Raw genomic sequence first — 144,179 nt, 5'->3', positions numbered from 1 at the left:
CCATGTTCCATTTTATGCACCAATTCAGAATTGTTACAGTTCTGTCTGGGGAATGATTCAACTTCAGCAAAGAACAGTGATTGTGCTTTCTAGAATACTTGTATTCGTATACCACCTTGCTTTGTGTGCTGTTTTGTGCACACTGTATAAAGCAAAGTTCCCACGTGTAAAGTAGTGTGATACTGTGAAGAGGTTATTATACTACCCAAAAAAGAGGGCAAATTAAGTTTATTCATTCAATCTTTATATAAATTTGATACTTGCTCTAGAATTTTTGTACAGAAATTATGGGAGTGAATCATGCAATTCTGTTTTATTGTTGAATGGACAACTATTTAAAAGTCAGCGTAAGATTTGTCAGTGACATAAGAAATTGTTTGAATTGCATGTTTGATCTGAACAATGGATTAAAAATAAACCAATTTCAAACATTTACATATTTATAAATGAGGGCTTTTTAGCTCTGAAATAAGCGGGGTTTTTTCATCCTAATGAAGAGGAATCCAAAGTGGTAAAATTGTCAATTATTCTCGGTTTGTACTGAGGAGACACTATGGCTACCTTGTTTAATCCACCTAAAAGTGAAATTGTTAGGTCAGTAGAAGGTATGTTTAATATTCTTTCTCAATGTCATAACTACCTCATAATCTTGTACTAAAAAGGTAAAAGCTTGTTAGAATGTATAGGACTGCTTTTATCTTAAATCTGAGCTTAGCCACAATAGTGGAACTGTCAGTGTAGCTTTAAAGTATACAGTGTTGTTTCATGAATAATAATTTATCTTGTATAAATGGGCTCTTTTCTTAAACAGACTCAAAAGGGAAAATCTAGGCATAAATTTGTTTTTAAGTGAAAGGTTGGCACCTACTGCTTAAAAAAGGCAAAAAAGCTCTTTGTTTATGGACTGATCTGTCAGTTAAGGTTCAAGGTAAGATTTAACTATACCTCTGTCTCTTCTTTTACAGGTCCTTCAGTCTGGGAGACTATGAAGGGAGCCTCTGCACCCAGGGAAAATGTTACCCTTTACTGGGGGGAAGGGTAAACCAGTAGGGAATACAGTACAATCCCAACCCTACTGGGAGGGGTGGGAGGGAAGTGTTGCCGTCACTGTATTAAGTCGATGTTGGGAAATGTTTTAACATCTGGAGCCTTTGTGGGTGGAAATCTGTCTCCTATTACAACTCTGCACTGGATGTGAAGAAGGAAAAAAAAAAACTATTAACAAAACAGCACATTCTGGACTATTGTGGGGAATTGTACCAAAATAAGAACCATATAATTGAACCATAGGGATATGTAAAGAGGAAAACTATTTTGTGCACAATAAAGGAAACCTAAGAATGGGGGTCACAAACAGTAAAAGGCTTTCTTTTTTCTTTTATGCTTTTTTTAAGTAAGGGTTTTCTACACTATTTCATCCTGCTTGATGGGATTCCTAGGTAATTTGCATGTTAATGAATAACTAAACAAATTAAGTTAGTACAGTTAAAATGCAGCTTGTGTCTGTATTAGGAGCAGGCACTTGCAGTGTACAATATAGAAACCCCATCGTAAATTAATAAAGGTTAACTTGGACAAAATGAAGCAACCTGCAAGCTGTCAAATGAGTCGCTCCTTTCATTTTTGGGGTAAGGGGAGGGACACTTCAAAGGAAAGATTGACATCTTAATTTTTACATTTAAAAAAAAATTAAAGTAGTGGATATGATTTGGTTATTGTACTTCATTAGATTTAATTCCTAGAGTAAGGCATTATTCTTAACGTGCAGTTTAAGGTTCAGGCGTGTATTCTGGCTCATAGTGATCAGAAGTAATTTAAATTAGTGGGAAAGTAGCATGCTTGCATCACATAGAGTGAAATTGGTATACATTTACCCATGTTGCGCCAGTCTTGTGTTGCAGTTTACCAATTCAATATAGCCCTGCATTTAAAATTCCTTTTCTAAGATTCTGTGGATCTTATTTTTATTAAGAATATAAATATAAAGTACTGTAGTTAACAATTAGGCCTTGAAATACCTTTTTAGGATCTGTTAAGATTAAGATTGATATTGTATTGTGTGTAACCTGCACAATGTGGAAAGCTGATATAACTGTGCAAAATATTTGCCTCTGTGCTGTCAGTGTGATGTGCTTTTTGCATGGTTATATACTAGTGATTTTTAGCAGAATCTCTAAAAATGAGTTACATGGTAAGACCCGTTAAAGGCTGCATAAATGTTAGTTGGCACGTAAAGACAATTGTAGAAGTTGATGACATGATTGCTGTATTTGTGTTTATTCCCACTCAACGTATTACCTTTTATGCTTTCTTTTTGTTCACAGCATGATCTTAGAGATGTTTAAGTTGATGGATGTAATGCAGGGTATCTACAGTGTATTGGCGCATATTGGTGGCCCTTTGTGATGTAGTTAAATGCACAAGGGTGCAAGTTTAAAGCTACGGAGTGAAAGTTGGTTTGGATCCTCTTCATTTCATTTGTTTAGCTTTTCTGTTGATTCCCCCCCCTACTTACATGTATTCCTGTGAATAAATCCTTGTTAAGTTAACCCTTTACTTTTCTTTCCATGTGTATTTTCTTATGTACTGTGAATGTGAAATCCTAACTGGTACACTTGATCTTGTGTTCATCTGAAAGTGGCAAGTCTTTATTAATTTAGATTGCCTAAAGCGTATCCCATGATGATAAAGGAAAATGGAGAGATATTTAACTCTGCTGCTCAGAGGTGAAGCCACACCTTTCCATTTTTCAAGGGCTGCATAATTAACCTTCAAAACAAAACTAAGCCATAACAGCCTTTTTATAGATTTAGTTTCTCACCTATGCATTGCAGAATTGGATATTGGATAACAGTTTGGGGGGTTTTTTGGTGTTTTGTGGTTTGTTTGTGGGTTTTTTGGGTTTTGTTTGGGTTTTTGTGGGGGTTTTGTTGGTGTGGTGTGTTGGTGGGGGGGGTTGTTTGTTTTTTTCTTTTTAAGAACTTGCTGCTCTTTGCATGGTTCTGTTCTTTGAGTGTTAAATGATTTAGCCATTGCACTGAAGTTTGAGCTTTATGAGTGTGGACTTGTTTTGGGGTTTTTTAATGCATGATAGCATGCATGTTTTAAATGTGTGCCATTCTTCCCTCCCCCCTTTTTTTTTTGTTTTTTTTGTTGGCTTTGCAAATTTGAATGGATTATACCTGAAGAATAGTTTGGACATGTACTGTATGAAGTACATTCAGTAATGCAAGTACATAGTATTTATTGAAATTGGTCAAAATTGCATGTTGTAACTTGCTTTCAAATTACATTGATTATGTAGCAAATACAAAATTCCTTCTTAACTAATAACGCTGAAGTAAATTAGTAATAGTTTTAGTCACTAAAAACACTTTAAAACCAAATTCTGGAAGAAGAAGAAGAAAACCTTTAAAATTTAGCAAGATAGGATATTACTTTAGACACAAACTTGCTTTAATTTTGAGTGTGTTTGAACATTAGGGAAGAGTTTCACAGAAATGACATTTAAAAAACTTGTAGAATAGAAAACCTACCCAAATAATACTGTAGCATTACAGCTAGAATCTGAGTTTAACTAAACTTTTTAAATTTCAGAAAGCCCCTTTAACCAAATAAAACCACTCCACCTCAGGTTAGACTAGGATGCTACTTTTGTACATAGTATTTCAATAGGTATTTGTATAGATGTGAACTGATCTGGTATAACAGCAAGGAAAATAGTTAAGGCAGAAATAAACAGTACTGACAAAATAGTCTTTTGTATCAAAGTTCTCTCATGGTATATTTTAAAGCAAATAAACAGTATTCCTAATGCATAATATAGTACAGAGATTTGCAGAAGCCATTTAGGGTTTAATCTGAGGTAAGAAAAGTTCTGAATTGGCACTAACAGTTATAATTCAATTATTGCATCATGGGATATATAAAAAATATTTTAATTCTTGTGGTGTAGTCTTGACAGTTCTTGAATGTTGACTGAATGTTTATACTGGTAGAATTGTGAGTTTGTTACATTCCAGTGTTTCTGCCTCTTGGCATGCTAAAAGCACGGCTTCATTTGCTCCTTACACAGTGAATAAAGTGCTGTTAGTTTGCTAAACTACAGAAATAGCTGCTGCTAAGTAATGGTGTAGATTTTCTACTTGAATATTTTTGTGGTAGGAACCTCAGGAGGTCAGTGTTTACTGTTTTTATATATGCCTTTTTCCTGTTTTGAGTTTCCCTTTTTGAAGGATTCAGAGAGTGAAGAAAAGCTGCTGATCAACCTAAGTTGGTAACAGAAAGGATATTTAAAATCCTTATAAAATGCATCTTTTTGGCAGTTCTAAATTGCTGTTAAATTAGAAGTTCAATACTAAATTTTTTTCATTACACATTCAGGAAACAGCTCTTTTCATTTAGGAAAAAAGATTATAGTAGTTCATTATTTTAAGCAGTGCAAGCAAAAATAATCAACTTTGTAAATTTTTTCCAAAGCTTGATTGTTTTCTAAATTGGTGAATATGTATATATTTAAATTGTAATAAGCTAATTCTTATGCTTTAGTTTATTGCTCCTTAAAGCCTGTACTCAAAAGATCAGTTTTGGAAGAATGGGTTTAAAATTTATAATCATTATAATTTTTAAAAGTTATGAAGTGGCATAAATTTTGTAACTAACAATATTGATACACTTTTTTGTTTAGGACTTTTGTGTTAGCATCAATCTTAACTACTTAAACTGCATATATTGTATAATAGTAAAATGTATATTTTAAAGCTTCAAGTAGCTTTCCTCAAGCGAAACTCATTGCTCCTTAGAAATATTAAAATATTAGCTTTATCTCAGGTGAATACTCTTGTACCCTTTTTGTTCAGAACACATGCTTATAAAAATGTGTCTTAATTATATCAGTTTATGTACTTCATATTAGGCAGCTCCTCTGTCTTAAACTTACTCTAAATTAACCCTCTACTGTTGGATAATAATGACTTTTGCTTCACCTATTTTATTCATATTGAATGTATTAACAGATAAAGGTGCAAAAACATTCTTCCCTTGAGGAGAATGCATCCATATTCAAACAACTGAAATATTCCTTGAAAAATGCTTTAAATGTAACATTGTATTGGAAATCTTTTGTTTCAGATTTTGTCAAGGAAAGAAGTTGCAACTTAACACTAGTTGCTTCAATACTATCTCTTTCATGAGGATAAATGCATAAAGCTTCTATATAGGGTCTAAAGAGTAACTTCTTATCTATCTTAGATAAAGGTTAAGCTCTACAGTGAAATGACTGCTGTAAATTGCAAAACATCCTGCAGCTATTTCAGATAGATGCTGATGTAGTTCGCATACATATTTGTGATATGTTATGTATTTCCAGTAACCTCATCTTGAGTAAATAAAGCTAATCAGTAGCTGTGTATTTCACTCACCTATGCATTTGCCAGAATGACTTGCATCCATCAATCTACTAAGTATTCTCCAATAGAAACTTCTTTTTTTGTCTGATGCTTGCTCTTTGCACTTAATGGTTGGAGCAGGCCAGTTTTAGATAATTAGTCTAAATGGGAAACTCTGAGGTGAGTACTCTTGTTGCTCACCTTGTAGAGTATATTCTGCTAAAATAATAAGGATGGATACTTGAATGTATTTATGTGAGGGAAGTTAAAATGGCTCTATAAAAGACGAATCCCTGTGTGGTGTTACAGTATACTTTTCAAGTAAGCCAAATCCACATCTTGAAGAATTCAGCGCTTATAGTATCACTTTTCTATAAGCTGGTTCAATTGTGCTACTTTTGCCTTAGGTATCTAATACCTTACTTTGGGTGAGCAACAAAACTGAGGCGGCCTGGGTGATTTTTGCAGGGAGTGTGATTAGAAGAAAAATGGGTATTAGTAGGTTTATTTGGCTGTTGAAATCTCCAGTGTAACACTATCTTTTTTCATGGGAAGAGATAGGTAGCTATGTATGTCTGACTTACTAATACTAAACACTTCTAAAATTTTTAATTGGATGCAGTATATAAAATAGTTTAAAATTAAAGATGACTGATCTTTCTGCTGACAACTTAGGTTGTATGAGTTTTGCTTGAAAGCTTTAAAACTGATGTTTCTGTATCTGCTGCAATGTTGGAATGTTTCCTTCAAACATATCCTCCTGCAACCTCTCAAACTGTATTAAATTGAGTGATATTTCTTGAAGTCTACCTATTTGCTAACAGAACTTCATTTTAAATAGAATATGGTTTTAATTTTTGATAAGCTGCTGAATTTTAAAGAGTTTTTGGGGCCACCAAATATTTTGGATCATGCAGAGAATATATATTGTACTGTAGTAATTTTGTATTTACATTTGTATGATGTGACATAATAGGTGTGAATGTTAATCACTGCTTGACTATGTTAATAAAGTTGTTTAAATATAGATGTTGCATTCCAATTTTTAATGAAAAATGAAAATTTCATGTTCAGTTTGTGTTTTGCCTCACTCAGTAGGGCACTCTTCTGGTTCGCACATGTAAGTTCTGGAGTCTCTTGAATAAGGAGGATTTTCATTTTAATCTGAACAAAAATGATCTTTGGAGAAGTTATTCAATTCAGTTTAGATGTTTCATGCTGCTTTTGGGGGCAGATAAATGTAGACATAGGATGTTTACATTAACTGAAATTAATGTTTGTTGGGTGATACTGGTAACTGCTCTACTACTAAGAAATGCTACGTTGACTATATTTTTGTATAAAAAAGCTGATGCTTGTGAAGTCTGATCAAACTGGGGGGGAATCATTCTCACTACTTGTGTTTATCAATAATCTGAATAAAAATAGGAGTAAACTAAAAATAAATGAAAACTATTCAAGACCTTGAACCAAATTTTGCAGTGCTCTTACAGACTAATTTTGTCTAGCTTTTATGGGGTGATAATATAAACTGTTTAAAGGTCTGTTCTTCAACTTATGTAACTTCCTGATACAAGAGTCTCTAAAATGAAAGTATGAAACTAACAGTAGTAGCTCTCTGGACAAAATCCACCCATGTTAATTTGAATGTTTTATGTTCACTTCCAATATTTAACAGTTGGTCAATAACATATAGATAATCTAGACAATTACATATGTCTAGCACAGGTAGCTTCTGTATTGTAATGATTAAATTTAGTAAAATGCATTGTCATGATATAACTGTGTCGTGGTTTAGCCCCAGCCAGCAGCTCAGCACCACGCAGCCGCTTGCTCACTGCCCCTGCCCCAATGGGATGGGGGAGAGAATCGGAGGAGTGAGAGTGAGAAACACTCCTGGGGTGAGATAAGAACAGTTTCATAATTGAAATAAAGTAAAATAGTAATGATAATAATAACAATATAATAATAATAATAACAATAATATCCAAAGCAAGTGATGCCCAATGCAATTGCTCACCACCCGCCGACCGATGCCCAGCCAGTTCCCGAGCAGCGATCGCTGCCCCCCGGCCAACCCCCCCCAGTTTCTATACTGCCCATGACGCCGTATGGTATGGAATAGCCCTTGGGGCAGTTTGGATCAACTATTCTGGCTGTACCCCCTCCCAGCTTCTTGTGCCCCTGGCAGAGCATGGGAAGCTGAAAAGTCCTTGACTGGCATAAGCAGTGCTGAGCAACAACTAAACCATCAGTGTGTTATCAGCATTCTTCTCCTACTAAATCCAAACCACAGCACTGTGCCTGCTACTAGGAAGAAAATGAACTCTATCCCAGCCAAAACCAGGACAGTATCCACCCCTTATTCTATACCATCTACGTCATGTACAGGCCCTCCCCTTTCCAATGTGTTCTAATTAATCCCCACCACTTTGCCTGTCTTGATATATACACACAGATATCATTCCCTTCGTCTATGGGCCATCCCTCTAAAATGTCCACTGAGTTCATTTAGTCCATGACTTTGGGTTCCATCTGTCATCACAGTCTTTCAGAGCAGGAGAGGTGGTGTGTGGTGTTGGATTGTTGCATGCTGAAGCCAGTTCTCATTCCAACACGGTTTCATTTTCATTAAGCTGGGTGATTCTCACTGTAATACCATTGATGTGACATATAGCGACCATAGAAGAGATGACATACAGTATTATATAGCAGTTATCATCATACAATTCAGTTCATTGACTATTTTCACCCAAAATCAAATCCCCTTGAGGTACACATTGGACTTCCCCATCCTTTTGCATCACCCACCAAGTGCACCCAGGTCCTTGAGCAAAAGCAATCCCACGAATGGGTTTGCCTTTGCCCCAGGCAGGAGTAACCCAGACTGTCTTCCCCAGCATATTTTTTATGTGCACTACAGGGACTTTATCTCCTTCTACAGTACGTAAAAGTGTTGATTGGGCAGGGCCAGCTCGTTTGGCAGATCCCCTGGTGTTGACTAACCAGGTGGCCTTTGCTAAATGTGTATCCCAATGTTTGAATGTCCCACCACCCATTGCTCTCAGGGTAGTCTTTAACAGTCCATTGTGTCGCTCAATTTTCCCCGAGGCTGGTGCATGGTAAGGGATGTGATATACCCACTCAGTGCCGTGCTCTTTGGCCCAGGTGTCTATGAGGTTGTTTTGGAAATGAGTCCCGTTGTCTGACTCAGTTCTTTCTGGGGTGTGGTGTCGTACTTTTACAACCAGGTTCTCTACCCGGGCAGCAATATCTTGCCACAATGCGGCAGCCCAGATGGGTTTGCCTCTGCGCTGCCAGTTGCTCTGCTTCCATTGCTGCAGCCACCCCCACAGGGCATTTGCCACCATCCATGAGTCAGTACAGAGATAAAGGACTGGCCACTTTTCTCTTTCAGCGATATCTAAAGCCAGCTGGATGGCTTTCACCTCTGCACACTGACTCGACTCCCCTTCTCCTTCAGCAGTTTCTGCCACTTGTCGTATAGGACTCCATACAGCAGCTTTCCACCTCCGATGCTTTCCCACAAGACGACAGGGCCCATCAGTGAACAGGGCACATTGCTTCTCATTTTCTGGCAATTTATTATACAGTGGGGCCTCTTCAGCACGTGTCACCTCCTCCTCTGGTGATATTCTGAAGTTTTTGCCTTCTGGCCAAGTAAAGTAAATTCATAATAAAATTTATAGTAGAAATTAATTGCTGCATACTTGGCTGAAAATCTGCTTAACTAAGGATTTTGATTTCTGCCTCCAGAAAGAGGCGGCAGCCATGGAATAGCTGTTGACAGCAGCGTAGGTGTGTAGAGACCAAGTTGATTAGAAGAGACATCAGTTCCTGTTGGCTATGACATGAGTACACCAGTGACTGGGCGGGGGTAGTTTTGTTTTTGTTGTCTTTCAAATAGCCCTACCCACTCCCATTCTGTGGGTGGGAGGCTTGAACAAAACACCTGACTCAGAGCCTGATCTTAAGCTATGGCTTCTAATTTTGAGTCTGAGGTTAATTACTACTTGTAGATATACAGATGAGATGAGTAGAGTAAGTACTAGCATCTTAAATAAGTGAAATTAATGTTATGACTAAGTTTGTGGTCAGATTACAACAGTGCAAAGGATTGTCCTTTTGACATGTCATGCTATTTTTCAAAAAAAAAAAAAAAATTTGCATCTCATTTAAGGATGTACTTGAATGAAAAATAAAGCATTTCAATAGGAATATTGTGTGCATAAAATAATTTTTTTATATACGTTAAATGCTTACAGAATAGATGTTGGTAGCTTTTGTTATCCCAGAATGACACTCATAATGAAACATACTGATTATATAAAGTATTAATATGTAAAATGCACTTCTTTCAGAGGCATTTGCCCTTGTTTTGCATAAAATGAGCAATATATACCATTGAAACCTCCCAAAAGACACCCAAATATTAATCTGATTAATGGCAGGCTTAAAATGAAGCATTTTTCCAATAAGTCTACTTTTTAAGGAACATAGATGCACTTATGCTGCACATTTATTAACACATATATGTATAAGTGATAGCATATAAGGAATTACTTTTGAATCATACAGTTTTTCAGGGTTTTTTGTGACTGATTCTTTTTTGCCAGACTTTCATTTGAATCATAAAAGTAAAAGTTGATGTATTTCTTTTGTAGCTTCAGGTATAAGCCTTTCTTGTCAAATCTTAATTTATATTTAAAATATGAAAATAAAACTCTCAAAGTGTTACACTGACAGTCTTACCCATTTTTCCTTTTCTCATTGCCCCTTGGCAAAATGGATAGTCATAAGTTTCCTTAGGGGAACTTAGCCTTCCCCTGGGTTTACAGCATAAAGGTTAATTTGGATGCATAACTACTGCAGCATTACTATCACAGATATTGATATTTTTTTAATTGTCCATTATTTCTCTCTGTTCCCCCAGTGCTTAAAACAAATGCGAAGTAGAATTTTGTTTTTCTGATAAAGTACTGTACACAATGAGAAGCAAGGTAATTTGTCAGTCCTTTTATCTTGAAATGATTGTCAAGGAATGGCCTACATGTAGAGCATATTTAATTTGCAGTTTTCTCAAGTTATCTTTCAGATTTACATTCATGTTGACTACTTCAGGGGATTCTGTGGCTTGCAAATATAGAAACTGAAGGGTTCCTTAGTTTGAAAGCTCAAACAGTAAATGAGACCATAAAAAAAAACTGAAAAAGAGGGACTTGATTTAAAACCAATAACAAAAAAAACGAAAAAGCAAAGTGTTTTACAACTAAACTGTGAAGTGGTATTTTTCTTCCCAGAACTGCATCTTGGCACAAGGCATCTTTCAGTGCCTGCCTTTAACTTGATCATATCTCAAAAGGAAATTTTGAGTCATCTTGCATATTAATTTTTTTTTTTTTCTCCTTAGCACAATGTTGGTCATGGTCTTGCATATATATTTTTCATTCTGAAACTTACTTGCTCAAATAAAAATTTTGGAGCCATGTCCAAAATAACCCCAGGCCTGTAAATGTGTGCACCTTTTCCTTTGAGCATTGGAAATACTTTGGAAGAACAGATGAATCGCATAACAAAGTAAGAATTAAAGTATCCATTTTCTTTAATTCTTTACATACCTTAGCATAAGGGAGTAAGATAGTTGCATTACTTCCTCCAGTACTCTGCCATAAGATGATGTAGATAATTTTAGTTTTGCTTACACACCAAAACTGTTGTCTTTGTGCCAAAAGCAGATGGAAGCTAACTGGAACCTTGGACCACAGCTCTCACTTGTTGCAAGCATTCACTCAGCTCTGTAACTGTTTCTCAGTCCATAAAATGGCAGCGTTTAATAGAGGGTTGTTAATCAAATAATTGCCCAATGGTACAACTCGGAGCTTTATTGGTCTTTATATGGTCTAATTAAGAACCATAGGCGTCTCGACTACTTTTGTTTGGTTTTTTTTTTTTAAAATAAAACCACCAAAAAAAACATCACCTCTATCTGTCACAACCTGAACTGGGCTGTCCAGAGAGGATCGTGGAGGTTCTGTGATTTCCTTGGGCTAAATTAAGGTGAAACAACACCAAAGGACCAATTAAACACTTTATTGATGGTAAACACCAACCTGAACTTGAAAGCACCACGATATGCAGAGAATAAGGGAGACCCTCCCATTGAGTCACGAGGCTCAGAACAGACCCCCTTGCTTTCTAAACTCCTTCTCAGAGATGAGTCTGGGTGCGGCTGGGTCCAATCTTAGTCTCAGACTTGGTAATAAGGAGGCAACCCGAACCAGGAAAGCGCAACGATAGGCAACGTGGGTTCTAATTCAAATACTTATAAGAGGAAAGGAAAAGGAAGGAAGAAAGAGGAGAGAGAGAGAGAGAGATCACCACCCTTGGATCCCGCGATGTCGATGGTAAATGGAGCAGCCCTCTGGCAGTGGGCGCACTGCTCTTGGAGCGCAGGGCCTCCGGCTGTGCCAGCAGCACCGGTAGTGGGGGGGGAGGCAGGTCTGGAGCAGCAGCCATGTGGAGTCCTGCAGTGGTGGGGCTGCACACGTGGCTCCTCGGAGTTGTGCCTTTGATAGGCCAGTCCCCGCCTCTAGTCTCGCCCCCTTGAGGCTTATTCCAGAATGTTCTCCATCTTCTGTGCAGGCGCCACTGGGGGGGGTGGTCGCGAGGGGTCTTTCGGGTGGTCATGAGCCCCTTGCTCAAATGAACTCCGCAGGACCTTTGGCCATCACAGGGCGGAACTGCACACCCTCTGACATGCCTCCTGGCACCAGGCCAATTGCCTTCTCACCTGTGGTGTTATGAAGATCCCAATTTATCACTGTGGAGACCTTAACTTGTCTCTTTGCAGACCTTAACTTGCCTCACCACAATGTTTGAGACTTTAACCCTTTCAGCCTCTCACAGCTAGCGAGCTCAAAGATGAACCCGCCGCTGGCCAAGGCCGAGCCAGTCAGCGACAGTGGTAGTGCCTCTGTGATAATATATTTAATACTGTGTCCAGTTTTGGGCCCCTTGCTACAAGAAAGACCTTGAGGTGCTGGGGCGTGTTCAGAGAAGGGCAATGGAGCTGGTGAAGGGTCTGGAGCACAGGCCTTATGAGAAGTGGCTGAGGGAACTGGGGTTGTTTAGTCTGGAGAAGAGGAGGCTGAGGGGAGACCTTATCGCTCTCTACAACTGCCTGAAAGGAGGTTGTAGTGAGGTGGGTGTTGGTCTCTTCTCCCAAGTAGTTAGCGATAGGACGAGAGGAAATGGGCTCAAGCTGCGCCAGGGGAGGTTTAGGTTGGATATTAGGAAAAATTTCTTCACGGAAAGGGTAGTCAAGCATTGGAACAGGCTGCCCAGAGAGGTGGTGGAGTCCCCATCCCTGGAGGTGTTCAAAAAACGGGCAGAGGTGGCACTTTGGTACATGGTTTAGTCTAGTCTACCCTTGATTGGTTTAGTGTGGACTTGGTAGTGTAGGTTAATGGTTGGACTGGATGATCTTAAAGGTCTTTTCCAACCTAAACAATTCTATGATTCTATGATTCTATGTATACCTATGGATGTTGCACAGAATCAAAGGTTGCACAGCATCAAAGGTTAGAATTATTTTCACATAGTATGACTTCTGCCCAAATGTGACCCATTTACTGCTTATCCTGTCTGTACTGCCATTTTTATTTTTAATGTGCAATCTTACTTAAGTACCTGTATAACAAATTGTTTTAGCTCTCTTGCAGCATTTCAAATGGCAGCTTCTTACTTAGCTAAAAATTCTGTCCAGGCTAATTTTTTTTCATTATTTCAAACTTTCATAATACTCACTCCTGAGCCTTTGCATTTCCTCTTTGTTATTATAGTAATAAAAGCTCTATTTGGTTCAATTAAAAACACAAGCACCTTTCATTCCCCTATGCTGTACTAAGAATACCTTCCTGAGATACTATGTAATCTTACTAGCATAGCTTCAGGCCTTTGTACCACAACTTGCCTTTTCTGTTTCTGTTGTATATTATAACCAGACTGGAGAAGATCTTTGCAATCTGGATACCACATCTTCCTTGTGTAGTATATACTATGGAGCACTTCAGTACTAAGTGAAGTTATACGATCAGAGCTTGCTCTTCTGAACACTTCAGGTTTGCTTTTCATTCAAATCCTTTAAATAGTTAAGACTTTTTTTAATTTAGGGTATCTTTTTTATTAGTTGACTGCAAATAAGCTGCTTCAAGTTCATTGATTGACATATTTGAAGGTAAGTGCCTAAAATATTTGTACACAATGTTAAATATATTGATATATCAACAATATAAATTCAGCTAACCATTGAATGGGTTGCCACGGTCCATTTGGATCTCAATTTTACAGGACAACATACTCTGTAAATTAAACTTTATTTTATGAGCTCATTAAGAAATATAACAAACAAATATGATAAACAAGGCCTCAATCCCCTTTGCTCAGACTAGTCTATCATGTCAATTCACTTATTCACCACTCAGGTCATGAGGTTTCATAACTCATAACCCGTAACTCTTAATTTGTGCACCTATGAGCAAAATGAGTTCCCTAGCTGACGATGAGAGTGTTCATCCTTCCTCCTCTGTCACGGTGCAGGCGTCCCCTGTATCACACCGAGAAGCATGAAAGTCTCAGCAGTCCAGCTGCTGTTGGATCCACTTCAAAAGCTTTTTGGGTAAGCTCGTGTTTTATACCCTCCAGCTTGGAAGTTTGGTCTATGCCATTTCCATGAGCTAGCAGATTCTGATGAAACTGCCAAACACTCAATATGCAAAGATGATGGCTGCAGGAGACAGCAATTTGCAGGTGATAGTGGCTGCATAATGGCCCTTTAGCTCTTTCTGGCCACCTGTCCTGCCTACCTGGTGCCCTTGCTTTGACCTAATGGCACTGCTCCCAGCATGCATCAGGCCTTAGCATGAGCTGTTAGCCAAAATCTGAGCAGGAGTTGAGTGAAGAGTCACATGGGTACTTGACATTATTACAGCATAGTAATTTATCATGTTATTTCCCCATCTTACATAGAATATAGATGAGAAAATTTAGTATAGTGTATGTAGTAATGCACCTCCTGAATATATTAGAAATCACAAAGGATTTTTCATGCAGGGCTGAAGTGTGACTGGAAAAAGTCAAAATGGAATTTACAACCATTAAACTATTGCAGTTTGTAGTTACTAATGTTAAATAATGTTTTCTAATCCTTCCATTTGATTTAAGGTTGATTTGATGAAACATGCTTTTGGCAGCAACGGAGCAGAAGAGTAATAAAGGTGGAGTACTGGTACCAAGTGACTCTGAAACAATGCTGTTGGGTTCATAATTTAAGTAATTGAAGTGATGAATGGCTGTATTGGGTTTGCGTGGCAAGGTTTTTTGTAGCAGGGGAGCTGCAGGGGTGGCTTCTGTGAGAAGATGCCAGGAGCTGCCCCCATATCTGACAGAGCCAGTGCCAGCCGGCTCCAAGACAGACCCACTGCTGGCCAAAGCTGAGCCCATCAGCGATGGTGGTAGCGCCTCTGGGATAACATATTTAAGAAGGGGGGGAAAACTGCTGGACAACAGCAGCTGGAAGAAAGGAGTGAAACTGTGAGAGGAACAACTCTCCAGACACCAAGGCCAGTGCAGAGGAGGGGAGGAGGTGCTCCAGGCACCGGAGCAGAGATTCCCCTGCAGCCCCTGGTGCAGCCCATGGTGAGGCAGCTGTGCCCCTGCACCCATGGAGGCCCCCGGGGAGCAGAGATCCACCTGCACCCGGGGAGGAGCCCACGCCAGAGCAGGGGATGGGCCCGAAGGAGGCTGTGACCCATGGGAAGCCCACGCTGGAGCAGGCTCCTGGCAGGGCCTGTGACTCGGTGGGGGACCCACATTAGAGCAGTCTGTTCCTGAAGGACTGCACCCTGTGGAAAAGACCCACCTTGGAGAAGTTCATGGAGGACTGCGTCCTGTGGGAGGGACCCCACACTGGAGCAGGGGAAGAGCGTGCGGAGGAAGGAGCAGCAGAGACAAAGTGTTAGGAACTGACCATAACCCCATTCCCCTGTGCCACTTGGGGGGAGGAGGTAGAGAAATCAGGAGTGAAGTTGAGCCCAGGAAGAAGGGAGGGGTGGGGGGAAGGTGGTTTTAGATTTGGTTTTATTTCTCATTATCCTACTCTGGTTGTTAATTGGCAATAAATTGCCCCCTCCCTGGAAGTGTTCAAGGCCAGGTTGGATGGGGCTTTGAGCAACCTGATCTAGTGGGAGGTGTCCCTGCCCATGGCAGAGGGATGGAACAAGATGATCTTTAAGGTCCCTTCAAACCCAAACCATTCTATGATTCTATGATAAATTAATTTCCCTGAGTCAAGTCTGTTTTGCCCGTGATGGTAAGTGGTGAGCGATCTCCCTGTCCTTATTGCAATGCATGAGCTTTTCATTGTATTTTCATTACCCTGTCTGGCGTGGAGGGGAGTGAGAGAGCACCTGGGTCAGCACCTGGTGGCCAGCCAGGGTCAACCCACCACAATGGGATGCAATCAAGATTGGTGACTAGATCAGTAGAAGTGTGTATTAGAAGTATACAGTGAGCCAGATGATGCAGCCTAATGGAACACATCATTCCAGGGATGTTGAAAACAATGCAGATTTTTTTTTTTTCTAAGCTTTTCTAGCTTTAACTTCTGTCTATGGGATTTCATTACACTTTTTGTATGAAAAATAGGCTGCAATAAATCTCTGTTCATGAAGGTAACATGTAGGTCATAAGCAAGTGATTTATTAAACTTCTGGGTAATGTCTGCAGGTATTCAGGTACAATTGTTTGGTTAGAACATACTCCTGATAGTACTTATCAAAGTTAAAGGACTGTTGCAAAGAATTCACTCTGTCATCTTCTTTCCCCATCTTCTGTTCACCACCACAGTGGTAAACAGCTCTGGCTTTTTATATCTTCTTCTGGTGCTCATAATCTTTTGGAACTTATCTCAACTGGTAGTATAAATTCTTGTTTACCTACCAAGATTCTTTGTGTAGTTCTTTTAACAAGGACAGTAAAGAAAATGCATTTTTTCAAGGCATATCCTCAATCTGGTATATAAAATGGCTCCACCTCCATCTGCTGCTTCAGGTTCTCTTTAAAGTGTGGAGTTAGATTATGTATTTTACCTGAATGGGTTTCTTACTAATTTTTTTAATTTATAAAGAGCTTTAAATATTGACTGGCTCTTTGGCAGTTCATTACGACATTAAATAATGTAATAATTGCCAAATATAATTCAGATTATTTGGATTCTTTACCTTCATTCTTTTTTTGTCTTAAAATATTACTGCATTCAGATGTAGGTTCATGTATTAAGTGTTTTACTAATAATTGTATGCAGTTATTTTACCTAGAGCTCATAATACATTTTCAAATGGCTTAGACATAGGGCAAATTAACTTAATTACTGTAGGTAAAAATACAATATACAATCTTTATTTTTCAATCGTATTAATGTCTGTAGTCTAGATGCACTGTATCTTTAGTATCATATTTGACAAGTTCTTTCATGTAGCAACTTAGTATATATAATGCTATATCTCAGATGATCTACATCCTTTAAAAGAACTGATATTTGAAAATAAGTTAGTATTAACACTTATAAAAGGAGAAGCTGAAAATATGGGAGGATGGGTAAATGGAGATGCAGAGAGCAAACTGTGCAATCAGGGATGCTTTTCTGAGAGGGGAACTCTGAGCTAAATACTTCCTTTCACACATATGCAACCCACATTAATGTCAAATGGCATAATTTTTCAAAATGAGGATTGTATTCATGATATATAACTGTTAACTAGTATAGCCAAGAAGTCTCTTTAGTTCTTCATACTCTTACTGTGAGGTATATTGTTGTGGTTCTTTAACCTTATACTGGTGTAGATGGCAAAAATGGGAAAGGAATTCTTTAACTCTACTAAAAAATTAGGAATCCAGAAAACTACCTGGATGTTCCATGAAAGCTGTTGATAATATGCAATGGGAATGTTTGTTTTATTACACTATAAGAAAAAAAGAACAATTGTACTGGGACAAACAATGAGTATCCTGTCCTTGGCAACCACTAAAAGCCAATACCTAGGCAAGAGGATAAGATTAAAGTACTATAAATAATACTTTTGCAAAGTATTCCCACAGGCTTCACTAAGTTGCAAATCAAGGACTTCCAGAATAAGTAGTAGTCATAGAATGGTTTGGGTTGGAAGGGACCTTTAGAGGTCATCTAGCCCCACCCCCCCCCCTGCAGTGAGCAGGAACAGCTTCAACCAGATCAGGTGGCTCAGAGCCCCATCCAACCTGACCTTGAATGTTGCCAGGGATGGGGCATCTACCACCTCTCTGGGCAACCTGTTCCAGTATTTCCCCATCCTCAGTGTAAAAAATTTCTTCCTTATGTCCAATCTAAATCTACCCTCTTTCAGTTTAAAAACATTGCTCCATGTCCTGTTGCTACAAGCCTTGGAAAAAGTCTCTCTCCCCCTTTAAGTACTGGAAGGTCGCAATAAGGTCTCCTCGCAGCCTTCTCTTCTCCAGGCTGAACAACCCCAACTCTCTCAGCCTGGCCTCGTAGGAGAGGTGCTCCAGCCCCCTGATCACCTTCGTGGCCCTCCTCTGGACTTGCTCCAGCAGGTCCATGTCCTTCTTGTGCTAAGGGCCCCAGAGCTGGACGCAGGGCTCCAGGTGAGGTCTCACCAGAGCAGAGTAGAGGGGCAGAATCACCTCCCTCGACCTGCTGGCCACGCTTCTTTTGATGCAGCCCAGGATACGGTTGGCTTTCTGGGCTGCAAGCGCACATTGCCGGCTCATGTCCAGCTTTTCATCTACCAGTAGATGGTAGGACTTGGGGGAAGTCCTTCTCCGCAGGGCTGCTCTCAGTCCACTCATCCCCCAGCCTGTGTTGATATCGGGGGTTGCCCCATCCCAGGTGCAGGACCTTGCCCTTGGCCTTGTTGAACTTCATGAGGTTCACACGGGCCCACTTCTCAAGCTTATCCAGGTCCCTCTGGATGGCATCCTGTCCCTCAGGCATGTCAACTGCACCACTCAGCTTGGTGTCGTTTGCAAACTTGCTGAGGGTGCACTCGATCCCACTATGTCATTGATGAAGATGTTAAACAGTACTGGTGCCATTACAGACCCCTGAGGGACACCACTCGTCACCAATCTCCATCCAGACATTGAGCTGTTGAGTGTAACTCTTTCGATGCAGCCATTTCCTTATCCATCTAACAGTCCATCCATAAAACCCATATCTCTCCAATTCATAGGCAAGAATGTTGTGGGGGACTGTATCAAAGGCCTTACAGAAGTCCAGGTAGATGACATCCTGTCGTGGTTTAGCCCCAGCCAGCGACTCAGCACCACGCAGCCGCTCGCTCACACCCTGATGGGATGGGGGAGAGAATCGGAGGAGTAAGAGTGAGAAACACTCCTGGGGTGAGATAAGAACAGTTTCATAATTGAAATAAAGTAAAATAGTAATGATAATAATAACAATATAATAATGATAATAATATCCAAAGCAAGTGATGCACAATGCAATTGCTCACCACCCGCCGACCGATACCCAGACAGTTCCCGAGCAGCGATCGCTGCTCCCCGGCCAACCCCCCCCCCAGTTTCTATACTGCCCATGACGCCGTATGGTATGGAATGGCCCTTGGGGCAGTTTGGATCAACTCTTCTGGCTGTGCCCCCTCCCAGTTTCTTGTGCCCCTGGCAGAGCATGGGAAGCTGAAAAGTCCTTGACTGGCATAAGCAGTACTGAGCAACAACTAAACCATCAGGGTGTTATCAGCGTTATTCTCATCCTAAATCCAAACCACAGCACTGTGCCTGCTACTAGGAAGACAATTAACTCTATCCCAGCTGAAACCAGGAAACATCCTTAGCTCTTCCCTTGTCCACTGATGCAGTCACTCCATTGTAGAAGGCCACTAGATCAGTCAGGCACAATTTGCCCTTGGTGAAGCCATGTTGGCTGTCTCTAATTGCCTCTCTGCCTTCTATATGTTTCAGCACGTCTTCCAGGAGGATCTGCTCCATGATCTTCCCAGGCACACAGGTGAGGCTGACAGGTCGATAGTTCCCAGGGTCCTCCTTTCTACCCTTTTTAAAAATGGGTGTGATGTTTCCCTTTTTCTAGTCACCAGGACGTCACCTGACTGCCATGACTTTTCAAATATCATGGAGAGTGGCTTGGCAACTACATCAGCCAATTCCCTCAGGACTCTGGGATGCATCTCATCAGGTCCCATAGACTTGTGTATGTTCAGGTTCCTCAACACATTATGGATTTTTTTACTATGGATCTAGAGAAACCTAGAAACTTTGTCCAGTTTCCCCTTCCTTCCAGCTTGACTGAATTCTTTGTGCTTTTATTAAAATGAGTTAAAACTTAAAAATACATCTTCTCTATTCCTACGCAATAGTTTTCTTTATACTGTGTTCTTTCTCAGTCATTGCTTTTCCAGCCTGAAGAATTCTAGTTTACTTGGTAGATGCTTGTTTCCATATCATGGATTGTTTTTTGTTGCTTTTATTTCAATCTTCTGGATTTTTTTTTGTCTTGTGTTGGATATTTTTTGTTGTTGTTTGTTTATTTTTTTAAGATAAGGAGTACTAGTACTGTGCACAGCATTCATGGTGCAGGTGCCCACACACAGGTTTTTATATGCTGGATAATTAGGTTCTCTGTTCCTTTCCTAACACATCTAACAAATTGTTCTGAAGATGACTGAGCATCAATCTCTGCTTTTAAGTACTGTATTTAGCTGATCTCATAACCTCAAGATCTTATGTGAGTGTGAGTCCACAGCCTTTCTGCTGACAAAATCATAGATAAAGTTTGGATAAAGCACTTCACTTTTGTGCCTAGGACTGTGACATGCAGCCCCTCACATCACTGCTTACACATGGTCCTCTATTTTTAGTCAATAACGAAAAGCTAACTGCTGTCTTGAACAATGAATCATCTCACCAAGGTAGAATAGATGTGGGAGGGAACATTGCCACCAAGGATGAGGAAAAGGCTGAGGTACTTAATGCCTTCTTTGCCTTTGACTTTAATAGCCAGACCAGTTATCCCCAGGGTGTTCAGCCCCCTGAGTGGGAAGACAGCGACGGGGAGCAGAATGGAGCCCCCATAGTCCAGGAGGAAGCAGTTAATGACCTGCTATGCCACCTGGATGCTCACAAGTCTATGGGGCCGGATGGGATCCACCCGAGAGTACTGAGGGAGCTGGCAGAGGAGCTTGCCAAGCCACCCTCCATCATCTATCAGCAGTCGTGGTTAACAGGGGAGGTCCCTGATGACTGGAGGCTTGCCAACGTGACGCCCATCTACAAGAAGGGCCGGAAGGAGGACCCGGGGAACTACAGGCCTGTCAGCCTGACCTCGGTGCCAGGGAAGATTATGGAGTGGTTCCTATTGAGTGAACTCAAGAGGCAAGTGCAGCTCAACCAGGGGATGAGGCCCAGCCAGCATGGGTTCATGAAAGGCAGGTCCTGCTTGACCAACCTGATCTCCTTCTATGACCTGGTGACCTGCCAGGTGGATGAGGGAAAGGCTGTGGATGTCATCTACCTGGACTTCAGCAAAGCCTTTGACACAGTCTCCCATAATATTCTCCTTGGGAAGCTGGCAGCTCATGGCTTGGATGGGTGTAGTCTTCGCTGGGTAAAAAACTGGTTGGGTGGCCGAGCCCAGAGAGTTGTGGTGAATGGAGTTAAGTCCAGTTGGCAGCCAGTCACAAGCGGTGTTCCCCAGGGCTCAGTTTTGGGGCCAGTCTTGTTATTAAACAAGTTATCTTTATCAACATTATCTTGTTGTCTTTATCAGTGATCTAGATGAGGGGATTGAGTGCACCCTCAGTAAGTTTGCAGATGACACCAAACTGGGTGGGAGTGTCGATCTGCTGGAGGGTAGGATGGCCCTGCAGAGCGATCTGGACAGGCTGGACCGATGGGCCGAGGCCAACTGTATGAGGTTCAACAAGGCCAAGTGCCAGGTCCTGCACTTGGGTCACAACAACCCCATGCAACGCTACAGGCTTGGGGAAGAGTGGCTGGAAAGCTGCCTGGCCGAAAAGGACCTGGGGGTGTTGGTCGACAGCCGGCTGAACATGAGCCAGCAGTGTGCCCAGGTGGCCAAGAAGGCCAACAGCATCCTGGCTTGTGTCAGGAATAGTGTGGCCAGCAGGAGCAGGGCAGTGATTGTCCCCCTGTACTCGGCACTGGTGAGGCCACCCCTGGAATACTGTGTCCAGTTTTGGGCCCCTTGCTACAAGAAAGACCTTGAGGTGCTGGGGCATGTCCAGAGAAGGGCAACGAAGCTGGTGAAGGGTCTGGAGCACAGGGCTGATGGGGAGCAGCTGAGGGAACTGGGGTTGTTTAGCCTGGACAAGAGGAGGCTGAGGGGAGACCTTATCGCTCTCTACAACTGCCTGAAAGGAGGTTGTAGTGAGGTGGGTGTTGGTCTCTTCTCCCAAGTAGTTAGCGATAGGACAAGAGGAAATGGGCTGAAGTTGTGCCAGAGGAGGTTTAGGTTGGATATTAGGAAAAATTTCTTCACGGAAAGAGTAGTCAAGCATTGGAACAGGCTGCCCAGAGAGGTGGTGGAGTCCCCATCCCTGGAAGTGTTCAAAAAACGGGCAGAGGTGGCACTTTGGGACATGGTTTAGTGGGCATGGGGGTGTTGGGTTGATGGTTGGACTGATGATCTTAGAGGTCCTTTCCAACCTTAATGATTCCTAGTTTTTACGTTCATTATAAAATAATCCAGCCACCAAGCCAGGTGAAATTAATTATTCCTCTCCCCTTAATTGGTTTAGTGATGGACTTGGCAGTGTAGGTTAATGGTTGGACTGGATGATCTTAAAGGTCTTTTCCAACCTAAATGATTCTAAGATTCTATAATAGGAACTGTTTGGGGTCCCAGAAAGAGAATAGTGGTGCTGATTCTGCCATGAAGAATATGTAAAGATCTTCTGAAAAGCAGCAGTCCAGGTACAGTCTGGCCCCAGACAGCAATTTAGTGGATCTGTATTCTGGTCCAGTAATCAGCATGATCCCAACTGGCTAATAATCTACATCAGGCAAAAGAAGGGTCTGTAAAACTGAAGTATCATTGAAGAAGATAAAGGTTTGAAGTAGTTTCTCCAGACTCTTTGACTTTAGATGAAGCCTATTGTTTTTAGGAGCCTGTCACTGAAACTGTAAAATCCTGTGAGAGGAGGTACTGGAGAGGGTAAGCTACACTTTGTTAATAAAGTGCCTAGTGGTCATCAAATGCCTTGAAGGATTTTATCCTATGTGGCTGGAAAGATGCTTGGTTATGAAGCCTCTTCAAACAGCATGAAGCTATTCTCCTGGGTGTCAAATAACTTGTATGCATTCCAGCCTTCAGTATAGTCACTCCGTAGTGGTTACTGAATATTTTAGAGGGGATTTTACTAAAGATTTCTGAGTATGCCTTCTGCAAGTATATTCATATTTCTATAGAGATGATGGTTTCTTCACTTCTGAGATAGCACTTCTCAGCTACAGTGGGGCCGGCGCTTTGGGCATGCGCGCGCCGCTTCTCCGCCCGGGGGGAGGATGCGACGCGCTTGCGCAGGAGCCGCGGCGCCCGGCGGTAGCTGGGCACATGCGCGGGGCCGTGGGTGGTGAAGCTGTGTGGAAGGAGGCAGTTGTATCGTAACGGGAAGGGTGGTGCACCGTGGTAGTGCTCGTTTCCTCCGTTGTGTCTCGGCGGCTGAGGCGGCCGGGGCCGGACTCGCTGAGGGCCGGGGCGGCGGCGTGATGATGGCGTACTTCGTGGAGAACTTCTGGGTAGGGAAGTGCCGCGGGCCGGTTCCTCCGTGTCGCGGGTGGGACGGGCAGGGCGGGGCCACGGTACGGTACGGTGCAGCGCGGTGCAGCGCAGTGCAGCGCAGCGCAGCCGGCGTACTCTCCGCGGGAGCAACCTCGACTCTTATGGCACCCTGGGGAGTGTGGCGGAGGAATGGTGGCCGCCGTCCCCTCCGCGGCATTCTGTGCCTCCTGCGGCGGCCTCCTGCGCCTGCCGCGGCTTGCCTCCCCTCTGCCGGGCTGGGCCGTGGGGGAAGTGCCCTGCCCCTGCCTCGCGCAGTGCTTGGTGGTCTGTTAGGGAGAAACGATGGGGGAAGAGGGTTTGCTGGGCCAAGGGATGCGCAGATACGAGCGGGAGACCCTTTGCTAGGGGGGGTCTTACTCTTACAGCCACTGTAGTGTGTAGATGGGGCTTCTACTGTGGTCTGATCTCTCTTTGTTAAGCCTCCCATACAATGCAGTTATTTGGGGGAATGGCACTAACTGTAACGGCTTACAGTTGTATCATGCAAAAGCAAAACTGTGGCTCAGAACTTTGTGCTTTTGTACCGACAACTCATTTCTGTCTGCATGATAGAAGGTACAGCCTGAACAGCAGCAAGCTAGAGAAACAACAGACTTTCTAGTCTCTTTTAGAAATGTAATTTGTCAGTCATCTCTGTGCAGATATTTATATTTTTCAATTGTGTAGTTATACATGGAGAAAAACTTAAAATCTGGATTTGGATTATTGAGTCTTGCATGAAATGAAACTTGTTTTCATTGTGACTGTAGCTGGTCTAAAGCATTAAAGTAAGTGTTCTTGTAAGTTATTTCTATTATAAATAGCTAGGTTTTGTCACTTTGAGTACACCCACACTGGTACAGTAGAATAAAAAGTATTCATTATCATTGCCCTACTGTTTTCTTAGCACTACTTAGGAAGTGTTGTTGTCATGAATGCAGGTTTGTGAATCCTGCTGATTATGTCAATTTGTTCTGAATGAGTGACTTTACACAGTTTGATTCAGTAGCAGTTTAGAATTTACTTGCAGCAAATCGCAGGATTTGACTGTAACATTTTAATAGCACTCAGGCATCAGGGATTAACAGAGTGATTAGACAAAATTGATCAAAACAGTGACTTAGTTACAGTTTCCAAGATGGCAAGGTTCACTCTATTACTACGTGGAAGCGCATAAAGGAAAATTCAGTTACACTGAGTTGGAATGATTCACAGAGAGATAGTGTATGCAGGGGATAAGGAGGACCCTCCCGTTGAGTCACGAGGTTCAGAACAGACCCCCTTGCTTTCTAAACTTCTTCTCAGGGAGGAGTCTGGGTGCGGCTGGGTCCAATCTTAGTCTCAGACTTGGTCAACAGTTTATAGGAATAAGGATAATGCAGCAGTATAAGACTCGGTTTGAAATTAAATGGTACATCTGCAGACTACTTAAACTGATTCACACCTGCATACACACAGACATGAATACATATATATCTGGTATACCTGTTAAAAATTCCCCTCGAGTTCAGTGAAATACATCAAATGTCTTGGCATTTCTCAGCGGGCGAGGGTTGAGCCTCGAGGAGTGAAGGGTTTCAGCCCAGGCTCCACTGTCGGTCTTCGGCAATGGATCTCTGGTTGTAGCAAACTTTCAGAGTTTGCTGGCTCTGAGAGGCGCCCTGCTCAGAGGGAGGTGCTGGTGCAGCCCGCACCAGTCCAGGAGAGCTCCAAGGGCCTCACTTAGGACTGCTGTTTATAGGATTGTGAGGTGATTGGCTTTAGTCATTGTAAATCTCCATCCGAGCCACAATCCGGGTCAATAATTACTGCTCTGTTTCAAAGCTGTCAGGGGTAACGTGATTGTTCTCACTCCCTGCTTCAACCATGTAAGAGTTTCTGGTACAATTAAGGCGCACCTAACTGACCAACTCGCTACACAAGGTCACGGTCTGGCAGGAATCCCTGAGGTTGGAAAGCAGTTGTGAAGAGAGAAAAGGTGGGGGGGGGGTGCACCACCACAGTTGCATAAGCTTTGACATAAGTTTAATTTTTAAACTGACTGGTGCAGGCAATACTCTTGTTAATTATGAGTCTATTAAACTGTTTCAGGTCAACCAAAATAAGTCACTTCTAAGCCAGTCAGTATATATTTGTTAATTGTTTTAAATTAACCTGATTCAGCTGTTGGAAGTTCTGTGTATAACTGAAACTGGTTTCTGTGTAATGCTGTGCATGGTAAGTCTGGAAGTTCTGGGATATAAAAACGTGTGTTTAAATTGGTTTTGACAAATTATTTTTATTTTATCTTTTTAATTGCTGGTGTTACCTGTAGATTTTTGAGAATGGCTGCGAGGAAGATTCCTTTCTTTTCAAGTTCTTTTGACACATGCTGGCTGTGTCCAGGGTTAACTATCTTAGCTTTGTGAAGAGGCTTGCTCTAATAAGCATAAGAAATATTCTCATATGCACTTATGTGATATGAGTGATAATGAGACTTGTCATGCTTCCACCTGGAGTTCCATTCACATGTTTATGCACTGCTACTCTTCTGCTTGGCATACAGTTGGATGCTCAGTTTCAAGAGAGCTGTTGTGCAATATTTGCTCAGTCTCCTCCCTTTGTGTGTGCATTTAGCATGAGTTGACAACTTTTAATCTCTTTGTTCAAAAAAAAAATTTTTAATTATCTAGATATAGATAAAAATATCTGTTCTCCTTCATATGCATAGAGCTTCTCTGGAGCTGATCTTTATTTAATTTATTGAAGCTGGAAGAAGAAAATTGAAATTGCCAGGTTGCTTTTGTGTTCAAACTCCTCAAAATTTTCAGAACTGAAGAAGATATGTTGCCAGTGTAAACATCAGGTGACTACTTTTTTTGGTTTTTGATGCTCTCAATTTTACATAGCTCTTTCAGACACTTCGTAATTGAAAATTGCTGTTAGCTAGCTTTCAAAAATATAACACCATGATATTAATCAGAGGAATATTTTCATGTATACAGGGTCCATTAAATAATTGTCTAGGTGGAAAGTATGAAACACATGTTACTTATTTGAAACTGCAGCAACAGTTTAAACAAAATGACAGTGATGTTTATTAGAGCATCTAAAAATGAGTTTAAATTTACCTGGAGTTAGGTGAATGAAAAGAAGTCGGCAATACAAATGGACAAACCATGATGACTAGTATATGTCTTTCTAAGCTTGTGTGTAAAGAAAAGATTGGTTTTGGTTAATATTTGGAACTTTCATTTTAGAATTACAGGAATGTATACCCAGTTTCTATTGTTCTGTTGCACTAAAATTTGTAAATCAATTATTGAATAGGGTATCTTTAAAGCAGCATAAATCAAGTCTTGTAGTTGTTGAAAAGTTGTACCTAGTTTCAGCAAATACTTTATTTCACCTATATGAGGGAGTTGCCCCCCCCCCCCCCCCCCCCCCCCCCCCCCCCCCCCCCCCCCCCCCCCCCACCCCCCCCCCCCCCCCCCCCCCCCCCCCCCCCCCATTAATGGATTGTCTATAGTTATTATTTGGCATATTGGTGTAACTCTGGAACAACTCTGGAATTTTCTTGACACAGACAAAATTTTTTCTACCAAAAGGACTTCTATGCCATTATGACTTATCTGTATTAGGATTCTTGCATGCATAACCTGTTGGCCAGGGGTGTATTTTTTTTAATTCTCCTATCTGACAGAATAGTATGGGTAGTACTTTTAAGTGTAAAACTAGCTGTAGGACAACTTCTCTGGAGCTGACCAAAACAAGAGGCAAAGGACAGATGACAGATGAGGCAGATGACACTAAACTGAGTGGTGCGGTTGACACACCAGGAGGACGAGATGTCATCCAGAGGGACCTGGACAAGCTGGAGAGGGTGGGCCTCTGTGAACCTCATGAGGTTCAAGAAGGCCAAGTGCAAGGTCCTGCACCTAGGACGGGGCAACCCCCGATATCAACACAGGCTGGGGGATGAAGGGATTGAGAGCAGCCCTGCGGAGAAGGGCTTGGGGCACTGGTGGATGAAAAGCTGGACATGAGCCGGCAATGTGCGCTTGCAGCCCAGAAAGCCAACCGTATCCTGGGCTGCATCAAAAGAAGCGTGGCCAGCAGGTTGAGGGAGGTGATTCTGCCCCCTCTGCTCTGCTCTGGTGAGACCTCACCTGGAGCCCTGCATCCAGCTCTGGGGCCCTCAGCACAAGGAGGACATGGACCTGCTGGAGCAGGTCCAGAAGAGGGCCACCAAAATGATCCGAGGGCTGGAGCACCTCTCCTACGAGGCCAGCAGGCTGAGAGAGTTGGGGTTGTTCAGCCTGGAGAAGAGAAGGCTGCGAGGAGACCTTATTGCGGCCTTCCAGTACTTAAAGGGGCCCTACAGGAAGGATGGGGAGAATCTTTTTAGCAAGGCCTGTTGTGACAGGACAAGGAACAACGGATTTAAACTAAAGAAGAATAGATTTAGACTGGATATAAGAAAGAAATTTTTTACACTGAGGGTGGTGAGGCACTGGCACAGGTTGCCCAGAGAGGTGGTGGAGGCCCCATCCCTGGCAACATTCCAGGTCAGGTTGGATGGGGCTCTGAGCACCCTGCTCTGGTTAAAGCTGTCCCTGCTCACTGCAGGGGGGTTGGGCTGGATGACCTCTGAAGGTCCCTTCCAACCCAAAGCATTCTATGATTCTATGATACAAATTTTTCAATTCTCACCCCAAAAATTGAAGCAAGTGACTCCATTTCCTACATTCATTCTTTTCTAGGCTTTTCCTATTTAGTGTTTATCTAACAAGAGGGGTGGGGTTTTTTCGTCATATTTCATTGATACATCATGTCTGCCATAGGCAGTTGTAAGGTTTAACTAGGGTTTGGAAACTTAATTTGGAGATTATCCAGTTTTCATTTTATGACAATCTGAAGTAAATTGGGGACCTAAACTTTTTATGGTTAAAAAGAAATCCTGTAGTAAAATTGGAGTACCACTTCCAAATGTTGCAGTTTGAATATTTGTCTGCCTGTTTCCTGGAGAATAAGTTGTGGGATTAGTAGGCTATTTTAAAAAGATGATTAAGCAGGTTATGACTTAATTTATAATCAGAAGTATAGTTTTTCTCAGTCTGTTGCATTTCTTCAGTGCAATGTGGTGATATGGTCATGTTGAAAGGGTTGAATAGGGGTGAAGGATGATTGTGTATGCTTAACCACTGCTAATGCACATTATAAAAGCATAGGTTGAAACGATGGTAATTCACTTATTGTCAAATGTTCCTTTACTTGCTGAACTTGGGGGGGGGGGGGGGGGGGGGATCAAACTTTGTCTGAACTTCTTTCATCAAGATTCTGAAGTTTGACCAAAATCAAAATGTGTTTGAGAACTGCATGTGCCTTTTATTGTCTCATCTGCTCTGTTTTTCTGTGAAAACAGTACTTGCAGCTGTCCTATTCTTGTTTCTCATGCTAGCTTGACAAGTAGTATGTATCTGACCAGTCACAGGAACTTTAGAATCACCTTAATAGTTGAGAAACACTTGTTTACATTGAGTAAAAAGAGGGTGCTATAATAGAGAGTATTAGCTTTTTACACTAATCGATGTTAATGTTGAATGGTTTTGGTCCAAAGTAGACAGAGCTTCCACCTATACAATTTGATTAGAAACTGTCGTGGTTTAGCCCCAGCCAGCAACTAAGCACCACGCAGCTGCTCACTCACTCCCCCTACCCCGATGGGATGGGGGAGAGAATCGGAGGAGTAAGAGTGAGAAACACTCCTGGGGTGAGATAAGAACAGTTTAATAACTGAAATAAAGTAAAATAGTAATGATAATAATAACAGTATAATAATGATAATAATAATCATATACAAAGCAAGTGATGCACAATGAGGATGCATTCAAAAAACAATGCGTTCAAAAAACGGGTAGACGTGGCACTCTGGGACATGGTTCAGTCTAGTCTACCCTTGATTGGTTTAGTGTGGACTTGGTAGTGTAGGTTAATGGTTGGACTGGATGATCTTAAAGGGCTTTTCCAACCTAAAGGATTCTATGATTCTATGAATGCAATTGCTCACCACCTGCTGACCAATACCCAGCCCGTCCCCGAGCAGCGATCGCTGCTCCCCGGCCAACCCCCCCAGTTTCTATACTGCCCATGATGCCATATGGTATGGAATAGCCCTTGGGGCAGTTTGGATCAACTGTTCTGGCTGTGCCCCCTCCCAGCTTCTTGTGCACCTGGCAGAGCATGGGAAGCTGAAAAGTCCTTGACTGGCATGAGCAGTACTTAGCAACAACTAAACCATCAGTGTGTTATCAGCATTCTTCTCATCCTAAATCCAAACCACAGCACTATGCCTGCTACTAGGAAGAAAATTAACTCTATCCCAGCCGAAACCAGGACAATGCAACACAAACTTATTTTTAAAATTTTTCAAAGTCTGTTAAGTAGTTTAGTAAAAGAGTTCCTGTTATGTACAAGTCATGGAAATGCTAAATTTTGACTTCACAATTGCTGACAGGGTTACTTTCATTTCCGTGAGAAAATCATTGCAGTTAGTTCTCGATGAAGGGATATGGAAGGACTGTCTGTCCTCTTTTTCCATGACTTAATTTATTTTGTTTGCAAAGTTGGTCAGTAATGCCTCATTGTAGGCTTATTTAAGTGAAGTGTTTACTTGTATTTGAAGTCATTTCCTCTTATGGCTTGCTGTCAAGAGACATCTATACTATATCCACAGAAGAGCTCTTTTATGGCAGTGTAAAATGGGAAACCTCAACAAGAACACTAGCTTCTGAAGAGAGTTTTGTTAGCTCTAGGGAAAAAGGAGAAAACTGCTAATGAACTTCAAAGTAAATTGAGCCTATATGGAGAGGGGACTGCTTACATTTTGCGTTCTCATACACATTTTTACAGTTGTTTTCTGTTGAGTAATGATGGGATCATCCTCAACAGATGGTGTTTTACCCCTGAAATGACATTTAGAATGATCTTTCAAACTGATGTGGAAGTCTGTTGCATATAACCTGATATTATAAATTATAAAAGAGATTCCTCTTTCTCCAAGATCCAAATTCTAGAAGAATCTGCATCCGACTTCACTGTTTGTCTGTCATAGCAGTGGATGGTAATTGCCTCTGAATGGGAGTGGAAGGTCTCATCTCTGCTATCTGCTGCGTTTATTGTTACGAAAATTTCACAAATGGCTTGTGCCAGCCAAGGAGAGAAGCTAGGACGCAAAGTATAGAATTACAAGAGTAATTCTTTATTCATGCGCATGAGGTGTCCCATTCAAATTGGGGCACCCCGAATGCTGTTTTACACATGGTTCTTATACCTTTCAGGCATTCAGGTACCACATGATTTGACTAATCGCTACTTAACACGCACTACTGTTTTGCAAAGCAACTATAATTCTACGGTGTCATCATCCATCTGCTTTTTTCTTGATCTAGATGTCCCTGGAGTCGGTCTTGCTGCAGTTCCTTATCTCTGATGCCAGAGAAGGGGAGGGTTTCAGAGAGGTGTCGAGGGGCTGGGACGCTGGCATGATCTGGGTAGTCCAGGGGTACCCTTTATTCTTCAGGGTGGGGACTGTCGTCTTCCTCCTTGCAGTGAGCTGGGGTGCTTTAGTCATGCTTACTTAACCATGACTGTGCAGTATACAATGTAAACTCTCTCTATATCTTAAGAAAGTTCATACAATTTCATACTATAAAGACTAGTTGGTACAATAGTTAGGGAATGAGATTTTTCCTAATGTTATTTATTTTTAAGCAGGCTGTGCTGGGCTTTTTGTTGTTCTAGCTATTACTGTTGCCATTGGGAAGGAGCAGGTAAAAACACATAATGAAGAAAAATTGGCTAGATATACAATTTCCATGTACAGAATTTTATACAATGTGTATGGAGAGGGGTAGTGTTGAGGAAAAACAACCAAAACACAAATAAACAGTGTAGATGGCTGATGTGCACATGGATGATACATACTTGTTTTTTGTAAATTGAACTACCTTTTTTCCTCTTAGCTGCAGCATACATCTCTGTCTTTATCCTAAATAGAGAGCCGTAACTCTGCTTTTTTTTGTTTAAACCTTAATATATTTTTCACATAGCCTTTTAGCCTCTGATAACTATTGATAATGTATAAAAGGTGTGGCTTTCAGGGGACTTTTTTAATTGAGGAAAGTATCTGTTGTTTCTCTCTTGTGCTTTCTGCTATTCAATGTGAAGTCAAGAACAAGAGTAGGACTCATTTGAAAACTTAATTTAAGTAGAAAAGCTAGTTTGCAGTAATCTTCAGTTACAGTTAGGGAACAAGATGATGATGGGAATTGTTTTTTCTGGCTCATTCCATTCTGTAAAGGATTGCAAAGTTACATTTCTGATAGATTATCAGCCCTCAGGAAGGCTGCAGCCAGAGGCTGGGTCATGGCTATGCTACCCTTCCTGTATTTCTAAACTGGCAGGAAATTTATGGAGCTCCAGTATAGAAAAAAATAAAAGCTACCCCATTATGAAAAGTCACTTTTAAAAATTCAGAAGCAGTCTGTGTTCAGTACATTTTGATCGATGTGTTGGTTTAGGTAGAAGAAATACCTTAAAGCAAGGGAAAGAACATTTCATAAAGGAGAATTTTTAGTTTTTCTGGAAGAATGCTTAACACTTATTTGTAAAAGTTTATCTCCAAATTTGGGCACAATAACAACTTTGGAGTAAATAAGAGGGTTGTTTTTTTGTGTTCTAATTGGAAAATATGAGTAAGGTCTTAATTACAGAGTTATTCTGGTGGTTTTGTAATGCAGTGGCATTCAGGGTTTATATTGAGTAAATACAGAAAGTTAATAAGGTACCTATTAGTGCACCAGTAGTCAAAATTAGTCTGAGCTTCAGGCTGGTTAGACAGGAGTGAAAGGGGAGTGAAATTGTTTACTTTTTGCATTTTCAGATATCTTATTTTTAATAAAAGTGGATCTGGCTTCCTCAAACCTAATTTGCTAGTTATTAGTTCTTAATTGCATTCCCTATGCACAAAGTGTTTAAAAATGTGTTTGTATAGCATCATATTTGTTATCATTAACTACTCCAAACACTTTATTGAACTGTTGCAATTACACTGGTACTTGGAATAGTAAGACTACACTTAAAAAAAAAAAATTACATTTCCTACTAGTTGGTGTTCTTATCCTTCTTTTATTTTACAAACATATAAAATCCTTGCTCTGTAGATAGTCCTTCTAAAGCTTGCTGTATTTTGGTGTATTCAATTTAGTTCTGCTTGTACTTTTTACAGGCCTTTCTGTAATTGCACTTACGCTAAACTGATCTGCATTTTGATGAACTTTTCCAGGTTACAACTTACCGCAGTCTTAGGAACAATCATTTTATAGGTGTCTTCTCTCCTCCTTTTCTCCAGAAGCAAATAATCCTAGTGCAGTTAACACTCCACAGAAGTGGGCCTGCTACTGTGGCTGCTGCGAGGTTCCTCCATCCATTTGTGGCTGCTTCCACTTAAGCTGGCAGATCCCTGCCTGCTGCCTCCTCCTTGCTCCCATCTCTTTTGCTGAGCAATGCAGCTGTTCGTTTCCTCATAGTGATCTGGATCGCTGATCTTTATTTGCTAGCTTTATTTTTCAGTGGTGAGATATGCCTTACTGATTGGAAAATGTTTTAAGTTTTAAAACTAAACTTAAGAATAGACAAAGGGAAGTTACCTGTGCGAAGGAAGAAGTTAGTGATTTTTACCAATTTTACAAAAAACAGAGAAATATCCATGAAGAATTGGGGAGGTAGGATATCCAGTGATCCCAAAGCATGAATTTTGGTTCATGGGAAATAATGAAAGATAAGAGGGAATGCAGTATTAAGTATGTGTTTAATAAGATGGGAAGCGAAAGAATACAAGACCCGTAGAAATCTAGAAAATAAATGGCTTTAAATATAGTCTAGAAATATGTAATAAGAGTTGCAATTCGAAGGGTAGTAGTGGCTGCTGAGGTGATTTTAGTTTTTTTTACATATAAGGGATTGAAGGGAACTAACAGCAATTGGTAAAAAGCTGAAGCATTAGAAATCATTCACTTCATGAAACTTGATCAGTTATGAAAATGCATAGGTTCTATACTTTGTTCTGTAATTGTTTTAGCATGTTGTGTTTCATAGCTCTACTTTCTTTTTATTTTTCATCTTTAGGGGGAAAGGAACAATGGCTTTGATGTCCTCTATCACAACATGAAACACGGACATTTGTCAACAAAAGACTTAGCAGACTTTATAAGAGAAAGGTAAGTATTCATCCTTGCTAATCCTGGCTCTTAAATATACTGCTTGTGGTTTTTATTGAAGTTTATGTGTTACAGTAACATGCAAAATATATAAAAATCAACGAGACTTTTAAAATATCTCATATCCTACAAGAACGTTTAGGTTTATTCCATTCACTTAGAACTGAATAGTGACTCTTAAGCATCAATTAATAACAAGCTTCTAATTTTTAGGCTTGAATTAAAAAAACAAGAGTAAAGAGCTAGAAATGTCACATTAGGTGTCCAGCAGTTTATTTAAATTAATCCAAATTTTTCATCATGTTTGCAAGAAAAGCAATAATTTAAGTAGTAAAAATTATCAGTCTTTCAAAATTTTTGACTGTAGATGTAGAATTAGTGTATTAGCAACTTCTAGTATGACCTTAAAAAAATTATATTTTTTAGACTAAGATGTTGAGAAACTAGGTTGGTTAAAGAAAAGGGAGTGATGTGTATGGACAAGAAAATAATACACAGAAAATAATACACAGAAAATAACCCAGGTTGTTCTTTATGGGATGGAAGGGACAGAACTGAAATCTGCAAATATGACAACTTCCTAAACAGATGTTCTTTATAAAAGATGACTGCTGATGCTTTCAACATAAGAATTTCCATTCTGGATTAAATTTATTATATGTCTGCTTCAGAATTTTGTTTTATTTGGTTACTGACACCAGCTGATGCATGGAAAAAACTTGCAAGAGGCTAATTGAGGACCTGTTTCAGTGAAGGCTTCTTGCAGTAAAAGCTATCCAAAAAAACAGCCTTTGTTTTCCTGGATTTTTTTCATCAAAACTTCAGGTTTGGCCTGAAATAGACCTCAACGAAGAATTTTAAAAAAAATTTCCACAAAATGTAAGCATCGTGGATCTGGCAGGCACTCAGTGACACTGACATTTGCATGATTTCAAAGTGAGTTGAGGTGGAGAAAATGACAAAAAAATCTTTCCACTGAGAGAAACAGGTGAATTCCAGAGTCCATATGTGATGGGCAGTCTCCTGTTGGAAGGACTGCAGAAACCAAGGAATGTTGTGTTTCAAGAATCTCTGATTCCAGAAAACACATTATGAAGCCAGACAGGGTTCTGGTGAAATCATGCTTTGGATTTGGCAGAGGGATATCACACTGTTGATGTTTAGTATGAAATGTTTAGGGCTTCACAAGCTGCAGTCTTGTTTAATCTCTTTATCAATGATCTGGATGAGGGGATTGAGTGCACCCTCAGTAAGTTTGCAGATGACACCAAACTGGGTGGGAGTGTCGATCTGCTGGAGGGTAGGATGGCCCTGCAGAGGGACCTGGACAGGCTGGACCGATGGGCCAAGGCCAACTGTGTGAGGTTCAACAAGGCCAAGTGCCGGGTCCTGCACTTGGGTCACAACAACCCCATGCAGCGCTACAGGCTTGGGGAAGAGTGGCTGGAAAGCTGCCTGGCCGAAAAGGACCTGGGGGTGTTGGTCGACAGCCGGCTGAACATGGGCCAGCGGTGTGCCCAGGTGGCCAAGAAGGCCAACAGCATCCTGGCTTGTATCAGGAATAGTGTGGCCAGCAGGAGCAGGGAGGTGATTGTTCCCCTGTACTCGGCGCTGTTGAGGCCACACCTGGAATACTGTGTCCAGTTTTGAGCCCCTCAATACAAGAAGGACATTGAGGTGCTGGAGTGTGTCCAGAGAAGGGCAACGAAGCTGGTGAAGGGTCTGGAGCACAAGGCTGATGGGGAGCGGCTGAGGGAACTGGGGTTGTTTAGCCTAGAGAAGAGGAGGCTGAGGGGTGACCTTATTGCTCTCTACAACTGCCTGAAAGGAGGTTGTAGTGAGGTGGGTGTTGGTCTCTTCTCCCAAGTAGTTAGTGATAGGACGAGAGGAAATGGGCTGAAGTTGTGCCAGAGGAGGTTTAGGTTGGATATTAGGAAAAATTTCTTCATGGAAAGGCTAGTCAAGCATTGGAACAGGCTGCCCAGAGAGGTGGTGGAGTCACCATCCCTGGAAGCATTCAAAAAATGTGTAGACGTGGCACTCTGGGACATGGTTTAGTGGGGATGGGGGTGTTGGGTTGATGGTTGGACTGATGATCTTAGAGGTCCTTTCCAACCTTAATGATTCCTAGTTTTTACTTTCATTAAAAATAATCCACCAAGCCAGGAAACATGAAATTGCTACTCTGCCCTTAATTGGTTTAGTGGTGGACTTGGTAGTGTAGGTTAATGGTTGGACTGGATGATCTTAACAGTCTTTTCCAACCTAAACAAGTCTATGATTCTGAAAAATTATTTTTTTTTATTTATTTTATTTCAAAACCACTGAACTGCTTTTAATATTGATTGTTAAAAAAGTTTGCCTTGTGTTATCTCTGTGAGCGCCTGGATCTTTCCTTTGAAACCTGCTTTAATTCTTGGAATCAGTCTTTTTTTTTTTTTTTTTACATATTTAATCTTATTAGTTTTACATCTGTTGTGTTTTGATTTATCTCCATATTTAGATCAGTAGCTTGCTCGCTCACTCTGCTGCTTATCTCCTTTATGTTGTATTCCTAAGGTGAAAGGTCTTACATAAATGTGTAAAAAAGAACTTGATGGTATATCTGTCTTGGATTCTTATGGTGATGTAAATAAAACTTGACAGTTCATTCTACACAAAATTACCAGTAAAAAGAATGTGGTGTTCTGGTTTATTTTTCACTCTGTCAGCTTCTTCAAATGAAATTTTAAAAGATGTGCATTTACAATCAATAAATAAAATATTTGGACCTTTCTCCACATATTAAAAGTCTTTTAGCTGAAGTTTCCACTAATTAATTTTAGTGATTTGGCAAGAAGGTGGCAATATTTTTTTTTTTTTTTCAAGTAAACAAGTTTAAATAACATTTAAGACTAAAGATTAATGACCATCTAGGAACATGTGAGGATCCACATGGACGCTTTATCCTTAATGAGATATCAAGAAATGTAGTTTCTCTTTTTGTGAATAGATCAGGACATGCCAAAGAGATGTGCAGCCATCTTACCTACAGCAGTTTTGGTAAAACATATGAAAAATTTCAGTTCTAGTTAACACACTGAGATTCACTAGAATCTTAGCACTACATTGTAATTTATTTGATAAGACTTCAGTATACTTCCTTAAAAACAACTTGCCCTGGGTTTGGAAAATATCTGTCAGTCATGCAGACCAGCAGCAATAAGTTCAGTCCTTTCCAGTGATCTTCTCCCTGTCAGATATTAAACCTGTGTCCTGGTTTGGGCTGGGATAGAGTTAATTTTCTTCCTAGTAGCTGGCATAGTGCTGTGGTTTGGATTTAGGATGAGAAGAATGCTGATAACACACTGATGGTTTAGTTGTTGCTCAGCACTGCTTATGCCAGACAAGGACTTTTCAGCTTCCCATGCTCTGCCAGGGGCACAAGAAACTGGGAGGGGGCACAGCCAGAAGAGTTGATCCAAACTGCCCCATGGGCCATTCCATACCATACGGTGTCATGGGCAGTATAGAAACTGGGGGGGGGTTGGCCGGGGAGCAGCGATCGCTGCTCGGGAACTGGCTGGGCATCGGTCGGCGGGTGGTGAGCAATTGCATTGTGCATCACTTGCTTTGTATATTGTTATTATTATTACTACTACTACTATTTTACTTAATTTTATTTCACTTATTAAACTGTTCTTATCTCAACCCAGGAGTGTTTCTCACTCTTACTCCTCCGATTCTCTCCCCCATCCCAGTGTGGGGGGAGTGAGCAAGAAGCTGTGTGGTGCTGAGTTGCTGGCTGGGGCTAAACCACGACAGTAGGGAAGAGTTTATACGAAAGAAATCAGAATGTATTGAGAGAAACTTCTTTAAAAATAATTATAAACAGTAGAACAGAATACATTTCATTGCATGTTACTTGACTGTGTTTTCCAAACTCAAACATCACTCTGCAACGAACTTTTAAAAAAAAACGGAAAACTAGACAAGACCCCATTTTATTTAATGTGAACAAATGTGATTGCTCAGTAAGCATTCAGTTTGGTTTTGGATTTTTTTTTTATGTTTTCATTACAAATATATTTGATTTTATTGCTCTGTAAATCTCTGGTATTTAGACAGTGTTAGATGGGCTATTGTTGTGTCAGTGTGTTCTGACTCTTGCTTAAGAATGTTAAAGGCAGAGGGGAACAGCAGAGAGTATAGGAAGGAAGGAATAGTCTTTTGCAAGTCTTGAACCCTTAGATTTTGCTTGTTTCTGTTCCCTGCAGCATTCTGTCACAGTGTTCTTAGATTATTTTTTTTAAATATATTTCTGTGTTTTTGCATATAGTTTTTGAGGGGCCATTAAAATGGAGTAATTTTCAGCTAAAGTAAAAAGTCCTATGCTTTGCACCTTTAGAATGCATATTCATCTGTCTTCAAATATCTTCAAAATTTTGATTATGCTTTTCATTGTTTTCTTTGACAGGGCTGCGATAGAGGAGGCATATTCAAGGTCAATGACAAAACTAGCCAAATCAGCGAGCAATTGCACACAACTTGGGTAAGTAAGTGTGTAAGAGAGAAATAATTAACTGCATACATGTTAAGACTCAAGTTTGATTCTGAATATTTTATTGATGATGTTGAAGGTAGCATAACTTTGCCACCTTTAAAAATGATTTTTAGTTTTTCAGTTACTATGCAGCTATGACAAAAACAAGACAATACAGTTCTTTATTCACAGTTAAAAAAAAAAAAACACAAACACAACACTGTGGAGGATTTGTCTGTTCCTCTGTGTTTAAGGTTGAGTTCTTTTCAGACATAATAAAGAATGTGACTTTGTATTCTGTGCTCCCAAGCCTTTGGTAATTATTTTGAAGAGAGAATGAATGGTCTGCAAATGTGGCAGTGAATTTATTTATTTCTATTATTTCTGCTTTCTCAAGTGTTATCTCTGTCCTCAGACAAGTTAAGAATGAGACTTTTCAATAGATTTATTCCATATTTTAATTACAGTTTTATCCATGGGATATGTTTTCAAAAAATGGAATTTTTAATTAATTAATGTTGTTTTCATTAGAAAGATTATGCCAACAGCTCAGACTTCTTAGATGAGGCTAAAAGATTTTTTTTTATTTGTAGTAATCGCAGCTAGAAATGTGGAGAGCTTTCATCAGTGGATAATTTGATACCAGTTGTTGCTGCTTTTCAAAGGTTCTGTATCTTCATGTTAGTTTGCACATCAGTGCTTTAAAGGCTATGTGTGGTATTGATTTTTCAGCAGCACTGACCTGGAAACTGAGGTAGGAGTGTATCTTTAGAATAGATGGAGAAGTTGATTCAGTATAGAAATCTGAATCTGAGGAATGACCTGTCCCCCACCTTCATTTACCATATGGGTAATCTTGTGGCTGTAATGATGCAAGACAACTGGAAACTTAACTTTGCCTCTGTCTTTAATAGCCAGACCAGTCATCCCCAGGGTTTTCAGTCCCCTGAGCTGGAAGACAGGGACAGGGAGCAGAATGGAGCCCCCATAGTCCAGGAGGAAGCAGTTAATGACCTGCTATGCCACCTGGATGCTCACAAGTCTATGGGGCCAGATGGGATCCACCCAAGAGTACTGAGGGAGCTGGCGGAGGAGCTTGCCAAGCCACCCTCCATCATCTATCAGCAGTCCTGGTTAACAGGGGAGGTCCCTGATGACTGGAGGCTTGCCAGTGTGATTCCCATCTACAAGAAGGGCCGGAAGGAGGACCCGGGGAACTACAGGCCTTTCAGCCTGACCTCGGTGCCGGGAAAGATTATGGAGCGGTTCCTATTGAGTGAACTCAACAGGCATGTGCAGGCCAACCAGGGGATGAGGCCCAGCCAGCATGGGTTCATGAAAGGCAGGCCCTGCTTGACCAACCTGATCTCCTTCTATGACCTGGTGACCTGCTTAGTGGATGAGGGAAAGGCTGAGGACGTCATCTACCTGGACTTCAGTAAAGCCTTTGACACCGTCTCCCATAATATTCTCCTTGGGAAGCTGGCGGCTCATGGCCTAGGCAGGTGTAGTCTTCGCTGGGTAAAACACTGGTTGGGTGGCCGAGCCCAGAGATTTGTGGTGAATGGAGTTAAGTGCAGTTGGTGGCCGGTCACGAGTGGTGTTCCCCAGGGCTCAGTTTTGGGGCCAGCCTTCTTTAATATCTTTATTGATGATCTTGATGAGGGGATTGAGTGCACCCTCAGTAAGTTTGCAGATGACACCAAGCTGGGTGGGAGTGTCGATCTGCTGGAGGGTAGGATGGCCCTGCAGAGGGACCTGGACAGGCTGGACCGATGGGCCGAGGCCAACTGTATGAGGTTCAACAAGGCCAAGTGCCGGGTCCTGCACTTGAGTCACAACAACCCCATGCAACGCTACAGGCTTGGGGAGGAGTGGCTGGAAAGCTGCCTGGCCGAAAAGGACCTGGGGGTGCTGGTTGACAGCCGGCTGAACATGAGCCAGTGGTGTGCCCAGGTGGCCAAGAAGGCCAACAGCATCCTGGCTTGTGTCAGGAATAGTGTGGCCAGCAGGAGCAGGGAGGGGATTGTCCCCCTGTACTTGGCACTGGTGAGGTCGCCCCTGGAATACTGCATCCAATTTTGGGCCCCTTCCTACAAGAAAGACCTTGAGGTGCTGGGGCATGTCCAGAGAAGGGCAACGAAGCTGGTGAAGGGTCTGGAGCACAGGGCTGATGGGGAGTGGCTGAGGGAGCTGGGGTTGTTTTGCCTGGAGAAGAGGAGGCTGAGGGGAGACCTTATCGCTCTCTACAACTGCCTGAAAGGAGGTTGTAGTGAGGTGGGTGTTGGTCTCTTTTCCCAAGTAGTTAGCGATAGGACAAGAGGAAATGGCCTCAAGTTGCATCAGGGGAGGTTTAGATTGGATTTTAGGAAAAATTTCTTCACGGAAAGAGTAGTCAAGTATTGGAACAGGCTGCCCAGAGAGGTGGTGGAGTCACCATCCCTGGAAGCATTCAAAAAATGTGTAGACGTGGCACTTTGGGACATGGTTTAGCGGGCATGGTGGTGTTGGGTTGATGGTTGGTCTGATGATCTTAGAGGTCCTTTCCAACCTTAATGATTCCTAGTTTTTACTTTCATTAAAAAATAATCCAGCCACCGAGCCAGGAAACATGAAATTTCTACTCTCCCCTTAATAGGTTTATTGTGGACTTGGTAGTGTTAGGTTAATGGTTGGACTGGATGATCCTAAAGATCTTTTCCAACCTAAACGATTCTATGATTCTAACTAGCCAAGTAATTTTTGGTTTCTTTTCACTATTCAAGTATGCACATAAAAATACTTGTACATGTTAATTTTTTTTTTTTTAGCTGCTCTTGCATCATCTTTAGGAATATCATTTGTCATTATTGTGTGCTTATGATAGAGAAGAATAAGTGAATTTTGCTGTGTTTTACTCATTAGAGTCAATACGGGTAAAACATAAAACACTGAAAAGTTAGGTAGGATTCCAAGTATGTTTGAAACATTTAATAAGAACATATTTTATAGCAGTTGTTGGGTTTCTTGTTTGCTTCACTTTTAGGAACAGAGCTGAAATTCTGTAAACATATCAGTTATACTTTAGCAGTATTTAAAAAAAAATTGTAGCCGACTGAAAGGAAAAAATCCAGATGAGCATTAAATTTCTTTTTTTCCCCTCAATCTAGGACATTTGCACCAGTTTGGGATGTTTTCAAAACCTCAACAGAAAAACTAGCAAGCTGTCACTTGGATCTTGTGCGGAGATTACAAGAGCTAATAAAAGAAGTTCACAAGTATGGAGATGAACAAATCAAAACTTATAAAAAGGTTATTAGTTTTTTTCTTATGCGTGTCCAATGACTTCTTAATGTTAAAATTAAGATGGTTTGTTTTTTACACCTATGTGATATTTGGCAGACTAAAGAAGATGTTTCAGGAACATTGGAAGCGGTGCAAAATATTCAAAGTATCACTCAGGCCTTACAGAAATCCAAGGAAAGCTACAGTGCAAAGCGTGTTGAACAAGAACGTTTGAAAAAGGAAGGAGCAACACAGAGAGAAATTGATAAGGTAGTTCTGTGACATCTTACTTAAATTCATCATGTTGTCAATCTGTAACACATTCACCTTGTATTAGTAAGTGAAATGCTCAAAAAGAGCTAAAAGTAGTTGTGGCTATTGCATAATGTGCATGATACTTTGAATGCCTAGTTATGTTTTGTTTATACTTCCTTATCTGTTCTAACTGCACTGCAGTTCTAATTCTTTATTTTGTAATTACCTGCATCATATGATAATTTTGTTCAGTGGCTTTTACAGAAATTGCATATAATTGTTTCAGCTTCTATTATGTTTTCAGATGCATTTTCTTAAAGGCATTGAGTGTTTGCATATTTACTTGTTATTGAATTAAGGAGTAGGAAGTTTTGTGTTGTCCCCTCAAGTAAGACAAAGTAGCTAATTATAGGAGTATTTGAAGTCTATTCCATTGAGAAGAAAAACAAGTTAACATTACTTTCAATGCTAATTTAAGAGGTTCCAATAACACGGACCAAAACCCCAAGGGACGAGTAACTTGATGTTGCATTTAGTACTGTCCTTGGGTCATGGGGAAGTTTGATCCATTCACAGAATCACAGCATGGTTGAGGCTGGAAGGGACCTCTGGAGGTCATCTGGTCCAACCCCTCTGCTCAAGCAGGATCACCTAGAGCTGGCTGCCCAGGGCCAAGTCCAGACAGCTTTTGAAGATCTCCAAGGATGGGGACTCCACCACCTCTCTGGGCAACCTGTGCCAGTGCTCAGTTACCATCACAGTAAAAAAGCGTTTCCTGATGTTCAGAGGGAACCTCCTGTGTTTTGGTTTGTGCCCATTGCCTCTGGTCCTGTCACTGGGCAGCACTGAAAAGAGCCTGGCTCTGTCTTCTTTGCACCCTACCTTCAGGTATTTATACACATGGATGAGATCCCCCCTGAGCCTTCTCTTCTCCAGGCTGAACAGTCCCAGCTCTCTCAGCCTCTCCTCATAGGAGAGAGACTCCAGTCCCTTCATCATCTTTGTGGCCTGTTGCTGCACTCTCTCTAGTATGTCCGTGTCTCTCTTTAAGTGTGTTAATAGCAAGAAGAGGTCTAAAGAAAACATTGGACCAATACTTGTTGAAGATGGTCAGTGACTACTAGGGATGAAGAAAAAGCCATGGCATTCAATGCTTTTTTTGCCTTAGTCCTTAATAATACTGACAGACTGTCATGGTTTAGCCCCTGTTGGCAACCAAGCACCACACAGCCACTCGCTCACCCTCCCCCCCCCCTCGGTGGGATGGGGGAGAGAATCAGAAGGGCAAAAGTAAGAAAACTTCTGGGTTGAGATAAGAACAGTTTAATAATTGAAATAATAATAATAGTAATAAAAATTGTAATGAAAAGGATAACGACGAGAGAGAGAGAAACAAAACCCAGGGAAAAAAACAAGTGATGCAACTGCTCACCACCCACTGACCGATACCCAGCCAGTTCCCGAGCAGCAATTGCTGCTCCCCGGCCAACCCCCCCAGTTTCTATACTGCCCATGACGTCACATGGTATGGAATAGCCCTTTGGCCAGTTGGGATCAACTGTTCTGGCTGTGCCCCCTCCCAGTTTCTTGTGCCCCTGGCAGAGCATGGGAAGCTGAAAAGCCCTTGACTGGCATAAGCAGTACTGAGCAACAACTAAACCATCAGTGTGTTATCAGCATTCTTCTCATCCTAAATCCAAACCACAGCACTATGCCTGCTACTAGGAGGAAAATTAACTCTATCCCAGCTGAAACCAGGACACAGACCTTGGGCTGCCCAGTCCCCTGAGTCGGAGGACCACAAGTGTGGGAACAGTGACTTCACATTTGTGGACACTGAAATTGTGAGGGACCAGCTGTATCAGCTGAATTTTCACAAGTCCATGGGGCCTGATGGGATTCATCCCAGGGTACTGAAGGAGCTAGCGGATGTTACGGCAGGACCCCTCTCGATCATCTACCAAAGGTCTTGGGAGTCTGGGGAGGTCCCCGCTGACTGGAAGCTAGCCAATGTTATTCCAATTTACAAGAAGGGCATGAGGGAAGACCCAGGGAACTACAGACCTGTGAGTCTAACCTCAGTTCCTGGAAACATTATGGAGAGGATCATACTGGGTGCTATTGAAAGGCATTTAAAGAACAATGCAATCATCAGGCACAGTTCACAAAGGGAAAGTCCTGTCTAACTAATTTGATCTCCTTCTCTGGTAAGGTCACCCGCCTAGTAGATGAAGAGAAGGTGGTGGATGTACTTTTTCTGGATTTTCGTAAGGCTTTTGATGCTGTTCCTCACAGCATCCTTCTGGACAAGTTGTCCAGCTGTGGGAAGAGCAGGTTCACGTGGCTCTGAGTGAAGAAGTGGCTGAAGGGCAGGGCTCAGAGGGTTGTAGTGAACGGGGCTGCATCTGGCTGGTGACCGGTCACCAGCGATGTTCCTCAGGGCTCAGTTCTAGGGCCAGTCCTGTTCAATATTTTTATCAGTGATCTGGATGCAGGAGTTGAATGCACCATTAGCAAGTTTGCTGATGATACCAAACTGGGAGGTGCTGTTGACTCACTTGAGGGACGAGAGGCCTTGTAGAGGGATCTAGAGAGATTGGAGCATTGGGCAAGTAGTAGAGGAAAGAGGTTATGTTTCCCTATCTCCAATGATGTCTTCTCTTTTTAAATCTTGATATCTCTGCCTATTTCCGTTTCAGTTATCTCATCTGATGGGATGAGATCATCATCACGATGGGCCGTGGCCAACTGTATGAGGTTCAACAAGGCCAAGTGCTGGGTCCTGCACTTCGGTCACAACAACCCCATGCAACGCTACAGGCTTGGGGAAGAGTGGCTGCAAAGCTGCCTGGCCGAAAAGGACCTGGGGGTGTTGGTAGATAGCCGGCTGAACATGAGCCAGCAGTGTGCCCAGGTGGCCAAGAAGACCAACAGCATCCTGGCTTGTATCAGGAATAGTGTGGCCAGCAGGAGCAGGGAGGTGATTGTCCCCCTGTACTCGGTGCTGGTGAGGCCGCACCTGGAATACTGTGTCCAGTTGTGGGCCCCTCAATACAAGAAAGACATTGAGGTGCTGGAGCGTGTTCAGAGACGGGCAACAAGGCTGGTGAAGGGTGCGGAGAACAAGTCTTATGAGGAGCGGCTGAGGGAACTGGGCTTGTTTAGCCTGGAGAAGAGGAGGCTGAGGGGAGACCTTATCGCTCTCTACAACTGCCTGAAAGGAGGTAGTAGTGAGGTGGGTGTTGGTCTCTTCTCCCAAGTAGCTAGCGATAGGACAAGAGGAAATGGGCTCAAGCTGCGCCAGGGGAGGTTTAGGCTGGAAATTAGGAAAAATTTCTTTATAGAAAGGGTGGTCAAGCATTGGAACAGGCTGCCCAGAGAGGTGGTGGAGTCACCATCCCTGGAAGTGTTCAAAAAACAGGTAGATGTGGCACTTCGGGATATGGTTTAGTCTAGTCTACCCTTGATTGGTTTAGGTGGGCTTGGTAGTGTAGGTTAATGGTTGGACTGGATGATCTTAAAGGGCTTTTCCAACCTAGACGATTCTATGATTCTATGATCTGTGTAGAGCTCTGTTCTTGTTAGAATGGTCTTATTGCCTTTTGTACTGCTGTCTTGGTGGAGCAGATAGAGTTGGTTATTGTCTTGTCACTGATGACAAAAGTGATCCTATTGACCATGTTCTGATTGTTTTATCCTTAATATAAATTTAGCTTTTTTCCTAGCTTCTGCCTCAAATGACAGTCAGTGTTTGGTTCTAGACATGAATCAGAAATATGTGGGATGGCAGATGTTTTCCTGCCAGTTTATTCAAAATACAGTTTTACTGAATTCTTGTAAATAGATTGAAATTTTTCAGTAGGAAAAGTTGACTTAATGGAAAGCTTGCTTTTAAGATGTAACTTTGCAGTCCCTTGTCCAGTTGGAAACAAAAAAAAATGTTCAGTCTGACTAATGTCTACATGCAGAAGGGAGAAAGAGGAAGCACTATAGGCTGAAGGCCATTTTTAACTGTTTTATGCATCTTCCCTAGATACTTTTGTTTGAATGATTAGGCCATAGTTGAATGCTCAGCTAATACTTCAAAAATGTTTCCAGTGGGAGCTGGTAACTGTGACAGTCACATCTCTTCAGTCATGTCTTTATTCAAATTTACACTTGTAATTTCAGAAATGGTGACAAAGATTGTATTAATTTATTTTTCCTTTGGTAGAGAATAGGTTTATTACTTTTAGCATAACATGAAAAATGTTTTTATCAAAATCAGAATAGCTGCTTTATCAGAAAGCAAGGGCTCTGCACCAATATGCTTAGAGCTTATCACAAAGCCAAATATTTGGAGAAATACTTTTTTTGAAGAATCTGAGGAGGTATCTGAGAGCTTGCAGTTTTCATTGCAGCTGAAAGTTAGTGTTAACTTGTATAATAATTTCCTGTCGTTCTCTGATATGTTAACTTCTCTATAGTGACTTGACAAAAAAAATCTTGACTGATACTTATTCTTTCAATTACTGTAAATCTGCTAAATAGAGTTCTAGCAATTGCTGCACCTGAGAATAGACACATAGTGTTTTCAGAAGAGATTACTAGTTAATCATACAATGTTTGTGTGCTTTATCATTTTGTCTGTCTTGCTGAGGAGTTTTTTGTAGATGCTTCAGCACATAACAGAATTCTGCTCAAGGTTAAACATGATTACAAGAGACAGAGAATGTTTTGTTTGTGTCAAAATCCCACGCATATGGGGTTCAATTACATAATGCTTTACAAAAAGACTTAAAAAATAAGTCTTTTAACTTGACATTTCCTTCCTTTTCAGTTATTAAGTTTGGAATCATCTTATTGCAAAAGCAGTCTTAATTTTTTTAAAAACCAGGTGTTCATAGAGCTTTTGGTGTAGCAAATGGTGTTTGGGAATTCCCCTATGTGAATATGCAAAAGTGAGAATCGTGAAATAAAATTCAGAGCAAGTAACCGATGGGTTTGATACATCCTGTTATGTTGTCCTTAATGCCTGAAGGATCCATATTCTTCATACAGTGAAGTATTTTCAGGCTCTGTTATGCTGGGTTTAGAGGACTACATGAGCAAGATCTGCTTAAGCTTTCTCTGTAACTGGAAAAATGGAACTGTAGCTTTGATTCCTCTTCCTTTGAGGTCCTGGTTGATGTTTCCTCAGGTGAACAAGCGCTAACACTATACTGTTACTCATGATTTTAAGTTATTTTTCTCTTCGAAATCACAGAATATATCTTTCCAGAGGGCATCTTTATATTAATTAATTTGAAAGTTATAGATAGTGGTCAGCTTTACAAGTCATTGCAAGTGAGAAATATTTTCCACTGTGGGACATTTGAAAGAGGGGAGGAAAGCTATTCAGAACTAGAACAAATAGTAAGTATACAACTGTCTTTACTGATGTCATGAACAATTCAGAAATACTTTTGAGTTACAACTGATGGGAAATTTCAATGAGATAAAGTAGGTATGTTGAACACAGAAGCTAGAAAAAAAGCTGATGTTCAAGGCAAATAACTTTTATTTTATTGGCTTTTAACTGGGAAATAGCAAGAATATCAAAGTTTTGAAAAATTTCATCTCATGTTTGTCATGCTGTAAACTTTGAAAATAACGTTTTCTCTACCAAAACCAATCATTTCATTCAGTTTTGTTGTCTGTGTAATATTGGGATTCTCCTGTATTTCTTTTTGTCTTTTAAGAATATTAAACCAAAATGTTCTTTTTGTGGGCTTATTAGCAACAAATAATGAAACAAATCAATAAATTATAAAGCCAAAAAGGACTATTATAAACAACTCTAAGCTGCATAAATCTGGCTATCCGTATGTTCTGCATTAACTTCACTTTCAAATATCTCAATCTTAAAATTTCTATTGGTGTAACACCTGTACTTTTGAATGTATTTTCCCTTATTTCTTCCTTCAGTTCTGAGAACTGTGCCACCTTTTTTTTTTTTACAATTAACTCTTTCAGAATTGCACTAATAACTTTGTTCTCTATTCCAACCCTGCTTTCTTCCTGTTTTTCTGTTGCAGATCTAAATATTTGACATGAGCTAATTAGTTAACTTCAGCAATACAAATTTTAAAATATTTTTTCAAAACAAGTATAAGTTAGTTATTGCTGATAAGGGGAAGGGATTTAAATGAGGTAGTTGCTTTGTTACCTTTTTATGTGGTTTATGTATAGCTTTAAATAGAAATATCTAATGCCTTGAATCAGAGTTATTTGGTGGTGAAATTTTGTTATGACACTTCACTGTTTTGATATGCCCCTGAATATTTTTATAGGTCATCCTAGGCTTTCTTTTAATAGTGACTTTAAAAGCCTTGGATCAGATTGGATGTGTGTCGTAGTTTAAGCCCAGCCAGCAACTCAGCACCACGCAGCCGCTCGCTCACTCCCCCTGCCCCGATGGGATGGGGGAGAGAATCGGAGGAGTAAGAGTGAGAAACGCTCCTGGGTTGAGATAAGAACAGTTTAATAGTTGAAATAAAGTAAAATAGTAATGATAATAATAACAATATAATAATGATAATAATAATAGCCAAAGCAAGTGATGCACAATTGCTCACCACCCGCCGACCGATACCCAGCCAGTCCCCGAGCAGCGATCGCTGCCCCCCAGCCAACCCCCCCCAGATTCTATCCTGCCCATGATGCCATATGGTATGGAATAGCCCTTGGGGCAGTTTGGATCAACTATTCTGGCTGTGCCCCCTCCCAGTTTCTTGTGCCCCGGCAGAGCATGGGAAGCTGAAAAGTCCTTGACTGGCATAAGCAGTACTGAGCAACAACTAAAAACATCAGTGTGTTATCAGCATTCTTCTCATCCTAAATCCAAACCACAGCACTGTGCCTGCTACTAGGAAGAAAATTAACTCTATCCCAGCTGAAACCAGGACAATGTGTGACATTTCATGCTTTTGTGTTTTTTTTTTTTTGTTTTTTTTTGTTTGTTTTTTTTTTTTTTACTAATCTATAGGCAGCAGTTAAATTGAAAAAAGCTACAGATACCTATAAACTATATGTGGAAAAATATGCTGCGGTTAAATCTGTTTTTGAACAGAAAATGACAGAAACTGCACAGGTAAGTGTTATAGTAAATGAGTTACCTTTAAAATAGATTAATATGTTCTATTTTATCTCTCTGAAGATATCTGCAATCAAAGCATTTGAAAAATTGGTTCAAGATAGAATGATCTCCATTGGAAATTGATATGAACAATAATGTCAGAAGTAATATGTTTGAAGGGCAAACATTGACCATGTATGTTGTGATGGCAGTGTCCTTAAATGACACAGTTGAACACTAGCACTCTAGAAAGACTTTTTGAAGACATTTTTAGGAAGAAAACAAAATTAACTTTTGGAAGCATTGTAGATGCATTGTTATCATGCAGGAAATCCTGTGAATTGCTGGAGAGCCAGAACTCATTCATAGGAGTTTTAAACTGGGATCCATCATGTTTTTTCCATTATCATTCTGGCAAGACACTTCAGTAACAGCTTGTTAAAAGTGTCTTTCCAGGGTTTATCTGAGGTGGTCAAAAGCCCCTACATCTATTCAAATTTCTGTTTTTTTTTTTTTTTAAAGATGTTTTAATCTGTATTTCAGAGGATATCAAGTTCTCTGTATGAACAAGCAGCAGCATGTGCGATTTGTTTTAAAGTTTCTTTTTCAAATCTGTTGATAGTAGACTTTTTTCTACTGCCCCAGATTTCAAAAAGCAAACCTCACTGTTTCTGCTTTTAGTAGTAATATTTAGTTGAGGACTGGTTGGCATATTTATTTGTATATGTTTCTTGGTTTAGTAAAGCTTTTAAAAGATAGGAATTTTCTTTTCAGTTGAAGATTCTTTGCTCTCTTCCTTAGTTTCAAAGATTAATTTTTAGGCAGAGATGGAATTATTAGGGAGATTCAGTCATACTTGTATTATTAACGTAGAAGTGGAAAAGTGTTAGGGTTTTCCTTAACTCCTTGGAAATTAAGATTTTACAGTATGGGGATTATGTAGGCTGACATGTAAAAAGCTGCCCTGTCCTAAACTATAAACTGCTTTCCTACTTTGAAAACATCATTAGAACTTGATCTAGTTCATCTCTGAATAGATACTCAGCACAGCTGTTACAGAAAGGGTACCAAATATCACATACCAGAACTCTTCTCTCTCACCCACCCCTCCAGTCCAGGCATTTGTGACAAAGAAGCGCTCAGGCATGCTACTGCAAAATTCTGCCTTTAATGTGACTGTTACATTAAGAGTCTTGACATACTTTTGTTGAAGAGTTCACAGTAGGCATCTTTTTGTGCAGTATCCTAACTAGCTTCTGGTTGGAGGAGCTATACTCCCTATGCTTTTCTTTTCAGTTTGAGTTAAATTTGGTTAAGTACATTATTTTTCTCTCGTTTTTAAAAATATATGTGACTCTTAAATGCTTTTTTTTTTTTGTTGTGTAGTGTAAGACAGTGATGATTGCAGTTAATCAGTGGTATAAAAAGGCTTTATTTAAAAAAAAAAAAAAAAAATCACCAAGAAAATTAATGGGTACCATGGTCTGGGTTATAAGGCCTGTTGTACTTCTCTCTGGTGTGTGAAGCTTTGTCTTCAATATATTTTTTTTAAATTAGTATTGTTGTCAAAACTAGCAGTTGTCCTCTTTCCATGCTGCTTCCTTTGTGAAGTATTTGTGCGAGGAACTACCTTGTAGAACTAATCCAACTAAAACTAATGTATTAAGGAAGGTTGGCTTTAACCCAGAAGAGACCTGGGGTCTGGTTTATTGAGAGATCATACAAGCATTTGTGTTGGCGCAAAGGAAGAGGCAATGCGGTACTAAGGGTAGAGACTTGCATCTTTAAGCTGACTTAGAGTGTGTGACACCTGGCCTGGACTTATTTGAATGTGTGTCCACCTTATACATTTATATCTGTTGCCTTAGCATTTTGTCTCTCTCACTGTAACGTAAAATATTTGTGTATCAGGTACCCCTAGGCAATTTGATTGAGATTGGCATTGTCATGTGTGATTCCAGTCACTTGAGAGTTTTGGGACTAGGCAACATTTTAAAACTTAAATGTATCTCAAAACAATTCTTAGAAACAAGTATAATATAATAGTAACAAAATAATCTTTCCCATTGAAATGTAACATTCCTCATGGAGAGGTTCTGCAAATAAGGTGGAAGCAATGAACACATACTGCTGTAACCCAAAATGGTAACTTTTCTGCAGTGTTCCTGTTAATGTAACTATTGTAGTTGCTCAGTAAGTGTTCCAGTAACTCCATCATTGTGCAATATGTATAACTTGTAGTGCAGCCTGACTTTTGCTGTAGACCCCACCTTTTGATACAAAGAAATCAAGTAATACCAGAAAAATACTGAACTGTTCCGTTGATTTGTTTCAACCCATATACAATCATGGCTCTTCTGGATCTGTCTAGAATAATTTAAGTTCCTGCCCTGTTTGTTATTTACCTTGTTCTGGAAGTTACTGAACCCTCACTGAAATAGATCCTGTGAATGCTTCTGATCCACTTCAGAGCAAGTTCAGTCAGGTTGCTTTAAATCTTTATTTAGTCTCACAAAAGCTCTCTGCTGTTTATTCCTTACCTTACAAGAAAGAAACTGTGTTTATAGCAGTTGACTTATTGTTCTCTGAAACAATAAGAAAAAATTTAACAAATATGACTTTAAACTGGCCTTGCTAAAATTGCACTGCAAACTTGTCTCCAATGAGCAAGAAAGCTGTGAGTAATGAAAAGGAGTTCTTGTTTAGAACTGACAGAAGATAAACATGAAGAGTATTTGAAATAGATTTTATTGTCAGTGAATTAGTGAAGGAAAACATAGGGGCTTTCAGCAAGCAAATTAGGTGGGTTTCTCATAATGTCTTAAAAAACTTCATTTGAACAATTTACTACAACAAAGGAATGAAAAAAGTAACAGTTTATTTTGTATCTAGAGACAGAATGTAAAGATGCTTTTTGTTCAGCTTTGTGTTATTAGGTACGCATTAGGTATTTAAACCAGGCTGAGATGTAGAGAGAGGAGAAAAAAAAAAAAATCTTTTTGCTATACCAGATGTTACAGCTGGGAAAATGTGACCATGCTTTTGGGCTATTTGTATTGCAAAACAAAACAAAACTGATACAAATTTACCTCTCACTACAAACCACACTTGTGTAAATAACCTTACTTCCTTAACTGCAATAACCCTTTTACTCAAAATTTAAATTTTCAATTAACGTGACAATGGACACCTGGAAACTCAAATACCTTCCACAGCTATCCATACTGGAAATGAAAATTGGAATTCTGCCAGTATAAGTCCTATCTGTGGAATTTGTTTTAAGTATAATGGTGTAGCTGCATCTACAATTTGGTTGCAGGGGGGTGTCATGGTTTAGCCCCAGCCAGCAGCTCAGCACCACGCAGCTGCTCGCTCACTCCCCCTGCCCCGATGGGATGGGGGAGAGAATCGGAGGAGTAAGAGTGAGAAACGCTCCTGGGGTGAGATAAGAACAGTTTAATCATTGAAATAAAGGAAAATACTAATGATAATAGTAACAATATAATAATGATAATAACAATATCCAAAGCAAGTGATGCCCAATGCAATTGCTCACCACCCGCCGACCGATACCCAGCCAGTTCCCGAGCAGCGATCGCTGCTCCCCGGCCAACCCCCCCCAGTTTCTATACTGCCCATGACGCCGTATGGTATGGAATAGCCCTTGGGGCAGTTTGGATCAGCTCTCCTGGCTGTGCCCCCTCCCAGTTTCTTGTGCCCCTGGCAGAGCATGGGAAGTTGAAAAGCCCTTGACTGGCATAAGCAGTACTGAGCAACAACTAAACCATCAGTGTGTTATCAACATTCTTCTCATCCTAAATCCAAACCACAGCACTGTGCCTGCTACTAGGAAGAAAATTAACTCTATCCCAGCCGAAACCAGGACAGGGGGCTACTTTAAAGATGATGCAGTAGGAAAAATAACACTCATGAATATGTGGAAGCCCAATTCTGAATCAGTCACACCCTAGGTTATTTTAATTTGGAATACATTTCATTTGAAATATACTAATTCTGTTCACACTGCTTATTTATTTTGTTTTCATTCTCAGCTGTTTCAGTGCAAAAACAGTTGGCTTAACTTAAATCTGTCTTAGGCTGTTCAGATAAAATTTTTCTAAGGACATGAACGCCTTGAACTGCTGTGGCTTTATTTTAGGTAATCATGTAGTAATGTCCTCACTTAACTGTCCTCTTTCCTTACTTATGCAACAGGATTGGTGGAGTTTAATTTTTACATATTTTTCCTTTTTTGTATTTACTATCTTACCTGCAGTTATCAAAGTGACGCGGCTTGTGATACGTGATTTTGAGAGGTTGAATTTAGAAACATGATCTTTCTAATTTTAAATTGCAATTTATATTTTTTTTTCTGCAATAAACGTGGACTTTTTTGTGATTAAAGACATAGGAAAATATAATTCACTTTGTTTAGATATTGGATTTAGCAGAAATTCTTCATGTTGAAAGATTTTTCTGAGTAAAACTATAGTTGTATTATACAATTGCTACGCACTTGTTAAGAAAGCATGTCTCATTTGCTGGTTATTCCACCTTGTTAGAAGCTTTTTTTATAATTGCATAGCACAGTTATTGGAACAGATCAAATAGCTGAAAGTGCTAAGTTATTCTTTGAAAGTCCTTCTGTCTTAACTAGAACTGAGTGCAGTTGAGTGGATAACTGCTGTTGAGCAGTCTGCATATAAATAAAGTTTAGGAATGACTAATAATTTTTCACATTTTAAAACTTATAGGAAAATGTACATGTTTATAAAAAGGAATAATGCTTACTTAAACTATGTATGCTGAGTTGGATAGATAAAGATCCTGTTGATTTTTCATTTTTATTGTAGCTTAAAATGCTAAGAATTGACTTGCATTTGTTGGTTCATTAACATTACAGATTCATTTCAGTACATCTCTTCAAAATCAGACCCCTTTGTGTTATGTACTGTACAAGGCCAAGATGGCTTCTACTTCAAAGACTTTAAATCTTAAGTATAAAACAATAAACAAGAAATAAGGAAACAATTGAGAGGAGGAGGTTGCTGTCCACTGACAAAAAAAAAAAAAAAAGTCTGAATGGCCAGCTGTTTTGATATGCATTATAGAGAACACTTCAAAGGAGAATGTTTTGCAGATTTTTATGGGGAGCTCAAACCAAACACAAAGGAAGTGGCATTGGCATAATCTCAAAAGTTGACTTTGAGTTTAGGTAAAAATTAGGTAGTGGAAACAGGCTGGAAAATCACATTGTGTACAGGTGTTGACACCCTGATAGTGATTGAGAGCAGATATTATAGAGATGTACCATAGATAGCTTTGAAAGCAAAATAATACAGTTTATGTAATCAGGCAGTCAGTGAAAGAAGTAATGTCATAGAATAGACTACAGAGGATGACTACATCCTCTGTAATTAAGAGGAAGGCTGCTTGAGGAAAAAAAAAAAATTAATCTGCTTGATTGATGGCTAGAGAGGCATATAAGTATGGCAAAAGAAAGATTGAGAGTTTAGAAGTTAAGAGATATTTGACTTGTCTGTATGGAGTTGTACTTGTTTGTGAATCAGAGTACCAGGAGGTGTGAAATGTGGAGAGATGGTCTTCAGAGAACCCTGCAAAAATTGGAGAGAGGATTAAGTGGTGCTCCAAAGTTTGGACAGTTACAGAAGTAGGAAGAGAACTAGGACAGAGCAGGAGTAAACACAGATTTCGGGATGAGTATGGTTGACTGTTGGGGAGGATGAGGACATTTTTAGTTCTGATCTTTGGCTAGGAAGGGGTCATTAGAGATCTTGGAAATGGTTTTAAAATGGGTGTCAGGTGGAAGCCTGGGTAAGATGGAACAGGAGGACAAATTCCAGACAAACTACAAAGCTTTTATACAGTGAGTTTAAAGACCAAACAAATTAATCGCATTTAAAGAAGCAAAGAATATAGATTTAACTAGAGAAAGAGAAAGCATGTGTATATTGTGAGCAGGAAGACAGGGTGATAAGGAGGAGGTGCAAAACAGATCCAGAAATAGGATTTCTGGGGTTAGATGAAAAACCAAAACTCTTCAGTTATTGAAAAAAAATTTTTTTTTTTTAAACACCCTCCAACCCTATTTTCTTTTGGTAGAAATAGGTCAGACTTTTAAAAAAAATCAAGATAGATAACGGTTTAAAGAGTAAGTAAAAAAAAAATTGGATAATGGTTCTAAAAGGATATTATAAAGTACATTATTTCATAACTCTGTGAATTTTGCACCTTCCTTTCTTAAACACTGTAATTACCATGATCAAGATCTGGAAAAAAAAAATTGTTTTTTTTCTGTTTAGTATATTCAATTATTAAAATTTAAGGTTTAGTATTTCAAGAATTATTTTCATTATGAATAATTGCTTGTATTGGTTTACAGAAATTTCAAGACATTGAAGAAACACACCTTCTTCATATGAAAGAGATTATAGAATCATTGTCAAATACCATAAAAGAAATTCATTTACAAATAGGAGAGGTAATTTTTATATTATCGTTTGTTTGGATCATGCTACATATTTTTCTTAACTACGAAATGAAACTTTTCTTATTGTGTTTGTGGTAATTACAAGATCACATCTTTCAAATGATGGTAACTTTTTAAACCAGTATGAGTAAAAGGAGATAAACAGAAATGATCCACAGAATTCAAAAGACTTTCAAGCAGATGTGGTTCTTTTTACCACAGATATCAAACATTATGCGAGTACCGAACTTGTTTGAGATGTTTGAAGGAGATTTGAACATCTACTAAATTGCCATTTTGGTCTTTTATTATGTTTCTATATGTGTATTCTCTTTTGTTATTCAAGCCTCTCTGAAATTTTTTTATTAAATGGATCATCCTCTAATTTTGTTCATTGTATTGGAAATCTTTTTAATATCTAAATCCAACATAAGCTGATTTTTTTTTTTACTGCTTCCTGTCATATTTATAAGTTCAGTATAACAAATTTTACAGAATAAGGCTGAATAATTGTTAAATTTTGTGTTAACAGAAAGCAAAATATTTTGACAATTTGGAGAAATGTTAGTGTATATCAATGTTCTGTTCTCTAGATATTAATTAGCACCCATTTCATACATTTCAGGATACTTGTGCTTTTCTTTAACTAAAACTTGAAATTTTATCAGTCTGAAAAGCTTCCAAATTTTTTATACGCTTGGGTTTTTATGAGCAAAAGACCTTCAGTAAGTGTTAAAAGCAGCTTTTATAGTATCTTTTCTTTAGATGCAAGTTGGTTTAATTAATAATCTTTATAAGTAGTCCTTATTTTTTTGATGTTCTGAAATGTAGTTTTATTTGTATACACTTAATTTGAGTCACTGTTTTCCTCAGTTTTGAGGTTTTCTGCTAATGAATGGTGGTCACAAGGGTCATGCTACTTATTTCTAAAGCTTATACATGCTGCCTTGTTGGAAAAACTTATTAACAACATGTGGTTGTTCCTTTGTCAGACAAAAAACATTACAACAGTAATGCTTTTACTCAAGCAGGTGGGAAATGAGATAATACAGTGGTAACGGTTCACACCCTTAACTGGTGCTGGCTTAAGAGATCGCTTGTCTTCCTGACGTTATAGTGGGACATGTTGCTGACAAATTCAGAAAATATGGATTGCAAAAGTGGTTTAGATGGAAGAAATGGAAGTAAATCCTAGGCCCATCATCAAGGTGTATTCTTTCATTCCTCATTTGTATCTGTATCGTACACACACACTTGCTAATACTAAACCAAGGAAATCCCTTCTTTGCTAAAATGCCTGTTGATTTTTGGAAGCCCTGTAATATATTTTAGAGGCAAGTATTTTGAACCTTAACTCTAGAGAAAAACACTTTTTAAAGTTAATTACATTCTTTCAATTACTGGTTTTAAAATTCCTTTTGTGTGGTGTGTTTTGGTTTGTGGTTTGTTTTTTTTTTTTAAGGTGCACGAAGAGTTTATTAATAACATGACAAATACTACAGTTGAGAGTTTAATACAGAAATTTGCTGAGTCAAGAGGAACTGGCAAGGAAAGACCTGGTAAGAGATTAAAAATAAGAGAGTAGGAAATGTTAATGTAAAAGCTGGAGATTTCCACTCCTAATAAAAGGTCAAACCCTATTTGTTAATGTGTTATAGTGGTTACAATTTCAAATTCTCAGAATTCATTGCCTTCGATATTAAATGATTCATGGAAATTTAACACCACAATTTATTATGTAAGTGTAGTATTTTTGTTCATAAAGCATAGCATTTTATAGCTCTGAGTCCTTCTATGTAGACCTTCAAGGAAGCTCTTAAACTATACTGCTGCTTGGTATACAAATTCAGTGAAATTTGTCAAAAAAATGAAGTTTCTTGCACAAACTTATCTTTGCTATGTACTTCTGCATAAATTATATTTCCAAACTTTATTTAATATAAGTTTATGGATATGTTCAAAACAAATGTCTAAAAGCTGCTTATAGAACTGTTGGAATGGTTGCATCAGTTAATTTGGTTAGCTTACAAAATTATGCATTTTAATAGATTATATGTAGATTGTTTAATAAGCAGCAAATTGAATAGTACTTTCAGAAAAAGTACTGCTTGTTGGGTGTGGTGTATAAGACTTTCCTTGGACTGGCATAAAAAGTCCCACAGTACTGTGTATCTAACATTATAGGAAAAATATAGAGTTCACTTTAATATTTGGGCATGAGTACATGGTCGCTAGGTGTGTGAGTACAGGAATTCAGTAGTTCCATTTTTCTTTGAGCATTGGGAGTCCTGGCTAGCATCTCTGCCTTCTAGTACAGAAGCACAAAGTTTTTTTCAGAGCAAGCATGTACATAGCAGAGTAGATCTTGAGAATTTATATTAAATTGTTAAATATGGTTACTAGGTGTCTTACAATGCCCCTGTGAGGTGTTTTTAATATAACATTGTTTCATATTCTCTCTGTGATCCGCTAATGCTGATTAACCTGAGTGGGCTGAGGCAAGATTGTATATGGAACAATTTTCAAATGTTTCCTGTATATTTTACAATTTTTCAATTAAGAGTAAGAAAGAAAAAGTATGAACTTCAGGGGTTCAGGTTCAGTTGATCTGAAGTCAGGGTAAAGATGTGAAAATTCAGTGTTCAGACTTCTTTTATTAGCTATTGCTGAGATGTCATGGCTAGGGATCTCCATCTTGCATTTAGGATCCCGACTCCCTGGGTTACAAAGACCCTTACTAATGTATCCTAGAGTACTGTGCGCTTCAGGCCATCCACATTATTAGTGTGGTTTTTTGCTAAACATAGTAATCATAAGAAAAATAACACTTTTTAATTTAGTGGGAGAAGTTATACACACTGTGTACTTATTTGCTGCTTTACAGAGTTCTTCAAATCCCATTTGTATTCTCTGGGGTCAAATAAAAGCTTTTGCCATAGTAAATTTCATTTCTTCAATCCTACAATTATTTTAACCACAAAATATTTTAAGGAAAGATTACGTTTTTTAGTGTGGAAATGTATGCGCCTTGAATTTTCTTTTACAGAGTGAAATTATTGTATTAATATCAACTTTGTAAAGTAGTCATGGTGCAGAGGAAAGCATAGACAAATTCAGCAGCAAAAGAATACAAATTCACAAGAAGTTGTGAAGTGTCAAAGATAGGAGACTAGAAACACAGACTGCTAGTGATGTTAATTATGGTTACTGCTTCTATTATATTCATTTTATTAACTTAAAATCATATAGCTTTGACAATTACAAAGATTTGGAAGGCAAAGTGTGGTATCCATCTTCTAAGAATGAAATGGAAACATCCAGTGTGGGAGGGGAAAAATACTTTTCTGCAATTGAGAACTGTTCTTAATAGAAATGTATTTTAACTCATGGAGCAAATGTTAGAAGCCTTTCTAATTAGGGTGGAGAAGGAAATGGCTTCTTGGATAAACCTAAATATTCAACATATAAAAATTATACTGACTTGGTGTACAAGACAAATGTAGAATGAATGTCTTACGGCTGTCACTGTTGCTTAAGATTCCAGTCCTAAATCTGTTGAAGGAAATGCTTTAAAAATTCCCAAGACTATGTAGGCCTTCTCCCTCCTGTATCATTTGTGGGCTAATATACTGAATTAGTTGGTGGGCTGTGTTCTGAAATACTGAATTTTGAGGACAAAATAAACTAAAAGGATAATGCATAACAAAGTATTTTAGATATTTCAGTATATTCTAGCTACAGTTATAGTACTTCATAGCAGAGTTTACTTACTTTTATTTATATCTCTAACAGTAAGAATGAATCTGAAAGGAAGTACTGAGGAAGGCTGGTTTATTGCATAGATTATAAACAAATTACAATAAAGGTTTCTAGATATAGGCAATTACTTAAGCTCTCATCTGCATATCTGCAATTTCTCTTTGTACAGTGATGTCCTTCATACCAGATTATATGGGCTCCCTCTGGTGGCTAATTTCTGTCACTTGAAGTCTTAATATACAGGGGCTTCTCGAGTTTAATACATGCTGTTTTTCTAGTACAAATAACATTTCTTTCAAGCAGCAATGCTTTGAGTTTTCTAACTTCATTTATCAACTTCCTTACAATGGCTTTTTTTAACTACTACCTAAATAACTTATCTGGTCATCTTTATCACCTAATTCTTACTGAATTTACTTTTTAAAAATATTTAGTATTAATACAATATTTGAAGAAGTTTTATTCATTTTTTTTTCTTACTTCCATTCAGCATAAAAAAATAGCCACATACATTCAGTTGCAAATCTTTTAATTTTAACTGGGGGGGTGGGGAATCACTTAAATGTAAAACATTGAAAAACAGAAAGAGAAGTGGCAGGACCTACAATAACCAGTCAGGCTTCAGGTCAGAATTTAATTTGTTCTCTGAACTGTTTTCTAAAGCTTATATGTTCCTGCTATTAGGTCTAGGTTTTGGGTTTTTTTTTATTTGTTGGAGGCATACTTTTATTTTAAAATAGAAAACGTTCTTTGGACAGAATAAATGTTAACTAAATGGCCTTTTCAAACATGAAATTTTCACAGGAAGCGTACTTAGCAAAAATGGAAGGAAGAAGTGTATTTATTTTTTTCTTTTAGAAGACAAAGCTTACAAAAAATGAAACTTTCTGAAATCTGGAAAGATTTGGAAAGCTGTTTATGAACATCTGTACTGTAGTTTATTCTTAGTAGATTGCAATGTTAGAGAAGAGCAATGGCTTGATTCTTGTAACAAGCTTTTTGAGGAAAAATGGGGTTTTAAACTAGGGAAAGCAAACACAGAAAGCTAAAGTTGGACATAAAAACAAACTCAAAACCTTTTATCTTGTCTCGTATTCTACTTTAATAAAATTGAAATAAATCCTAAACTGTACATATAGTATTTTTACATTGGCCACTAATTTGTGCTGCACAGGGTCCTGCTTCTAATTAACTCATAATTTCCTTGACCATAATACTGTATTGTGGTAGTACTTTATACCAGGGCAAACTACCATTGGACAACTTCTGCAGTGAATTGACTGTCTGGGTCAACTAGGTCTGTAATGTCATACTCTTTCTTGAACAAGAATATTTACTTCAGCATTTGAAAATGAATTCTTACTTGACTTGTTTGACTTTGTATGTCCATGATGGTTTCCAGGAAGTGCAGGATCTTGTCTGCTTTGTCTTCAGTATCTTTTTATTGTCGTCTTAGTTGTCATAGTTGTCATAGATCACCTGGGTGGCCTTCTGCATCAGTAATTCCATTTTAAATTATGGATATCGATTTGTCTGCATTTTAGCAATAGAAGGTACAGTGGGGTACCCCTTGACCTGTTGCCTGAATAGTATGGGGGTAGGAAAAGAGGAAAATGTCAAAGCAGTAGCTAATTGAGCTAGCTACACAGACATTTTCCATCTTGTTTACCTATCGGTCTAACTTCATATGCGTGAAATTGTTAAATATTACCAAAAAGCCTAAAATGGAAAATTCTTGAATCTTTCTTACAGGTATATGTGTTTAACACATACACTTTTCTATCTGGTGCTTGGCTTAAATGTTTCTTAGAGTTGCATTCTTTGTACCTAAGCCCAAGTTTAACCATAACAATAAAATTTCAAATTCCTAACTTTTATTAATAGTGTCTGTAATGTAAATTTTTTGTGTGTAATGTTGAAATGGATTTGAAGAGTTTTCTCTATTGGTTGCCCTTTTTGGGGGAAGGGGGGTTTCTATAAAAACGGTATAAGAAATGCTGCTACTAGCATTAAACTTCTTCCGAAGCCTTGGGAATTTAGTTTCACAGAGTGCCTCTCTGTTTTACTGTCCTAGCTGATACAATCTAGAGGATGGTATAGTTCTATATCATTTTTGATAGCATGGTTCAGACAGGAGTGGAAAATCAGGGTCTTGTCACATATGTTTGTCCTTTTTGCAAACAATGGCTTGGATACTGGCACATTTACCTGATGTTGCTTAGATGTTTTTAATGTCAAATGCTAGGATTAAAAAATTAATATTATGCATATTTTGTGTCTTTAAATGGTGAGACATATTTCAAGGTCTAACCTGTACTGCATTGGATTCCAAGTAGCTCTTCGGGCATAAATGGGGGGAAGGGAGATTTTGTGGTAATCCTTAATAATGTTTCTCTCATTGTTATTTCTGTGGGTTCAACTCTCCCCCACCCCCACCCCCAAGAAGCATCTCATGTACTCCTCATGAGCTGCAGAAAAAGCACACCAGGAAGAATTTCACATTGACTCTTTTTGGTTATTGGTGATGCATGTATGGAAACTGTCATATGTTAATCAGTACTTCCCATTTTACAGGTGGGGTGGAGACGTGGTTCAGCATGTATTATTTTCACCCTTTCCCCACAAGCTGAATCTTCTGTACAGTAGGAAAGCACTTTCAAAACACTACAAAGCAAGAAAATGTATAATTCCCATGGAGAGGACTTTTGCCTATCTGAAAAAAGATTTTTCTGTCTGAAAAAAAATTTGGATACTATAAAATGTATTATCCTCTTTTTTTCTCTTCAGGAAACAGGTCCTATTAAAGGTCTTAACCTCCAAAGATTTCATGGGTTTAAATTCAGGACTTCAGTAAGAAACCATACCCCTCTTCGGTTACAGGGACAATATGTGACTGTTACAAAGATGTGATTCTTTGAAGCAGTCTTTAAAGACTATAAGGGCTATAATTAATGTATTTACAATGTCTAGTGTTCCAAAATCTTAGCTGACTCTTCTTTAAGAAGAAAACTGCTTGAATGTCTCTGTTCATTTCTTTCATCACTGCATACTTGCATGTTCTGCCTTCAGCAGGTGAATCATACACCATGCAGTCAGGCAGAGTTGTTTGTTGCAGATACTTGTATTTATAGACTAGGCTTATGCAGTCTTGCTGTTTCTTACTATTTTTTTTTTGCACCCACCCATATAGTTTTCATAAAAGTTTGCTACTTTCGACCCAATTTGATGGAAAAGTAGAGGTTGCAAAAATTTTATAAAAGTGAGGAGATAGGTAGAGAAGGAGGACCCAAATTAGTCGTGCCATTTAAGGGAAAGGCAGTTGTAATCATATGAGTTACTCATTTGGAGAGTCAGCAGGCAGCTGAGTATGTGTTTGTATGTATCTGTGTATGTTGGCCAACCACCTAGCCTGTGGACAGTTCAAAACCAGCTACATCTCATGTCCTGTTGTTTATCCAGCCAGAAAGGAAGTATGGGATGAAGACTTTCCTTGGAAGTGCTACACATGTTGCTACTGATAACTGTAGTTATGTATGCTGTCACTATTACCTCTATCTTTTCTTTTTCAAAAGGAGTACTGTCACCATGCTATAGTTTTCTTTTTTTCAACATGAATTTAAAAAAACAGGAGGATTTGGTCAAGTCTTAAACATCTCTAGAGGCTATATATCAGCTAGGCTGATATATAAGCCTGAGTATGTAACAAAAAGTAGTCAGAAATTCAGTGATTATTGTAATGGAACCGTGTATTTGTAGAAATAGATTTAAGAATACAATTTTACCAGTATTACTTCAATATTTTCCCCTCAGATTGGCCTGTTATCAGGCCAGTTGTTGTGTGGGGTGGTTTGGTTTTTTGGGGTTTTTTTTTTTTTTTTTTTTGTCCCTTATCTTTTTGGTGAAGTAGTGCTGATTGAATCCACGAACTAACATTTGCTTGAGGCAGTCTGGTACTAGCATGATAAATATACCATAAATATGTTATTTACCTCAAAGATGATAACAGCCATTCATCTTTATTCTGCATTCCTACAAATAAGCTATGCTTGAATTTGGTTTTGTTTCTTCTTTTTTAATTCTAGAATAAAAGAAGTCCTTTTCCAGGGAAAAATTAAATTCTCCTTATCTTTTTAGAAAAACACTTATTTTTTTTGAACAGGCAATAAAAATGGGAAGTTGGTGTTAGAAGCAATAATGTTGAGAAAATATATTTTGGTTTCCTGGTTTCTAAATTCGAAAGCTTGAAAATTTTTGATAAACATAGAATCATAGAATCGTTTAGGTTGGAAAAGCCCTTTAAGATCATCCAGCCCAACCATTAACCTACACTACCAAGCCCACACTAAACCAATCAAGGGTAGACTAGACTGAACCATGTCCCAAAGTGCCACCTCTGCCCATTTTTTGAACACTTCCAGGGATGGGGACTCCACCACCTCTCTGGGCAGCCTGTTCCAATGCTTGACCACCCTTTCCATGAAGAAATTTCTCCTAAATTTCCTAAATGAAATGGGATCAGATGATAGCAAGAAAAAGACTGCTTATATATTTGTGTACTTACAAAATTGACCTTTGTGATGCAGCTTAACATCTAAATGCTAAAAGCAGTCATTTGTTTTGACAGCAGAATTAATTGAGGCTAAAACAGTCAAAATTCCACTTGTATCAAGCTGTTCATTAGGAATTGCTGTCTGGCCTTTGTGATATCAGAAAAATTACCTGTTCTGCTATGATTAAATAGCAGAATGATGGTTGGTCCACTGAATTTGAGAGAAAGGTTGAATAAACTTTCTACTGCGGAAACAATTCAGAAGTGACATGGCTGCAAGGGGGGGTTCAGAATGTGCATTGATATCCAGCTGAGTTGTCAACTGGCACTGAGCCAGGCACACAAAACTTTGCCATTTGAAGTAGCATGTGAAGCATACGCAGTTTTAAAAAAAATTGTCCTTTCATGCATGATTTATATTCAGAGATAAACTTGTGGTTTTATCAAAAACAAGAATATGGTTTGTTGTTATATTTGTAACTACAAGTACAGATTTATGGAGTTTTTTTAAAAGCTTTTGCTTGAAACAGATATGTTAATGTTTATATGTGTGCATGCATGTGTGTAAATTGATTCCTTGGGATGGGGGGAAGGGCAGGATTTTTTTTTTGAGTGCCTGAGTGTTTCCAGTTATTGAAAATTAAATGTAGCTAATAAAAATATATGCTTGGGTGGGATAACATTTCTCTGTCATGCATAGCCTCTTAAACTATAAAGGAGACAGTTTCCAAAAGAAGATACAAATGTAAAACAGTTTTTAGTTGATTTGTTGACTTTTTGATTTGTTTACCTTTTTAGCTGGGCAGGATTTTTCCAGTTCATTGATATACTTAACTGGGGGCTCTTTTTCAGGGTATGACATAATATTATGTTTTTCTTCCTAGTAATAGTAGTTGGCTTTTGTATTTACCTTGTTTGTTTAAGAATCCAAACAATAAAACTTTTTTCCCCCTCTATTGAGGAAAGTGCAAATTATTTTATTCTTTTGACCTTAGCAAAACCTTTACTTCCCAATGACTCCCTCACAGTATACTAGAGATAGGTTTTGTAACTGTTTTCAAGGTAGTTGCCAAAGAACTTTACTGTCTTCAAGACAATTAGTGTCACTTTGTAGATAAATTAAATAGCAGGTGTAAGGTTTTTATTTATAAACCCTCTTTTGTAGTTGCTTTGTATATACTCTGAAAATAATGTTCCCATAGATGTGGGCTAAATATGTAGTAGGTACTGTATTATAATTGAGTGCAATTGTATCAGTGTAATTACATTTTCTTCATTCATCTTTGAATAAGATCAGTATCTCCTTATTGCTAGCTGTCCACTTTGCCTTTTAGTGTTATGAAAGTCCACATACTCACATGCCTCTTGTAACAAGAAAAAGCAGTACATATATTTTCTCACAGTCTGAGATGCATCCTGAGCTGCAGACTCACTTGCTTATTTTATGCCATTGTCACTTATTGTATGTTGTTGGATTAATTAAAATTAAAATTGTCCATTTATTCAAATTACCTTCCCCCTCTTCTGTTCTGGCAAACCAAAGCTTCCTCATTTTCAAAAGCCTAACAACTGCCCCACTTCTGATTGATTTGCTTCAGTCTCTTGTCAAATAGCAGCTGTCTGCTTCCATGTGTCTATAAAACCATCATCCATTTGCATTTTCTTCATGTCCGTATCTGTCCCAACTGGTAGAATGCTGTCAGCTGCAGCAGCTTGCCTTGGAAAATGTTTTAGGATGAAGCTTGGTGGGAATGTTTATATACAATTAGAGGAGCTCACTGATTTTTGAGGCCTGCTTCCTTCTCATTAGCATCCTGATAGCTAGGTATGTATCCTTAAGTGACTGAAATCCCACTAGATATGAATATCTCTTTCTGTTATAAAGGCCAACCTTCATTTACACACTACATTGTTTTTTTTCTATCCTGCATATGTACAGTATCAAATACTTCTTTCAAGTCTATGTACAGATATTTAAGCCATACAGTTACCATTCTGTAGCTCAATGTAACAACAGGCAGACCAGACTGTAAAAAAGTTATCTTGAGCCTGAAACTATCCATGCTTAACACAACAGAATATTAATTCAGAGACTTTTGCAAGGGTTGGACTAGATCTCGGCTATTCCTTTTTACTTACCCCAATAGGTGTCTTAAAATGTATTTTTGATTTTCACAGTCCTGCTTTAGTTCCAATATTTGCTTTTATTTTGCGTTCATATGAAAGCTTGAGAAAAGGCTTTCTTCTCAACTCACATTGTTTTCTTGTCATTTATGAGAAAAAGAAAAAAGGAAATCTCAATGCTTTGACTGTAGTACTGCAGATTATTAGTAGTATTAGTATTTATTGCAGTGTGGCAACATCTAGATGGTCCTTTTTTGGTGCTTTGGGCTATGATGTGGCAGGGACTCTAGAGACTTCTTCAGGGAATGACTTCAGTCCCCATCATCAGCAATACCTCTTAAATGTGAAACAACTGCTTTTCTTTCTTTGGACGTTGCAACAGACAGTGAATCTGTGTACTTGCTTCAGAAATTTTGGTGATTAGACTATGCAGCATGAGGTTCTGTAAACAAAAGTATCAGTGCAGTTTTTAATCTTCCAGATTTTGAGCTGAAATTCTTGTTGGAGTTAACCTTTTGTCTATACTTCGATCATTGAGCATGTCTGTTAAGAAAACTTTTCTGCCTCATAGTGAAGAGGTGGTGCATCTACATTAAAATCTCTGTGTAGCTGTTATGAAAGTTATTGTGATACCAGCACATGAGTTTGCATGCTTTGACTTGCATCTATTTATTACATTTGTTTGGCAATTTCCATTAATGCCAACCCACTGGGAGTTTTTGACTGTATTGTCTAATGGTTAAGGAAGCAGAAAGATAGATTATATTGGTGGTTCAGAGAAAAAAGCTTTTTGAGGTTTGGGGTTTTTGTTTTGTTTTGTTTGGGTTTTTGTGGGGTTGTGTGTTTTTTTGGTTTTTTTGGTTTTTTTAATGTTAGTGCAGATGTTTTTGTTTACAGATGCACAAGTACAGTGGGCAGTGCAGGGGAACTTCTTGAGAAAGCATCCAAATTCCTTATTGATGGTATGCTTCCATAGCAATATGTGTGCCTAAGGCCTTTTGGCTGGCTAGGAGACTGCAGCTGATTCTAGTGGGAGACAATGTGATCACAGGACACACTTCTGGCTGGGCTACAGTATTATTACCTCTTTGGGCACAAAGCCATCTGCCCATGGGAGACTCCAGCTATTATGTGGGCTACCAGAAGCTCATCACAGCTATCCTGTTTTCTAAATTGGTTCACCATAGAGTGCCATAGAAAATGTATATTTCTGAAATGGGTTTTTTGGTTTAAAAATACTACTCCCCAGACAAAATGTGGTACTCTTTACAGCAGGCATATAGGAAACAGAACTGTTGGGAGATCTGAAGTTACAGAACAAAACTCTCAGGAAAATTAACTACTACTACAAATTTCACTCTGTTCTGCTCAAAAGGACAAAATTATGAATTTGCCTTTGTTTGCCTTTGCTACAAGCAAATAGTGCAACATGTGTTTTATTGGTGGGGGTGGGTTAAATACAAATTTTAGGAAAAACAAGCAAATATCTTTGGGGATTGGAGGAAAATGCTAAACTTAATTTATTTTAATGTTCATGGATTCATTAGCAACAACCACTAGTGTCTTAAACTTCTGGGATTCCAAAGGATGAAAGGCTCTTAATTTGAATTAAGTAGGAACAGTAAGTTAGGATCAAAGATGCTTTACAATTTTAACTGAATCACACAATTTGTTGTAAGGGAATGCTGTTTTCATGGTGGTTGTTTATCTTTCTTGCAGTAAAGCAGCTAGTAGATGCAGGGGAAGGAGAAAGAGTGTGTGGGGAGAAGGGACTTGTATATCAACTCTGCCTGTTTTGGTGAAGCATAAAATAAGCTAATATGTATCATTAAGAAGAAAGTGTATTTAAAATTTCCAAGTTAACTTCATAGAGAAAAGTGGGACCTGCTTACTGAATTTTTTTGCGCAACTTCTGTCTCATTACTATCTCTGCCAATTCATCGAATCGTTTAGGTCGGAAAAGACCTTTAAGATCATCCAGTCCAACCATTAACCTACACTACCAAGTCCACCACTAAACCAATTAAGGGGAGAGAAGTAATTTCATGTTTCCTGGCTTGGTGGCTGGAGTAACTGAGAGTTTTTCAGATTGCGTTTTATAGTCTTCCCTATGAGAAAAGAATACGTTGTTGCAAGAGTGAGGTGAATTTTTTGGGGGTAAGCTGGCTTCTGGTAAATCAAATTGAAAATACTAATCTGATCATCATATCTGTGTGTGTTTCAGTACTAAGCATGAGTGTCTCTTATCAAGCTCAAAGACAAGTCTAATGGACAAAATACAGAAACTTGGTGGTGTTAAAGAAAATCTTTGCTTTCTGCTTGTGTTAGAAGTGAAGGTTAAAGATACTGATTTGAAATAAGGATAAGTTTTACTTGAGCCTTGAATATATATTTTAATCATTAGTGTAAACGTCTTAAAAGTCTGGGGATCAGTCTTAGTAGCTGGGAAGGGTAAAGAAAAAGATGGTATTCTGAAAAAGCTTGAATATTGGTTTTCTCTTAAAAAAAATGTTTAAGTCTTTGTTGTTTACAGTTTTTTCCTTCTGTTTTTATTTTGGGGATGAGTGTGTGTAGTTGGTTTGGATTTTGTTTTTTTTCCTGGCCAAATGGGAATATGTGTAGAAGCAAGAAACAGAAGTAGTTGAATCCTTAGCAAACTGATGAAAAACGTATTGTCTGAAGTGTAGTGCTGAAGAAATAATCAATTTGTTCTTCAGCTTCTATTTTTTTATGGTATTTTTCTTAATTTTTTGCTCAATATATTTTGAACAATAGAGTTTAATATCTAAAATAAAATGTTGATTAAATCAGTGTGAGGATGTAGACATCTACAGTTCCCTGAATCAGTTTTTCTGGGTTGTTTTTTGGTTGTTGCTTTTTGTTTTGCAAGGCACCCAGATTTGCTGACTTGCGGAGCACGCTGACTTTGTTTTACTCTGAATTTAATGGAGAGCAAAGGAGAGGGGATTGGAAGAGCAGCTTAAAATGTCCATGTATTTACAATATGTAGTAGAATGGGAGCACTGTGAGGAATTTGTATTTTGTCTTGTCGTATTAAATAATTAGACTTGCATTTGAAGTTATTTAATAATTGAAACTTAAGGGGCATTTAAGACTGCCATTTGAGAATGACCTTTTCATATTCTGCTCTCAAGAGCTTCATTTGGAGGCCAAACAATTACATTATGATAAATGGGATATTGATGGGTTCTATTCCCAGATTCTCATCCTGCTGCTGGTTTTACAAGCACCCAGGGGTTTTTTACTGGCAGGGAAAATTTTGCAGACTCTATCTTAATTACAATGAATACAGGTCATTACTTTGAGCATACCTTTTTTTTAAAAAAAAAAAATCATTAGATCTCTACAAATTTTCAAACAAAATATCTGGTAGCTTTTATCTAATGTCTAAAATAATTAAATTTGTTTAACATCAGTGAGTATCAAGTTACATTGTCAGATTCTCAATTGTCTTTCTATTTGTTTGACACAAGCATAATTTTTTTCATTTGCAGTTTGAGAAATGTATCAAAATGTAGTGTTTATACTGAGTTGAACACAGATTTACACTGCAAGAGTTAAATATTTATGTTGGGGGTTACATTACAAATAGAACCATTTGAGGTACTTAATTTGTATTTGATTCATGCAGTTAATCCCAGTTGTGTGATTCACAAGGCTAATTCACAGCTAAATTATTTTTTACTTTCATTGTGGCATCTCTAATTGCAGCACAATGATTTGCTATGTTGTACTATTTAAAAACAAACTGAAGCTTTACTCTCCATGTTTCTTGTATCTAAGATCTGTTTATATCAGCTACTTATTTTAAGACTAAGAGTATGACATATTCATTTTGAAAAGAGTACAAGTAAAACAAACACTGGAAAATGCTTGCAAGTACGTATACCTTTTATGTCAAAACACCCTGAAAATTCTACAGCTCTTGGTTTTATGGTGGATGCTCTAGAATAATTGTAATTTCATAATAAAGATAAATAAATCGGAGTATTTACTAGCACGTGTCTTTTGGGGCAAGAGTGAAAGTAGTTTCTGTATTTGAGGTTTTCACAATCTATTTACTTCCGGTTGCTTGTAATTGAAATTTTCAGGATTTCAATCTCTCACTTGAAGTAGTTGCACAAGGTGCAATGGGGGAGGGGGGGGGGTTTGGCTACATTAGAGTATAGAATTGGGAACAGTTTTGTGGGGTTTTTTCCTCTGTCTTATCTTTAAAGTGTGTATATATAAACTTGTGTATACTCCCTCAAAATGATTACAGAAAGATAAGTAATAACCCCTGTGTTACAGTGCTAACATGCTAAACATTGTTTTTACTTTTGTTGGTTCAGTTGCAAGTTACTGTTTCAAACACAGGCCAAGGGGCTAATTCTTAGTAGGGGCTGAAAGTAACGGTGCCTGTTTGCATGTGCTCTCTGCTTGCTTTGCACTTGCGCAAGTGCTGGTGTGATTCTGCCATTGTAACTCCCTGAATGAGGTCTTATGGAAAATCACTGTTTTTCTGCAAGTTTGCTCCCTACAATGGCTCACAGCAGGGTTAAATAAATTCTAGATCTAGCCAGATTGAAAGAATGAGGGTTAGGACTGCCCTTTGCAATGGTAACTGACTGTTACCTTGTGTTAACTTGTTGCAAATCCTGATTTAGAATCCTGCCGACTACGCCAATTTGTCGCAAATGGGTGATTTAGACTGCTTAAAGAACCGCTATCAAAGGTATCAGCAAAAGTGGTTTTATTGAAAAATGATGTTGTAAAAGTGCGACTTAACAAAGTTCGATGGCAAGGTTCGCTCTATAACTCTATTGCACAAAGGATATAACAGTGATTCAAAGTTACCAAGACAAAATCTTAGTGCACTATAATCACAGAATGCTTTGGGTTGGAAGGGACCTTTAGAGGTCACCCAGCCCAACCCCCCTGCAGTGAGCAGGGACAGCTTTAACCAGACCAGGGTGCTCAGAGCCCTGTCCAACCTGACCTTGAATGTTGCCAGGGATGGGGCCTCCACTGCCTCTCTGGGCAACCTGTGCCAGTGCTTCACCACCCTCAGTGTAAAGAAATTCTTTCTTATGTCTAGTCTAAATCTATTCTTCTTTACTTTAAATCCGTTATTCCTTGTCCTGTCACAACAGGCCTTGCTAAAAAGATTCTCCCCATCCTTCCTGTAGGCCCCCTTTAAGTACTGGAAGGTCGCAAGAAGGTCTCCTCACAGCCTTCTCTTCTCCAGGCTGAACAACCCCAACTCCCTCAGCCTGGCCTCGTAGGAGAGGTGCTCCAGCCCTCGGATCATTTTGGTGGCCTCTTCTGGACCTGCTCCAGCAGGTCCATGTCCTTCTTGTGCTGAGGGCCCCAGAGCTGGACACAGTACTCCAGGTGAGGTCTCACCAGAGCAGAGCAGAGGGGCAGAATCACCTCCCTCGACCTGCTGGCCACGCTTCTTTTGATGCAGCCCAGGATACGGTTGGCTTTCTGGGCTGCAAGCGCACATTGCCGGCTCATGTCCAGCTTTTCATCCACCAGTACCCCCAAGTCCTTCTCCGCAGGGCTGCTCTCAATCCCTTCATCCCCCAGCCTGTGTTGATATCGGGGGTTGCCCCGTCCCAGGTGCAGGACCTTGCCCTTGGCCTTGTTGAACCTCATGAGGTTCACACAGGCCCACCTCTCCAGCTTGTCCAGGTCCCTCTGGATGACATCTCCTCCTTCTGGTGTGTCAACCGCACCACTCAGCTTGGTGTCATCTCCAAACTTGCTGAGGGTGCACTCGATCCCACTGTCTATGTCATTGATGAAGATGTTAAATAGCACCGGTCCCAGTACGGACCCCTGAGGGACCCCACTTCTCACCGGTCTCCATGTGGACATCGAGCCATTGACCATGACCCTCTGGAGGCGACCATCCAACCAATTCCTTATCCACCGAACAGTCCACCCATCAAACCCATATCTCCCCAATTTAGAGAGAAGGATGTTGTGGGGGACTGTGTTGAAGGCTTTACAGAAATCCAAGTAGATGACATCCATTGCTTTTCCCTTGTCCACGGATGCAGTCACTCCTTCATAGAAAGCCACTAGGTTGGTCAGGCAGGACTTGCCCTTGGTGAAGCCATGCTGGCTGTCTCGAATCACCTCCCTGTCCTCCATGAGCTTGAGCATAGCTTCTAGGAGGATCTGCTCCATGATCTTCCCAGGCACAGAGGTGAGGCTGGCAGGTCGATAGTTCCCAGGGTCCTCCTTTCTTCCCTTTTCAAATATGGGCACAACATTCCCCTTCTTCCAGTCAGCAGGGACTTCACCTGACTGCCATGACTTTTCAAATATCATGGAGAGTGGCTTGGCCACTACATCAGCCAATTCCCTCAGGACTCTGGGATGCATCTCATCAGGTCCCATAGACTTGTGTACATTGAGGTTCTTCAGGTGGTCTCGAACCTGATCTTCCCTTACAGTGGGAGGGGCTGTACCCCCCGGTCCCCATCTTGTGGTCCATCGATTCGGGAGGGGTGAGGAGAGAGGTTGCCGGTGAAGACCGAGGCAAAGAAGTTGTTGAGTACCTCAGCCTTCTCCTCGTCCGTTGATACAAGTTTGCCTTTCTTGTTCATCACGGGGGGGTACGCTTTCTTTAACCTTCCTTTTCTGGCTGATATACCTGTAGAAGCCCTTCTTGTTATTCTTTACGTCCCTTGCCAAATTCAGCTCCATCCTCGCCTTGGATAATACAAGGTTATGTGCAATATTGGTCACTTACCAAAGATCTGCAGTTGGTAAGAGGTCTCTCAGCGTCGACAAGCAACCTTGAGAGGCACCCAGCTCAAGGGGAGATCACTGCCATGCAGCCACGCTGCCTAGCAGGGAGAGCTCAAAGAAGGCTCACTTAGGCTGTCGTATTTATGGAATAAAGTGGGTGGCTTGTAGTCAAATTCCATGTGGTGGAAAAGGTATGCAGGAGACTCCTTATACCCACAACTTGCTTTGTTCCTTGATAAATGAGTCTTGGAAAAGTCAACCACTATTCATGTGTTAATCGCGTGATCGATGTTCTAAGCTCACATACATCGCTGCTCACTGTGTCACTCTGCTCCTTTGTGGGTTTTCAGAGAAGAGATTGAAACTAGAGGAGTTCACAGCCTGGCTACGGCTCAGGTCTTTACCTCCTTTGGAGCATGTACCAAACTACCACTAGTTTGGTTAAGTAGTTGAGTGCATCTGTCACACAACTATAATGGGAAGCCATAATAATTAATTTATTTAGATATGGCACTTAACCAGAGCTCTCTGCTTTTTTTGTCCTGTTTACTTTTAATGATTTTTTTTAAAAGCTTTTTATCTTCTTTATTGCTATGTTTAAGATTCTGCACATCACTTTTAACTGTCCAGGTAATTGGCTATGAAGAGGAAACAGAGGAACTAACAATACAGAATTAGAAAAAGTGTGAATCTATGGGTTTTTTTTTTCCTTTTTGATTTTTCTTTACATAGCTCTTCTTCATTAAGAGAAGACAAATTGAAAGCCTTACACTGATATAATATTATAGATGCAATTTTGAATGAGAAGAGTGTCCTGGTTTCAGCTGGGTTAGAGTTAATTTTCTTCCTAGGAGCTGGCACAGTGCTGTAGTTTGGATTTAGGATGAGAAGAATGCTGATAACATGCTGATGGTTTAGTTGTTGCTGAGTACTGCTTATGCTAGTCAAGGACTTTTCAGCTTCCCATGCTCTGCCAGGGGCACAAGAAACTGGGAGGGGGCACAGCCAGAATAGTTGATCCAAACTGCCCAAAGGGCTATTCCATACCATATGGCATCATGGGCAGTATAGAAACTGGGGGGGGTTGGCCAGGAAGCAGCGATCGCTGCTCGGGAACTGGCTGGGTATCCGTCGGCGGGTGGTGAGCAATTGCATTGGGCAGCACTTGCTTTGGATATTGTTATTGTTATTATTTTCCCTTCCTTTTCTTTCCTATTAACCTGTCTTTATCTCAACCCACGAATTTTACTGTTTTTTTCCCAAATTCCCTCCCCCATCCCACTGGGGAGGGGGAGAGTGAGTGAATGGCTGTGTGGTGGTTCGCTGCCTGCCAGGTTAAACCACAACAGAAGAGGAAAGAAATTAGAAATGTTTCATGTCGTTGTAGTAACATAGGTAATTAAATTGTATTTAGATAGTGTGCACTAGTATTTTAATTTTTCAGTATGAAAGAGTGAAAATATTTAATGATTTACTGTACATGTATGATTTTGCAGTCTGTCTGACCATTGGCAGAGTAATTGTGGTTTTCAGTTACCATCTAAATTTTTAATTAGATTATTTTTTTTTTTTTCAGGAAATTACTAATAGTTGTTAAAATATCTTAGGGTTTGAACTTAATTTGAGATTAAATTTATCCTAATGTTTATCTTAATTGTCATTTTTTTAAGGCCCTATTGAATTTGAAGAATGTAACACATCCAGCGCAGTTGAAGGTGAGTTGTTGTAGTAGTTATTTACCTAATAATCCTGTGGATAGGACCTGAAACTGACGAGAGAAGGATATTCACATGTGAATTTGTGTAACTTTAAAGTATTCCAGTAGACCAAAAAGCTGTTTTTCTTCTGAGAAACAAACTTGTATGAAAATGAGACCTACAATACTTTATAAGCCTAATGCACGATGGTCAGAGAATTTTAATGTTTCTTATAAATGTACTTTGGCTAAGACCCTGTCTTTGCAGAGGTTTGGACTTGGTTCACTTATGACTCTGTAACTTAATTTACAAGTGTCAAAACACGGCCCAGGCTCTTTCTATTGTTGCCATGTTAGTTATACCAGTTCTAATGCAATGTTATGGTTGCAAAGCCTTCCTTTGGTGTAGCATTTTGCTTAGGGGATTGTTTTAAGTGGTTAAGAACTATATAAGCTATATATTTGCTTTTGGGACAGAGGAGTTGATAGTATAGCTATAGCAGCCAACAACTTTTAAGTTGCCAAGATTGCAGCTGAGACTTAAAATCTTTTTTGATTGAAGCAGAGAAGATCCATGTTCAGAAACTACTCTCATATTCCATTTGCCATTGTTTTGGGCTGGATAAAGCACAGAAAGGAAATAAATCCCAGACTAGCATTTAAAAAGAATTTTGGAGCAATTTCTGTCTCTATTAAAATATAAGATATGGCTGAGTTTATAGCTACCTGATTTGTGAAGTTTTGAGTTATTTCACCCTGAAAATTTCTAAAAGTGAAGAGATTCCTTATGTGCTGTGTAATGTAAAGGGGAATACAGTGGGTTTTTAATGATGTGCTTGAATTGTCAGTTGTTAAATTTTGGAAACCAAATTATTTCTACCATTTTCCTCAAAAGCTTGCTGTAGACTAGTTGGATTAGATGCTTGCACTCAGTCGTTTTGTTAAGTTTGGCAGTCTATTTTGATTCAGCAAAAATTGGGGAGAGAAGCAGACATGACAGTAAGTCTGATGGAATATTTAAATGTGTTTTAATTTTAGTACATTAAATGGGTATGAAAGCAACCTTTTTTTCTGTACTAAAGCTATATATATCCAGTGCTAAAACCAGGGAAGAAAAGACAGAGGGGAGGCATGGTTCCAGACTCGGTGGGAGTCTGCATTAGAGCTGGCAGAAAAGGCCTTGACTGTGTAAGCCCTGCTCAGCAATAGCTAAAACATCCCTGTGTTACCAACACTGTTTCCAGCACAAATCCAAAACATAGCCCCATACTAGCTACTGGGAAGAAAATTAACTCTGTCCCAGCCAAAACCAGCACACTGTATTACTGAACAACATATTGGAATAATGTTCCCTTAGTTTGTTCTTGTGTTCCCTTAGTTTGGCTCCATACCTACCTCCACTGTTAGATTTTTGTATCACTTGTTATGGCAGCATTTAAAAGGTATTGGCATTGGTATGCACCAGTGTTTGACATTGGTAAATATATACTCATCTCTTTGATCTTTAAATGAAAAGTGTTTATTCCATAGGGATAAAACCACGGAAGAGGAAGCCTTTTGGTTTATCAGGAATAATGAAAAAAGAAAAAGATACTGAGTCTGTGTAAGTATATTTCCAGCTTGAAGCCTTGTCTTGTATGAAAACTAGTAAATGTATGGAGATAAACATTAGCTGCTGTTTAACAAAAAAATGGTTTTATAACAGAAGTTTAGAGGAATGCTATGAATATGAAAACATCACAGGTATTTAAGATTTTTGTAACTAAGGATTTTAAGGAAATAATATAAATATAGTCATAGTAGTCTACTTATGTTTCATTCTTTCCTCTGCATAGGTAAGTATTCTCCCTTGTTCTACATTTGAACATTGTAGATAATGTGATTTTCATGTGTACTCCTAATGAAATAGTAGCTCTGTATGTGGAAAAAGTACTATATGTCTGTGTTTGCAGAATTGAAGCTTCAGTTATTCTTTTGTTAGAAAAACTTTTGTGTATTGTATAGAAGGACAGAAAAATTTTTGAATTTTTTTCAGTAAATCATGTGCACATTCATTTCTGAAAGACCATCATTCTAACTCATGATTGATGTCCCAGCTATACCCTTTGTCATATTCACTGCACGCTCTCTGTCTTAGATGGATTGGTAGCATTCTATGTATTAGTAATTATGGTTACTATATTTCAATGTATTTTGTTCATAATTTCTAGATGCATTTTCTCAGTAGAAGTATTTGATTTAACAGAAAATAGCTTTCAATTTAACAGAAACTTAGCAATATAGAAATATTATCAGTGGCAACGTCTGTATATGTTCTTTTTTAAATTATTTTTTTTTAACCAATCTTGGTTTTTAAATATAGTGCTAAAAAATTAATGACCTAAGAACTGCAGATGCTAATTATTTGCACATACAAAGTGCCTTATAGCTATTTTTCTTTTGGTGTTTGATTTTAATAGTGATAATATGCTTCTAAACAGTGCTTTTTCTTCTCTCTGTCATGATGCCATTAGGGCTCCAAAGTGTTATTTTTTTAAGTCATTCCTCTCTATTTCTGTTCTTTCTGTGATTTAATCTTTCCTCCACCCTCTCTTCTCTATTTTATTATGCTGAAGTAAATGGTGAGAGAAATGTTGTATATAGTGTGATTTTTGGTGAGCAGTAATCTGAGAATACTGTTCTGTTACAAAGAATTATTTTTTCTGATGATAATTTAGTTTAAAATATTTAAATTCAAATTTTATAAATGTTTGATTATATTAGTATTTTAAATAGTTTTAGTCCCCTTTTTAAAAGTAATCCATTCTCTCTGGAAAGTTATTTACTACACTTTTTTTTTTGTGATGCAAAACTGTTGCAGTATCAAATAGCTGCAAAAAAGTATGTTCAATCATTTGCCTTTTTTTTTCTTGCATTTACTTAATTGCAAAGTAGTGATTTTGATAGTATTGAGTACTGTTGTATGATTGAGTTCTGTAGCTGTCGGCTTTTCTTATTCAACAAAAAAATTATTTTGCCACCACTCAAGCAAATCTCATATCATGTTGTTAGCCTGCTTGCAAACCAGGCATCTCCTTCCATCCATTCTTTGGCAAGTGATGAAATGTAATCTGGCCCCAGCAAAGATTCAGGGCTCTTAATAGTAGTTTTCTGGAGACAGTAAAGGCCAGGAAGCTCCAAATTAACTCTTCCCGCGTGTATTGCTCAATGTATCCTTACTCAAAGATCATGTTTTTCCTTGACCTTTAACAAAGAAAATTTTCTCAGGCACTGAGGGTTGAAAACTGGCTTCTGTACTGTGTGAAACACTTTGTACCTTTGTATGCTTATCCATTGGATCTGAATACTTTTCTAAATGCTATCTTTTCCCAAAGACATTTTAATGTTGAAAGATGATATGGATGTCTCTTTCTAGAAGAAATTTTGTTTTTCATGGCACAATGATGTCATCAGAAAATATAAATCAGTGCAGGCACTCTGAAATGGGAAAATAATTTGACTTGCTTTCAGCAAGTTGGAATTAATAATAATTATATTATTTGTCTCTATATTTATACACAATACAAAAATGAATAGATGCTGAGGTCGTCAGAAAGAATGAAGTATGACTGCATGATATTGACCTCCTACGTAACACATGCCATAGGCTTTTACAGAGATTCTTGCATTAATCCATAACTTCTAAATGAACTAGAACATCACATCTTAATGTAGGGTTTTCAAATAATAGAGGATCCATTATGTGCTTAAGTAAATTATTATAATAGTTATTTATGACCTCTTTAAAAAAAATTATTGCTAGTCTAAATTTTGTCTGGTTTCATCTTCAGCTGATGATCTTGTTATAGGCTGTACATGATAGAACTCCATATCATCACAAAATTCTCTGCACATAAAGGTCAAGTCCTTTAATCTCCTGTTAAATTAGGCTGTAAACTTGTTTAGTTTGTGTAGGGCAGGCTTTCCACACCTAGAAAAACTCTCATGTTTTGTAGGCTTTTCAGTTTATCAATACAGGTTTTTAAAGTGTTGACATCTAAACTGGATATTGTGTCTAGTAATGGTTTTACACAGGGAAATACCATATACAATGTATTCTATTATGTATTGCTATACAGGCTCAGTCAAGGATTTAACTTCTTTTTCTAATAACTGCTTTGCATGATTTGGTGGTTTTAGTTTTTAGCTACAGTCCTTAAATTACCTTAGAGTCCCCATTTTCTGAAATATGTTACCTTATAGTAGAAGCATGACCTAGTTCTTTAATCTTAAAAGAAAGATCATACATCTAGCGATGTAAAATCACATCCGTATCAAACCTGATGTCCTCATTTTCCACTCCACCAGCATTTGCAGACTATTGAGTTTTGCTTTGTATCTTGAGAATGGATCCTGTGAGGTGCTGTCAATCCTCTGAATGATACTAGATCTGCCATTACTTTTTGAGATCTATTAGCTCGCTAATTTTGAAAATCTTCATTATGGGTGAATTGCTTTCATTGTAGTTTGCCTCACATCTTTAACATTTCTTAACTTTTATGGACTTCAGGCCGTCTTGTTTGAGTACAGATGCTTTTTAAAAGCAGATGTCATAACATCTGTTTGTTATACCTTTTGAGAGAAATCTAATATGTTGTCTCTTTGTTCTGTAAAATAGCTTTTAAAATAGCTGTTTCTGCTGTGAATTCAACTTAGCCAGCAGAGGGAGATAAGATGTAAGTCAATTAGAAACTTGGTCACATGTGTTTTCTTTTGTGTGGGGCCTTTCAGAGGAGATGGGATCCTTCATCTCGCTGTCAGTTCCTTAACAGCCTGTACTGAATTTAATGCTTCTGTGTTAGGAAGTTTTCATATCTGTTTTTAAAGACACTGTAGTTTTTACATTTAACCCATTTAGCCTTTCAGAAAAGATGATTTAGTTTGCTGCAAATTTGATTTTTTTTTTCTCTTCTTTAATAAGTACACATTTAAGATGTTCAGTTTCACTATATAAAAACTGTCGTTCAGTTACACTAGCACTTATGGCATTATTTGTCAGGGTGCAGATTAGAGAGGACCTGTATGCTACTCAAGTACTTCCACATAACGTAAATGTAATTGCTTCTGCTTTTTCTATACATCAGTGAGAGATTCAGCGTCATCAATTTTTTAAAATATTACTGCTTAAATCCAAGTTATAGCAGAAAAATATAACGCTTGTGAATAGCGTGCTTGCAATCACTGCCTTTCTGCTGACGACTTTTTTTTTTTTTAAAAAGTGTTTCTTAAGAGGGTATTCTATTATTTTTTCCAGCATCATCTGGTGCTTGACTGCAACTGTGCTTGACAAACTCAAACTAAGAATAAAATTCCCAAAGAGAGAAGCTCTGAATTCCTTTAAGAATAGTCTTAATTCCTTTAAGAACTGATTATTGTCCAAAATGTTTTGCAATTCTGTGTGGGTGTCATGGTTTAGCCCCAGGCAGCAGCTCAGCACCACGCAGCCGCTCGCTCACTCCCCCTACCCCGATGGGATGGGGGAGAGAATCGGAGGAGTAAGAGTGAGAAACGCTCCTGGGGTGAGATAAGAACAGTTTCATAATTGAAATAAAGGAAAATAGTAATGATAATAGTAACAATAAAATAATAATAATACTAATATCCAAAGCAAGTGATGCCCAATGCAATTGCTCACCACCCGCCGACGGATACCCATCCAGTTCCCGAGCAGCGATCGCTGCTCCCCGGCCAACCCCCCCAGTTTCTATACTGCCCATGATGCCATATGGTATGGAATAGCCCTTGGGGCAGTTTGGATCAACTGTTCTGGCTGTGCCCCCTCCCAGCTTCTTGTGCCCCTGGCAGAGCATGGGAAGCTGAAAAGTCCTTGACTGGCATAAGCAGTACTGAGCAACAACTAAACCATCAGTGTGTTATCAGCATTCTTCTCATACTAAATCCAAACCACAGCACTGTGCCTGCTACTAGGAAGAAAATTAACTCTATCCCAGCCGAAACCAGGACAGTGGACTATTTCATTAGGACTGGTGACTTTTATTTATTATGCACATCATCCATAAAGACCTGACTCTTAAAGTATATTCATCCAAAATACAGCATGATAATCCAGACTTCCCTGGATTTTTTTTTTCTCCCCCCCTATGGATGTGAGTTTGGTTTTTTCATCATTTACTATGAATTTTTCTTCTGCAGTGTTTTTAGTATAAACTTTCAACTTCTTTTATTTAAATCTCATTCAATGGACTGTGGATTATTTATAACGAAAATTTTAACAGAGTTTGAGAGGCAAATGGGTCAAATGCAATGTTTCAAATTATTTGAAAATATTAAAGGAAGTACCAGAACTGTATGAATAAAATAATTTGTGCATTTTATAATTGTATATTTTTCTTTCTTTTTTTTAATAGGGAGTGTCCAGATACAGACTCAGTTGTAAGTAGACTTATTTCCAACACAAATGCATATACTAACATTGTCAAGCACTACAATCTGATGAAACTTGATTTATATCCAGTACCTGCAATGTATTATTTATGTGATAGAGGATTTAATATTTTGCTAACATAGTTGAAGTGTTAATTTTGCTCAGAACATAATCTTTAGCAGTATATAGAAATATGCATCAGTAATACATTTATATTTCCTAACAATCTTGGATTTTAAACAAGGTGTTTTTACTGCAATTATTTGCTACTTTGTTTTGCAAGTTAATAGTTTAAATTGCTTGACTAATATATTCTAAGTAAGAAAAAGGTTCAGAGGACCTAACTTTGCATCATCATGTTCCTCTGCTTACTACTGTCTCTTTGGAGAACCCTTCTAATAATAATGGGGTTCTGCATGATGGCAATACTGTGTAGGAATATACTTTTTTAAATATACTTTTTTAAATATGGCTTTAAATGCAGTATCTTGATGCACTTTATTCATGGTTTGTTTTTCATTGCTCTGTTTGACCTGTGATACGTCTTAAAATTTTATTTATTAAATTCAAATAAGTGACAGTTGCAAATGAAGTTGGTATGTTAATACTTTTTTATTTCCTTAATTGAGTATTTTCTTTTTATTTAAACATGTATGTTGTCTTGAATTATATGTAACGGAGATTGCAGCTCCCTATAGCTATAGTAGGGAATAATTTACAGAATGATTTAAGTGACTTTCTGTAGACTGATTTGTTTTTCAGTTCATTTATTTAGATGGCAATTATATTAAACAATTTAAGTTTCCAAGCTCACCTGTTTTGTGGATTTTCTTCTTTGCATTTAATATCTGGGAGTTTATTAAAACTTACTTTGAGAAACTTGGTTTAAAAAAAATCTAGTAGAACCATTCTTCTAAATAAGGAAAACTAAGTTTTGCCACATAATAGAACTATATATGTATGAACAGCCTTATAAGCATCATTTGAGACAGTTATTTTATCCTATACAAAGTCATCTTGATTTAGAGCATATTTCTTGGGTACATTTAAAATAAAGTAACTTTAGAATCATCCCTATAATTATCAGGTTTTTCATGGAAATAATGTCTTTTGACAGTTCAGGTTGAGTCATTGGAGTGAAACACACCTGGGTTTGACATGCAGTGTTTATTTTCCTTGCTTATTTTGGTCTCTACATTTTAAACAAAGAAAAATGAATTCAACCAATTCAACTGTAAATGTGTCTGACATTCAGGCTGCATGAGGCACAGCATATGATCATTTCATTGTTCTGTCTACATGGTAAAAACAATGGTTAAAAACAAATCTGTCTAGAAAAAATCTGTCTAGATGGTTAAAAACAAAGACCTAACTTTCATAGCATCTAACAACAAAAGTAATACTTTTGTTGCATTCTCTTTTTTTATGCCCAACACTTTATGAATGCATTTGGAATTTAAAATGTGGTCTATCATTTCTTCCTGCTTTTCACAAGCAACAGTATTATTTCGAATGGTAGGATGCTTTAATAGCATAAGCTATTACTGTCCTTATTACTGCTGCTCTGCTCCACTCTGGTGAGACCCCACCTGGAGCCCTGCGTCCAGCTCTGGGGCCCTCAGCACAAGGAGGACATGGACCTGCTGGAGCGGGTCCAGAGGAGGCCACCAAAATGATCCGAGGGCTGGAGCACCTCTCCTACTGGAGCACCTCTCCTACGAGGCCAGGCTGAGAGAGTTGGGGTTGTTCAGCCTGGAGAAGAGAAGGCTGCGAGGAGACCTTATTGCGACCTTCCAGTACTTAAAGGGGGCCTACAGGAAGGATGGGGAGAATCTTTTTAGCAAGGCCTGTTGTGACAGGACAAGGAATAATGGATTTAAACTAAAGAAGAATAGAGTTAGACTAGACATAAGAAAGAAATTTTTTACAGTGAGGGTGGTGAGGCACTGGCACAGGTTGCCCAGAGAGGTGGTAGAGGCCCCATCCCTGGCAACATTCCAGGTCAGGTTGGACGGGGCTGTGAGCACCCTGGTCTGGTTAAAGCTGTCCCTGCTCACTGCAGGGGGGTTGGGCTGGATGGGCTCTAAAGGTCCCTTCCTGCCCAAACCATTCCATGAATCTCATGGAAAATGATGTAGCATACCATAGATAAGATTAATTTCATCCCTTTCAAAGAAGTACCCCAGAGTGCTTTTACATTTTAAGGCTAGCATCCTCTTCTAGAAGGTTGTATTTCAACTGTTTTTCATTTTTCTTGTCTTTTACTTTAAGATTTCCTTTCTGCTTCATTTTTCAAACTTGATCTAAATATTTATAGCCATCTATATTTTTATCTCTATGAGGATTTGCTTTGTATGCATCTTTGCAATAAATTACACATTTCAAGAAATTGAACTCGGAAAATTATTATTATTGCAAAAGAAAAAAAAAAAGCAACTGTCATTTTTGTTTGATTGCTAGAAAATACTGAGGACCAGCCCTCAGAAAATTCAACTTATTTAAGGTGTCCCAATTCTGATTTTTAGTTAGCTTTAGTCACTCACAGAAAACCTATATGTCTAGCTTTTATATTATTAACATGATCTTTTTTAAAATGTGCCTTTTGTTTATTTGTCAAGAATTTTAATTGTTGTTCTCTTGTATGAAAGGAATGTAAGAGAAAACCACTCTACAATTATTTATAGCTATAAGCACTGAGGTAAATATACTGAAATTTTAGAAATTAAGGATCTGGTAAGAACTGAATTCAATACTTTATCTACCAGTTCTATGTGATATTGTGGATCTTTCAACATACAGTATGTAGCCAATACCATTGGGGCCTTCTCACTAGTCCAAAATATATAATGCAGTGTGTTCTAACTTGTATTCTGTTTTCAGAAAACAAAGCAGCGAGATGGTCCTAAGAAACGTCTTTTGTACCAAAATGGAAGTTTTCAAATTTATCTTTAGCAAGCTATATGCTTGTGCTCATCCTTTTTTTGTAGCCACCAGATTATATATATTGAAAAATATAGTTTTAATGCATATAAATAAATTGCTATTTCCTGTCAATAATTTTTTGTAACTGCTATAAGGGGTTTTTATGTGATCATAAGTAGGAAGGCAGCTGTGAACTGAGAACTGGTATTTGTTAAAAAGGTTGACTGCTTCAATAAGCAGTCTCTGTTTAAATATAGATTACAGTATGTCATGAGATTCAGAATTCCTGTGCTGTTATATGTCTATCTACATATATAACTTCCATTAAGTTAAGCCTTGATAATTAAGAAAAATAGAAAGTTAACTGTGTGTACACTAGAAAGAGATAGCAACTGAAGTTTGGCTCTGTGTGCATTTATTACCTAGCAAGTTGCTCTATGGGCAAAAATAATTGTCTTGTTTCCCATGGGTTTGCCATGTCTCTAGGGATGGTCTATAGGAAGATACGAGCTCTAGTAGAAACTTTTCTTCTGGGGAAGCATTTACAAGGTTCCATTTGTGTCCAGAAAGATCTGAGTTTGGATTGCAGCCCTTCCCTTGGTTGAGATACTTGCATATCTCTCTTCTACTTGACAGCCTATTTTCATGAAGACTGTAGTAATGTTATTTTTGAGTCCTCTGTTCTGTCAAATCAATTTGAAATTGGCCAGCAAGTTCAAAAGTAATTAAGGAGGGAGCCACAGATACACAGAAAATAATGTTGAACCTTTTTTCATAGGAAACTGGAATGCAAACAAATATATCATAGAATCATAGAATGCTTTGGGTTGGAAGGGACCTTCAGAGCCCATCCAGCCCAACCCCCCTGCAGCGAGCAGGGACAGCTTTAACCAGATCAGGTCGCTCAGAGCCCCGTCCAACCTGACCTTGAATGTTGCCAGGGATGGGGCCTCCACTACCTCTGTCGAGGCATCCAAAACTTTTCATTAACCTCTTTACATATGAGTGTAGCATAATTAAGGTTATATAGAATTATACACCATTTTTATTGCTAGGGACTGATTGAAATTGGAACTTTCATACTCTAATTTGTGGAACACAAGTGTAACCTTTAGTGAAATTAAATATTTTTTTATTTGCATTTTGTAATGTTTAGTTCTGACATGTTGTGAATAGCTGCCATTGATACAGGGTACAAGGCTTTGTAGTCACAGTACAAGACAGCAGGAGCACTTTGAATACCTGATTTTCTTTCTGCAGATCTGGCAATGGAAGAAAGTGACTGGCTGCTCTTTGGTTTTGTGTCTTTTGGGTTAATAGGCACCCTAAAGAGAGGAAGCTGAGAATATGTTATACCTCTGTCTTAACCTAAGGATATACTTGAGTCAAATTTACATCTCAAATATGTCGAAAGCAGAGAGGCTCTTTTTTCTCCTGTTCAGGTTATGAGCTTCAACTACTTGCTTTGAGTTTGCTTTGGTCCTCATCTGGATGTACAGGAAGTCAGTCCAGTTCAGTAAAATGGTAGAAAGTTCATCTGGCAAAAAAACACAGTGAGCTGTTCAGCTCAGTGGTATCTTGAAGCATACTCTGAGGAAAACTTGATAAGGAGCACTTGTAACCACTGTAGATATCCCAGGAGAAGAGAAAATGGGCAGAAATCAAACTGAAGTGCAGTTAAGGTTCTTTGCTTCTTGACCCGTTGACCAACCTGTGAGCAGTGCTAACGTTGCTGAGGAAGGGCCAAATGCAGTATGCTCCACATGTTCCTCTCTTGTCCTTTGTACGTGCCTCAGAGGAACCAATGACATGGTTATGGTGTGGCTTCTTCCATTGCTTTTTGGATGTCAGATGGGACAGAGCAAGGAAACTGAGTCAAAGTATTAGAACAAGAGGAAATGGCCTCAAGCTGTGCCAGGGGAGGTTTAGATTGGATATTAGGAAAAATTTCTTCACAGAAAGGGTGGTCAAGCATTGGAACAGGCTGCCCAGAGAGGTGGTGGAGTCACCATCCCTGGAGGGGTTCAAAAAATGGGTAGATGTGGCACATTGGGACATGGTTTAGTGGGGATGGGGGTGTTGGGTTGATGGTTGGACTGATGATCTTAGAGGTCCTTTCCAACCTTAATGATTCCTAGTTTTTACTTTCATTAAAAAAATAATCCAGCCACCAAGCCAGGAAACGTGAAATTAATTATTACTCTACCCTTAACTGGTTTAGTGGTGGACTTGGCAGTGTTAGGTTAATGGTTGGACTGGATGGTCTTAAAGGTCTTTTCCAACCTAAACAATTCTATGATTCTATTGACTGAAAAAACTAAAAAATAAGTTTTGGGAATGGAATGCTCAGTCCTCATGCTTTTTGTATAGGTAGTTTTACTTCGTTATTTATTATGTCCTTATGTTTTATTTCTTTAAAAAATTATTCACCCCAGAAAGTTTGTAGAACATACTAATGCAAAGGCAGAGTTCTAAACCCTACATTTTTTATGTATATTTAAAACTGTATAATACCTTAATCAATAATGTGTTGTATTACATATGCAAACACAGGGAAAACTCTGTGGTTTTTATATGTTTAATTGCTTGATAGAACCTCTGAGAATGTGAAACCTTCTTCCAAGGAAGTCCACCTTTCCAGTGACTTCCAGAGGGTTCAAGTTGCATCCATGTTGAGCTTATTTTTACTGCAGATACTACAAATAGCATGTTTGGGTAGGGGGCTAGACCTTCATCCCCAATCATATTAATAACTACTTCTTATGGAAACCCAGAATTTGCAAAAATCTTCTTCCTCTGTGTTGAAGTTCAAAAATGACACATGTATACAGGAAGGTTGTGGTTTTTTCCTCCATTCAGTGTGGTGGGCAAATTGGGTCTTGTCTGCATTGTGTGCCTGGTACTTAAAAGATGCACTATGATCCACCACATAACATATAGTTCTGTCGTTGTAGGAGCGTGGAGAAGGGAGTAAGAATTAGTCAAGTAAATGTAAAAGCCTTCATTAACATGATATTTGTGATTATGTATCTCACCCGAAGGGCTGTGTCTTTTATCACTGTTACAAAATGTAGATTAGTAAATAAAACTCTGATGTTTCAGAAAGCAGAACTGTCCAACTGTTCAAAATGTTGAAAACAATATTTTGAAATTACTACTTAACTTGTAAGAAATACTTTTGAGGTACCATTTTGCTTGTATGTGACACAATTTGTCAATACAAAGGTACATTAAGTATCTCTTTCACCCTTTGTCATTTTTATAAGAAATTTATAACTGGTGAAATTGTTAAGACATCTGGGTTGTGGTTTTTGTAATACACTTACTGTAGCATCTCAGCAGTTCACATAGACTAACTATGCATGCAAAGTCATGAGTGGGCTTTTCTTTTTCTGTTTTGAATGGGGAAAGTATCTGTGTATCCAAGTCTATCCCTTTATATATAATATACATGAGTGTGGTTTTTTTGCACATTTTAAAAATTTAGATGATCATATTAGAGACTTGTTTCTCTCTGTCTCAAAGCACTTTTATGAAACTAAGTGCTTAGCTAAGAATTCTAAATTATTTTAAACATAATTCTCTTCAATTAATATTTAATTGCCTGCAGGACCTGAAAAACTGAACTAGTTTGAAGTTCCCAGATGCTTATTAGCTTTAAAGATCCAGGACGGTGCTGGAGATGCATAAATGAAAACTTTGGAACCAGATTTTGAGCACTTGTATTTTAAGTTTCATCCATGCATTTTAATTAATGTGGATATTCTTTGCTAAAGCAACAGTACAGGCTTGCTGTCTTTTCAAGGGGGAGAGAGGAAGTTGCAACCTGTATAACCTGGAATGCTTACATATTAAAGTACTGACTAGTACTTAGGAAAAGTTGTACTCCTGCACCATCAGAGCCTCCAGTGGCTTAGCTGGAAGAATTAGAAGTAGAAGCTGGGAAAATATTTGGGACTGAGAGGATTGTAGGCTTATTTAACACTCAGTAGTTAAGTTAAAATGCTTCTGTTGGTTTCTGATCTTTTTGATAGAATACCAGTAAAAGCAGATGCATTAAAATTTGCCAGTTTTCATAGGAAATTTGGAGGTTGTTTTGTTGCATTGTCTTCCTGAGGTATCTTATCTGTCTCTCTACTTCTGAACTATAGAGCATAACTTGAGATAACTAAGAATTAATAATGAATAACAATGACTTTCATGAGGTGTTGTAATCAAATTTTAATTTGTCAATTATATAAAATTCGTTCTGATGTAAGAACAACATTTTTTAGTTATTTGTCAATACCATCTTTTTTGTTGTATATTTTGTTTTTTGTTTGTTTTTTGTTTTTTAGAACATTCCTGATGTAGATGATGAAGGATACAGCATTAAACCAGAAGCATCACAGGATATCCTTTTTGCTATTATTGTTCCAAGTTATGTCCTGTTATTACAGTTATTTGGGATGGGGAAGTACTCATTAAAGTGTTAAGTCAAGGAAGATGATTTGTTGGAGGACGTTATTTTACCATAACGGCAGTCAGTCTTAATAAGGTCAGTCTTAAGTGTTGGAAAAACACTCATCCTAAAAATTACTGACTGACCTTTCAGTTCATGGCATTCAGGTCTAAACTGAACTTTGTCAGTAACTGTTTAATAGACCTAATACCTCAGTGGTCAGCTCATGCCACTTTACAAGAGCCACCTGATTCATAGGAAATGAATCTTGAAACTCGGTGATAACTTTCAAGGCAAGAAGTCTTTTGGTGAAATGAAAAATGACTTGTCTTTTAAAATTTTCTTTTCCAGATGTGTTCTATTTTGGGGGACAGATAGCCTGTAAGATGAAGACATTTGACTTTGTCCTCACCACGTCTCAGGGTTTCTTTCAGTTGAATTGGATTTGGAATGTCTTTAGGGTTCAGGGTTTTAATCTCTGTCAGGGAATAGTTTGAAGAGATTTCATTCAAATGGCTGGCATATTTCCAAGTGAAAATAACAGAAGTGAGGTATAGAATATGTATGCTCCCCCTAGGTGGCAAGACACACTTATGTTTCAGTAGAGGAAAATTTTCAACTTGTTTCTTCTCAAAACAACTGAATCTTTTAAGACTTAGCATAGGCCTTTCAGAGCTTTCGTTGAGTGCAGTTCCTGTGCATATAAAGAACAAAGGCTAAATTCATCCGTATATTTTGCTTATTTTGAGGGCTGAGTTGTCATTGTGATTCCTTTTTAGCCAAGGATGATAGTGCTTTAAGCGGCTGATGGGGTTTAGTTTACTGTGCAGCCTTCTGTGTAACTGGCATCCTTTGTTGCAAATTTTTCGGTGCCTCTGCAAAAAGGGGCAAGTAATGGTGGCTGCTGCTTCCTCTACTGTTATGCTTGGTACAGGTACCATGGCATTTCATTGCTAATTAAAAAGGCTAGGACTTTCCCTCACTTGGTTTAAAAGGATTTCTACAATGCATACGTTTTTCATACATGCGTTAGAATCCTTGTTGAGTCTTACAAATCATAAATTTAACATACAGAAGTGTTGCTACTGTAGAATCTTTCATTTATCCTGATGTTTTCAAATATGCAGTTGTTCAGTTATATGACATTGTGCCTTTGATAACAGAATACCATTATGAAGATGAATGGAATATAAAAACTAAATTTTAACTCGAGTTGTGAATTTTGGACAGTGGATACAATTGAAGTGTCTGTATAAGGGCACAAAGAGCTTAAGCAGCATTGTTTATCTGTGGTGTTTACTTAATATGAGCATTTTGTAGAGAGTAATTATGAAACAGATGAATTTGAAGTATCTCCACCTTAACTAAGAAAAACATACCAAAGAGAACCATTTCTATTCATCCAGTGATTCTGACTCTGAAGATGATGAACCCAGGAGGTTCCATGTAGAAATAAAACCTGTCCAGCCAAATAATAGCTCTCAATATACCATGCCTTCCTTGGATGAATTAAAAGTATCTATAGGGAACATCGCTCTTTCTCCAGCAATATCTGTAAGTAATTTTGTTCCTTGTATTTTTAACGAGTAGAGAAGAAAAGGAATCTTTAGTGTTAACATATATTTTGCTGTTCAGACTTTATTCTAGGTTAAAGTTCAATGATTCTTTTTTTCTTGTGCACTAGGTCATCTTTGATACACTTTATTGCAATGTAATGTTAAGTTAAAATCTGAAAAGGGAGAATTACTTTACTTTGAGTCTTGGGAGTGCTCAGTCCTTGTCTTTCTGCTGTTGTCACCACAAGACATTTGAATACATATGGAGTTAGCTGAGCATGGCTTTTAACATAGTTTACTAATTTGTTTTCAATAATATACAAACCTTTAAAACAGATCATATAATGCGGATACATATAACTTTTACGGTGCAGTTTTATTGTATGCTGCCAAACCACAGAGTGATCCTTTATACCATGGGATGATATTACAAATAAATAGTATTAAAATATGCTAGTACAATATTCAGATCAGAATATAGATGGTTCTGATTTTAAGGACAATATTATGCATATTAAAATATTAATGATGATTTTTCTCACACACACACCCCCCCCCCCCCCCCCCATGTTTTGAAAGCAGAAACACAGTTATGTAAGTACAAAATGGCTTTTTTATTCACATTTTTAGATTAAAACCAAGTAAGTGTAGTACATGAGAAAGTTATTGGGGAAAACCTTAGGAATGTTTCTATTCTTACCTGTCAGGCATACCACGTGATATAAGCTGTTTAATTTTACTGGCCCAGGCTGTCAAGGGATTTAGTCGTACTGTTGCCTTTGTCAGCTCCACAGTCTTCATTCCTGCCTTTTCTTACTGGTGTGGTGGGCATGCACTAGTTGCTCTGCCCTGGCTCATGTTCTGGTCTTCTGCAAGATCCAGAATGTTCTGCCTGGCATTGAAAGCAAAATATCGCATGGAAAGTTGAGTGGAAATAAGAACCCTGGGACTATTAAGTGTTTTATTTGACAGTTTGGTAAAATAATTTATTCTTATGGGTTTTGTTTTTTTTCTGTTTCAGGCACAAATCAATCAAAATTCATCCAGTAAGTGTGACTATTTAGCTTTTAGTCTATTTATGTTAGTTTTTTAACATAGCATGAAAATATTATTTTTTTTATTGTTGAAAAAATTAACTTATTAAGTATTTGTATTTGAAGTAGAAAAAAATATTTCTCTTGTCAGTTCTAGGTACCTTTATGATATTTGCCTTTGAACTACTCACAATAAATTCAAAGGACAAAATTAAGTTATTTGGTCAAAATTTCAAAGCAGCTAGTAGAAGCCACCCAAAGATGACATCTTTTTCTGTATACTCAGCTGTTCCCTGTTCTGGGAAACAGATGAGGCTGTCTGTGACAGTGATGAGGAACAAATCCAAGAGCCAAATGTGTGTGTGTGGGAATCCAATGGAAATGACTCGTGTAAGTTCTTAAAACCCTTCCTCCTGCTCAAGTTGAGTATCATCCACAATACAGCAAAGCACACTCTCTCTGTTTTATAGTAAAAAACACAAAACATGGCCATGGAGATAGAGTATAGAGCATTAGTCTCTATCCTTTAGGGTTTTTCTCAGTGGGAAACCAAGCCAGGTTTCCTGAAGAAGAATATTGATGTAAACAGTATAATTTAAGGAAGAAATTTCAAGTGACCCATACTTCCTCCTGAAATGCATTGATCTGTTTAGTCCTCTCCTTTTAGAAGGTATTTCAGGAGCATCTGAATTTATATTATCAGAGATAATGCATTTTCTCTTCTCCATTTTAATAATTCATAATTAGTTTTGAACTGCAACTATTAACATTTACTATCTTTTTATAGTGAAGCTGAAAGATTTTTATTTTAGAGTGGTGATAATACTGTGTCTTTTGCTTAGGTGAAGAGTTAACAAAATCAAAGCTTTCTACTCCAGCTAATAAGTAAGTTCAACTTTTAAAATTATATTAAGTGTAGTTTTGGGGGAATTTGGTCTTATTTTGATCTAAGACTCCGAGACTCATTTGAAATATCAGTCGACTGCTATTTTAAGTCAGGCATCTATTGCATCGTAAGAGTTAAGGAGTAATTATGCAACAATGGAGATTTCTATTCGCTTGTTTTCCCTTTCTAATGCATTTGCTTCATTGTGATCTGTCTCAATTGATATTTATAATTATGTGATTTAAAAATATTGTTTTTTATTAAAATTTCAGGTTTTAAATAAGATGGGTTTAGTTTCCATCATATAGTGTTCCATTGTAAAGTGTTTAAGATTACAAGCCCCAAATTTGGACAGGTCTGTATGCATTGCCCATATATGTATATACTGAAACAAATTGATTTGTAGACGTATGTCTTGTTGAAAATGAAAATAATTTACTGACATTATGAAATATGTCCACACACACTTGCACCAAGGTATCAGTTCAGATAGTTTCCTTATGTGTAAATCAGTTCCTTGACCTGCAATTTGTAAGTACTTTTAATTTTTAGATGCAAAGATTAACTAATACAGAAGATGAATTACCAAAGTTGTAATTTTATTTTTATGACTATGTACATCTTTCATTAATATTTCAATTGTATCTCTTACTATAGAAAGGGGAACAGTGACCTTCTGACATGGGATCCACTCTTTAGCAGTTCTCTTGAATCTTCCTCTTCAGCTTCCTTGGCATCCTCATCCTCCTCAGGTAAAATATTTGATAGTAGAAAATGTTTTCTGCATATTCTTCAGGATGTTCTGTTGTTGCTTTTTTAGTCATTGCAAGGGGATGTGCTTTGACTGTTGAAATGAAAGAATTTTGTAAAGCAGTATCCTATGTTATGAGTAATACACAACTCAGGGTGCAGTATGTCAGGCTTTCAAGCTAGGGTGCAAGAGGGAAGAGAGAACACTAGAAACCTTAGGAAAATTCTATCTTGCTTTTGTCTTTTTTTTCTCTCCTCTCCTTTTACAAAAAATTATCATCTATGCTGGAGGAAGAATATAATCCTATTGTTTTAGTTGGTAAAGTTGGGAAATTAAATGGAGGTTGTCACAGCAACTGAGAGATGCTGAGCTTGCACTGTGAATAGGGATGGGTTTCTTCTTTCCAGGAAAGCCTGTTGAGCTATATAGTACAAAGCCACTGTGGAGCTTTGCTGTGAGGAATTTGTTTCCTGTAGGAAACCATGAATCTGTTAGGAGATGTGTGGGAGTGGGAGAAAAATGGCAGGACTGAGACTGGAATTAAGGAGGAGTTCCTGGTACCACCTGAGAGTAGGTGTATTGGGAGGAAGAGGGTACGCTGATGAGAGGAGTATGGGAGGTGAGGGGAGGGGGCAGATACTGCATGGGAATTTTGGGTGTGGGATTTTGGAGGATATTAGTGTGGGGAGGACACTGGCAGGCTTTCCTGAAACTTGGTCGGGGTGGGGGGTGGGGGGGGGTGGTGTGTGTTACAGAAATAGGCAATATTGATTTTTACATTCAAAAGGCAGCAAGAGAGAAGGGAAGCAAAATAGCATGTGAGTGGGTATGTGTGTTGAAAAGGCTGAGAGCAGATGTTGAGAAACTAGTTCAGAAAGAGGAAGGAAAGACCAAAACAAAAACAGATATTAGGGCTATGTTAGGACCTGCTTACTAAAAGTATTTACTTAAATAATTTATGTTGATTATCTCAGGGGATTTAAGGTGGAATCTACTATTTACTAACAGTAGCAGATACACTGTTTCATAGTTCTCTTCAGTCTACCTACTGTATGTCTCTCTTCCAACCCCTACTGTCTTAATGTAGAGACTCTTCTCCCATGTGCCTGAGAAAGGAAGTGTTCACTGTTTCTTTTAACTAGGTATTCCTATTCAAAAAATCATAATAGACCTTACTTCTTTATTCGTGATCATGGATTTCTACCTGTTTTCATCTGTACTTGATCATACAGGTTGAAGAACAGTAAAAAAGAGTATATATATCAATAGGAGAATTCTGTACAACTAGTGCTAATTCTTCTTGGCCTTAGTAATGTCCTTTTAGCAGCAACCAGCATTGCTACGTAACACTTAAGGTTTTAAGTGGAACTTATTCCTCCACTACAAATTAATGTTCCTTAAAAGTTATGTTTTATAACAAATCTAGCTTACAGAAATCATTAGACTGTTTCTTCCTCACTTAGGTATCCAGTCAAGATTATTGGCTAGTGGATCCACATTTGTAACATATTTAAGGATAAATTTTATATATATATTTATATATATATAATTAATAGTAAGACCAGTTGTTCTCTGGGTACCCAGCCCCCTGAACCAGAAGACAGGGACAGAGAGCAGAATGAAGCCCCCATAGTCCAAGGGGAAATGGTTAACGACCTGCTACACCACTTAGACACACACAAGTCTATGGGGCCGGATGGGATCCACCCAAGGGTACTGATGGAGCTGGCAGAAGCGCTCACCAAGCCACTTTCAGTCCTTTATCAGCAGTCCTGTCTAACTGGGGAGGTCCCAGTTGACTGGAGGTTAGCAAATGTGACGCCCATCTACAGGAAGGGCCAGAAGGAGGACCCGGGGAACTACAGGCCTGTCAGCCTGACCTCGGTGCTGGGGAAGGTCAGGGAGCAGATCATCCTGAGTGCCATTATGCAGCATGTACAGGCCACCCAGGTGATCAGGCCCAGTCAGCATGGGTTCATGAAAGGCAGGTCCTGCTTGACCAACCTGATCTCCTTCTATGACCTGATGACCCGCCTGGTGGATGAAGGAAAGGCTGTGGATGTTGTCTACCTGGACTTTAGTAAAGCCTTTGACACCATCTCCCACAGCATTCTCCAGGAGAAACTGGCTGCTCATGGCTTGGACAGGTGTACTCTTCGCTGGGTAAAAAACTGGCTGGATGGCCGGGCCCAAAGAGTTGTGGTGAATGGAGTTAAGTCCAGTTGGTGACTGGTCACGAGCGGTGTTCCCCAGGGCTCTGTTTTGGGGCCAGCCTTGTTTAATATCTTTATCAATGATCTGGATGAGGGGATTGAATGCACCCTCAGTAAGCTTGCAGACGACACCAAACTGGGTGGGAGTGTCGATCTGCTGGAGGGTAGGATGGCCCTGCAGAGGGACCTGGACAGGCTGGACCGATGGGCCGAGGCCAACTGTATGAGGTTCAACAAGGCCAAGTGCCGGGTCCTGCACTTGGGTCACAACAACCCCATGCAGCGCTCCAGGCTTGGGGAAGAGTGGCTGGAAAGCTGCCTAGTTGTCTTGGGTTTGTGTGGCAAGGTTTTGGTAGCAGGGGGGCTACAGGGGTGGCTTCTGTGAGTAGCTGCTAGAAGCTTCCCCTATGTCTGACAGAGCCAATGATAGTGTCACGACCTGAACTGGGCTGTCCAGAGAGGATCGTGGAGGTTCTGTGATTTCCTTGGGCTAAATTAAGGTGAAACAACACCAAAGGACCAATTAAACACTTTATTGATGGTAAACACCAACCTGAACTTGAAAGCACCACGATATGCAGAGAATAAGGGAGACCCTCCCATTGAGTCACGAGGCTCAGAACAGACCCCCTTGCTTTCTAAACTCCTTCTCAGAGATGAGTCTGGGTGCGGCTGGGTCCAATCTTAGTCTCAGACTTGGTAATAAGGAGGCAACCCGAACCAGGAAAGCGCAACGATAGGCAACGTGGGTTCTAATTCAAATACTTATAAGAGGAAAGGAAAAGGAAGGAAGAAAGAGGAGAGAGAGAGAGAGAGATCACCACCCTTGGATCCCGCGATGTCGATGGTAAATGGAGCAGCCCTCTGGCAGTGGGCGCACTGCTCTTGGAGCGCAGGGCCTCCGGCTGTGCCAGCAGCACCGGTAGTGGGGGGGGAGGCAGGTCTGGAGCAGCAGCCATGTGGAGTCCTGCAGTGGTGGGGCTGCACACGTGGCTCCTCGGAGTTGTGCCTTTGATAGGCCAGTCCCCGCCTCTAGTCTCGCCCCCTTGAGGCTTATTCCAGAATGTTCTCCATCTTCTGTGCAGGCGCCACTGGGGGGGGTGGTCGCGAGGGGTCTTTCGGGTGGTCATGAGCCCCTTGCTCAAATGAACTCCGCAGGACCTTTGGCCATCACAGGGCGGAACTGCACACCCTCTGACATGCCTCCTGGCACCAGGCCAATTGCCTTCTCACCTGTGGTGTTATGAAGATCCCAATTTATCACTGTGGAGACCTTAACTTGTCTCTTTGCAGACCTTAACTTGCCTCACCACAATGTTTGAGACTTTAACCCTTTCAGCCTCTCACAGCTAGCGAGCTCAAAGATGAACCCGCCGCTGGCCAAGGCCGAGCCAGTCAGCGACAGTGGTAGTGCCTCTGTGATAATATATTTAAGAAGGGGATTTAAAAAAAAAAAAAGCAACCAGACGCAAACTGCAGCTGGAGTGAGGAGTGCGAATATGTGAGAGGAACAACCCTGCAGACACCAAGGTCAGTGCAGAGGAGGGGAGGAGGTGCTCCAGGCGCCGGAGCAGAGATTCCCCTGCAGCCCCTGGTGATGACCATGGTGAGGCAGCTGTGCCCCTGCACCCATGGAGGAGCCCATGCTGGAGCAGGGGGATGTGCCCGAAGGAGCCTGTGACCCTGTTACCTGGAAATAAAGCTCCTGAAAACAAAAACGGTTTTGAAAGGAGATATTGCTTTATTCTGCGTAGGGTGCAAGGTGGAAGAGTTCCACAAATCAAGCACACCAAGTTCGGAATCTGTGCTCTTATTTATACATTGAATATACAATCTCCACACCTTTCTAATACATAATCATTAACCTGTCTTCGTGCGCTCATCTTCATTGGTTAACAGTTTACTCGCATAGTCTTTAAAGCCATAGTGTGTCTTTAATTCACTGTGCTTGCGCAGGAGGGGTGTGGGGGGGTGCTTGCTTCAGTCCCTAATCAGGTCGGTGGTCGCGATCTCCCCCTGCCCGAATTACCTCTTAGCCAGTTTCTCCTATTATGTGCATGCCCCTTTTGTTCTGCCATCCCCTTATCTTTGAAGGTATGCAACCATCCGCTTAGCCATCCTCCCTTCCTCCTTACATTTTATCAATGTAGCAAAATATGCATTACTTCACTGCTACTCAAGGACTATATTTCATTAGTATAACGAGATCTACTACTTAAAGGCATAGGACCACATTTCATTAGTATAACAAAACCTACTACCAAAATCTACTACTTAAAGGCAACAACCCCGCGGGGGACCCACGCTGGAGCAGTTCATGAAGAACTGTAGCCCGTGGGATGTGTTAAAGGAGTGGCCGCTGCCCGAGCCTTCACCCACCATTCAGGGAGTCGCACACACACCACCCGAGACTCTAACTGCTCGGACTGGAGTCCCTTGGCAGCGGCAGCTCCATTTAGCTGACAGGTGCCCCTTTTTGGCTCCCCATGCACTCACTCACTCACTCACTCTTGGACGTTGTCGTGGTTTAGCCCCAGCCAGCAACTAAGCACCACGCAGCCGCTCTCTCACTCCCCCTACCCCGCTGGGATGGGGGAGAGAATCGGAGGAGTAAGAGTGAGAAACACTCCTGGGTTGAGATAAGAACAGTTTAATAATTGAAATAAAGTAAAATAGTAATGCTAATAGTAACAGTATAATAATGATAATAATAATAATGATACACGAAGCAAGTGATGCACAATGCAATTGCTCACCACCCGCCGACCGATACCCAGACAGTTCCCGAGCAGCGATCGCTGCTCCCCGGCCAACCCCCCCAGTTTATATACTGAGCATGACGTCATATGGTATGGAATAGCCCTTTGGTCAGTTTGGATCAACTATTCTGGCTGTGCCCCCTCCCAGTTTCTTGTGCGCCTGGCAGAGCATGGGAAGCTGAAAAAGTCCTTGACTAGCATAAGCAGTACTCAGCAACAACTAAAAACATCAGCGTGTTATCAACATTCTTCTCCTACTAAATCCAAAACACAGCACTATGCCTGCTGCTAGGAAGAAAATTAACTCTATCCCAGCCGAAACCAGGACAGACGTGTTCTCTCCCCTCAGGCTCGACCCTAGGTTTCCCCGAAGCAGAGCCTTCAACACAACATATGCCAGGCAGATTTATTGAGTGGTACAGCAGTAAATGACAGCTTGGGCTGGGTGCCTCCAGAGAGGGACACTGAACAAAGAAATCCCTGGGCAATTATACCCTTACCATTTAAGTTCCCCTCCCCTCACGCGATGGTTCAGTCCAATAGCAATATTTGGGTCTGGGGTCTCCTTGTTCTTTATTGGATCCTTTGTCCTTCTTGTCCTTCTCTTATCTTAATGGATACAGCTTCTGCTAATGGTTCTGACTACCTTATCTTTCTGGTTTGCACTGGTTTCAGGGCCTTCTTTCATGAAGTTAAGTGGGAGTTCAGCATACAGTCAGCATATCTAGGTGAAAGTTCACAGTTTGCAGCCCAAGGCTTTAACAGGCCGTGCTACTAACACTTTGTATTAGACTCTGTTTGAGCTAGGTAATGCCTTCTGCAACAGGAAGGACCCACTTCGGAGAAGTTCCTGGAGGACTGTCTCCCGTGGGAGGGACCCCACACTGGAGCAGGGGAGGAGTGTGAGGAGTCCTCCCCTGAGGAGGAAGGAGCACAAAGACAACGTCTGATGAACTGACCGCAACCCCCATTCTCCGTCTCCCTGCGCTGCTTGGGGGGAGGAGGTAGAGAAATTGGGAGTGAAGTTCAGCCCGGGAAGAAGGGAGGGGTGGGGGGAAGGTGTTTTGTGATTTGGTGTTTATTTCTCATTACCCTACTCAGTTTTGATTGGTAATAAATTAAACTGATTTCCCCAAGATGAGTCTGTTTTGCCTGTGATAGTAATTGGTGAGTGATCTCTCCCTGTCATTATCTCGACCCATGAGCTTTTTAGTTATATTTTCTCTCCCCGTCAAGTTGCGAAGGGGAGTGATAGAGCAGCTTTGGTGGGCACTTGGCATCCAGCCAGGGGCAACCCACCACACCAGCAGAAAAGGACCTGGGGGGGTTGGTCAACAGCCAGCTGAATATGAGCTAGTGGTGTGCCCACGTGGCCAAGGCAGCCAACAGCATCCTGGCTTGTATCAGGAATAGTGTGGCCAGCAGGAGCAGGGAGGTGATTGTCCCCCTGTACTCGGCGCTGGTGAGGCCGCACCTGGAATACTGTGTCCAGTTTTGGGCCCCTCAGTACAAGAAAGACCTTGAGGTGCCGGAGCGTGTCCAGAGAAGGGCAAGGAAGCTGGTGAAGGGTCTGGAGCACAGGGCTGATGGGGAGCGGCTGAGGGAACTGGGGTTGTTTAGCCTGGAGAAGAGGAGGCTGAGGGGAGACCTTATCGCTCTCTACAAGTGCCTGACAGGAGGGGGCAGGGAGGTGGGTGTTGGTCTCTTCTCCCATGTAGTCAGCGATAGGACAAGAGGAAATGGGCTCAAGCTGCGCCAGGGGAGGTTTAGATTGCATATTAGGAAAAATTTCTTCATGGAAAGGGTAGTCAAGCATTGGAACAGGCTGCCCAGAGAGGTTGGTTGAGTCCCCATCCCTGGAGGTATTTAAAAGACATGTAGATGTGGTGCTTAGGGACATGGTTTAGTGGTGGACTTGGCAGTGCTAGGTTAATGGTTGGACTTGATGATCTTAAAGGTCTTTTCCAACCTAAATGATTCTGTGGATATGCTGAAAAGAAGTTGTGCGTTCTCAAAATAATCTGTTTTTGCTAGCTGCATTATTGCTTTGATATGGTGTTGGAGTCTGTAGAGGAAGGCAAAGGATACTTAATTTGTTGTACTGGCGGTTGTCACTATATCCATTTCTTTATTGTTGCGCCTGGATAGAAGGCTGAAGCAGGTTAGGAAATGTTCATACAGTTCCTCCTGTCAGCAGAACTTTGGACAGAGTAGCCTCTGGCTGATGAGCAGTGACAGGTAATTGGGATCCATAACATCCTCTGTAGCTATCTGGGGGCAGTCATCTACCCAAGGCCTCATAACTGAAAGTGGATTATACAGGGACCTCTATATTTCATTGAAATTGGTGGAATATAGTGCCCTGCGGGCATAAGTAAATTTTAGTTATGAAACATCTGTGCCTTGGCAGACTTTATCTCCTAAATAATTATTTAAAGCAGTGTTGTTCTAGGAGTTAACTAAGCTGTGTACATTTGTGAAATTATCTATAGAATCCAAGTGTTCTAAAATGTTCTAAAGTATAACAAATTACTAATACATTTGTGAAAAAAAAAATACTGAATCGGTATATTTCATATTGCAGACAACTTTGATCTTGATTGTATTTTCCTTGAAATCAGTGTTTTATCTTCAACTTGAAGGTCAGTATAGATAAGCTGATGCTTAAAGCTTTTGAAAATCTCAAGCCGAAATTACTTAAATTACTTATTTTGTATCCAGAATATATACGTCATGATCTAGCATGTCCTACAGATACTTTTTACTGTTAAAACATTTCTTTAGATATTGTTTTGTAACTGTGAGTTAATCATTGAACACCTAAACTACCATGGTATTTGAGCAGACAATGGTTTATGCAGCATAGAAGTAAACTTTGGTCATCTGTGAATAATCCTGCTTTATTAGAAGTTTAAGCTAACTTTATCTTGAACAAGCACAACAAACATTTTTTAGGCAGCTATTGATATTATAAAAATGCTTCTTTTTATTTATCTTCCTCATTTTCATCCATGTGTATTTTTAGGTCTTGCATGTTTCCACATTGTTTTTGTATAGGATTTGTAGTAGTATTTCAAAACCTTTGAATGATATTTAAAATACCTGTTAGAAAGGGAAAGCTGTGTTAAATCTCTGTTTATTTGGGCTTGGAGAATATATTTGTTCATGACAAAAGGACAACTGTAGAGAGGACACCTATACTTTTGATCTGAACTTTTAACCGTGTTGCTCTCTTTTTAATTTTGTATGCCGTTCTGCTGCTGTTCCTAGCTTTGCCAATCTGCAAGATGTTGAGAATTTACTAACCTTGTATTTGCTGCTTCTGTTGTCATCTACTGCAACAGGCAACAGCCAAGTGCAGGGAATACTTGTGGAAAACTCCTGTTTTCCAGCAGCCTGAAGACTCTAGGATGAGAGAGGAAATAAACTGGGGCAGATGATGACTCATACATACAGTTACTCACTAGATGTGGATTGATACAGACAGAAGAATATCATACAAGATCTCATGACTGCATTGTCTTCATTCATTCACTGGACAGCAATTTATGTTGGGTCTTCCCATTACAGATGTTAAGGGTAAGAGGATAAAAATGTTTGGAAGGAACAGAGAAGGGTAGGTTTGATTAAATAACTTTGAAAGAAATGAAAAGCAGAAAGCTGTGGAGAGGAAATAAACGTGGAATAGGACACAAGGAGGAAAAGACAAAGATGAGAGAAAGTGAAACCATGACAGGGAAGAAGTTAGAGGAATAAGGAAAGTCATGAGAAGTAAGTATTCTAAGTAGGGCCTTAAGGGGAGAGAAACAGAATAAATTACTTGTCGGCTTATTTAAAAAATGGAAAATGACATGGTTAACAGTATGAATGAAGTACATGTGATATGTGGCTGGGGTTTTTTCTTTTATTTGTAAGTGGTTTGATTTTTAGCCTAGTAGAGCAGTTATTTTTCATGCTGGCTAGTAATCCTCATGCAGTGGATATTGAATATGTTTTTGAAGTCTGGATTTATATTGAAATTTTTATCATTTCAGTGTTGCTCCTAGTTTCAGTTCTTCCCTTTTCCTTCAGCTACACTGAAAGAGCATAATAGGAGCTCCTCCTCATCTACCACTGTTTTGCCTGGGTGTAGAGTATCTCAGTCTTTGCTTAGATGCCAGACAGATTCTGGGCCTAGAAGCCCATCTTCACCAGACTTTACCATTACCGCTTTGTGCAAATCTGGTGTTACAGCAGCACCATCAGGGAGTACTGGTACTTTATCCTCTGTTTCATGGTCTCTGAGTCAGTGGATTTCCTTTGCTGATGAACTTCTTGCCATTAGATGCACAAGCGCAGACAAGAAGGAGCCTCAAAGACTGTATTTTAAAACTGAAAATGCCTGCCTTGCCTCTTCTGCTTTGCTTGGGAATTCTTCGAAGACCTGTGCTTCTGAGGATCCAAGTGACATTTTCAATAATACTCTATTCTACGAACAATTATTCATTGAAGAAACTGGCACTGCTGCTGAAATTTCTTCTGCATCATCTTTGGCACTACTGGACTATAGTTGTTGTGGTTTAACTCCAGCCAGCAACTAAGCCCCACCCAGCTGCTCACTCACTCCCCCCACAATGGGATGGGGGAGGGAATCAGAAGGGCAAAAGTGAGAAAACTTATGGGTTGAGATAAAGACAGTTTAATAGGTAAAGCAAAAGCTGCACACACAAGCAAAGCAAAGCAAGGAATTCATTCGCTGCTTCCCATGGGCAGGCAGGTGTTCAGCCATCTCCAGGAAAGCCGGGCTCCATCACGCGTAACGGTGACTTGGGAAGACAAACGCCATCACTCCAAACGTCCCCCTTTCCTCCTTCTTCCCCCAGCTCTATGTGCTGAGCATGATGTCATACGGTGTGGGACATCCCTTTGGTCAGTCGGGGTCAGCTGTCCCGGCTGTGTCCCCTCCCAGCTCCTTGTGCCCCCCAGCCTGCTCGCTGGTGGGGTGGGGTGAGGAGCAGAAAAGGCCTTGACTCTGTGTAAGCCCTGCTCAGCAATAGCTAAAACATCCCTGTGTTACCAACACTGTTTCCAGCACAAATCCAAAACACAGCCACATACTAGCTACTGGGAAGAAAATTAACTGTCCCAGCCAAAACCAGCACAATAGTTTAGTGTCGTCTTGTGTTCATACAAATAAGGGTATGTGTCACGAATGCAGGTTTGTGAATCCTGCAGATTATGTTAATTTATCGTGAATGAGTGACTTTACACAGTTTGATTCAGTAGCAGTTTAGAATTTACTTGCAGCAAATCGCAGGATTTGACTGTAACATTTTAATAGCACTCAGGCATCAGGGATTAACAGAGTGATTAGACAAAATTGATCAAAACAGTGACTTAGTTACAGTTTCCAAGATGGCAAGGTTCACTCTATTACTACGTGGAAGCGCATAAAGGAAAATTCAGTTACACTGAGTTGGAATGATTCACAGAGAGATAGTGTATGCAGGGGATAAGGAGGACCCTCCCGTTGAGTCACGAGGTTCAGAACAGACCCCCTTGCTTTCTAAACTCCTTCTCAGGGAGGAGTCTGGGTGCGGCTGGGTCCAATCTTAGTCTCAGACTTGGTCAACAGTTTATAGGAATAAGGATAATGCAGCAGTATAAGACTCGGTTTGAAATTAAATGGTACATCTGCAGACTACTTAAACTGATTCACACCTGCATACACACAGACATGAATACATATATATCTGGTATACCTGTTAAAAATTCCCCTCGAGTTCAGTGAAATACTCACATCAAATGTCTTGGCATTTCTCAGCGGGCGAGGGTTGAGCCTCGAGGAGTGAAGGGTTTCAGCCCAGGCTCCACTGTCGGTCTTCGGCAATGGATCTCTGGTTGTAGCAAACTTTCAGAGTTTGCTGGCTCTGAGAGGCGCCCTGCTCAGAGGGAGGTGCTGGTGCAGCCCGCACCAGTCCAGGAGAGCTCCAAGGGCCTCACTTAGGACTGCTGTTTATAGGATTGTGAGGTGATTGGCTTTAGTCATTGTAAATCTCCATCCGAGCCACAATCCGGGTCAATAATTACTGCTCTGTTTCAAAGCTGTCAGGGGTAACGTGATTGTTCTCACTCCCTGCTTCAACCATGTAAGAGTTTCTGGTACAATTAAGGCGCACCTAACTGACCAACTCGCTACACAAGGTCACGGTCTGGCAGGAATCCCTGAGGTTGGAAAGCAGTTGAAGAGAGAAAAGGTGGGGGGGGGTGCACCACCACAGTATGGCAAGCATGAATTGTGTACTGCTCTTTGCTGATAACTGACTCCAAAAAGCAAGCTTTGGACTGATTTTTTTTGTAGTTGTTACTATTGCTTACTTTATGTTAAAATTAACTCATCTTCTTACTTACAGTGTACTAAACTGCTTGTTAGCACCAACTTCCTTCAAAGTTAGGACAATGAAATAAATATTCACCTTGAAATAAGAAAAAATTAAATTATTTAATTAAAGGCATTGTTTTTTCTTAACTGTGCAGAGCTTTGCTTTTCTAGAAATAAGTATGTATAGATGTTTTCAGATTAAATACAGTTAAATAAATTGGATTTAAAACTGTTCCTTTTTAACACCCAGTATTTTGAAGCATGAATGATATTGTGGTAATGCTACATACTAAGAGGGCAAACAAAAACTGCATTTGAGCAAGTGGACTCACTGAATACCTGTGATACTGCAGCAGACTACTCAATGTTTAGCATGCAGTGTCTTCCTGGGGCATAACAGGAATTTTAAAGGAATGACTGATATTTCAAAAGTGAGTTTACTTGGGGACATTTGAGTTTGCAACTATTAAGGTGGATGTGGTCAGTATTAGCCTAATTTCTTTCTTCCCAAGTCAGTGATGAAACTCCCATACTTCAATGACGGCAGAGTTATGCTGAATGCCTGAGAAAATCCCATACTTAAAAGTTACATTTTTAAATAACATTAACTGATTTAATTAAAAAAAAGAACCATCCAGAATAATTTGAGGGAGATGATAGGATGTGTTGCAACGACATAGTCATATAGTAGGGTTTCAGTCTATTTTGTGGTTAATTTTAGATCTGGCATACTCATTGGATGGTATCTAACATTTATTTTGAAGTACAGTTCTATTCGGAATTGTGACTATGTAAAAGTGGCATCTTTGTACTGCTGCCACCATCTGTTAATTGTGTCTGTTAGGTTTAGAAGGACATGAGGGCAGGCTTGTTTTTTTTTTTAACTGCTTTTTACTTGTCATAGCTTGGCTAAGAGATAATATGGAGTTACTGTGTTCTTGCAGTCAACAGAGTAATTTATCTGTTATACTGGTGTATACTTATTGAAGTCAGTGGGATTTCAGAGGGCATAATTTGATGTAAACAGAGTTATGCCATTGTCAGCCAGGATCAAATATGAATTTCCACTGAATTTTCCATTTATGGTCAGATATGAAAGACTGCCCTGTATTCTGAATCCATATAGACTATACACAAAAGGGAACTCGGGTAAAACCATCTTTTTACATACAAACCTCTGAGAATAGCATAAAATCATTTGAGAGCAATGAGAAAGCCCATGATGCCATTTGAGTCACTTTTCAGGGTATCACATGTCCCTATTTTAAAAACATTTATGATTAGTGGTAAATCTTACAAAATGGAGCTTGTAAAATAGGAACTTCTAACAGGAGCAGAACTTCCAGTTATTGTATTCAAGTGAGTACATATTTATGTTCAGTGTGACCTTTCTAATATTGATTTCCTTAAATTTGCTTTCTTTCAGCAAGGCCCACAACTCCTCTTTCTGTAGGCAACATTGTACCCCCTCCAAGGCCTGCTTCAAGACCAAAGATGTCTACAGGGAAACTTAGTGGAATTAATGAAATAGTATGTATTGATTGTTGTTGGTTGTGGGTTGTTTTTTTTTTAATTCTCCATTGTATCTCAATTTCATTTCAATATCATTTACACTGTTACAATGGAGTTACTTTCCAGCCAGTGTTCAAGGAATCACATACTCAGATTTTCAGCATTGCCATATAGGCATGGAAGTTGTTCATGATAAACATGTTACTATAACAAAATAATTCTTAACTAAAAAGGTCCAAAACATAGATTTTGCATCAGCTGAATGTTTTTAATTGGACAAATCAATGACTTGAAAATTAAAGGATAGCTAGCATATGTGTGGAATTAAAGTTTTCAAAATGTGAAATACTAGCAAAGTTATTAACAAAACTCCATTGATTTAGGGATATCGCCAAAGCTTTGGGGAATGATTGGTATTAAGTAGATCTTTATCAGTCATGTGTTGACACAGGTGGCCCTGCTGTGACTTCACACTGCCCTTGGTGCTGGTTGGTGGAGAAGGGAGGTGGCAGACTGCAGCAGCTGCCCATTAGGATAGTGAGAGGTTGCACACTGCCTGCATCTCTGCTCACTGCTTGCAGTGCAGGTCCACCTGCTGATAAGGAATGTGGCAAAGAATGCAAATACCCAGACAGAATATCAGATCAAGCCATGCTTAATCTCTTCTATGAATATTATGATTCTTTGGGTTTCATTTGACTTAAAGACTTGGAAAAATTTTACCATGGTAAGATCCTCTTACTGCCTTGCAAAGTAGCAAGATACTTTTACCATATTCTCATTATGGACAAAATTCTGGTCTTATGCTTTGACAAAACTGAAACATTGTTTAACTCTTTTGCTTTTCTGTAATGTTATAAGGTCAGAATAGGGTTCATTTTGAGATTCTTTTCTCATTCCAATATAAAATTGTAGTAATTGCACTTTGTCGTGGTTTAGCCCCAGCCAGCAACTCAGTACCACGCAGCCACTCGCTCACTCCCCCTGCTCCGATGGGATGGGGGAGAGAATCGGAGGAGTAAGAGTGAGAAACACTACTGGGTTGAGGTAAGAACAGTTTAATAATTGAAATAAATTAAAATGGTAATGATAATAATATAATAATGATAATAACAATATCCAAAGCAAGTGATGCCCAATGCAATTGCTCACCACCCGCCAACCGATACCCAGCCAGTTCCTGAGCAGCGATCGCTGCTCCCCGGCCAACTCCCCCCAGTTTCTATACTGCCCATGACGCCGTATGGTATGGAATGGCCCTTGGGGCAGTTGGGATCAACTATTCTGGCTGTGCCCCCTCCCAGTTTCTTGTGCCCCTGGCAGAGCATGGGAAGCTGAAAAGTCCTTGACTGGCATAAGCAGTACTTAGCAACAACTAAAACATCAGTGTGTTATCAGCATTCTTCTCATCCTAAATCCAAACCACAGCACTGTGCCTGCTACTAGGAAGAAAATTAACTCTATCCCAGCTGAAACCAGGACACACTTAGACCAAGAAATCTGTTCTTCATATCATCAGAATTAAAGAGAAGAATTTAGCTGGTACTGTTTTGCTATAAAGTGTGATTCTGCACAAAGTTACATGTTTTAGAAATTGGCTATTATCTGGATACAAGTGGAAGATTGTGAGTTGTCTTCATTATATGTCACCTCCTTTTAAAATTCCCACAATCTGTATAAAAGTCATATACTCAGTGACAAGTGTGATAGAACTGAAATAAAAAACCAATTACCCAACCAAAAAAGATGCTTCAGGAGTTCCAGTACCTTTTAGATAGGTTAATCCCAAAATGATCATTAGTTATTTCAAACTAATACCTTAACAGTTAAATGGATCATAAAACTATCCAAAGATTTAGGGTGGAAGGGACTTTTGAAGACCTCCTCTAGGCCAACCTCCTGCTCAAAGAAGGGCCAACTTCAAAATTGCATCAGGTTGCTCAGGGACATGCTGAGTTTTTAAAACCTCCAGGGAGGGAGATCTCACAACCTCTTTGGGCAACCTGTCACAGGGCTTAACCACAAGGTTACAAGAAGGAATTTTTTCCCTGTGTTCAGCTGAAATTTCCTTTGTTATAGCTCTTGCACCTCTGAATAGAGCCTGACTCCATCTTCTTCATAGCTAGTGAAAGACTGCTAGTAGATCCCTCCTTAAGCTTCTCTTCTCCAGGCTGAACAAACCCAGGTCCTTCAGCCTCTCCCTCTCATGTCCTCCAGTCCTCAACTATTTTAGTTGCCCTCTGCTGGACTCACTTCCAGTTTGTTAGTAGCTCTTCTTTAGCTCTGAACATCCATGTTTGCTGCACACATATACAGGGCTATAGGCTTAGGTTCTGCTACTGTGTCATAGCACAATTATTGACAGGCTGTTACATAATCAAATATGTTAGACTTAACTACCCAGGCAAAAAAATTAATAATGATAAGCTATGAAATAATGGAATTCATTCCCATAGAAAATGTGGGTTCTGTTTTACACTAAAAACCAGGATAGATAAAGCATTAAAAGAAATATGTTGAGAAACACTATGAAATTGGTTGGAGAATGAAGAGCTCTTCTATTTACAGTCTTTTTTCACCCTTTTAAAACCACTCTCTGTCTCTGTAATACTCTTGTGATCTCTTGTGTTTAGCCTAGGCCATTCAGCCCTCCATTGACCTCTAACTCAAGTCCACCACCTGCAGCTCCCTTGACACATGCAGAGAGCATTTCCTCAATATCCTCTTCTGCTTCCCTCAGTGCAGCAAACACACCTACAGTTGGTAAGTTAAATTAACCATTTAATTCATTTTAGAAATGGTATAATTCTGCCACTGAGTTCCACCTGTTAGGAAAACCATTCCTTGGAGTTAGTTGTTCCATATGTGAGTCCAGTCTAGGTACTTCAAGCATCCTTTGCAATACCTGCTTCTAAATGACACTGAGAGACAGGGCAGTGGATTTTGACTAGATTAGACCATAGATCTAATTATGGCATATTTTTAGTGAAATATTTTTCAAAATTAAAGTATTCCATGAATTCTTATTTGGTGTGCTTGTATATCCATTCATCAAGCACAATGTTATCATGTATTTGTTCAGAAGATGTTATTGTATAGGTACAGAAATATTTTGGGATACTGATAAATTTGAATTAATATAAATGTTCACAAAATTGAGTTCTTTTATTTTTATTTTGTTTGTTATCCTGTAATTGCAGTTTCCAAAAAAATGAAACTAATGCATCTTTTTCTTCAAGTTAGTGAAGGCTATAAGCTTAAACAGAGGTGTTTACTAAAAGCAAAACAACCAACCAAACAGTAAAGATGAAGATGAAAAGTAAATCAGTCTTCCTGTGCTGCCACTAATTTCAGAAGGTTTTCTCGTGTTTTTAAAGTCCTTCAGTTATGATATTTGATTATAACGAATAACAAGGAGACTGGGGGGGGGTGTTATTTGTGGTTTTTTTAAGACATTTTAACTTGTTTCTGTAGCAGAATTGAAGTATTTCATTCCTGAACACCGTTACCGCTTTAGTCCCAAGTTAAATCAGATTCTTGAGTTAACACTCAGTTATCTATGAATGTTACTGATGCCAAGGATTCCTCACCCAGGCTCAGCACCTCAGAAGAGCATCTGCACAGCTTCTAGTGGGATTTCTGCATTGAACGCAATGCAGCTGTTTCCACCCTGTGCAAGATCAAAGCTAGTAAGGTCTGCCTAGCCTTAGCTGCTGCAATGCTGGCACAGTTCAGTGTCCACCAGTTTCCCAAATGCTGAGAAGCATCATAGAAAGATAACTGATATTTTGGTTGCCAGAGTCCATCCAGGCTCACTTCCTCAGGCCTCAGCACTGGTGCCAAGGAACCAGAAGTTGGTGGCAGCAGCATCAATAGCCCCAGCTCTGTGTGTGTTATTGGAGACAGTGACACAGTGAAATCATGAGGTGTTGGAGGAGGTAAGGAGGTGTGTGCTGACACCAAGGTTTGACACGGTTATTAACCTGGCCTAGCAAAAATAAACAAGGCCAGTTCCATCTGCACTGACTGTATGAATTAAATAGTCCTGGAGAGCTGGGAAGGGCAGTGCAGATGGCCAAATGATTTTGGGGCATGAGGATATACTCTGCACTACTGTCTCTATTCTTTTGGCTTTTGCACAATCCAGTGTTTCCCTTACCCCATTTGTTCTGAATAATGGAGAGTTGACTATAATTATCTTGTTCCAAGTGAACTTGTAGGCATGCATAATTGAATTTCTTTTATGCTTTAGCCTTGTTTTCATTTGCAAAGTATTTTTTTATATATTAAATTGTTTAACATCTATAACATCTATTTTTGCTTGAAATATTTTGTTTTCTTGCAATGTTTTGTTTTATTTAAATGTAATAGAGGATGATCTTTTGATTGGAACACTTCCTACAATTGCAAAGCTTTGTGAGACACCACCAGGTATTGTACTAAAGCAGATTTACATGTTAACTAATCATCCTAATGCACTACAGCTAATAATATTGTATTTCTTTTGAAAAAAATTTCTCCAGCTATTTCTGGTGTCTGGCAGATACAAGGAGCTTGAAAGCTCAACTACTTAACAAGTTATATGTTGCTGAAGTCACCAAAACTTGATATAACCACTTTTATAGAACATAATCTTCCATCTATTCCCCCCCAAAACAAGCTGAAAATTGGTCTTGTTTCTTCAGTTTGTCATTACTACTTTCTTGGAAGAAAAGGGAATATATTTTTACTGTGATAATCCTTATTCTCATAAGACAGGTAGATAAAACTGTTTCTATATTTCTAAATAATACAAAGCTTTCAAGATACAGATAATAAAGATAATATTTTTTAATACATTTTATTTTTATAACAGCAGTTTAGCCAATATTAAAATTACCTGAATTGTTGTTCCTAAACTGAACTAAAACCATTTGATCAGACTTATTTATTTGCCCTTTTTATGGCCAATGATGCAGTCTTTTATTCTGCAGTTTGGCAACCTCCTCCAGTGTGTCAATGCAACTGTTTGCATGGTTGTGTCATTAGCTCTTGAGTCAGCACAGCTGAAGGGCTGTTAACAGTGGTTGGGGCTGAGGCAGGTGGCAGGGCATCAAAGCCAGATTTGCTGGTGCTGCCGAAGGTCCTAGAACTGGGCCTGTGAGCTGGACTGCAGCCTGAGATACAGTGAGTCTGCCTTGGCACAGCTCTGTGACATCCTGTCCTTCTGAGAGCTCACAGCAGGCATGCGATACAGGCTGTTTCAGCAGTGGTACAAAAAATTAGTAAGATGCTCTCCACTGCACTACCACACTAATAAAAAGATAGAACTTCCAGTGTTGTCTTTTATATTCAGTACACATATAAAACACTACTGAAAAGTAAAATCCCATGACAACCAGTTTTGTCAATTATACAGACACATTTCAAAAAGCCTTAGCTGAGGTCTGAGTTGATTTTTATAGCTATGTATTGGAACTTTGTTGTGTAGGCACAGGCATCTGTGAAAGCCAACGCAGGCCTGGTAATTATTTTTCTTGTAAACTGCTATGTGTTTCCAGGTACCTCCAAGGTACTCCCAGAATCTTTACTACGTAAACATTAGAAAACTTTGCAAAATACTTCTCTGACAATTTTTGATTGGGAATTGTAATCTTTCTTGGCTGAAATAGTTAAAAGAATGTTCAACAGTTTAGTTATGTGGGTTAATATTAATGTATGTTCATTTACGTTCATACATACTGTAACTGAATTCTTTGCATTTCTGTGACTATTTTATCATAAGTTTTTCCATACTATAAGCATACAATAGGCACTTTTTTTAAAGTATTGTAGTTAACATCTAATTTCCTTTGGATCTGTTGACTTCAGTTTCATCAGTAGCCATTTTAATGTACTGTTCCTCTGTCTGTCCATTGACAAAATGTCATACTGATAGCCCTGATTTTTTAGGCTGCTAAGCAGTGTTTTGATGGTGTGATTATACTGTACTATGTTTATATTTTTCTACACGCTTTTCAAGTAATACTTCAGACTGCTGTGACCTTGATGGTAGTAACCTCTTGTAAAAATGACAGGTGTAGTCAACCATTCTGAAATCTATTGCTAAGCTTTTTGAAAATTAAACCTATACACTGTATGTATTCTAGGTGTTTCACGTGGTCCCAGCCCTGTCAGCCTTGGAAACCAGGACACCTTGCCTGTTGCAGTAGCCCTTACTGAATCTGTTAACGCCTACTTTAAAGGAGCAGATCCCACAAAGTTAGTTAAATAGTGAATTGTTTTGAATATAATAAGTCACAATAAGAAAACACACTGGTTTTGTTTTTAATATTTTTTGGGAAAATGCATATACATCAGAAGGGGGATTCATAGGGGGTTTTCCCCTGATAGAAGTGACAGCAGTGGCTTATCACTCTCTGCTGGCCTGCAACCCGCTAGGAGTTCATATATCCCTGCTTTACAAAAATGTGTTCAATGAGAACACTGAAAATGAGAAGGGTTTTTATTATAGTCAGGTAGGTGCTACATGTAAATTTGGGCAGCTTAAAAGCACCTCATTCCCTCTGTCACATTGCTTGCTATGCTACTTAGGCCTTGCCTAAGCATAGTTGTGCCATGTTTTCAAAGCCTGAAAAATATCCACCCATACTACTGTATGCTTAACCAGCTAAACTTTTTTTCTTATTTCATCTGAATTCCAAGTTGAAAGTGATAGTATATTGTCATAGTGCCACATTACACTCATTTGAAATTGATTTTCTGTTTTCAATTCAGCTCATCAGATTGTAAAAGTACGATTGCTTTAAAATTAGTATTAAAACTAGGCAGTTAATGAGTTGCAATAAAACTGATGTTTTCATTCTCTTCTAGGTGTATTGTGAAGATCACTGGTGATATGACAGTATCATTCCCAAGTGGGATTATTAAAGTCTTCACCAGCAACCCATCTCCAGCTGTGCTCTGCTTCAGGGTAAAAAACACAAGCAAACTAGAGCAGATTCTTCCAAATGCACAACTTGTATACAGGTCTTGTATTTTATTTTTTAAAATATAATAGTAAACTACACGATTTGTAAAATGTGAATTGTGGTATATATAAATCAGAATTCTCTACAGTCTTGTTGATTTGCTTATACATAATTTAATTTCCTGAACTAATCTTGTTTAGCTCAGTTTCTCTCCACTGCCACCATTAAAAATTTCAGGGATTACTGGACTTGAAACTTATGCTGAATATAACAGGAGCCATAAAAAATAGTTTGCAAATGTAGTTGTGTTTTTTACTTTACACATATTTTATAAATGAAATGGTTTAATAAACTATTTTTAAAAACAAAAACCAAAAGAAACCCAAAACCATTTTTTTCTAATCAAACTACATGAACAATATAACTAATTACAGATATGGAGAAAAATTAGATGTCAAAAATAGGACACTAATATTGTCATATGGATTTCTTTATACAGTAGTAACAATGGTAAGATTAAATTAAGAAACAGTAGTCTAAAATAGAAAACAAGTAGCAAGAGCTGCACCTAATCTCATTTGTCAGTTACTAGTATATTTTTTAAGCTGTATCATTTCTATGGCAGATCAGATCCATTACGTAACTGTATCTCTCAAGTGTATAGCAGCATGCTTAGGAGAATTCTTAAGAAGAAAAGCTGCTGGTTGAGTAGGATAATTGTTGAAATCACAGCATTTGGACATCTTTTCCAAAAAACAAACAAAAAAACAATTGTAAAAGCAGATATCTGTTTCAGCTGAGCAGTTTCTATTTCATTTATTGGAGAAATTATTTGAAAACCAGTTAAACACTTCTAGATGCTACATTTTTTAAATTACTGAAATAACTTGAAACAATCAAACCACATGCATCCATTCTTTTGTATTTAATTTCATTTTGATCATTCATACTTAATGTAATGAATGATTTGTACAAAATTAAATTTATCGTTCTTTGACATGAGAGTTTATAACTGAAATGTTAGAGCTGTATCTGGCAGTGAATTATACTGAAAAATTATATTTTTGGAAAAAAGTGAAAATGTCTAGTATTCTTGTCTGAGTGCTATAACACTTCACCTCTAATTAGAAAGGATGCATGTACTGGATATTTATGAAGTTAAACCCATATGGTGGTAATTTGATTTTTCATCATATACTGCAAAGACTATCATTTGTTTAGTGTTTATAGAGATGGAACTTTTTAATGTGAGTGATATTTGTGGAGACATCAGAATTTCTGTTTTGAATTACACTTGGTTGTGGAGCAGCAAGAAGGATTTTGCTACTGGTTTAATTTCTTTAAATTTTGGAAGGCCTCTGTGATAAGTGTTTATCTATATATTTTACTGAAAATGGAAATTGCATGAATGACAACACTGTATTGAGAACCAAATTCTAATTAAATTGGACGGGCTACTGGTATGTAAGTCACTGTTCTAGGACATTCAACCCATTGCAGTCATATTTACTGTGTTCCAGGTGCTCGTTCTCAGCTTTCACTCTGCACACACACTCTGCATGCCTCCTTAGGGATGGATGCAGTTCCTCTATGTATCCACAGATGATCTGTGGAGCTCTTTGATTCTTAAGTGATTTGAATTTTGTTTCTGAATCAGTTTTCTTAAAAGCTTCATCCTTATTAAAAAATAAACCTGATGCAACCAGAGCTGAAAATATTCTTGATCCACAAAACACCTTTTCATGCTCCAGTAGCTCCCAACCAGGATTTTGCTTCTGCAGTCATGTGCTCGCTCTTACCTACATATAGAAATGATATAATAAATTGTTACTAAGATTGAATGTAACTATAAGTATCTGAGAAACAATTGTTGAAATAATTTGAAAATCACTTTTAATTGAAAAAATTTTGAAAGCTTACACTCTATAAATATGTGAAAGTGCAGTAACGCATACAGCACAAATCTTAATTCAGTGCATTAGTGAAGCTATGTCATAACAAAAAATAAACATGATTTTAGGATTTATTCCAAATTGGATAACATTCCTTTTCAAAGACCACTTTCATCCCCACCTCCCGCACATTCTCATGGCACCTGATTGTATTAAAATTGTGTTTTATTAAATGTAAAATCCAAATTTGGCATTAACTCCATCTTGTGATGCAGATCATCAGTGGAGGAAACTCACTGCTCCACAACCTGGAAGGAGAATTTTTACCAGATACAACAAGCAGTTAATTTGTCTTAATATTTAGGAAGATAAAATTATGTGTTATAAAACATTACAACAAATTCTTGCTTGAGATAGTGAAGAAGGGGAAAGATCTAGTCTTAATTTTTAGACATCTGAAATAATAAAACTCAGTGTTGCCTTCCGATTCCTACCTTTCTTTTTCTTTGTAGTGATCAGTCACAAAGTGACTCCAGTACTAAGGATTTTTGGATGAACATGCAAGCTATAACTGTCTATCTCAAGAAATTATCAGAGCAGAATCCATCTGCATCCTACTATAATGTGGATGTTTTAAAGTATCAGGTAAACACTTTTTTTCCCTTTGGAATTTTTTAAGAAACTCTGGCAGATTTCATATCTATACAGAAATTATAAGAATTGTTCTTTGCCTGCTTGCATGCAGATGAACTGTCATCCCTCATCTAGGCCAATTCTGGGTATGTCACTGTTTCCAATGCATAGGCTCTGCCTAGACTGAGTGCATTTGTGTTATGCCTTCATGTCATTCCCTGTTCATTCATGACCTGTTTCAGCTTCCTCATGCTCCAATTCATGTGTGCAAGCTTCAAACACTGCTTCTTTAGGTATTTGTTAACAAAGTTAAGTTTTCCTTGAATTTAGGGGTTTTGGTGGGGGTTGGTTTCAGTTTGTAATTATATTGTATTTTGAGTTTGTAATTGCATAATTTTTAGATGCTGTAGCTAATCAACTGTAATATATGAGAACACATGATATTCTCACCTCTCACAATATAATGGAACAACTCATCCTGGAAACCATTTACAGGCACATGAAGGACAAGAAGGTCATCAGGAGTAGTCAGCATGGATTCACCAAGGGGAAGTGATGCTCGACCAACTTGATAAACTTCTATGATGAAATGACTGGCCTGGTAGATGAGGGGAGAGCAGTGGATATTGTGTACCTAGACTTCAGGAAGGCTTTGACACTGTCTCCTATAGCATACTTTCATTACAAATGATCCAGCCACCAAGCCAGGAGGTGTGGGGTTGCTACTCTCCCCTTAATTGGTTTAGTGGTGGACTTGGTAATGTTAGGTTAATGGTTGGACTAGATGATCTTAAAGGTCTTTTCCAACCTAAACGATTCCTATTCTATTCTATTCTATTCTATTCTATTCTATTCTATTCTATTCTATTCTATTCTATTCTATTCTATTCTCATAGAGAAGCTGATGAAGTACGGGCTGGATGAGCAGACAATGAGGTGGATTGAAAACTATCTGAACATCCAGGTCCAGAAGGTGATGGTCAGTGGCATGAGATCTAGTTGGAGGCCAGTAACTATCCAGTGTACCCTGGGGTCAATACCGTGTCCAATCCTGTTTAACATCTTCATTAAAGATCTGGATGAAGGGGCAGAGTTTGTTATGTTTGATGATGATGCCAAACTGGGAGGAGTGGCTGATAGGCCATAGGGTCATGCTGCCATCCAGAGGGACCTCAACAGGCTGGAGAAATTGGCTCACAGGAATCTCATGAAGTTAAACAAGGGGAAGTGCAAAGTCCCGCGCCTGGGGAGGAACAACCCAAGGCACCAGTACATGCTGGGGGCCACCCAGCTGGAAAGCAGCTTTGCAGAAAAGGCCCTGGGGCTCCTGGTGGACACCAGGTTGAACATGAGCCAGTGTGCTGGTTTTGGCTGGGACAGAGTTAATTTTCTTCCCAGTAGCTAGTATGGGGCTATGTTTTGGATTTGTGCTGGAAACAGTGTTGGTAACACAGGGATGTTTTAGCTATTGCTGAGCAGGGCTTACACAGAGTCAAGGCCTTTTCTGCTCCTCACCCCACCCCACCAGCGAGCAGGCTGGGGGGCACAAGGAGTTGGGAGGGGACACAGCCGGGACAGCTGACCCCGACTGACCCAAGGGATGTCCCACACCATATGACGTCATGCTCAGCACATAGAGCTGGGGGAAGAAGGAGGAAGGGGGGACGTTTGGAGTGATGGCGTTTGTCTTCCCAAGTCACCGTTACGCGTGATGGAGCCCGGCTTTCCTGGAGGTGGCTGAACACCTGCCTGCCCATGGGAAGCAGCGAATGAATTCCTTGCTTTGCTTTGCTTGCATGCGTGGCTTTTGCTTTCCCTATTAAACTGTCTTTATCTCAACCCATGAGTTTTCTCACTTTTGCCCTTCTGATTCCCTCCCCCATCCCATTGTGGGGGGAGTGAGTGAGCAGCTGTGTGGGGCTTAGTTGCTGGCTGGAGTTAAACCACGACAGCCAGCAATGTGTCCTTGCAGCAAAGGCGGCTAACGGTATCCTGGGCTGCATTAGGCAAAGTATTGCCAGCAGGTTGAGGGAGGTGATCCTTCCCCTCTACTCAGCACAGGTGAGGCCACACCTGGAGTACTGTCTCCAGTTCTGGCCTCCTCAGTACAAGAGACACGGACATACTAGAGAGAGTCCAGCAACAGGCCACAAAGATGATGAAGGGACTGGAGTCTCTCTCCTATGAGGAGAGGCTGAGAGAGCTGGGACTGTTCAGCCTGGAGAAGAGAAGGCTCAGGGGGGATCTCATCCATGTGTATAAATACCTGAAGGTAGGGTGCAAAGGGGGAGCCAGGCTCTTTTCAGTGCTGCCCAGTGACAGGACCAGAGGCAATGGGCACAAACCAAAACACAGGAGGTTCCCTCTGAACATCAGGAAACGCTTTTTTACTGTGATGGTAACTGAGCACTGGCACAGGTTGCCCAGAGAGGTGGTGGAGTCCCCATCCTTGGAGATCTTCAAAAGCTGTCTGGACTTGGCCCTGGGCAGCCAGCTCTAGGTGATCCTGCTTGAGCAGAGGGGTTGGACCAGATGACCTCCAGAGGTCCCTTCCAACCTCAACCATTCTGTGATTCTGTGAGAAGTAGTTCTGGCTGTCAACAAAAAATCTCCATGAAAATTCAAGACAGCCAGCCTCTCCTCAAAAGGGAGAACGGGGATTTGCTAGGCATGCATTGAGATGGTTGGACATCTGAGCCAACTGTCTCTACATCAAAATACAAAAGAACCTATCAGTGCAGCTATTAATATCACTGTAGCTTTCCACATCCTCCCAATATAGTTTAAAATCTTGGCATACTGAATCTATAAAAAGCATGTTAGGTACACAAAGAATTCCTGAGAAAGATGGAAGGAACAGAACGTATCTTTTAATTGCAGAAATGAGTACTGTGGAAGAATGAGATCTATTTAAGACCTTTACTGTTGGGGAAAAATGAGGCAGTGCAATGCAGAAGCCCTGGCAGATAGAAAGTGTTCTGGGCTGCCAAGGAAAGGTGAGGGGACACCGAGGCATAAGAAGATTCCTCAAGTAGACTAGGAAGGTGGTAGAGGTGAGCAGGGCAGTAGCACAAGCTCAGCTACAGAAGCAGCAGCATCCAACCCTCCTGCAGCAGGAAAAGAATGCATTTAATAGGTAAGAACTGTTTTGCTGGCTGCCTGTCCAATGACAGGTATTGCCCTCTGCTGCTGGCTGCTTGGGCAGCTGAATTGGTATGGCACACAACTGCTGAGGATGAAGTCATTTTGCCACAAGCATGTTTCTTGTGTGAGGTAGAACACAAGACTAAAACAACACTGTTTTGACTTATGAAAGCCAGAGGGGGAAGGAGCCTCATGGGCCAGAGGGAGTTTAAACCTTTTTATTTATTTATTTATTTTAATTTAATTTTAAAAGAACAGGAATTACTTTAGGTTACAACAGTCTTCAGAATTCTGAGATTAAGGGCTCAGAGGTCAATTGTTCTTTTGGTTTTTGTCAGGATTTAGAGTTATACTTGTTAATATCATTCCCTAATTCTGCCCAGAAGGGGAATATTTTAATTAAGCTGCTTTCAATGGTTTATTCTTTTACAGGTATCTTCAAATGGCATCCAGTCCACTCCCTTGAATCTTGCAACTTACTGGAAATGTAATGCTAGCACTACTGATGTGAGAGTGGATTATAAGTACAATCCAGAGTCTATGAAAGTGCCTAGTATGCTGTCTAATGTCCAAGTTGTGGTACCAGTAGATGGAGGAGTAACAAACATGCAATCACTTCCACCTGCAAAATGGTAATATTAATACTTTTTATTATTTCAAATTCATTTCAGTGTATTCATTAGCATCAGCCTGAAAAATTTTACTGAAGAAACAGCTAATTTTTTTTTCCTCTTGATAAAATGCATGGTATCAGACATTTAGGACATTTTCTGGTCCAAAACAGATCATGTACAGCCAATTCACATAAACTAAAATGAGACTATATGCACCCATTCCAATTGTGTAATAATACAAACCTTTCTGAATACAAGCCTTTCTGAAATTTCCAATGTTTGCTTTCTTTTGGCCAATAGACAGGATAGATATTTTTAATGATGTGATTTGAAACCAAAATATCTTAATGGTTAAAAAACATTTTGTGTATATATATGTGTGTGCGTGTGCACGCATAAATATATCCACATATATAGATTATATAGAGAGAGTAGAAGAAATGCAGTTCTTAAAGATTTCTTGATTGTTCTAGCTTAAAAATTAGCTTCTAATTGAAATGGTCTTAAAACAAACTTCAATAACTGAGGAGCTCTTCATAAGCCAGGTAGCATTGTCTCAATTCAAGCATCGTGCTGATTATTATCTGACTTGCAGCTACCTGCCACCACCTTCTAAGCCTGCAGACCATTTACAGCAGCACTTAAAAGTGAGACACGTGTCTCAACTATGTTTCTACAAGTTTGTGAAAACAAGCAGAGGGTAGCAGGGCTAGGCAGAGTGGGATATCCTTGGAGCAAAAGGTAAGCAGAATTCAATCACTGTGCCTGTGGTTTGGCAGCACATAGGTACTTGCCCAGCTGTAATGTAATTCCTGGACTGTTTATTTCCAAGAGGGACAAGAGGGTCTTTTTAACATGAAGGTTAAGAGGGCAAAGAATACCAAGTTGAGGGAAGTCAGGCTTTGTTAACCTTATTACTTATAGATCAGTTTACCTTATAAAGCAAGGTTCAGAAATAAAATAAACCTGGTGTATTTATCAGAAAGGTTCTGATGTTTCTGGACGCAATATATTTAAATGTGTTAATTGGACAAAGTGGTAATACAGTATCATTTTAACTGGAAAAAATCCTGGCAAGACTGAATCTTTCTTGACTTGGTATTTCAAGGGAGCAATACTTTTAACCAAATCACCTTAAGCTTATTCTGAGCAAGGGCAGGTTCAGTATCCTCCCTGCACAACTTGACTAGAACTTTTAGTGAAGCCAGTCTCCCCCCTCCCTGCTCAGGCTTCTTCCACAAACCCATCAGTAATGAAACCTGAGTGAGAGCAGGAATGTTCACCTAGAACACCTAGTGTTAGCTAGGAAGACTCAGAACTTAGTGACAGTTCCACTGCAGATTCATCAGTGTAAGGGACTCGAGCCCAGGTATTCTCTCTTTCACCTAGGCAACTACTCAAGGCCAGAATTTTGAGCCTTGAATGCTGACAAAAAAAATACAGTCATGTCCCAGGCAGCTCTAGTATATGTCTCCTGCTATATGTTTGGTCTAGTGGGTTGGGTGGTGAGTTTTGGGTTTTTTTTAAGAATAAATGTTTTATAATTCGACTTCCTGCAAGTAACCACTACCATCTATGCTACTTGTGTGAGCATTTCACTCCTGCTACACCAATGCCAAAGACAATTTCAAATCTATCAGCACTTCATGCCGCTCACAGCTTTAAGTTGTTGACTTTCCTTTGATGGAACAGCTGCAAAATGCTCAAAGAGTTAAAATGCCCTGTCAGCTTAGAGACTATGGTGCTTGGTGCCCTTTTCTGCCCCTTTATAGCATCAGAAGTTAGCTTAAACCCCAAGTCACTTCTGCCAACTAGTTTTACTAGAATGGAAATGGAATAAAATTCACACAGATGGGAGTCTCACATAGGGGAGAGCAATCAATATTGCTCCCCCTCATACCATCGTCATGAAGCATAAAGACCCCGCTTTCAAACTGCTTCCAGTATGTTTGGCCTTTCCTTACCTTTTGAGACCACAGAGGGTTTTGAGTTGTGAAGTGGAGCCATAACGTGGGCATAGGACAGTGTTAACTGTATAAAAAGGTGGTATGTATGTCTGAGTTCTGCTGCAAGCTCAGGGGCACTGCAGACACACCCTTCTGTTTTCCTGTTTGCTTTGTATAGTTTTCCACAAACTCACCTTAAAAAGATCAAATATTTTTATAAACCTCCATTGAGAGATGGTCTGTAAGGTACCAGTGTAAATCTAGGGAAATAATGTTCTAAAAATTGGTGCTTATAACTAACCTGCCATTCTCTTACAGGAATGCAGACCAGATGAAAGCTTATTGGAAAATATCTAGCATTTCAGAGAAGTCTGAGAATGGAGGCAAGCTGAACTCTTTTGTTTTGTTTTTTTTTGTACAGAAAAAAGATAACAGTAAAAAAGCCTCAAAAAGGCATTTTAGCCTCTATGTCCTCATGCCTGTTTACACTTTCTGTATCCTGTTTATCAGTTCACCTTCTTAATGAAATTCCTCCTGAGAGATTCAATTAACACTGAGATGTAAAAATATTAACTAATTATAAAAAGAAAAATAGTGAAGCCCCTTGAAAGCAGCTAGTACCACTAAAATAGAGTTTAGACTGGGCAAGGAAATTATTACATCAGTGCTATTTGGAAATGAGCAGTTATTGAAAGGAAAATACATTTAATATCTGTGTTCTGTTTTTCCACACACTGACAATTGAGATAAAGTAGAAAGAGGTAAGTGGAAGAACTGGGGGGGGAAATCCAAAAGTCCTGTGCCGAGATAGGCTTAACTATAGATGATTCTTGACCAACATTTTGAGGGTTTTTGTTTTGACCATATACGACTCCAGGAAAAAAATAAATCTATGGCCATCTGCTCAGAGTGGTAATTTATATAGCATTTTGTAAGGTACCAGTAGTTGTCCTCTGCCCAGCTGCCTTTCCCTGAGGTCCAGTTGATGTCACAGCCCATGCAGCCTCTGCAGATGCAATGCTTTTCTGAAGCAGAAAAACAGGAGCTAAAGGGAAGCATCTCATCCACAAAGCCTCTGTGGAGAAATGGACTTGCAGTGTAATGGAAAAGCCTTTGTCCCTGTCAAGAATTTAGTGAAGGGAATTATGAAAGCACAGACTTGCTTGTAAATATGACTGGTTTGATATAGGAACCACAAGCCTGGGAAGGGAAAACCTCTTCTATTGCTGCAAAGGCTGCAAAGCTGTGGTAGTCATTCAAACAAAATCAGAGAGAATTTGATCTGATAGAGGTTATGGCTGTACTCTGCTGTACTTTATCATTCACTGACCTAACAGTTCTTTGCCATCTGTCTTCCATTATGATTATGTAGGGATAGCCGCCTCTTTTTTTTTCTTTACCAAACTGCGGAGCTTCTTTTAAAAGGAAAAAATCATACTTAAACACGAATGCAGCCAGATAAAGAGCTACTGCACACCTGCAGAGCAGCATAAAATGGGCTGCTAGTGATGCAGATCATGTCTTGTGTGTGTTCAGTAGACTTGCACATATCCTACTGCTTCTGCTATATTCCCTTCTCTTCCCACCATCTTTCTTCCCCTTTGAGCATAAACACTTAGTACTCACAATTCAATGTTTAAGAGGAAGTAATACTATGCCAGTTTTACACTTATGGAAACAAAGGGAGAAGTTGCAGAAACACTGTTAATATTAGGACAAATGTCTTGAAGTCCTCCTTATTCTGGTGTACAGAGTGGTAAAATGTTTTGGGTTTTTTATGTTCCAGCACATTATGTGAGCTGTCAGTTGCAGACAGAGATAAAACACAGAACAAACTTTCAAAGCACTTAAATATATGAGTTTCCATACTTATAGTGGAAAGAAGTTCCAATTTACCTAAACTGTGACAGACCTATTGAAGAAATGAAATGGACTTTAAGCCAAATTTATCAAGAACAAGCCATTGCATAAAACAATTTAATTCATCAATTCCTCCTTTTACCCTAGTAACATTTCAGTTACTAACTTTCCTCCTCATTTAGCATTACTACTGACTAGTTGTTTTAAAGTAGTAAAAATACTTGACTTTCACTATTCCATTAATTAATTAAATCTCTCTTTTTTTCCCAGCATATTTTGCAAGAACAAGAAAAGACTTGTTTAAGAACTAGAAAAAGAGACCAGCAGTAATGTTGGGTTTTTTTTTTAAATGCCTTGCATTGACTACAAAGGTGTACTTAAAGAAATTTTGAACTATTGCTACTTTATAATGGCACTGAAGTGAACTTCACCACTGTCTATGAAAAATCAGCTGAAGCTTTTTTTTTGGAAATGTATTTAATCAGACCTTGTCTTTATTAGAAAAATAAGAATTTCTTTCCTCTGGGTACATTACTGTTCAGCTGCATTTCTTCCAATGGTTTTGTTCATGTACATTCATCCAGACAGATCATGACAACATTTAAATATTCTGATGTACTTTCAAATCTGCTAATGAAAAGTACTACATACAGGATAGACCAGCAAGCTTAAATGATGATTATAGGGACCAATCAGGTATTTAGTGTAATAAGAGATTACTGGGGTGATATACGCATTCTTCTATGAGTATAATCTTGTTGAAATGTGTATTGCTTCTCTCTAAATCACTCACTAGTCACTGTCTTAAACAGAGTATTGGAAAAAACAGAGTTGTACTCTCATCTCTTCTGAAAATTTATATAGGATTTCCTCTAGGAATAGGTCTTAAAGATCACCGTGTTAGTTCTACTCCTTACTACTAAAAATTTTGGGAGATCGTCTTGGTCTTGCAAAACAACCAGCCTTTCAGTTTTGTTATTTTTATAGGTTCTGGATCCCTCAGGGCAAAATTTGAACTTTCAGAAGGACCCAGTAAACCAGCAACACTTGCAGTGCTATTTGTTAGTGAAGGAAGCACCCTTTCAGGAGTAGATGTAGAGCTAGTAGGCACTGGCTATCGACTTTCCCTCCTTAAGAAGAGATTTGCCACTGGTAAGACACCGACATGCTTATATATTCAAATTAATATGATATATTCTATAGTGCTAAATTATAAAATATGAAGGTGTTAAGTGATGCATAAATAATTACTTTTCCTCAAAAACATGGCTGAAAACTGTTTCACTTTTTTTGTTTTTCCATAGTCAAATTGCTCCCAGGAAAATACTGACAAAATCTGTTTTATCTACTGACTGCAAAAAAAACTACCTTTATTTTTCAGGACGGTATATGGCAGACTGCTGATGAACCTGTGGAAGTCATTGGATCAAAGGAATGCAAGAAGGTCACTCTGCCCTCTCTACTTTTCAAACACTATTTTAATATGCATTAATTTTTTAAAAATGTTGACCTACTTTGAGGCTGAACTACAGAACAGAAAATGCACTTTTAAAAGTAATTTTGCAAACTTTTTATTACTTTATAATAGCAATGAAGTTAACTTCAACACTGTAAATGATCATCTGCAATATTTGGAAAAATTTGTTGAAATTTTAGTAAATTTATATAGATGAAGTCAAAATAATAATCAGTAGTTGTAATGAAAGTATGAAGTTGTATGTTATACTGTAAACATTAAACCCAAAAATGTAGGAAAGCAAGTAAGAAATATTTGAGCTTTCCATAAATAATATTAATTTTTCAGATTCTTTAATTGACAATTTTTAAAGAAAACAGAGGCAAAGTCTCACGTAGTTCTTCCATCCACTCGTGCCATAGAACCAGCTGAGTTAGAGATGTATAAAAAAAAAAAATGTAACTTGATGCCTGTGTATCATATATTATTAACATGTAAGTTGTTTTATATAGGGTTTTTTTCCTAAGTGCAATGTGTTACAAAATTGCAAAAGACAGAAGAGATTTACTTCTGCAGTTAGTAAATTTTATGGGTGTTGTGATTGTTTGAATCAATGCTGTATATTTAATTTATTTTTATATGAATTGCATAACATTTGTGCCTTTAAAAAACCAAACAACCAACCAACTGTGCCTATCCACTTTGTTATTCACATGCCTCAATTCCTTTTTCAAAATTTGGCTCTTCATCAAGAAAGCATGGTGTTTGTATAATACATACAACTTTATAAAAATTCCTTTAACTGGGATTTAGAAGGCAGATTTGCAAAACTGGAGATTGTTTTAAAAGAGGTTTAAAATACCAGTTTACTTCCTCATGGGGTAATTGCAATAAATGCGGCTGTAGTAAAGGGAGATGCATCATGCAGGGCTTTGAAACTTTGAGATAGTAACTGATGTCACCAAAGATGAAAATCCTGAAAAATCAGATGATGGTAAAAGCAAATAGCATTTCCTTTCACTTTGACTGCAAGTCTTTGGAATTTAAGTGCTTTGAGGGTTATGTGATGTGAATGTAAACATAGTACTTTGGGAGGAATAGCATTTTAGAAGGGTATTTTATAGCAGCAGGATGACAAGTACTGCTGTTTCTATTAATTTAAATTTTATCTAAACCCACCAATTTTAATATTTGTATTGTCATCTAATCTGCTTGCCACAGCCTTAGCACAGGGAAGTGACACATTAGTAATGTTTTTTAAAGCAAGTCACTAATTTAGAAAAATCTTTTATGCATTTGTATTATCAAGTGTTTTTTCAATGCTGAAATCAAAAGTATTGGGGCAAAATAATTCAATAACCTACAAGTGGGAATTTTATATGACCATTTTGAATACCAGTATCTCTTTCAAATTCTCTATTAAAACAATAAAACTTGCTTGAACTAATTCGTGCAAAACCAGTAATGAATTGCACTGCTGAAGCTTTACAATAAATTAAGCTTTGTAGAGGCTACATAAATTCTAATGTATACTACACACTTTTGCAGATGAGAGTTCCATTATTAGTACTAAGCACATACTGTACTGTAGATTTGATTGGAAGAGTATGTTTGGCTCTTAACTTGCTAATCTTATTGAATGGTAAATTTCTAACTCATATAAAATGGTACAGTCTCTTTACTGGAATCTTAATTGTAATCTGCTTTGCAATCAAACAGTGTTTAACATGACAATATTTTATTAATGAAAACCCAAAACTGCATTGCTGTTTTTAATCAAGTATTACTTCCATTTCTTAGTTAAGTTAAGTAGTTATGTTTCAGCACTTTTAAACTAGGTGATTATACATACATTTGCATTGGGTGCAGGTTACAATTTTGAAGCCATACAAGTTTATATAGACTTTTTGTAAGGAAACTAAAAAACAATGTAAAAAGTACATGTGTTTGATAACCATATGTAGCAAGCTGGTTCTTGCCTGTGTATACAGCACTATCCTTTGTAGCTGCCCCCTAAGAAAATTAATTTGTAAACACAACTCTAAAGGATCTGAATTTTTATGGATTGTTACTATATCGGACTGTAAATTAGAGCATACAAGTTTATCTTACAAAAATTGTAAATACTTCTGATTTTTCATAAAATACAAATTTTTAAAAAAATGTGCACCCATAATAAACATGTAATATATAATTTAAATACTAATCTATATTGCTTATACTTTCACAGTTACTCCTACAGAGCTTCTAAGCAATAATAGAACAAAACTATGCCTGTAATGAACATTTTTAAAGTGTTAATTGATTTGTAAGTGATTAGTAGAGATAATAGTACAGGAGAGACATGGACCTGCTGGAGCGGGTCCAGAAGAGGGCCACCAAAATGATCCGAGGGCTGGAGCACCTCTCCTACGAGGCCAGGCTGAGGGAGCTGGGGTTGTTCAGCCTGGAGAAGAGAAGGCTGCGAGGAGACCTTATTGCGGCCTTTCAGTACTGAAAGGGGGCCTACAGGAAGGATGGGGGCAGACTTTTTAGCAGGGCCTGTAGCGATAGGACAAAAGGGGTAATGGTTTTAAACTAAAAGAGGGAGATTCAGACTAGATATAAGGAAGATATTTTTTACAATGAGGGTGGTGAAGCACTGGAAGGGGTTGCCCAGAGAGGCGGTGGAGGCCCCATCCCTGGAAACATTCCAGGCCAGGTTGGATGGGGCTGTGAGCAACCTGATCTGGTTAAAGCTGTCCCTGTCACTGCAGGGGGGTTGGGCTGGATGGGCTCTAAAGGTCCCTTCCTGCCCAAACCATTCTATGATAATATATGAACTCTTTTATATATTTAAAAATCACCAGAGATGGTAGGTGGAAAGATGACTTCTGCAAAGAGTTGCATCTTTACTAAAATGAAATGCGTGAGATGTGTATAATGACTTGTGCCTTTACTAAATTGGTATGCTTAACTAATAACTTAGATTAGGCCTAACTGTGGATATACTTATCAGAAAAATCTCAACTTTGTAGACATGAACTGTTTTCTCTAAATAGTGCTATCAAATGCTATACATTCCCTAACTCCCTTAATAACCATATATTTTGTTGAGTGCACAGGAAAAAAATCAGTGGCAAGATTAAAGTAATCCTTTCTGATTTCTTATGTTCCACCAGTCCAAAACAGTAGGTGTTTTAAGTACTACTTTGGCAGTCTGAGAACAGTCTTTCCAAGTTGCGAGCACAGAAACAAAAGTTGAAACTGAACAAATGCATGTTTGAATCTGTTTCTTTCCTACTTAATCCTACAGCCTGTATAGTTTAATAAGTAATGACTTATTAAATTGACTTTTTCAGCTGGATGGATATAATTTCAATAAGTACCATTCTTATCATGCTGGAAAGCAATAGTCTAAGGGTTTGATTCTTATCTTTTGCTGGAAGGCAGGACTGAAGAATGCAAGTGCCCTATGGTCAGACTGAATAGTCCATCTAACCCAGGACTCTGTCTTCAACAATTGCAGAACAGACTATGGCAAGGAGAGCTCACAGGCCATATCCTTTCTACTCCCCCAGCATCCTCAGTTATTGGTTAGGGATGTAAAAGGTGTCGTGGTTTAGCCCCAGCCAGCAGCTCAGCACCACGCAGCTGCTCGCTCACTCCCCCTACCCCGATGGGATGGGGGAGAGAATTGGAGGAGTGAGAGTGAGAAACGCTCCTGGGTTGAGATAAGAACAGTTTAAGAGTTGAAATAAAGTAAAATAGTAACGACAATAATAACAATATAATAATGATAATAACAATAATAATATCCAAAGCAAGTGATGCCCAATGCAATTGCTCACCACCCGCCGACCGATACCCAGCCAGTTCCCGAGCAGCGATCGCTGCTCCCCAGCCAACCCCCCCCCAGTTTCTATACTGCCCATGACGCCATATGGTATGGAATAGCCCTTGGGGCAGTTTGGGTCAACTCTCCTGGCTGTGCCCCTCCCAGTTTCTTGTGCCCCTGGCAGAGCATGGGAAGCTGAAAAGTCCTTGACTAGCATAAGCAGTACTCAGCAACAACTAAACCATCAGCGTGTTATCAGCATTCTTCTCCTACTAAATCCAAACCACAGCACTGTGCCTGCTACTAGGAAGAAAATTAACTCTATCCCAGCTGAAACCAGGACAAAGGGTACAATGCTTCTTGGTCCTTCTAGTATTCATTTAACTTAAAGCATCAGAGATCACTGCTCTGGCAATTCTGTTAACATTTGACTTTTGTTATTGTAAGCCAGTGTCCACATACCACTCACAACTACTATAAACTGGATTTATAGTGCTCAAGCAGGTTTGTGATTATCTAAGTACATGATCAGGTAGTTTTTCAGGCATAATTGTCTACCTCTACCACTGCCAAATATTTATGTAGGGTTTTTGAAGGAGTGAAGATATTTGATTATCAGCTGGAACAGCGTGGGAGTTACAAGTGGGATAGTTTTTGACATCTAACTAGAAAGGAAGGTCTTGCATCGTGCCAAAAAGCATTACCTTTCAGGTCTTGCATGTTTGAGAAGCTTAAGATAGGCATCTTAATATCTGTGTACCTTTCATTTTCTTGGAATTGCTAGATTCCATTTCAGTTGTCATGAAAGAACAATTTTACTTCAGAGCATGCAAGAAAAAACTCGGGAATTCCTCCAAGAATAGAGTAAGCTAAAAACAGTTCAAGGTACTAAAGCAGCAAATAGCATATTTACTGTGCAATGCCCTTGATTTGACTGATTGCCAGGCCTCTTCATTAAAAACTCGATGTTTATCTTCAACTCTGCATATGATTGCACTACTGAGTACTCCTTCTCAACTCACTTTGACCTCAATGTTTACTGACATGTTGATTTTTAAGTTCTCACTTAGTTAATTCAATAACAATAGAAAGCATACAGTCTTTAAAGAGTAAAATAATCTTAGAAATGCAAGAGGCCTCTTCTGGATTACTTATTAAACATTTAATACTCAAATTCTGTATTTCTATAGCTGCTTTCACTTCAGTTGGAATCCATTCTTTGTTTTTTAAATCTGGGATGGCTATTTTAATTATTATAACCTTAAGTATGATTTTGTTTGCCATTGTCCCAGTTGTATTTCTTGTAAAAAGCCTTGTTCTGTGACTTAGCGTTTTTTTCCACTCCTAAAACTCAAGTGTTTGTTTAAAAATAAAAAAAAAAAAAGGTTAATAATCACAATAATTCAATCATAATTTGTGCCAACTTCATCATCCTGCTTATCAGAATCACAGAATCATTTAGGTTGGAAAAGACCTTTAAGATCATCAAGTCCAACCATTAACCTAACACTGCCACGTCCACCACTAAACCATGTCCCCAAGTGCCACATCCACGTGTCTTTAAATACCTCCAGGGATGGGGACTCAACCACTTCCCTGAGCAGCCTGTTCCAGTGCTTGACAACCCTTTCTGTGAAGAAATTTTTTCCTAATATCGAATCTAAACCTCCCCTGGTGCAACTTGAGGCCATTTCCTCTCGTCCTATCACTTCCTACTTGGGAGAAGAGACCAACACCCACCTCACTACACCCTCCTTTCAGGCAGTTGTAGAGAGCGATCAGGTCTCCCCTCAGCCTCCTCTTCTCCAGGCTAAACAACCCCAGCTCCCTCAGCCGCTCCCCATCAGCCCTGTGCTCCAGACCCTTCCCCAGCTCCGTTGCCCTTCTCTGGACACGCTCCAGCACCCCGATGTCCTTCTTGTACTGAGGGGCCCAAAAGTGGACACAGGATTCCAGGTGCGGCCTCACCAGTGCTGAGTACAGGGGCACAATCACCTCCCTGCTCCTGCTGGCCACACTATTCCTGACACAAGCCAGGATGCTGTTGGTCGTCTTGGCCACCTGGGCACACTGCTGGCTCATGTTCAGCCGGCTGTCGACCAACACCCCCAGGTCCTTTTCGGCCAGGCAGCTTTCCAGCCACTCTTCCCCAAGCCTGGAGCGCTGCATGGGGTTGTTGTGACCCAAGTGCAGGACCCGGCACTTGGCCTTGTTGAACCTCATACAGTTGGCCTCGGCCCATCGGTCCAGCCTGTGCAGGTCCCTCTGCAGGGCCATCCTACCCTCCAGCAGATCGACACTCCCACCCAGTTTGGTGTCATCTGCAAGCTTACTGAGGGTGCACTCAATCCCCTCATCCAGATCATCGATAAAGATATTAAACAACGCTGGCCCCAAATCAGAGCCCTGGGGAACACCGCTCGTGACCGGCCGCCAACTGGACTTAACTCCATTCACCACTACTCTCTGGGCTCGGCCACCCTGCCAGTAGAAACCCAGTGAACACTACGCCCGTCCAAGCCATGAGCTGCCAGCTTCCCAAGGAGAATCCTGTGGGAGACGGTGTCAAAGGCTTTGCTGAAGTCCAGGTAGATGACATCCACAGCCTTTCCCTCATCCACCAGGCAGGTCACCAGGTCATAGAAGGGGATCAGGTTGGTCAAGCAGGACCTGCCCTTCATGAAGCAATGCTGACTGGGCCTGATTGCCTGGTTGCCCTATTATGATTCAACTTTTCCTCTTAGCATCACCCAATCTCCCTTCTTAAAGTTCTCATTTCCTAAGTCATGTTTTCTACTCCAAAAATTTAGCAGTGGTAATGTGTTCAGCAATGCCTCAGTTCTCTCTTCATTATGGTTAAATGAAGCAGCCCATTTTTACAACAATTGCTGATTCTCCCCTCCAGATGTTCCCTCCTGCTTTGTAATTAGATAAACTCCTTATGTAATATCCACAGCCTTCCCTTCCACTCCCCACTACTGTCATTGCTAGCTTATATGAATAGTCATCACTAATACAGAGTTATTAAAGCTGTCCTAGTGTTAGTACTGATAAAATATTGCATCCAGGCAAGATGCACCAATACAACTTGAAAAGAAAAAAAAAAAGAAACCCAAACCCAAAAACTGTTCGTTACATTCTGTTTGTGTTGCACTTATTTCTCTGCAGCCTTAAAGGACTCTGTTTTTACAGAGAACCAAAGTCCAAATAGACACAACTTTCAACCCCTGACTAAGCACCCAACCTCATTCTTGAATGCAAGTTTCTCCTCCACATATCAGACTCTCAGCCTCTACGTATGAGTCCCCTCTTGCTTCTGAGCAGTTCATAGACTGAGAACACATATTAAGTACTTGAGTATGTGAGCACAGGAGGACTGTCACAGTCCGTGATCTGCTATCTCTGCAGCTGACAGATTTCTCTGAAGTCTCACCACAGTCTATTCCCATGTATGGGCCAGACACTGCTGCAGCTTTTCTCCTGCTGTGATCACATTTCCATGTTCTGAGTCACTCGATAACAAACAGTAGGCTGGATGTCTGCTTCTAGTGAGAAAACAGAATTTGATTACTCAAGTGACAGAATAAATTTAGTTTTATTTAAGGTCTAAAACACAGAAGATGATTGTTCTATTTAAGAATTGTATCTTGTACATCTAGGACAAGAAACTCTGCTTCAGAAGAACAAACTGTTACTCTGGCATAACTTCTCTAAGTAATATAGAGCAAACACTACACTCACAGGAGACAGAATAAGGAAATTGCATGGAAAAATAAATGCAGGCTCCAGTGTTCCCTTTAGCTAGGGGGTGGTGGTGTAGTGTGGGGGTGGGTGATAAATATGTATTTAACACAACTTTCCTATAAAAGAGTTGAAAATTTTAAGAAAAAAAACAAGGTGATGGGCCACTACATCTATTTTCTTGCCTTTTGCAAAATATTTAAGGAGCCCCTCAACCTTCCCCATAGCTGAAGTTGATATCTTCAGTAAACTGTGGGGGAGCCTGCAGGATGTCTTCCCTTGCAAGAATTGCTGCTCTGTCCATGTAGCTATGAGCTAGGGCTTAGCATTACAGCACTTGGTGCTGACTGAGCATGGGGAGCACAGTTCACCTAAGCATCCTCTTTTGCTTCCAGGCAACAATGAGTTTCCTAGAGAGAGAAGTGTGGAACCTCTACCCCTGTTTCCCTGAGTTATAACCTTTCTGGATTGCTCAAGGTGGCAGCTCTTTTGCCAGCTGATCCCCAAGCAATGCCACAAAAACACACATTAGAAGTCAGAGGGGTTTTTTTTTTGGCAAATGGCCCCTTCTAGCCTTTCCTCCAAGGGATCATCCAACTTAAAAGAGTCCTACAATAACCTGGCTTTTGTCAAAAAGAATAAAACCATGATTTGTGTTTCAGGAAGCAGTTCATTCACTGTGTAAGCAGCAACAGTGCAGTCTCATACTTTTCATGATACCAATGGTTAAGAAAAGCCAACAGTTGTCATGTTGAAAAGAAGCTTTCCAAAAATATCACATCTTTCTTAAACTGGTGACTGTTACCTTGACACCATTTTTTTAAGCAAAAGCCATGCTAAGTTTTACCCTTAACAAGTCATTCCCAGCCTGGGGAACACAAACTCAGCTATACTCCTATTCAAGTCATCACTAAAGGTAAACGTGTTTGTACCAACACACAGCAGGAGTAGTATCCAGCAGACATGTTTCACTATTTCAACTACTCACAACAGTCTACGAGCCATTATTTCAGCATCTGGATTGAATCTTAAGACCTTGTTCCTATGTCCAGCAGTACCAGTAGCCAGCTACACCTCTTCACAGAAGCTGTATACAACACAGTTTGAAAGCAAGACAGATTTCTACATTGACCCTGTAAAAGTTAACTGGTAACGATTTGGAATCTCCTGCTACTGTAGTCAAACCCCCGTGATCTCTTCTATTGCTTTTTTTCCAGAATTAAGAAAACAGTAGAATATTTTTAAGAACTTGGTTACTGTTCATAGTGGACAACAATGTCTGCCATCACCCAGCTGTCCAGTCTAAAGACAGATTATCCAACTACATTAAAATTCTTATTAAGTCCCTTTGGACATTTTCCTTTAGTTAAAGGACCTTCTATTCTCTTAGACTTGTTAAAGTATTCTGTACTTGCCTCTGTATCGGCACTGTGAAGATTTAGCAAAGCCACCTTTACCTCTCTCCCAGAAAGGTAGGTTGTTTTTTTAATTGTTATTACTGCCATTAGCTATATTTAAAGACAGGCATGAAGTGTATGTTTACAATAGATACACAAGCAGATCTAATCAGAGGTTTGCAAATAATGATTCAGATGAATGTTAGACCACATCAGGTACATCTTTCAGCATTCTTCCCAAACTTCACTAGCTCTACAGAGAATACTCTCAGCATCTTGTACGCACTCCACTGTCATCTCTGTAACCCAACTATGGTAATTGTAGCAATCAGGTCGAGGCAAGGAATATGTTAAAAGTAATGTGGGAGTATTTCTGTAGTGAATAAACCAGTGTCATCTTTCTAGAATAAAGCATGCTGCACTAAGATTCAAGAGACCTCCTTGCTGTACTCAAGATGTACTTTTAAATCAGAAACACACAGGGCTGCTGGTAAGGACTGTATTGCAACTACTTACAGTCTGCTCACACCTTTACTTAGAAAGATACTGTTAGCATTTGAGTGATCTGCTCTCAGCCATACCTAATCTTGGAGATTCCCTTTGGTCTGTCACTTTCCTGAGTTAAGAAATACTGTGCTCTGATAAATTTGTATAGCAGCCGCTTTCCTCTAGGAGGGGCCTAAACTCTCCAGAAGTCCCCGCACCTACTGGCTGTGAGCAGATTATGGGCAATTCATTTATAGTGATCCAAATTGGGCTCTGAACTGGAGGTTGGAACATAGAGGTTGTGCAAAAGAAATAAACATAAATGAAACACTTCTTGATGTAGTTGCCAAAGAAACAAAAAAAATCATAAATTATGCCTCATCTTAAGCTGCTTAGCTGGATTGCACAACCAAATATTAGTGACAACCAAGTCACCATTACTTGATTGGATTTGTTGTTTATAATCAAGTTCAAACTAATACTATGGGCAGGTGGTACTTCAAAAGGTCAACTTTTAGATTTTTCTAGATGTTCATAAAGCAATAATCCCATGATCGAAATGCCTACACTAATTAAAAACACCCAAACTGGCTTAGTCTACAGCTTCATGATGGCCAGTTGAACAGCCCAATATTGCCAAAAGCCATACGCCACGCTCTTCCTCTTCACCCACCTGTACTGGTTTTGGCTGGGATAGAGTTAATTTTCTTCATAGTGCCTAGTATGAGGCTATGTTTTGGATTTGTGCAGTGTGGTGGGTTGCCCCTGGCTGGATGCCAAGTGCCCACCAAAGCTGCTCTATCACTCCCCTTCAACTGGACAGGGGAGAGAAAATATAACAAAAGGCTCGTGGGTCGAGATAAGGACAGGGAGAGATCACTCAGCAATTACTGTCATGGGCAAAACAGACTCGACTTGGGGAAAATCAGTTTAATTTATTGCCAGTCAAAACTGAGTAGGGGAATGAGAAATAAAACCAAATCACAAAACACCTTCCCCCCACCCCTCCCTTCTTCCTGGGCTCAACTTCACTCCTGATTTTCTCTCCCTCCTCCCTCTGAGTGGCGCAGGGGGACAGGGAATGGGGGTTGCGGTCAGTTCATCACACGTCTCTGCTGCTCCTTCCTCCTCAAGGGAAGAACTCCTCACACTCTTCCCCTGCTCCAGCGTGGGGTCCCTCCCACAGGAGACAGTCCTCCACGAAGTTCTCCAGCGTGGGTCCCCCGTGGGGTCACAAGTCCTGCCAGCAAACCTGCTCCAGCATGGGCTCCTCTCTCTCCACGGGGCCACAGGCCCTGCCAGGAGCCTGCTCCAGCACGGGCTTCCCATGGGTCACAGCCTCCTTCAGTCCCATCCCCTGCTCCAGCGTGGGCTCCTCCCCAGGTGCAGGTGGATCTCTGCTCCCCGGGGGCCTCCATGGGTGCAGGAGCACAGCTGCCTCACCAGGGTCTGCACCAGGGGCTGCAGGGGAATCTCTGCTCCAGCACCTGGAGCGCCTCCTGCCCTCCTTCTGCAGTGACCTTGGTGTCTGCAGAGCTGTTCCCCTCATATATTCTCACTCCTCACTCCAGCTGCAGTTTGTGTCCTGGTGTTTTGGGTTTTGGATTGTTTGGGGTTTTTTTTCCTTCTTAAATATGTTATCCCCAAGGCGCTACCACCATCACTGGCTCAGCTTTGGCCAGCGGTGGGTCCATCTTGGAGCCGGCTGGCATTGGCTCTATCGGACATAGAGGAAGCTTCTAGCAGCTTCTCACAGAAGCCCCCTTGTAGCCCCCCCCCGCCGCTACCAAAACCTTGCCACACAAACCCAGTACATGCTGGAATCAGTGTTGATAACACAGGGGTGTTTTCGTTATTGCTGAGCAGTGCTCCCACAGCATCAAGGCTGTCTCGACAACCCCCCCCCCCCCCCCCCCCCCAAAGGCCAGTAGGCTGGGGGTGGGCAAGAGGTTGGGAGGGGACAGAGCCAGGACAGCTGACCCAAAGTGAGGAAAAGGATATTCCATACCATATGACATCGTGCTCAGCAATAAAAGCTAAGAGAAGGGCGGGGGGGGGCATTTGTTATTAAGGCGTTTCTCTTCTGGAGCAACTGCTACGTGTACCGAGGCCCTGCTTCCCAGGAAGTGGCTGGATATCGCCTGCTGATGGAAAGCAGAGAATAAACCTTTTTGTTTCCTTTGCTTCTGTGCACGGCCTTTGCTTTTCTTTACTACACTGCCTTTATCTCAACCCACAAGTTTTTTCATCTTCTTTCCCCCCCCCCCGTCCTGCTGAGGAGGGGGAGTGATAGAGCGGCTTGGTGGGCACCTGGTGGCCAGCCAAGGTCAACCCACCACAGTGGTTATGGGTGGCAAGGCATGTGGGAGAATATGGGCAGGTATCTAGAAAGGTTGTCACCACTACAGGCCTGTCAGCCTGACCTCGGTGCCAGGGAAGATTATGGACCAGTTCGTCTTGAGTGAACTCCACAGGCAAGTGCAGGCCAACCAGGGGATCAGGCCCAGCCAGCATGGGTTCATGAAAGACAGGTCCTGCTTGACCAACCTGATCTCCTTCTATGACCTGGTGACCCGCTTAGTGGATGAGGGAAAGGCTGTGGACGTCATCTACCTGGACTTTAGCAAAGCCTTTGACACCGTCTCCCATAGCATTCTCCTTGGGAAGCTGGCAGCTCATGGCTTGGATGGGCGTAGTCTTCACTGGGTAAAAAACTGGCTGGGTGGCCGAGCCCAGAGATTTGTGGTGAACGGAGTTAAATCCAGTTGGCAGCTGGTCACGAGCGGTGTTCCCCAGGGCTCAGTTTTGGGGCCAGCCTTGTTTAATATCTTTATTGATGATCTGGATGAGGGGATTGAGTGCACCCTCAGTAAGCTTGCAGATGACACCAAACTGGGTGGGAGTGTCGATCTGCTGGAGGGTAGGATGGCCCTGCAGAGGGACCTGGACAGGCTGGACCGATGGGCCAAGGCCAACTGTATGAGGTTCAACAAGGCCAAGTGCCGGGTCCTGCACTTGGGTCACAACAACCCCATGCAGCGCTCCAGGCTTGGGGAAGAGTGGCTGGAAAGCTGCCTGGCTGAAAAGGACCTGGGGGTGTTGGTCGACAGCCGGCTGAACATGAGCCAGCAGTGTGCCCAGGTGGCCAAGGCAGCCAACAGCATCCTGGCTTGTATCAGGAATAGTGTGGCCAGCAGGAGCAGGGAGGTGATTGTTCCCCTGTACTCGGCGCTGGTGAGGCCGCCCCTGGAATACTGTGTCCACTTTTGGGCCCCTCAGTACAAGAAGGACATTGAGGTGCCGGAGCGTGTTCAGAGAAGGGCAAGGAAGCTGGGGAAGGGTCTGGAGCACAGGGCTGATGGGGAGCGGCTGAGGGAGCTGGGGTTGTTTAGTCTGGAGAAGAGGAGGCTGAGGGGAGACCTGATCGCTCTCTACAACTGCCTGAAAGGAGGGTGTAGTGAGGTGGGTGTTGGTCTCTTCTCCCATGTAGTTAGCAATAGGACGAGAGGAAATGGCCTCAAGCTGCGCCAGGGGAGGTTTAGGTTGGAAATTAGGAAAAATTTCTTTATGGAAAGGGTAGTCAAGCATTGGAACAGGCTGCCCAGAGAGGTGGTGGAGTCCCCATCCCTGGAAGTGTTCAAAAAACAGGTAGACGTGGCACTCTGGGACATGGTTTAGTCTAGTCTACCCTTGATTGGTTTAGTGTGGACTTGGTAGTGTAGGTTAATGGTTGGACTGGATGATCTTAAAGGTCTTTTCCAACTTAAACGATTCTATGATTCTATGATTCTATATTTTCACAAATCCTTCTCATATCCAAAGGATTGTAGTGTTGCAGTTAGAAGCAAAGCAATGTCAGTGCAGGCAGCAAGGAAGAGGGACCTTAACTTCACTTACAGAGGATAAGCTGTCCTTACCTCCCACTTTGCCAGTTTAAGTAAGTGTGAATCAGTAACTGACTTGATTTGCTCCCTAGCATTTGTATTTCAAGCACTTAAGGTAACCTTAATGCAGAAAGGGGGTTATAGAGCCATTAGTGTGATAGTAAAGTATGTCATTTCCTCAATAAAAATGCTCTTCAGTATTATTTTAACCTACTTTTATAGTTTTACAAGGTGTTGCTTCCTAATACAGACATTTCACCCCTACTCCCCACATAAAAAATTCCTGCTACTAATGCTGTTCACCCAGTGGTAGCCTTCAGTGGTGGAGGCAGATCTGCCAGCCTCTTATTGACATTTTCTGACCTTGCTGAAATAGTTTTTGACAATACAGTAAGCAAATACTGTTGCCCTGGCTATGTTAGCGCTCTCAGTGTTGAGCAGATTATGGAGATGCAACCAGCACATCCACTGAGTTTTAAAGGAATGATCCTTCAATTCAAAAATAGAAGATGCTAACACGGCTGTATGTTGATCTATTTCCTAAGCATCTTCTCAAAATGATACAGAGATAAATTCTGGTTTCAGTCCTCGTTTTCAGAGGTAACACCTACCCCTCCTAGTAAATTCAGCTGCATTCATCTGACACTGAAGAGTCAAGCTGACAGCTTTCTAAGCATGCTTTCCATGAAGACTGCTTTTTTAGAAATAGTGATCCACACTGGAGACTCTGCAGTAGAAGATCAAAACACAATAACCTTGAACAAAAATAGGAAGATCATAGAATCACAGAATCATACAATCGTTTAGGTTGGAAAAGACCTTTAAGATCATCCAGTCCAACCATTAACCTACACTACCAAGTCTACTCTAAGCCAATCAAGGGTAGACTAGACTAAACCACGTCCCAGAGTGCCACCTCTGCCTGTTTTTTGAACGCCTCCAGGGATGGTGACTCCACCACCTCTCTGGGCAGCCTGTTCCAATGCTTGACCACCCTTTCCGTGAAGAAATTTTTCCTAATTTCCAACCTAAACCTCCCCTGGCGCAGCTTGAGACCATTTCCTCTCGTCCTATCGCTAACTACTTGGGAGAAGTTTCAGTTTCTGCAGACTCAGCTCAGAGTCGACATATTTTACTCAATTTGTCTGGTCTTTTGGGTACATCTTGGGAACAACTGATTGAGCAAATTGCAGACAGCACAAAAAGTTAATACCTTTGCAGTTAGCAATCAGATGTGACTGTGGGGTTTTTTTAAGAAAAAAAAAGATGATGGCATATTTAAAGATTTATTTCTGTTTAGATTAAGTGCTCTTTGATTTTTAACCTTTTCAGCAAATGAGTATTCATTTGTAATTTGAACAACAGAACAAAGCCAACATGGGTCTTTGTTTGCATGGGATATTTAAGGTAAAATATCTCAGCCTCTGTACTCACTATATAATAGCATGACAGATCCAGAGAGAGAGAGAGAGAGAGAGAGACGAGCTCCTTCGACATGTGCAAGGCTTTGTATGCATGAGTCATGCAGGGCAGTGGGCATCACTGTTAAAAATCAGGTTAGAAACACAAGCTTTAAAAAAAAATAAAGATGGTAAACTGTAGCTTGGATTACAGAAGGCATTCAAGGAAGACCATCTTTAAAAACTCACTAGTTAAACTTGAGGGGAAAAAAAGGACAAAAAGTCTGCTGGCTTTTGTGGATCCCCTTTCATCACAGAGACATTTCCCATGGACGAGTCATGCCAGTTTAATCAGCTCCCACATACTAAATCCCTCTCTGTGCTGTGTTTGCTTATTACTTTGCATGAATAAGCCCCTCAGCAATATTGCTGGCTAAATATACCTCCCTCACTGGCTGGTTTGTTTTCATGTGGCCACACAAAGAACTGTCCTAGCACGACCAAGGGAACAACACAGAGGTGGAAATAAATGATCAAATGCTGGAGCTCTTCAACATCTCTCTAAAGAACTCTGCTGGTGAGATGTATGTTCATAGAAAGGTAACACAAGGCAATCACCTTTGCCTAGGCACAGGAGGGAACTTGAGTGCTTAATTCAAAGCTTAGCATTCTGTTACAGTCAGGTTCCCTGAAATTCAGCATGGCAGAAGACAAGTCCTGCTGTAGTTGAGGTCCCAGAGCATGCAGGTGTTCAAAGACTCAGTTGAACAAGACAGAGAGCACTCTTGCAGGATGTTTTAATGCTGGTAAGTTCACCATGCTGTACCAAGCCCAAACAGTAGCTTTGCCAACTTCTGTTTCTGGACACTGAATCAGGTCTGTTTTTCTCAAACTGGGAGGTTGCAACAGGGTTCAGAGCAAGTTGTAAAGTGACAAAGGTCAGCAGCAACTCAGTTTCTGCTAATTATCCTTATCTACTACAAGCAAATCCATCAATTCAGGAATGGGTACAAACATTTGCAAAATGGAACTAGAACCTGTTGTCACTCCATTCTGAAGGCAGCTACCGCTAACTTAGGGGTCTGCACAGAGACAGAAGAGCTAAGAGGGCTGTATTTCTGAAAGGTCTGGGAAGTGCTGTGTCAGTTAAAAACATCTGTTGTATGTGTTTCATACACAATAATGTCTGCTCCTGGAAAATACTGTTGTTAAGTGGAGCTCACTAACAGAATAAGTACTGCTTGTATAAACCATGAATGATGATATATAATAGTAATATAATCCCCCTGAAATCACTCATTACCACTATTAACTATCCTCAGCATTGCCTTAGAGCTCTTAACTGCTGGCTAAAACTGATTTTCATGGGGATTATACTTACATAAGAACCAGAGAGGGTCTAAATTAAACTATGGAGTGTTTGTTACCAGGCAGACCAAAAAGTAACCATTTAAGTTCTCCATAACATATTTGCTCCCCATCTTAAAGACCCCTATTCAAGATGCTCTCAGAGTACATATAAAGTCAATAACTTTGTAAACAAGTATTTTCCACAAGTCATACAAAAATAGAAAAAACCCTCTTCCTAATAGTTTCTTTTTTGAAGCTCCAGATTTAATTAAAATAAGCAAAAAAGTTGGTCTCTACTTAGCACCTCCATTATATAAACAACTAAGAATAGAAACTGAAGCTGTAACAGAATAAGAGGAACGTTTAATGTTCTTGCAGTGAACTGAATCCCTTCAAGCTATTTGCTCAGAAGCCCAGCATTATCTAATATTTCTTGAAGCCCAAATTCATCATTTATGCTTTTTGATGAAAAATTAGACACAGCCAACATTACTGCTTTTATTACAAAATGTAAATAAATTTAAAAATTGTAAATCTGAGTGTACAATTTCATTTAAAAATGAAGTCTAGCTGACAGTCCTCTATGAGCTGGTGTCAGATGTGGCTAAGGAAATGGATGAAGAAGATGAAGATGATGATGGAGAATATTCATTATTTGTTATTGATGTTTTTCCTTCATATTTTGGAGGTGATTCAGAGGAGAGAGATAGCATCAGTAAAATATCTGAAGGTGAGCTGCTTCCAGAAATTGTATATTTCATAATCTCTAACAGCAACTGTTCTTTCATCATCTGCAAGCTGTGCTCTGTAAAACACAAACCTACATATTATATTCATTTATCTATAGTGAGTGAAATTCCAGCTGACTTACTTACACATGAAGCTAACAGAATCTTGCAGGAATTTGCAGGCAAGATATACAGCAGCAAGGCCATAGTAACATCCCGCTCAGTGTAGATAACTGGCTGTGGGTGTGTGCATGCAGTTGGCGCAGGAGACCCCGGGCATAGGGGGGCTTGGAGACATGGGATACGTGCCAGTGCCCTGGAAAAGCAGGACGTCGTGGGAGTTCTGTGCAAGCGTGAAGTTGTTGCCTCAGGCACGCAGCCTATAAAAGACCGCCACCCCAAACCCCGGTGTGATCACCCACTACTGAAGACCCCAGAAGCATGGACTCCCAGGATGCCATGGATCCATGGTGGTGACTATTTGTGCTTTTCTATCCCGAACTCTTGCTTAATTTTCCTATCTTGTTTTCCTTTTTTCTCTATCGCTATTTTTCTCTCTTCTCCAAGTGATTAATAAATGAGTGGACTTACGACATCTGACCTCGTTTGTGTCTTAATCTTGCTCGATGGGATCGAACCTGAAATGAGAGGTCGGTCTAGCCGCCCCTAGCCCCCCCAGACTCGCCTGAGGTCAGCTAGAACGCAAGGGGCCTTCCTCTCATCCAAATCGGATCCTAACACCTGCTGCACAAAACCCTCCCTCCCCCTTCAACATCACCTACTCTTGAACATATTCTGACAAGCCTCATCCCCTCTTCATTGTCTCCCTTCTAACACTGATTTTAGATACCTCTGCTTTTTGAGTACCTTTGCCTAAAAGCAGCTAAATCATCAGAAAATGCTTAATAACACTCGGAAAACCACATAGCTTTAAGGTGTTACAACTCCAAAGACGATGAATTCAGAAATCTATTCAGTCACCTATGGCTATTTAGGCTATAAAATATACAAATGAAATGGATTTTTTTAACTTCCTAGGAAATACCCTTGCTTTGCATACTTCTATATGCAGTGTTCCTGATGTTAATCTCTGCTTTTCTGTAAATCCATTGATTCTGTCTGGCATATTAACACTTGAGTTTGCAAAGGCTGTTCGCTGCAGAGTGTCTAGAAGAGTTACACCCATTTGATCATGATGTATTTTTAAAAGGAGCATTGAGGGGGAGTGAACTGCACGGTGACTGTGCAGAATGAGCTAATTTCCCCATTCATTCCTCTGCTGGGAACATGCTCTCATACCTCACACAACAGCAAAGCTGTGACAGCATTACTTGCAGACAAGTGCCATGGCGTAGATGTTTTCCAGTGCACTGAAGGGATCTGAGATCATAGGCACCCTGCCCAGATTGCTGGGATCTACTGCACTGCTGTGGCCGTAATACAAGAGGCAGAAGTGCCAGTGAGGCTAGAGCTAGTTGCCTCAGATACTGGCAATCATATAGCAGGGGCAGCATGGAGAGCTGAACAAACTGTTTGAAAAGCTGAGTAAACATTCAAACAGTTCACCCATGATGCTACAGCTGGACTACTAAGAGTGTCAAAGTTGATTTTCAGCTGTGCTGCATCATGTTGCAGTGACTGCGGAGCAGACCTCCTCACCCCTCCTTGCACTGCTGTGGTGCTGATATAATCTTAGTCTAAGGAAAGATGAAAGATAAAAGATACAACATGCCAGCCAATCCAGAAGTGGCTCATTTTATAAAGGATTTTGATTGTGACAGCAAAAATAATATATCTGTTACAACACAGTGAATAGAAAGTACTTTACTGAAACGAGTGTTGTCTACATTACAATCTATATTTGTATATCCTTGCTTTTTCCTTTCTTTCAAAGAAAACTCTAAATTAAAAGACTTGGGGATAGAGAAAATGTCTCCTCACACTCGCTGTTTACTACTGCTTGCCGTATTTCACATCATCATCGTTCTTTAAGCCCAAGGCCATTCCCAGTCTCCCTCAACAATGTATCGACTTGAAGTGTCTCATATCACTGCTCCTTGTTTCCTTCTGCAGAATATGCTTGATTTGTTTTTTAAACACTAACTCCTCCATCATCGCAGTAAGAAGAGCAACCTTGTGCATCTACCATAGAAGTAACCTCTTTATTTTGCTGTTTTGTTAGTAAATTAACCAGCATTTAACTTCTTTAGTATCATTGCAGATAAGATGGTCATAAAGGCATTTCCAAGCAGGCTTTGAGAAGAATTAAACGTAGAGTTGCAAAGCATCCTAATTAAGGCACAAAAGAGGCCTGGCAATCTTCATGGTACTTAATATGTCATCTTCTTCCTATCTCTTAAACCAAATAATCTGCAAACCACCACTGTATTGGGGCATTATATCTGATATAACTTATGTCAAGTTGGATCACACACACACCCTTTTTCTTAAACAATGTTTGGCAGCCAACTAACTGAGTGTGGAAACTAGACTGTTTTACATTAGTCAGCAGTACATTTAAATCATTCTTACCAAATTATTTACTGTGGATTACAAATTCTTATATGGCATTTTAAGATAATGATTAAGCAATGTAATATATCACTAAAATGATTGGGTGCATATGTATTTTGCTTCAATGATTCTTAATTTCTCTTTGTTTTGGAGGACTTCTGTACTCTTCCCCATTTGAAGAAAAAAAATATTTTTAAGATAAAAAGGCAGAAGACCTCAACATTTCTGCCTGTCTTCTCCAACTGTTGCTTAAATCAAGAGTATTTTCCTCCCTGCAGAAGAGTAAGGTCATGAGGAGACACTGGTAAGTTGCTTAGTGGTCTCCAGACAGATATTGGCAGGTGTCAGTATTGCACAGCATTTCCACACCTTACTGTGTCCAAAAGACATGAGGGAAAGCTGGAGGGAAAAGTATTAAGACTTTATATCAAATAAAATAGTGAATGAACCATCAGGAAAGAAAAAAATGTTACGTCAGAATATGTCAAGTGAAGTATCTCACAGGAAAAAAGAGACTGTACTCATTCTCCATGCACAGACATTTCTGGAGGCTTCTAAAAATTGTAGCTGTCCTATGACAGTGGAAAAAGGGGATTTGCTGACTGTCTAGAAAGTGGACTTTGAAACCCAAGTGAAAGAAAGGTAGAGCACACTAATTAAAAATGGGTTGTTGTTCCAGATGCTCACAGGTGACTGGAATCCTTAAAAAGAAACAGTGACATAAAATAAATTATTTATTTTATTGCTGTGGGCCAGGATCCTGCAAGCTCTGAAACATAACAAGCAACTTTGCATTTACAACATAAATGAAATAAGGAAGACAATTTTCTCTGCCTCAGAGGCAATAAAAATAAAGGAAACCCTTCATCAGTGCAAAGTTACCTGTGTGTAACTGTGTGCAAATCAGGACTTGTGGCCCTAACCCTGCAGCCTGTTGCATGCAAACAGTTGCACAGTTATTGGGTCCCATTGGTTTGGCTGGGGCTGCGTGTAGCTGCAATGACCCATTCATGTGAGCCTCATGCTTGGCATAGCAAAAACAGGCAAGATATGCATTACATGCTCATTTTGGGACAAATCAGATCTTTCATCTGCAATTTCAGATGGTTGGCAAATAACAGACTGGTTTATTGCAATGTTTTTTTTCATTTATTAATGCCCTTAGCTCTTGCTCAAAGCATATAGTGAATAAAAAATATAAGTGCCAGAAATAAAGGAGTGATCTGATATTTATTATTAACTTCTGCTTGGACTTCCCTATCCCTTCCTCAGGTTTCCAAGACATTCTGTAACAGATCAGACTCTCTACACTCCTCAGAGAAGTCTACCCCAGGTCATACCACAGGGGGTAAAGCAATTTCCACCATCATGACTCTTCACTGAAAGTTTTTAAAGGCACTTCTCCCTCCCTCCACTGAAACCAGAGATGTTAGAGCTTCTTCCTCAGCC

General features: G+C 39.7%; 1 protein-coding gene across 1 annotated transcript; it reads left to right on the top strand.

The window, feature by feature from the left end:
- The first annotated feature begins 33,448 nt into the window (after nucleotides 1-33,448).
- On the top strand, nucleotides 33,449-123,361 carry LOC142596452 (F-BAR domain only protein 2-like). The gene is made up of 25 exons (XM_075725547.1): nucleotides 33,449-33,539; nucleotides 37,996-38,070; nucleotides 41,211-41,352; nucleotides 41,443-41,595; nucleotides 48,587-48,691; nucleotides 55,080-55,178; nucleotides 56,629-56,725; nucleotides 74,034-74,078; nucleotides 75,590-75,662; nucleotides 80,467-80,491; nucleotides 87,743-87,797; nucleotides 89,222-89,400; nucleotides 89,985-89,996; nucleotides 90,424-90,448; nucleotides 91,279-91,321; nucleotides 91,980-92,074; nucleotides 104,833-104,936; nucleotides 107,552-107,681; nucleotides 111,047-111,158; nucleotides 111,771-111,926; nucleotides 114,273-114,405; nucleotides 117,970-118,169; nucleotides 120,416-120,480; nucleotides 122,945-123,109; nucleotides 123,339-123,361. Exons 1-25 carry the CDS (start codon nucleotides 33,487-33,489, stop codon nucleotides 123,359-123,361), a joined length of 2,364 nt encoding a protein of 787 aa, XP_075581662.1. The 5' UTR covers nucleotides 33,449-33,486.
- Nucleotides 123,362-144,179: the final 20,818 nt, after the last annotated feature.

The sequence above is a fragment of the Pelecanus crispus genome, chromosome W (assembly GCF_030463565.1).
Source record: "Pelecanus crispus isolate bPelCri1 chromosome W, bPelCri1.pri, whole genome shotgun sequence".
NCBI lineage: Eukaryota > Metazoa > Chordata > Aves > Pelecaniformes > Pelecanidae > Pelecanus > Pelecanus crispus.
The sequence above is the reverse complement of the archived record's forward strand: the minus strand, read 5'-3'. Positions and strand labels throughout refer to the sequence as shown.

Excerpts from the sequence above, each read along its gene's own strand:
- LOC142596452 (XM_075725547.1), top strand. The coding sequence starts at position 33,487 with ATGAAACACGGACATTTGTCAACAAAAGACTTAGCAGACTTTATAAGA. Across the intron at positions 41,596-48,586 it reads CACAGAGAGAAATTGATAAG|GCAGCAGTTAAATTGAAAAA; the intron begins GTAGTTCTGTGA and ends ACTAATCTATAG. Across the intron at positions 87,798-89,221 it reads TAAACCAGAAGCATCACAGG|ATACCAAAGAGAACCATTTC; the intron begins ATATCCTTTTTG and ends ACTAAGAAAAAC.